Raw genomic sequence first — 111,880 nt, 5'->3', positions numbered from 1 at the left:
AGGATGCATAGACGGTCCTTTCTCCTCGCGTGTGTGCGTGTGTGCGTGTGCGTGTGTGTGTGTGTGTGTGTGCGTGCGCGTGTGGCTGTGGCTGTCTTGTGCGGCGAGAGCGAGGGAATGAAATACCTGTATTGAGCTCTTGCAGTCTGCAGACTCTCCTGACTAGGTCATTTCATCCCGTGCTTCTCAACGGGGTCTCCTGAGCCGCTTGGAAATGCAAGTTCACCGTGCTTTCTCTGAGAGCTTTGTGCAAATCTAGTTTTTTTCTTTTCTCCTCTCTTTATCAACGTGTGGAGCCAAAGAGACATTCTCAGTCACACTGGCCAAAGCAGTGGGAGCTTCACCTTGAATTCAGGGAGAGCCTGAAATCTCATGAACGGATGATTCTTTTGCCGCTTGAAGTTGCTTGTGTGGACTGGCTGGCTCTAGCACCCCCTGACCACATATAGGACTCGCGTATGGCGTTTTTATTCTGCGGTTTAGTTGGCAAAGCTACTCCCAAGTTACAAGCCAGTGGTTGGGTCCCAGAAGGTGTTCGAGACTTGAAAAACATTTTCTTTGGATATAAATAACTAAGGTTGTCAGGCTGGTCTCTCTGGATCCCCAAGCGTTGCCCTCAGGCCAAGCTCTGATGACTGACGCCAGATATACACACTTGGATCCAGCAGCAGGAGCTGTAGCCTTGAGCCACCATTCTCCACATGAACAGGGAAGATCCCACTGGGTGACTTGGAGCACCTTAGCACGGTTTCAACCTGGGTGGCTGCAGCGAACTGACTTACATTCCCCTGAATAACAGGTCTAACCTTGGGAGCTGTAACTGTTGCCTTTCTTGGAACAAGAATCTTTGCATGTGTGATTTCATTCAGCATTTTGAGATGAAGACATCATCCTTGATTCTCCAGGTGGGCCCGAAGGCACTGTGAGTGTCCCCGCTAGAGAGTTTCTGGGGAAGACTAAGCTGAGACAGACAAGGGGAAGGCTGTGTGACCACAGAGGCAGCGATTGGAGTGGTGTGGCCACAAACCGCGGAAACCAGCAGCCACCAGGAACCAGACGGGGGCAGGAGACACATTCTCCCCTACTACATCCTCCGGAGCGGGTATGGCCCTCGATTTCAGACTTCTGGCCTCCGGGAAAGAAAAAAATTTCTTGTTTTAAGCGATGTATGGTACTTTGTGACAACAGCCCTAGGAAGCTCAGGGAGTGTCCCCGAGACACCTGAAACTCCAGTGTGCCCCAATCCCCACGTGATCGCTTCCCCTCACCTGTCTCTGGGCCGCTGAATTGCGTTTATCAGCCACTCTGCTGGATTACTTCAGCCAGAAAGCAGGTCATTTGTGACTCGCCCACACACACACCCCTATCAGGCCCCCTCGCTGCACACGCGCCCTGGGAGCGGGTGTGGAGGCTCAGGGGTAGATAGATGCACAGGGACCGGACTGGGGACTCCTGCACTCACACTACCCAGAGGTCTGCTTTCCAGCCCTGATGCCGTCACCTTCCCCACAAAGAGCATTCCTTCAGTGAGGGGCCCCACTTCCGCTCAGCCTTCCAGCCTTCGAGATAATAGCTCAGTGGTTCTGTCCTGCGTCTGCTTTGAAACACTTCGGGGGGAAAAAGAAAAAAAAAAAAGCGGCACGGGTGAAACAAAAGGGTTCTATTTCCGCGTCGACTTGAAACTTTTGCACTAAGAGATACAAAATTAAGAGAAAAAAATTAACCTCTGGTTTTAGTAACCCCCTTTTCTTCTCTTTGATCTCTTTCCTGCGGAAACTTTTTACAGGTAAAAGACATTTTACACTTAACTGTGCTCTAATTGTTTCGCGGAGGTAATTTTCTTCCCTTCGGTTAGAGTCAATGCTTCTTATTTCCTGCATCCTTTACATTCCTGAGTGACCTCTCCCCAGTCCTGGGCTAGCGAAAAAATGCTCAAGAAACAGATGTTCATTGGCTACTTTATAAAACAAAACAAAACTTGGAAAAAAACCAATGGCTTTATAAAACTGTGATTTAAAACACAACAACTTTTAAAATAGTAGCTCCCGCTAAGTACCCCCTCTTTATAAGTGCTCCTGATTCAAAAAGTTAGGTATTATGTCTTTCTTTTTTTATTTTTTTCATTTTCATAAAGAGGATTTCTATTGATTAAATCTGACAGTCAATTTCCTTTCACTAGTAATTCATTCACTATTGGCAAAAAATTTATATTAAAAATATGTACGTTTTAACCATCATTTATTTATTCCCTTCTGCTGAACGTCCAAGGAGCGAGAAACTCCACAGAAGTGACATGCGAAGCAGAAAAGCTAGATGCTGACGAACGCATTCCACTCTGGGAATTTGGGCTCAGTTGCGAGTGCTCAGAAAAGAAAGCTGTCCCTACTGGAAGTCCACACTGGTTCAATGTCATATTAAAGCCTTCTAAAGAGCCGTGGGGTTGATCCATTGGGGCAACGCCTTTCCGTCACAAGACGCCGAGAACTTCGCATCTGACGAGGTCTTGTAATGGCATAATGGACATTATACAGAAGTCCAGGTGAGATGGTAGCACAGGTAGAAGGGGGCCGGAGGTAGATCGACTATACAAACCCCAATGTCGATGAAAGGATTTAGGTGATCAGAGAGGACATCGTCCTCAGAGCAGGCCCCACGAGACTGCATCCGGTCCCTTTCTGCATATTTGTTAATGTCAATGTAGACAGCAGCCTTAGAGTCAAACGACGCCTAACGGGAAGATTAAAAAATAATAATAATAAAACTGACAAAATGATGTTTGGTAGGGATGAATGTAAACTTGCACCTAAGTTTAAGGAATGAACAGTAAAACCCTTTCGAGTGACAGATGGGTCATCTGCTCACGATGACACAATGAACATAAAATGTCGAAGACGACTTTGGCTGTGGTTTACGGAGATAATGAAATCACCGTCTCTGCCCCCATGAACCTAGTGGCCCGAATTTAAGTCGTGAGTAAAAAGTGAGATTTACATCACGACCACTTTGGTGGGGGAGGGGAGGATGAGGAGATGGCAGTTTTGGGGACAAGAAGACTTCCAAAAACTCTAGGTGCACGTTTATGGTTCTTCGTCTTTTGGCTTATAAATATCCATATGCTTTTTTTAAAAAAATTTTTATTTGAAGATAATTATGGATTCACATGTAGTTATAAGAAATACAGGGATGACCTTTGTACCCTGCACACCGCCTCTCCCAATAGTAACGTCCTACAGAATGATAACGCGACATCACAACTGGCTTATTAACATTGACACCATCCACCAAGTTTATTCGGAGTTCCGCAGTTTACATGCACACGTGTGTCAGGTTCGGTGCAATTTAGTCAGTGTATGCAGATTCTCGTGACCAACACAGCCTAAGTACACTTGAGATCGATTCTTACAGACGAACTTCTTAAGTCTCCGTTAACTAGGAAAGTCACCTCATTCCTGTAACTGGAGGCATTCCGGACACTAGCTTGGAAGTTATTCCTGGGGCAGTAACCACCGCTCAGTGCCCCGACAGGTGTCCAGGGGAGTCTACACTCTCATTTCAATTGCCTGGATGAGATGCAAAAGATCGGCCACAGAACGCAGACCATAGAATGCACTAGACCGCTGAAGAAATAGTCTTGAGTTGAAATTCCTTGTCTGGCTCCCCAGACAAGGACCCCAGACTCTGCGCAGCGCTGTCGGGTCTTGTCTTTGCAGCGTACGCCCAGTACCCGGATGGAGCCGCTTTGAGAACACAGGTGTCCATCAGCGTCCAGCTGCGTAAGTACAAAAAGCAACAAAAATTTTTTTTCTGCAAAGTAGGCAAATACCTATCAATACAGCTCTTTCTTTATTCTGAACTTTTATGGATACTGAAAAGCGGCAGAAACAGGTGGTTTACAGTTTTCCAATCCACATTCGCCCATTCTAGACCTCCACCTCCCCCTGTAGGGGACGCAGCCGTTGGACGCCAAGTCCTTGTGACGGAATTCTGTGAAAACGAGACCAGGGTTTGCAGGGAAAGACTGTCTGGGCTGTAACTCTAGGGAGAGCCGGCAAGAGGCCATTCCTCCCTCGTAGGGGCAGGTCCGGCGTCCTCGCCTCCCGCCCGACTTCCCGAGCGTCCACCTGAGGGCCAGCGCTGGGGCCCGGGCCGCGGGGGGCGCCCCTTCCCGTCTCTCGGGCTGTGCACGGCCGGGGGCAGGATGCGGGGCAGTGCGGGCGCGCCGCAGGGCTCCCGGGACCCGCCGTGCGAGGCCGCGCGCCGGGAGCCAGGTGCTGCCGGGCGGGCCGGGGCCGGCGCGGGCGCGCGGGGCGGGCCTCGGCCGCTTCCGGCCTCACCTGCGCGGCCCGCGCCAACAAAGGCCAGGGCGCCAGGCGGGCCGCGCGCTGCAACGTGGAGGCGCCGGGGGCTCCGGCCGCCCCGCGCGGGCGCTCCCGCCGCCTCACCTGGCGCGCGCCGGCTTCGCGGGCGGCAAGGGGACGCGCCCCGCGCCGCCCCGGCCCCGGCGCCCGCGCGGGAGGAGGGCCCGGGCCTCGCGCCGCGTCCCCGCCCGCGCCCCGCCCGGAGTCCCACGCCTCGCCCCCTCGATCGCCCCCCCCCGCCACCTCTCCCCCCCGCTCCCGCCCCCAAAAAAGAAGCCCCAGCCCCACCCTCCCCCCACCGCCTCGCCCCCCCCCCTGAGCCCGCCCCACCGCTCTCCCCTCCCCCCCCCCAACCCCGCTCCCCCCCCCGCACCCCGCCCCGCCCCCTCCCCCCGCCCCCGCCCCGCCCCGCCCCCCCCCTCCGGCCCGCCCGCCCCGCCCCGCCCGCCGCGGGCCGCCCGCCCGCCTCCCCGGCCCGCACTCTCCTCCCAAGTTGCAGCGCAAGTTCGCCAGCGGCCGGCGGCGGCCCGGAGCCTCCCTCGCGCTCGGCGCTGCCGCGGGGCAGGGGCGCGGGCCAGCCGGGCCTCGCGGGCGCAGCGGCCCCGCGCCCCGCGCCATGGAGGGCGCCGAGCCCCGCGCGCGGCCCGAGCCCCTGGCCGAGGCCGCGGCGCGGGCGGCCGACGGCGGGCGCCTGGTGGAGGTGCAGCTGAGCGGCGGCGCCCCGTGGGGCTTCACCCTGAAGGGCGGCCGCGAGCACGGCGAGCCGCTGGTCATCACCAAGGTGAGGCGGCGGCGGGGCGCGCGCGGTGACAGCCGGCGGGCGGGGGGGCTCGCAGGGGACGGGGGCCCCGCCGGGGCGCGCGTCCGCTCGGGTCTGCGGCGGGGACGCGGGCACCTGGGCACGTGGAGGTGTGCGGTCCCCGCGCGGCGCGTCGGCTCCCGGCCCCGCCGGCTCCCGCTGCCGCTCGGGGTTTAAATGGCTCCTGTTCCGGGTCCCCTCCCCTCCCCCTCCGGGAAGGGGCCCGGCAGGGTCCGCTGTCACTCGCGGCCTCGCCGGCGGCACCTGCGGAGCTGCCCAGACGTCCCCACGTGCCCGGGGGTGGACCAGGCCGTCCCTAGCGGCGTTCGCCTCTCCGGGTCCTTGGACCTGCACCCCCTTATCGCTGGGAAACCCGAACTGGAGCCGCCGGCAGCCCGGCTTCTCGCTTCCCACCGGCCCATCAATATTTACTGACTGGGCTTCAAGCCGGCTCGACCGCGCTCTGCAGACCTGCAGAAACGGACAGCAACTGTCCAGAGTCCTTCGTGAAAGCGGGATTCGAGCCCCAATAATAAAAAATAAAAGTCACGAAGTGTCTCATCAGCAGTGTGTTTCGCGTCTCTGTGTATTGGAGAGGGGAAGGGCTACTTCAGAACTGAGTGCTCTTGTCTCCAAACAGGAAAATCCGTCTTGAAATCCACTAGCCCAACCCCGGACAGATCCCTACAAGCACACAAACAACTCAGTCGTTCTTTTCTCCTGATTAGAAGTGTCAATCGGTTGGTTTCTCGGAGAAGGGTTGGGCTGGGTCATACCGAGGGACAGTTCCCTTTAAAATGTAAAAATTCTGGGCTCCTGAAGGTGACCTACCGGTTTTCTCTTTCTTGCTTCACTGCCGCCGGAAGAAATAAAGGGACTCCTAGCTCGCCCATCCAGTAATGAGTTTGCCGAGTGGTGTGTGGCTGGCTGTGTTGTTCAGGTAGCAGAGAACACACCAAACTTTTCTGTCCTAATTTCCTCTCACTTTTATGTTTACAGAACTAAGGACTTTGAAGGGGGAGCCTTGCTTAGATAGGGCCTGGATTTATGTTGAACTGGGAAGAGGCTGTGTAGCTGGACAGTCACCCTACTGCCGGCCCGGGGCCCTTCCCCGTGCATTTGTGTGCTCAAGCTTATTTGCCTGGGCCTTTTAAAGAGAAGTTTTACAGGGTGTTTCTGATGGTAAAAGTTAAAAAAGATACCGGGTAAATTACTCTGACCTTTAGCATTTCATGTATTTCCTTTAAACAAAGGTACACACCTGATTCAATAGAGCTTCCTCAGACTTGCCTTTATAACGGATGGAAGACGCTGGAAAGCATTGAAGGTGAGGTCTTGCTTTTTGGCCTTCCACAGTATACGAAAGCTGGAAGTCTCTTTAACATTCATTTGCTTTACCAGAAGCTTGATAAAGGGACCCAAAAAGCACCTCTTCCTTTCTACGGGTACCCAAAGTTCTAAAAACCCCCAGTGGATTTCCTCCTGTTTTCCCTGTCCGAGAGGTCCCCATTCTAGAAACGGAAGGAGGTGGGCAGTAAAACCCAGTGGCCTTTTCAGGACGTGTGGGGGGCACTTTGCTCCTGACGTGGTTAGGTCTCAAAGTAGACGCTAAGGTGTTGTGTTTTGTTTTGTTTGAAAGCGTTTGTGGCTAGGCCAGGAGCTGTGCAGGAAGCTCAGCATTTCCACATTGTGCTTCAGGAATACCATGGTTGTGATTCTTGTCGGATGCTCCCACGTTATTCCCTTAAACTGCGGCTCGGTTTTTGTAGGTGCTTCAGTGTGGCTGGAGATTTGGGGTTTTCATGCGTGTTCAGGATGGAGAGGATGCAGAACAGTTTGCGACTTCTGTGCCACGTTCTCATGCACGCTTGTGTGTCCTTGCACACATGGGTGCTCACTCGTACATGCACAAGTCGTGTTGCATGGTATTGGCAGAGGTTCACGTACCTGTCTTTACTCCGGGATTAAATAATCAGTGATGCTTCCTTACTGGCCAGCAGCTGGTAACTAAGTATCACATTATTAGAAAAGGATGAAGCAAAGTGTCTCCACTTGTAACCACTTAAAGAATGGAAACAGACTGTTATGATGGAGACTGGGAATGATTTTTTTTCCCCACCAGAATTCGGATTGATCCGAGTGTTGAATCTTCCTTTCTGTTTAGCTACAGAAAGGAGTCATCATTGGTAATTCTTCCAGTAGACTTTTTGCATTTAAAAACCTTTGTAATTAAATAGATACATATTAGAGCTCTGCGGTCTTATACAAGGCGTTTGTACTTAACAGAATCTGACTTGGGAGACGCCAAATCCCGTGTGGGAGGGACACACTGTCGTTTTGATAACGAGGTCTCATTTAAAAGCCCGACGGAGTATACATCTGAGGACCGAAAGGGATTCTGCCAACAAGGCTGCTTCAGTCCCCAATCTTGCGTTGCAGACGTTTTACTAGCCCATTTAATAGAAGAAAAGTTAAGGCCAGGAGAAGTTAAATGGTGCACCCTGAGGTCTCAGACCTGCCAAGTCTTTGGCAGGGCCCTGAGGACCAGGTGTTGACAGTGAATGGCCCTGCTTTTCCCGGAGTCAGTGCCATCTGGTCTGGTCTGGAAACACTTGCAGTGTGTATTAAATAACTCACGTCTACGCGATGACAGTTTTTTAACGCGGACACTGTTCCTGTTCTGGGTGCGATTACCCTTTGTCGTGGACGCACCCTGTGCATTGGAGGGTGTTGAGCAGCCTCCCTGGCCTCTGTCCACTGACGCACCCTCCTCTCCAGTTCTGACCACCAAAAAAAAAAAAAAAAACACATCTTCAGACACAGCCAGATGTCTCCGTTCATCACCTTTGCTTTGAAAGCGTTTTGGCTTTTAAAGCTCGTGCTTTATTCTCTTCGAGGGCGGGGGGCTGCAGGAGGTGCGTGTGCAGACCCCGGGCAGGGCCAGCTTTGCGGTGGGGAGGGCAGGGGGTGGCGGGTTTTTTCCCCAAGCTCCGGCCCTGATTGTCAGCTTTTATTTATTTACATAGTAAAACTCACACAAATACTTGCTTCATCTGCACTTTTGTAGCTGAAAAAAGGAAATTGCAGCAGGAACTGGCAAGGGCCGTGTTTCATGGGTGTTCGGTGGGGCTGCTGGTCAGGACTGGCTTTTCTGGGGGTCTAGTCTTTAGTGGAGGGGACTCTGGCTTCCTGGGAGTGGCATTCTTGGAATTTCAAGCGCCCGTGTGAAGTGCCACCAGACCCTCGGCCACCTTGCCGCCGGATTTGTACGCCACTCAGTGCTCACGCTGACTTGGAGCTGGAGGAGACCCAGAGCCCGCTTTTCCATGCCGTCGGCCCAGGGGGGCGGGATGGGGTCCGTGTGCCGACACACTGCAGACACGCGGGCCTGCTCGGGCCCCCCGGACACCCCGCCGACGCAGGGCGTCTCGGGACCCGCGCGAAGACGAGTGGCGATGTGCATGGCCCTGCCGTATTTGCCTGTTCCTTTCCCCATGGGTTCAGCAGACGTAAAGCTTGGAGAGGTGAGGGGGGGTAGAACCTGATTTCTAAAATGTCACCGGAGGGGCTCGGATTCCAAGGAAGCAGCCAGCGGCCAGCTGGGTGTCCGCAGGCCCCCCGCGGCCTCAGGAATGTGTGTGGAGGAAGGAGTGAAGTCCTTCCCCTCCTCTTCACTGTTCCTTAGAGTCCGTTTTCTAAGAATGCCAGGGCCCTAGCCTGCAGCCCCAGAGGAGTCACTGGTCGGAGCCTGGCCCGGTCCCAAGGGTGGCTCCCGATTTTCAAGTTGCTTTAGGGGAACAGACCCATCCAGGGGAGGGTGGGACGGTGAGGGCTCGGGTTGCCCCAAACCTGGGGGCTTCAGGCCATTAAAACAGGTCTCTGTGTGTGAGACAGAGTCCCCCAACGTCCTTTCTCTAGTTTGGAAGGTGCAGGCGGGATGGGCGGGAATTGGGGCACAGTGGGGTGTGGCCCAGGGGTGGGGGACGGTGCATGTGGCCGGGTGGCAGATGTCGCATGTAGACTGTTAGCCGGAGCTCTGGACAGCGGGAGCCTCAGGCCATTGGTCGAGGGTGGGAGGCACTGAGCACCTGATGTGTCTCCGTTTGTGGTTTGAGAAGGGGCTCTGTGTCGTGGTGTCATGCTGTGTCCCTGTCACGAGAGACCCGGTGACCAGGAGGGTTGGAGGGAGCAGCGACCTTGGTCAGCCCGGGCTGTTGTCCTGATGTCCTTCTTCCCCCCCCCCCAAGAGCCCAGTCCTTTGTCAGTGACAGTAAGGTTTTGAAAAAGAGGGAGCCGCTGAGCAGCAGTGTGGGTCAGGGGCTGGCAGATCTCAATTCCCCCGAGGTCTGTGTTTGCACATGGTCCTGGGTCGGTACTTGCCCTGGGGACTGCTGCTGCTTCTGCAAGTGTCACATAGAAATAAACGGTGGCCGCCGAGGGCCGGGGCTGCCGCCGCCTCCGCAGAGCCGGGTGCCGTGGGTTCTGTGGCGGCCGCAGTCGCCGTTCGCGAGTGAGAGGTCCCTCGGCATTCTGAGGCCGGCCACAGCGTTTTCCCAGCTGTCCCGATGAGGGTGATTCTAAAGACTCAGTTGTATTGAAGAATTCACAGTGTGGTTTTTTAAAAAAATAATAATAGTGAGTTTTCTTTCCTGTGCTGAAAGACCCTTCTGGTTGGCGTCCACCCTCGCCAACGGGGGTTCAAACCCGTCTAGACTGCCCTGTCCCGGTGTGTGCCCACCTCGGCCCTGTGCGTTCACCTCCGGCCGTCCGCTGGGGCTTTGGCGGGTGAGGGACACCAGGCGGAGAGCCAGGGCCCCCCCACCCCGAGATCTGGAGGCTGGGGCTTTGAGCTTCAGCTGGTGGAGGAGTCTTCCCTCTCAGAGATGAATTTAGCTTAACTCACACCTATAAATCCAGACGCTTCCGTGGCGTGAAAGCTACCAATGTGAGCCGTGTGTCACACTGGTCTGTAGTTCGCCTGAGAGCTAAATGCACGGTAGCATGCTAATGAAACTTGGCTCCCGAGAAGGGCGCTTCACCTTGTCCTGACGACAGGTGGTTTCTTCACTCACCTTTCCGTTTCGTGGCGCAGGAACCAGCCCCTTGCTTGCAGGCGGCTGGGCATTTTGTCGCCAAAGTCTCGCGGGCTGCTCCCCTTGCCAGCCTTGTGTCATCGGGCAAGCAGACTGCGTTCGTGGGTTTCTTCGGCGCCCCGTGGGGCTTTTTCTGTGCACTGGACACGGTGTAAACGTTAGACAAGATCATTGAAAGATTTAAAGGCCGAGCAGACTTTTTATTGAGGTCTCGCGTCTAGTCCTTTCCAGCACCGAAGTCAGGAGTGGGCCAGCACGTCGAGAAGAAATCCTGACAACTTTCACCCCCGCACAGGGTTTTGAAACAGCTCACGGTCGCACGTTGCTGTCTTGGGTCTTTTAAAAACATGGCACAGGTAGGGTGCACTCTGGGAGAATTGTTTTCCTGTTGCCTTGTTGGACTGGATCAGAATTTTTGCATGGCCCTGTAGCAGACGGAGCATGTTCTGTTCACCAGCGTGAATGTCAAGGCTTCCCTTCGGGTGAGCACCTCTTAGGAAAAGGACAACAGGATATCATTTTTTTAACAAATGGACAAACCTTATTTTAGGTTCGGACAAATCAGGTGTGTCTGGAAAGCTGAGAATTGTAAGGCAAAAGCACAATTTTTTTTTTTTTTTTTTTTTTTTTTTTAGCATGGGCCGTTTTTGAAATATCTAAGATATGAAGTTGTAGGCAATGTCGGCGGCCTGAGCTGGATGGGGAAGAAAGATCGGCTGGGAAGGGTTCCGGTGAGAAGCGCTAAGACTTTCAGATCAAGGGCACATCGCGGAGGCGGGGTCGTCTGAGCGCTTAAAAGGCAACATGTTTCCTTTTTCACGGAAGGAAGGGGACAAAATGTTAGTGTATCTTTTGAGTTTTGTTTTCCTTTTTATCAAAGCGGCTCTCCCACAGTTTAAATAATCAAATAGTTGCTCGGGCTCGTTCCTCAGACCAGCGGCCCCCTGCCTGCCGCGTCCCTTCCCTTGGGACCGCCACGGAACTGGCTTCTCTAGCTGGTTTCTCCTGGCGTCTGCTTACATTCTTCATTGCGGCCGCGTTCCTCTGCTCCTTTTGGTGGTAGCTGTCAACTTCGCAGTGTACAAGGTAGGGATCCAGCCTTTGCCCCACCCACCCCACTCCCCTGCCTGACACCTTCCCCCTGACCACCCACGTTTCTTGGGCCCTGCATTCTCAGTGTAATTACACCTAATTTTGGTTAGAAGAGGGTTTTGCAACTTTAGCACTATTGACGTTTTGGGCTAAATAATTCTTTGTCGTGGGGGCTGTGCTGTGCCCTGTCAGGTGTTGAGCAGCACCCTTGGGTGCCACCCACTACACGCCGGTAGCACCCCCAAACCAGTTGCGACAGCCAACCATGTCTTCACACACTGCCAGATGTCTCTTGGGGATCAAAATCACCCCCTTTGAGGACCACTGAGTTAATAAGACTCAGTGTTTACATTGTTTTGAGTCCCGGTATTATCGCTGCTGAGCCTGTTGGTATAAACTTTGAGGCCCCCCCCCCCCAGAGTTTTCATAGTCATTAAGGTTGATGATAGTTTTGTTTCTTTGCCTAATTTTTTATGTAGTTATCATTGATTCATCCTCCAGTTCTCCTCCAACTGTGAAAAATCTTTTACTTCATTCAAACACACAGAAGGTATGATTCGGGGACCTTTTGTGTCTGAAAATGTCATTATTTGACCTTAGCAACAAATGTATTGTTGGGTGTAGAAGTCTCAGACGGTTCTCCCCGGGCCTTTTAGCTGGTGACACTCCATCCTCTGCCCGGCAGCCAGGATTGCTAGAGAGAGGACAGACCTTTCTGTTTCTTGATCCTTTCGATTGACTCTGATTTTTCCTATCTTATTTTTTCATTTCTTTTTATCTTTGTTCTTGGGAGATTTTGTGTAACCTTATCTTCCAATCCTTCCATTGAGTTTCAAATTTGTGCTCAGTTTTTTCGAATTGCAAAGTTTTTGATGTTCTCAAATGTTCCCTTTTGATGCCATACTGATTTCGTTTCATGGTTTTTTTTTTTTTTTTTATGTGTTCGAGGGTATGCAGCTCTCTTTTTCAAATGTCTTCGTTCTGCATAGGTTTAGTTTCTGAGCTCTGCTGTGTTTTGTTTGTTTGGGCTTCTCTCTTCCCTGTGATAGGCTCTCGTCCCCATGTCTGGTGACCCTTGCCATCCACAGGTAAATCAGAGTGGCCGACCACAGTGCTGTTTCGAGGCAGTGTGTGTGAGTGACTGATCTAGGGATGCCGCTTTCCTGGGGGCTCCTTTGGCAGGGGGATGGGGCGCTAGCTTCTCTTGTTTCTTTGGGGCTGGTCATCTCCTTGTCAGAATACTTTTTTTTCTTCACCGAAAATACATTTCTGGTGTAGGCAGATCTGAAAGGTGACGTGAGGTCTTGCAGCCGGGAGGAATCCTGCTTGGCTCGGAGAGGAGAGGTCATCTTTGCCTCCCTGTTCTGGTTCCAGTTCAGAGGCCAGGTCTTCGCCGGCGGTAAGTGGTAAACTGGTAACGCTGGCACACACAGCTGGATTCGGCACTCGGTCGTTAACCTCCCCTAATCCTCATTCCTTCAGCCCGTCGTCAAACTAGAATCCTTCCCGTTTTAGCATGTTATAGCCCTGCTTCCCTAAGAGCTCGGACAGCTGTAAAAAGTGATGCTAACGTCTCGATCGGCCTATTTACTACAGAAAGACTTTAAGCTGGATTTTTGTGTGGCAACGTTTTAATGTGTCTCTTAGGGATTTTGTTACTGATGTTGACCGTTTGGTACAGGCTTGGAAAGGAAGCATTTAATTAAAACGCACGTCTGTTTCCCGGCACCAGGGGCCTCCTCGTGCTCCTCGCAGCCCGCCGGAGTGATTTTTTTCCTCTTCTCCACCAAAAACATATTTTGAACGATAGTGTTTCTTTAAAAAAAAAAAAAGTTAATGAAGGGTAGCTCTTTCAGATCAATTCATAAAGTAGAAAAGTGGTTTGGGGAGTGAAAAGAGTCAAGGTGAAGGTTAAATATTAGAAGATCTTCCAGGCGTGGAGTTGGACCCACAGGCGTGGCGGACATACTGGTTGTGTCTCCTAGGCCTTCTGGGCACACTGCTGGACTACATTTCCCAGCTTCCCTTGCAACTAGATACGGCCATGTGACAGTTCTGCCCAATCAGATGCACGTGGAAGTGACGTCTGCCATGTACAGTCTGACCTACTGTCCTCGTTTCTACTTGTCTGGAATAAAGATGGCCCTAGGACAGACGCAGCCTTATCACGGGTCCCCGAGTGACAGGAGGCAGCTGCCCGAGACGGCTGCTCTCCCACTGGTCCCAGTCCATCGAGCAAGAAGTCAGCCTCTGCTGTGTTCGGGCCACCACACCTTGCTTGGCTTACTCGCTGTAAGAGTCAGGCTATAACACATGAAACCCAGAGCAACATTAAAGTGGTTTTTTTTTTTTCCTTTTTTTTTTAGTGAATACACATAGCTTTAAGAGACTGAATGTGCTATGCTTAATTTACACCCGTTCAGCGGGGAATGACTGTTTACTTTGTAGGAATCGCTGTGGGTGTCCAATTACCACACAGCTTATTCCATAAAATGAGACCCGCTTGCGCAGAATTTTGGCTTCTTTCCACCTTAGGTTTTCCTCTGGGCCGATAATTTCATTTTCACCTGGTCTTGCTTTGCCCCTCCCCGTGGATGATGGTCCGGGAGCTGTGGAGAGGCAGGGCACGAGGCTGGGACCATCCCCAGTCCAGGTCGTAGCCTTCGGGTAGGGCGCCAGCTATGCTGCTGTTTGGACAGGCCTGGCCCTTCCCCCGGCTGAATTGTCCTTAAGCGCCTTGGTTAGAGTGCGGAAGACGTTTCCTGGGAGGTTACACATTAAATCGTCATTAACAGGGCTGCCTTTATCAGATTAATTAATTATAATCTGTGTTTTTACCCCCCAGGGAGTAGAATGGAGACACGTGAGTTAGACCATCAAAGAGAGGGAGGTGGAGGTCAGGGTAGAGAACCTGTAGCCTCAGCGGGAAGGTGCAGTTTGCGGGGGTCTGAGGCAGAGTGAGTGGGGGAGATCTTCCAAACACTTACAGAAAGCCTGGAAGGAGGGGGGACCTGGGTGGGACCAGGGGCCCCGGAGCCTGGGCCTGGTAAAATCCCGACTTTAAGAGGAAGCAAAGGTACTTTTTTACCTGTGGCTTGCAGATGCTTAAGCTGATAAAATTCTGCTCCGTTTGTGTTAATTGTGCATGTTTGTAAATTTGTAAGCACAGTGATATTTATCTGTGCTAATTGTGCATAGGCTTGTAAATTTGTAAGCATAGTGATATTGTTTATTCTTGTAGAGACATTAAAACCATCTTGGAAACAAAAGTGAAAATAAAAAATTGACCAGTAGCACAAAACATATATAATAATCTTATTTCTCGCCGTAAAGCTATATCGATCCCCCGAGCCCCGCCCCCTGGAATTCTTTGCTTTGTACCATGTAGATCTAATCATTGCTTGAGGGTGATTCTCTTAAGAGTTACACCGTTGACAATCTTTGGACCTAGACAGCAGCTTAAAGGAAGCTTGGTTTTGTATGTACCACTTGAAATTTTTTACATGACAAGCTTTGCTATTGTAGCCTACATGGAGTTATCATTTAGTTTTTTCTAGACAGGCTTCTAAAAAACAACCCTAACTTCTGGAAAACTGACTACTTTATGTCAGTCAAATACGTCGGTCTTTAAACGACGACGTGCTTTTCTTGGTATGTGTAGTTTTTCTTTTAAATTTCCTTAATGTTTCGGTGCCCTGACGGTTGAATGAAAGTTTGGAAAGGAAACACCTGGACTTGTAAAGATAGGCCTGCTGCTGCTCCAATCATTTATTCTGTGTGCATTTAATCACAAGATCTTACACAGCTGATGCCCCTAAGGGTTTACGAGCTGGGGTAGGCGGGGCAGGGAGGTGGGACACTATTTCCAATTCTCCTTTCCCCGTTTTTTTTTTTTTTCACTGACTGATGTTTTGGAGAAAAGCAGTGAGAAGCTCACAGCACTGTGTGAAGTAGTGAAATCATACCCTGCTAAAAGTGAGCTTTCTGTTCTCGGCTGCTAACTGTCCTCCTTCTGATGCCCAGAGGCAGGAAGTTGATGGATTTCGCCGGCACAGAGTTTAAGCCTCCAGTTACCACAGCTGTAACTGCCCTCTGAAAAAAGATGCCTCCTCCTCCTCCCGAGAACTCAGTTTCCCTTTCTTTCTGCCCGTGGCACAAATCGCTTTCACTGGCTCTTTCCCTTCGCCGTCGTCGGCTGCAGCGTTGGCTTCTTGACGGGCCTTGCTGGGCCTCGCCCCCTCCTCTGGATGGCCCCGGCCCAGCCCGCGGACTCGGGAGGGGAGGGACAGCGAGTGTGGACGAGGCGGAGTCTGACTTCTGAGCAGCCTGGGTGAGGGGTGCCCCCGAGCCTGGCTGGCACCCACGGCGGGGTCGCCCTGTGGTATCGCAGTGTCCGGGCTTCGTCCAGCCCTGTGGACCTGAGGCTTCCTGCTCTCTGGGGCTTGGAGAGATGCTTCCAGGGAACCCGGCACCTTGGCTCCTTCTGGGGTACGGGGTGTGCCGTGTGCTGTTGGAGGGTGCCCGCGCCGTTTCCTGGGCTGGCTCGAGAGGGTCGGGGACGGCAGCCTGCATGGCTTTTCCTTGAGTTGTAAACATTTTTGAAAATTGCGATGTAACTCGCATGCCGTGAAATCCACCCTCTTAAAGTCTACAGTTCAGTGGTTTTTACTGTGTGCGCTTGGTTGCGTAACCATCACTCAGATTCCACGTAAACGATGAATATTGTTGTCACCCCCAAAACAGGTGGGCCCGTAACAGTCACTGCTCACGTGGCAGCGCCGGCTCCCAGCCGTGCACTCGTGCCTCTGCGCTCGCCTCTCCCGGACACACACATGGGGACGCGTGTGACGTGGGTCCTCGGTGGCTGGCTCCTTTCGCTCGGTGTCACGGTTGCGAGGTCCGTCCGTGTGGGCAGCGTGTTCAGTGCCTCGTTGCGTCTTACAGCTGAACGCTATTCCGGTGAGCGGACGGACCACGTCGCGTTTGTTTAGTCATCCGCGGAGGGGCGGCTGGTCGTTTCCACTTCTGACAGTGACGCAGAGTGGCGGCCGGGGTGTTGCCACATCCCCAGGCCCCTTGGGCGTTTTCCTCGCCCTGCCGGCTGGTCGCGCACACAGCCAGGCGCGGTGCCCGGGATTCCGGAGCAGAGGGGCTCCGTCCCTCTCCCCGCGAAAGAGAAGGACTGGCCATTCTGGCTTTAGGGCTGCGTCAACAAAACGAAAACTCACCTTTTCAAAGTCTTAAAATGTTTTAGAATCTCCAAACGGACAGTTTGCAAAACTTGCGGGATTTTTGTCTTCGCGACACCAGGTGGAGTGGGATTGGGGACCCACCCCTGCGCCCACCGGGGCCCTCCGAGGCCCCCAGACACTGTGCGCCTCGGTCCCCGACCTTAGGGGCTTCCACGCCTCTGCTGTTGGCGCTGTGAGCACGAGCGGAGAACCCCCAGCACCCCTGGGGTGCGGTGTGTCATTGCCCTGCTTTGCAGATGGGGGTAGGGATTTGCCAGAAGGGAAGGCTGCACCCACTGCCCCGTGCCTGGGTCGGAGCCCCACACGGGGTGCCCCCCACCCCACGTCCGGCAGGGCAGCTGTGGCAGCGGCCTCTGGTCTTTTGTGGGCATCATCGGAGGACACCCTTCCCCCCCATGGGTGATTCGAGGTGCAGACACCCAACAGGGTCACCTCGAGGCCACGGGCAGTGACAGCTCAGCAAGGCGCTGCCCCCCTGGGGAGCGAGCTCCCCTCCCGCCTCCCCCTCCATCCTCGCTTCTTTCTGGTCACATGGCTTCAAACAGAAGTGCAGACCTGCAGGTCCGGAGCCTTCCTGGTTGTGTTTCCTGAACCCAGACTGTGGGGATTTCCTCAGCGAACTTGACCCTTCCAGGGTCTGGGGGGCGTCGATATTATCTTCAGGGGGCACCGCAGTCTGTCAGAGGTTTCCGTGGCTGTTTCGTGGTTCTCTTCGGCCTCGCTTTGTCACAAGCCGGCTGGGAGGCTCGGCCAGGGCCGCAGATGGGACGCCGAAGTCCCCAGTGCATCTCGGTCCCCCGAGATGGTCGGGGCAGACAGCTCTCCAGCCTGGGCCTTGGACCACAACATTGCATGGCTCTTTCCTCCATGTGACTTTAAAAAAAAAAAAAAAAAACTTTCTTAAGGTAAAATTTCAAAGTGTAAAAATCCTCGGGACTTTATACAGTTACATGCCTCCCATTCTCTGAAATCCAGAGGAAGTTCTCACGTTTCGATGGTCTTCCGTAGATCAGCGGTCTGCAAACTTTTTCTGCAAAGGGCGGACAGTAAATATCTTTGCCTTTGTGCCCGGAAGAGTCCTTCCTGCTGTCACAGTGTGAGTACAGCAGAAGGAAAAGGCCGCATGACAATAAAACTTTATTTGCAAAGGCAGGCGGAGGGCAGGATTTGGCTCGCTGGATGGGAGATTGCCGCCCTCAGCGGGCAGTGCGTTTCAAAGGGTGGTTCCCAGACCAGCAGCTTCGGAGTACCTGGGAACTTGTTAGAAATGCAAATCTAGGCTTAGTAAACCCCCCGAACATGGGGGTTGGTTGGGAACTGTCCCTTGGGAATTGTAGGGGGTTGTCTGATGCTGGGTGGAGTCTGAAGGAGGCATGGCTCCTCTCCATTTGCATCAGAATCGAGGAGTCCAAACCCTGTGAATGGCCGCCGTTGGGGGCCCTGGGATCTGAATTTTCACAAGGCTCTCAGGTGGTCTTCTGTGCACGCAGTGAGAACCGGTTTCTCGAGCAACCCCGCCCCTCTCCCCAGCTGCCGAGGAGGGGGGAAGGACACTTTTCCTAACTTGAGCTTGGGCTGCAGTGGGCGTTAGTGAGAAGGGGGTGGGCGTGGGAGCTGGGTGTGCGGTGTGCGGTGTGTCCGGTGTGTCGCCTTGTCGTGCGGAGGCCCTGGCCCCAGGAGGGGGTTTACTCCTCCTGCTACCTCGGTGTGTCCGACGGTAGGCGTTTCCGGCACTGAAATGAGGCCTTCCGCCCTCCACCTTCGCACACCTCCACGTTTGCTGATGCACGTTCAGCGTTTGAAACGGAAACAGGCTGAGAGTGTTCTGTGTGTGATCCGTGGGTATCAGATGTCCGTCGGAGGCGCACACACACACGCGCGCACACACGCGCAGAGCAGGCCGGTGGTTGCCAGGGGCTGGGGCAGAGGCAATGGGGAGAATCTGCTAATGGGCCCAGGGCTCTTTGGGGGGCGATGAAAACCTCCTAGGATTAGCGGTGATGTTCGCACAACTCCGAGGATACTAAAAACCGCTGAACTGTACAGTTTAACAGGGCGAGTTGTATGGAATGTGAGTTATAGCTCATAAAGCTGTTACGGAATAAAACGGAACGGGTCCACGTGTTCAGCCTTAGCTCGCAAGTTGCCAGGACCTTTGCGAGAGGAGGCCGACCGGGAGGGTCCGTCTCAGGTCCTGTGCTCTGGGCTCCCGGTGGCCCTGCATGCCACCTTGTCCCAGGGGTCCAGCTGTGTGGGGTCGGGGCCCACCCACGGGCAGACAGCCTGGGAGGGTCAGCGTTTGCTCTCAGGGAGGGGGTGGGAATCACCCTTGGAGGCCGGAAGGCCCCCTGTGCTGGGGGAATGCCCTTCCTGCCGGGGGCGGGGGAGGCCTCGGTGGGCGGGGTGGGAGGAGCCCAGGCCTTGCCCGGGAGACACTGGGAGCCGAGGAGGGTTCCAGGCGCAAGGCGCAAGGTGGGGGCAGGGATTAATGGGTGCAGGGGTGCGGGGAGGAGTCGGAGGCCTTGGGCTGCTGCAGGGGACGATGGAGAAAAGTCAAGGGATCTGACAGGTACCCGGGCGTAGGAGGCCCTCCCCGGCACCTGGCGGAGGACGCTGGAGGTGGCACCTGACTCTGGCCTGCGGCTGCAGGCGCTGTGACCTCTCCCGTCCCGCCCAGCGGAGTTCAGGGCTGAGCAGGATGCCGGTCCCGGCTCCTGGAGGTGGGTGGTCCTCCAGCAAGTTCCGTGGGGGGAGCAGGTGTGTCCGGGGCATACCTGGCTCTGCTCTTTGCCCAGCTGCGGCGGGGCGGGGCAATGGGCGGGCGCAGTCTGGACAAGCTCGGGAGGGCCACGTGTGCTGGGAGCAGGTGTCTCCCCTCGGGCCTCTGTCCCGCCCCCCGCCGCGGCTCCCGACAAACTCGTGGCTGGCTTTGCTCCTCGGTGCGGTTTGCGCGCTGTGTCCTGATTGCTTCTAAAGGAAAGGGAGCAGTCGGTTGGAAGAAATTCGCTTTTGAGAGTGAGAATACTGGAAAGTATAGTTGCCTAGTTAAACCATTTGAGTCACTTTAACCTCAGTTTTCTCCTCTTTGTGAAACTTCATGGGCTAATACAATAAGCACGTCACAGGGAAGCACAGTTACTTGGGCTTCTCCAGAAGGGAATATTCCAGTCTTTTTCCTCTTCTTTAAAACAATAAGTAACCCAAGTCAGCAATTCCCGGTGGGGATTAAGTGTGATAATTATGATCTCAGTAGGTGAAGCAGTGACTTAGACAGCTGAAGGTTCAATTCCTGTCACTAACAGTTACTGGAGAGTGTCCACGTGCACGTGTGCTCACCGCTTTAAGGATTTACGGACCATGTGTACAAATGACCTCTTTGCTTAATAGAAGGTAGGTAATTCAAGGTTTAGTCTAATTGGCAGAGAGTGTTTGTTACATAGCTCTGGACTGCGCCGCCTGAACTTCGGGGACCCGGGTCCAGCAGTGGCACTGAAGGCCAGACGCGCCTTGGTAATTCAGCCCCAGAACGTCACCCGATATAAATAGCACTAATCACCGAGAAACTGTAAGTCATCAGCCGAATCGCCTGTCCAATTTCTCACGGATTAATAACCATCTGGTTTTGGGACGGCTGCACGCCGGAATAAAAACCCACCCCCATGTCATCGAATCCGTCTTGTTCAGTGCGTGTGTGTGCTCAGAAGTTTCTCGTTGTTCTCAGTCATCATGAGATTGTGTTTGAATTGTCCCTAAGTGACGAGGTTTTGTTTTTGTAGTCAGGTCCTCAGCTCATGTAGAGTCGCGTCGTGTGCTGTGAAGCCTTCATCAGCTACTACCGGTTACTTTTCTCAGAAAGACACGGGATACATACAAATTTTTCACTTTTGCTTTTTTTTTTTTTTTTTTGGTGTAGTAATCATGAAATCATGTTTCGGATTTAAATGGAGAAGTGACATTTAGGATTTAGGTGGACGGGGTTAGTACGTACTGCATTTCCCCGATCAGATCTCTTTAGTTCAGCTGTTTAAACATGAAAAGATCATGGATTTCTAGTAAAAAGGAACATGCAAGTTGGGGTCCATAAGCCTAGAGATCTTCCATTGAGATTCCCACCCCCCCCCCAAGAATAATGCATTGGGACCCAAGTAATTGAGGGAAGCCTTTTCTAGCGAGCCCTAGTACTCAGCACCCCAACTCCGGGGAACAGTGGTGACTCTGGGGGACAGTGATGACTCCGGGGGACAGTGACAACTTTGGGGGACAGTGACGACTTCGGGGGACAGTGACGGAAGGCTTCAGGAGCATGCAGGGTGTTGGAATGCCACCGAGGGGGTCCATGGCTTGCTGTGCTGCTGAGATGCCAACACACGAGAATTCTGCCCCTTTGAACTGTGGGGCGTCTGGGCCGGGCCAGGCCCCTCGATGGGGCTGTTTCCTTCCACTGGGATGCTCCGTCTGGTTCAGAATCTGGGGTGCGGACGGGGAGCCCTCCAAGCTGAACATCTCCAGCCGTCTCCTGGGGGCGCGTGCCCTGAGCGGCCACTCATGGGGACCACCAGCTCCTCAGACACCCCAGCACCGGGCAGGAGGTCGCGGGTTGCTTTTGTAAGTTTCATGTCTTAGGACGCAGTGTCTTGTTTTCAGAGTCAAAGCGGGCAAGCTTTCTCCTGGGTGAAAGGTCACCCTACACACCGTGGGAGCTTGGGGAACATCACCCCTAAATATCAAACGGCAAAGGTCAGGGAATAATATTGTACGACTGGAGTAGCTTTATAGGGCTCTACCTGGAAAATGCAAGCTTTTTTAGAACAATCCTCTTTGCAGCCAGCTCATCATTAAAGAAAAAAGTTGAGCACTCTGGAAAAAGATGGACGAAATCCCGAGCACTGTGTCCTGAGGCCGTTTTGTTCACTGGGGTTGTGGTGCCGTGACTCTCCCTCGCAGACAGCACGTTTCCTTGTGTGGTCAGTCCTTGCCTCAAGAAAACCACGTTGGTACAGATGACCCCACGACGGCACGAAGTGCGGATTGTCGCGCGCAAAGCTTTTCGGGTTCTCACAGAACGTGAGAATCTTCCGGCGCTGTGTCCCCCGTGGACTCCGCTGGGGTCGGGAAGATGGACGTGCCGCGTCTTGACCCTGCGTCCTTGTTCCCGTGTTCGTGGCCCTAGCGATGACCATGCTCCGGGGCCCAGCTCCGTGTGCAGGAACTCGGGTGCGAGGGACAGCGCCCAGGCCTTGGCAAGCGGGCATTCTGCGACATGTATTTGTTGTGCGTTATTATTATTATTATTGTTCTTACGGGATTAATGCTTCGTGGGTACTCACCTTATTTTTATTTGCCAGTGAGAGTGCGCGGTCAACATTGCATTATTTTCAGGTGTACGGCGCAGTGGTGGACACGTCACGGGCTTTGTGAATGGGTTTCCCCGCCGCTAGTCGGTCTCGTCCCGACTTGGCACCGTACGCGGCTATTACGATGTGACCGACCGTGTTCCCTGTGCTGGACACTACATCTCCGTGACTGTAGCTGCCAGTTTTTGCTTCTCAGACCGGCCACCTTTTTCCCCGAGCCCCAAGCCCCCGCCCGTTCGGCAACCATCAGCTTGTTCTCTGTACGTGTTTTTGTTCGGTTGGTTTAGTTTCCTTTTCTTTGATTCCATATATAAGAGAAACCATATGGTCTTTGCCTTTCCGTGACGCATTTCACTTAGTGTAATACCCTCCAGGTCCATCCGTGTTGTTGCCAATGATAAGCTTGCAGTCTTTTTGACGGGTGAGTAATATTCCTCGGCGTGTGTGTTCCGCCACTTGTTTGGCCGGGCATTCGCTTTGTTATCGGCCGCCGAGGGCTCCAGCCCTGATCGTTGTGCCGTAAGCAGGAGTGTGTGCTGCAGTGAGAAGAGTAAGGAGCCGCTGCCCGACACTGCTCACGCACCCTGGCGGCCCGGGCCGGCCGCCTGGAGGCCTTTTCGCCGGGAGGGCCGCTCGGGCTGCAGTTCCCGTCAGAACTGCTCTCCGGCCGACCCCACCGTGACCTTTGGCCCCCTGCGGCCGTGCAGCCCGTGCGGCGTGAGTTCCCGAGCAGCGGCTCCCGGGCGTGGCGCGGGGGGCCAGGCTTCCCCGGGGGTCAGCGTCCCCGCCTCACTGCCCGGCACCTGACGCGCTTCGGACTCTCAGTGAGCGGGTTCCACACGGAGCTCCGTGAAGGCCGAGGGTGCCGTTCTTTTCTTCGTCTTCCGGGTTGGGTGTTGCGGGCGGGTCCGCGGTCATCCCAGCCATGCCCTTTGCGGACAGTCGAGCCTCCTGCGTGACTGCTCGGCTCGACTGACCCTGATGGGATTGACATCCGAATGATGTTCTCGCAACATCTAAAGCTCATTCCCCGTAACCTTTCATCGAAAGGTGACCACTTTCCTTTTAAAAATTCCCCACTGCTAAGAATAACTTTGTTTTCGGCTCTTAATGATCACTCAAAAACAATGACAGAATCATGGCATCCATGGTCACCTTTCACGGAATGAGCGAGATTTGGAAAAAAAAAAAAAAAAACTCACCCCAAGGCACAAACGCCTGAAATGCGGCCGTGGGAAAGCTTGCTGAGGCCCAGGGCCTCTGTGCAGCTTTGAAACCTGAGTGACAGCCGACTGCTGGACACATCACTGTGGTCCCCAGGTGTACAGAAGAAGAGAGGGTGGTGAGTTTCCATTTCCTCGCAGATGGAAACCCTGGCTGCAGGTTTGAACCCGGGGCAGCGGGCGGTGGGGGTCTTTGACAGCTGTGGATGACCGGCTACCCGCCCCCGGGCCGCATGAGGATCTCGGGCGTGAGTCCAAAGTGTCAGTGATTCTGTAGCTCACCAGAATGCAGCTGGGGGATCACGGGCTTACACTTTTGTTTTAACTCCCATTGGTTTACAGAGAAGCCCCAAGAGTTCTCTGCAAAGCTCGAGAAAAAAAAATCCAGCCCACCTGGCCAGAGGGTGGCCTGAATAGGCCGGTTTTCCGGGCCCGAGGAGGCTGTGTGGGTTCCCCTTGGGCGGCGGGGGGGCGGGGGACGGGGGGGGGGGGGGAGGCAGGGTCAGCTTTGCCTGGGGTCAAAGGCAGGGGAAGGAAGGCGGGCAGCCTCCCTGCTGAGGCCGGAGCAGGGGAAGATTTTAAGCCAGAAAGAGCTGGGTGGCGAGCTGTGTCTGATGGGATCTTGGGCGCCCGCCGTGGACCCGCAGGTGTCAGGCTGAGTGCCGCGCAGCAGGGCGCCTCCAGGCGGGCTCTCTGACATTCTGGGGTGGGGCTCGCCCAGCTGCTGAGCTGGCAGGCCCCTGCAGGGATTCGTGAGTGCGGCGACCCTGGCTCGCTCTCCACACTTTATTGCATTCATTCCTCACGCATGCTGCGTGGAAGTGCTGGGTTTTTTTTGTTTTGTTTTGTTTTGTTTCTTACACGTTCCAGCTGTTGGAAATCGAGGCTTCGGGGACCTGTCGGTCCGAGGCGAGGCTTCGGTACATGGAGGAGCTGCGAGCTGAGGTCGGCTGGGTGGTCTGTGGCTCTGGACGTGGGCTCTGGGACTTGGGGCCGCTCGTCTGAAAGCCCCCGAACCCCGAGTTGTTCACCTTTACCACATCTCTTTCTAGTCGCGACTGGATTAATTGAAATCAGGTACGTGTGTGGCTAGGGATTCGTGTTAGCTGTTTAGCTTTTAAAAAACGCTGATGTGGACCTCGCGGGGGTCTGTGGAGGCTTGCTTTCTTCTTCTCGTTTATGCACACCTGTAGCGCTTGTGTGCAGGTGTGTACACATGCATTTTTACAAACGGCGGAGCAGTACGCATTTCCATTTTGAAGAGGCACACACACACACACACACACTTCAGCAAAATGTAACGTAAAGACAATAGAATTGAGGTAGAAAGCCTGGACACACACTCCCCCCTGTGGGTCGGCCTTGGACCGTCACGTAAACGTTTATCTCTGAGCGTAGTTTTCTCGTCTAATCTCGGGAAAATGACACTTCACAGGCTGGTTTAAGTAGTGGACCGGAGTGACTTAGAACTGTCACAGCCATGAGCTGTGTTGCCGGGAGTGGCATTTCCAGCAACTTTTGTCGGCTTCTCGGCTTTCCGAAGTTCCGGGCGTGTGCCTGGTTTGCCTGGCCGAGAGCTGAAGCCCTGGGGCCTTGGCGGCAGTGACCAGAGCCACCCGGCCACTGGCCACAGTGCCGGGAGAGGTGATAGCAGATAGGGTCACTGCGTGTCTGGACAGCAGGTGGCTCCACACCTTTCTCATCCCTGTTAGTCCTTAAGCTGACAGGAGCGTGTTGAGGGTCCTAGGACCAAAAGATGGGGAGCCGGTCCTCGTGCGAGACTTTCTTTTTCCTGCCCGTGAAAAGCGGACAGAGAACCTCAGGGTGGAGAAGTTGCCGTTGGCTGGATGTGAACCAGCGGCAAAGAGAGCTTTCGAAGTCAGCATCCAGGTCGGGCGGAACGGGCCACGACTCAGGCGGGACGACGCGCACACCCGTGAGTCGCAGCACGGTTACCTCGGTGCGCTTGGGATGACATTCTCGCTGGCGTCGGCACCCGGGGGGGGGGTGGTCATGCATGTTTTCAGAGCGAGAAGTGCAGGACTCGGCCCTGGTGCGATGGGAGTCACGTGTCTGGCCCCCTTGGGAGACGGCTGTTCTTGAAGGTCGTTAATTGATGTCTGCAGAACACCCATCAGCTGATTTCAGGTGCCCAGGGCCGCGTCCTCTGGAGCTTGTGCGGGTTTGGACCTGCAGGAGTCAGGGGAGCCGCCTGCCTGCACTCATCACCGTCGGGTTCGCGGCAGCTGGAAGGGCTCCAGTCCCGCGGGGTCAGGGACACCGAGCCAGTGCAGGTATCCGGCATCGGCCTTCGCGGACCAACGCCCGGGAACCGGAGAGCCCGTGCAGGTCTCTGGGCGCGCAGGCAGGCCCGGTGGTCGGGAAGCCCTTGGCTCGGGAGTGGGCAGGTGGGTCGGGACCGGGCCCAGGTGGGGCGGTGTGCTCGCCCTAGCCAGCCGGAACAGCCCGCAGGAGCTGAGGATCAGTGTGTGGCAGGGGCGTGAGTCCCAGGCTCCGCTGCTTGCTCGCTGGGCGCTTCGCTGTGCCCGGCGCCCGGGGGCCGTGCTCGCCGCTCGGCCAGCGTTCTCCAGGCCACCTGGCCGGCCGATCCTCCAGGCATTCTCCCTGGTCAAGGTCAAGACGTCGAAGACTTGCTGTCTCTTCTTTTGTGTCTCGGCCGTAGTGGAAATCTTCCTCCTCCCGGGTCATGCCAGGGCGAGGACTTACGCGCCCCGGTTTCTGAGCAGAAGGTGGCCAGATGCGAGGGTTCTCACGTGACCTTGCACTTGCGAGGAGGGACGGGACTGGCCAGGATCAAAGGGCGTGTTTTCCTGCTGCTTGTGAACACGGCTTCTGGTGTTCTGGCAGCGACAAAGCGAAAGCATTTCTTGCTTTGTTTACTACACAGTGACACGTCTGAGAAAAACCGCCACGTCCCGGAGAGCCTCGGCCGCCACTGGTCGCTGCCTGTGTGCGCCTGGGAGTTGGTTGTCACTTTGTAACAGAGGGACCCGCGCCGGGAGTGGGGGGAGGGGCGTCTGGTGCCGCGGCTTCTCGTTGCCCCACGGCGCGGGGACGCGGTCCTGAGCCCGGCTTTCCTGTCGATAGCGAACTACGGTCTCTCCAAGACCGAGAAGTCCACCCCCGTCCGACACGCGCCTCCCACGTGATCGAGGTGTTTCAGAACATTCGGGGATGTTCGACTTGCTGGCTAGTTTCGCCGAGAGCTCTCGCGGATCCCCGTGTGTGCGTTTGGTCTCCCCTCACCCGCGGACCTCGTCGTTACCGATGTCATCACCGTAAGCACTTAGTGACGAGGACATTTGGCTCCGAAGGATACTCGCAACGAAGCTGTCCACACGCACATTCAGACGCGGTCTGCCGGCGATCAGAGCAGAGAACCGGAGAGGAGCAGAGGTGTCTCTGGATGCAAGAAACCACAGCATGAACCCCCACCCTCAGCGGAGAAGGGCAGGGAACGGTCGGCCACGGCCAGCTGGGCGGGAAGTCTGGATGCGGGGGGCGAGGGGGGCTGCCTTCCCTCCCCGCTTGGATCTGCTGCCTCCTGCACGGTGGCTTTGCTTGGCAGGCACGTTGTCCCCACGGGACAGTCCCACTGCAGACACCCGGTCTGCCGGCTGCGTGGAGAACCCCTGCCCCGGAGCCAGCAGTGTATTTGGGGACTGTGGTCCCTTCAGAGGGTTTCTTTCGTGCTGTGTGCCCTGGTGATTGGGAACAGGGCAGGGGAAACGAGACACTCGTGGGAACACCTGTAAGGAACAGATGGGCTCCTTCAAGAGGAAGCAGTGCTGGCAGACCAACATGGGCGAGCTGGGCACGAGGCGTGGGCCCCGGACGGCGCTCGGCGGCCGTTCTGCCGAGCAGGGTGTACAGGAGGGGCTCCGAGGCTGCTTGGGGAAGTGCATGCAGCCGCCAATGCATACAGTAGGGGCTCCGAGGATGCTCGGGGAAGTGCACGGCAGCCGCCAATGCATACAGTAGGGGCTCCGAGGATGCTCAGCGAAGTGCATGCAGCCAGCAATGCATACAGTAGGAGCTCCGAGGATGCTCGGGGAAGTGCATGCAGCCGGCAATGCATACAGTAGGAGCTCCGAGGATGCTCGGCGACGTGCATGCAGCCGCCAATGCATACAGTAGGGGCTCCGAGGATGCTCGGCGACGTGCATGCAGCCGCCAATGCATACAGTAGGGGCTCCGAGGCTGCTCGGCGACGTGCATGCAGCCGCCAATGCATACAGTAGGAGCTCCGAGGATGCTCGGCGAAGTGCATGCAGCCGCCAATGCATACAGTAGGGGCTCCGAGGATGCTCGGCGACGTGCATGCAGCCGCCAATGCATACAGTAGGAGCTCCGAGGCTGCTCGGCGAAGTGCATGCAGCCGCCAATGCATACAGTAGGGGCTCCGAGGATGCTCGGGGAAGTGCACGGCAGCCGCCAATGCATACAGTAGGAGCTCCGAGGATGCTCGGGGAAGTGCACGGCAGCCGCCAATGCATACAGTAGGAGCTCCGAGGATGCTCGGCGACGTGCATGCAGCCGGCAATGCATACAGTAGGAGCTCCGAGGATGCTCGGCGACGTGCATGCAGCCGGCAATGCATACAGTAGGGGCTCCGAGGCTGCTCAGTGAAGTGCACGGCAGCCGCCAATGCATACAGTAGGAGCTCCGAGGATGCTCGGGGAAGTGCATGCAGCCGGCAATGCATACAGTAGGAGCTCCGAGGATGCTCGGCGACGTGCATGCAGCTGGCAATCCGTCCCGAGTTCCTAAAGCACAGATGGGTAGCTCCGCATTTGTCGTCAGGTGCTGCAGGCTCTTGGAACTCTAACCCGAGGAGACCCACGGAGGGTAGCTGTGAGCTCTGCGGCTCCCTCCTCCGACGCTGCTCAGCAGGCCCCGGGGCGCCCCTCGCCAGTAGGCCCCCGGGCGCCCCTCGCCAGCCCGCTTTCCTCCACCGTCTGCTCGTACAGCTCTTGCCACTTCCTCTGTCGGCTGGGTTACCATCCATCCATTTTCCCCTGCCCGACGGGTCTCGTTTCTTCACGTTACACCTCTTCCTTTTCTACGTGTTTCGTCCGCAGACCGCGATGACCTCTTATGGCAAGAAGGGACTTCCAGGTACGCACCCGGGGGGGACGCAGAAAGCAGCAAGGTCCAGGGAGGTAACGGGCGCTCCCTGGGGCGCCAGAGCTGCTTTACCGCCTGGTGACGTCTCACCGAACGGACAGATGCCTGAAAGGCCTGTGGGGGGGCTTTTTCTTTTAAGGGAATTTATGTGACCGGTACAAGCTTATCAAATGATTTCAGAAGAATCAGAAACGAGTCAAAATAAATGCAGACTTGTTTCCTTCGCGTCTCTGACGTGGTATTTTTTTCCACTTGGAAATCTGTGGGCCGGCACTATACAGTTCTAAGGCGACTTTCTGTTTTTGTGGGTTTTTTTTAGATCTTATTTTTTAGAGACATTTCAGGTCTACCCTAGAAGCGTGAGGAAGGTACAGGTACTTTGCCCCCCTGCAACAGCCTGTCGCGTTATCAGAATCACTCACGCCAGCGGCACGTTTGCTGCCGAGGAGGAGCCTATCTGGCGTCACTCACCGGGGTCTCCCTGCCCTAAACACCGCCTGCTCTGCATTCATCGCTTCCAGTGACCAACAGCCTTTTTCCCCATAGTTCGTTCCCTTTTTCACAATATCCTAAACTCGGAATCGTACAGCGTGGAGCCGTGTTTCCTACGGGCTGCTTTCACTTAACGGGCGTTAAGGTTCCTCCATGTCTTTTCGTGCCTTGGGAATACACGTTTCTTCCTTCCTTCCTTCTTCTTCCTTCCTTCCTCCCTCTCTTCCTCCCTCCCTTCCCCCCTTCCTCCCTTCCCCCTTCCTCCCTTCCCCCTTCCTCCCTTCCCCCCTTCCTCCCTTCCCTCCCTCCCCCTCCCTCCCTCCCTCCCTTCCCTCCCTTCCCTTCCTTCCTTCCTTCCTCCCTCCCTTCCTTCCTTCCCTTCCTTCCTCCTTCCTTCCTTCCCCCCTTCCTCCCTTCCCTCCCTCCCCCTCCCTCCCTCCCTCCCTTCCCTCCCTTCCCTTCCTTCCTTCCTCCCTCCCTCCCTCCCTTCCCTTCCTTCCTCCTTCCTTCCTTCCCCCCTTCCTCCCTTCCCTCCCTTCCCCTCCCTCCCTCCCTCCCTTCCCTCCCTTCCCTTCCTTCCTCCCTCCCTCCCTCCCTTCCTTCCTTCCCTTCCTTCCCTTCCTTTCCTTCCTTCCTTCTCCAGTGAAAACATGTGATTGTCATGTTTTCTGCGGCGCAGAAAGTTGTTGCTACCTATGGAATGAAGTTTCGATTTTTTCAATAAGTGATTTTTTGCGCCCCCCCCCCCCGGTCCCCCCTCTTTGCTGCTCTCCTGCCTGGACTTCCGAGCAGCTTCTCTCCTGCCCGGACTGCCGAGCAGCTTCTCTCCCCAGACGGTCCTGCACGACGTCCCTAGAGATCGTCACCCGTGTAATAACGTCACCCAAAGGAGGAGGGGAGCTGTGCCGTCTGTTTGCCGATGGCTCTTCCGCCACGTCCTCTCCTCCGCGGGTTTATCCAGCAGCTGCTCTTCGTCTGGCGTCTTCCACGCGGTCCTTCCCTCGGGGACCTTCTCCTGCTGTGCGTTCAGCCCTGTCCGGTTCCTGGGTCCCCCCCCAGGCGCTCCGCCGTCTCTGCAGCCTCGTCCCGGCTCCCCGCCCTGGAGCCGTTTCGGGAGAGCTTGGGACAGGCATCATCTCGGGAAGGGAAGGGCGCCCAGGACGGGGCCTGCGAGGCTGGCGTGGGGACAGGCCGGCATGCAGAGGTGGCCACGCGCTTGGGGCCGACTGGGTTTCCCGCCGCAGGGCCCGGCGAGGCCGGGAGGAAGGCGGCGTTGGCAAGGGGCGTTGCGGGACCTGGTTCCTGCTGTGCACGAAGAATCGAGAGGCGCCGTCAGGGCGCGCGCCGCCAGCTCCTCACGGCCGCCTCTGTTCACCCCGATTGCTTCCAACGCCCAGAGTCTCACAGAGCGCGTAACGTCGCTACGGAAAGGAGGCTTCGTCCTGTTCGCCCTGGAAACAGCTCGCCGATTTGGGGAAAACACAGTACCCGTATTTACTGCAAATGTGCAGACATACTGTTTTCCTTTCGAAACCGGGAGTCGGGAAACCGACCTCGAAACGCCGCTCTCTTCTGGACACTCGACTTCAGGTTAAACACAGGGCACGTGTCGCGGTTGCTTGGAGCAGCGGGGGAAGGGGGCAGTGTGAGTCTCCAAGGGCGGGTGCGCACGTGGCGAGCGACTTCTGGGGCCTCGTCCGCCCGTCTGCCTCCTCGCCCTCGGGCCCAGCGCCTTCTCCCCGCTGCTAGTTTATCTTGACCCCCGTGACAGACGTGGCCACAGCCAGCCTCGGCGCGCTCCTCTGGGGCAGGGGGTGCCAAGCCGCCTTCCGGAATCTGCGGTGCCTGAATTCCCATCTGAAAAACTCACCGGGTTCGGGGGACAGTCTCCCCTCCTCGTGAGGCCCCGCATGGATAAAGGACCGCAAACTCGTTAATAAGACAAAAATTCACCGGTTTTGAGCGTGGCATTCGGTGGCTGTCAGGGCTTTTGGTGTAGTGTGTTCGCCACCGCAGTCCAGGTGTGGGACGTGCGGGTCACCGCAGGCAGGGACTTCGTGCCCGCGAAGCCGTCACCCCCGTTCCCGCCCCAGCCCGGGCGAGCACACATCTCTGTCCCTATGGGCCTGCGTGTTTCGTATCAACGACATTTTCTCCTGCCCGGCTGGATGATCTGTGTGGGTGATTCTGTCTCCTGTGGGCTCCCCGGGAGGTGGCTGGGTGAGGGACGGAGCGGGAGGGGCACGTCACTTAAGTCCTCAGGCATCAATTCCATCCGTAAGCAGGGATCTTTTTTTTTTTTTTTAAATAGGATTGCGAGGAAAACCTAATAAGCCAAATATTTGAAAAATGTGTTTCATGTCGTGTCCCTCTGACCTCAGGAAGTAACTCGGCATTCTTGTAGTGTGGAGAAAAGTCCAGGCTTCGTCGCGCTGACAAACGGACAGGGCCTGGGAGAGACGGACGTGTGAAAAAAAAAAATGCCGTTTCCATGGAGGTGAGCTTCCGGGGTCTGTGCCCCAGCGGACGGCACCCCCAGACGGCATTCCTTGTCCCGTGTGCCTCACTTTTCCTCCTGCAGTGGAGCCGGCACATGGGGCTCAGACGCCGCCCCCTGGGGTCCCAGTGAAGCGCGTCCCCCACGTCCTTTGCGGCCTGCTGGGGTGCCTTCCACAGAGTCTGCAGTTGAGCCTCTCAGCCTAGGACGGTGGGTGAGGCTGGTCCTGTGGTCTGGATCAGGCCATTAGTGACAGCCGGAATTGGGTGGCCCCAGAACTGCCTTGGGTGGCCGCAGAACCCCCTTAGGAAGCAGGAGCGTTGAGTGAGGCGGGACTTCAGGACCACACTTGGCTGGAACCGCCTCTTGCCGACCCCCCGGGACAGCTGAAAACTACTTCTTCAAATGCCTGCTGTGACTGTCTTACCGTCTGCAGGCCTCTTAGGGAGTGAGGGGAATTTCAGACCCCACAACGTCAAGATAAAGTGTTGACTGCTGAGGAAGAAGAAGTCGTTTGGGTCATTTGCGTGAAATTTATCTAGATTAGCGAGCAAGTCACGGTAGATCCTTTCGTGCCTTAAAAATTCATAGCAAGTCCAGGGCAGAGCGAAGCCCTCGAGAGTCCGGCCAAAAGGGAACTCAGATCCTCAGCAAAATTTTAAGGCACCTTCTTCACGCCTCAGTTTAACTTGGGAAACGTTTTCACACGCTGGGCAGAGAGGGCTGGCACTTCGTCCAGAGCCAGCCACGACCACGCAGAGAGTCGTCCTCCACGCAGGGAAGAGCACAGCCCCGCACGACCCCGTGAGAGGCCTGCGTGCGTTGAAACGCCGGCGTCCTTGTCTTGACTGAAATTTCAGCAGGCGGCTCTTGCCGTTGAGGTAGACAGTTGAGCAGCATCGGGTTACGCCGAGTATGAATTATTTCTGTCACTTCCCAGTTGGCACGCCGGGCTCCAGCAGCCTGTGTGTGTGTGTGTGTGTGTGTGTGTGTGTGCGTGCGTGTGTGTGCGTGCGCGCGTGCTGTGTGGTTCGGCCGCAAAGCACACACAGTGGTCGCTCACCTTCCTCATTACCCATGTTCCCCTGGAGTCTGGCCAGAAAAGAAACTTTGTTAATCTGCATTGTGCTGAGGTTCACGAGCTTGTCCCCGTCCCGTGACCCTCCAGCAAACAGACGCCCTGTGTGCCTCGTAACTGCTCAGAGCCCCGGCGCCGGGCCCGAGAAAGCCCAGCGAGAGGGTGCACGCTGGATTCCTATCTGAAATTCTTGGGAGGAGGATCTGTTAGAAAGCAAACGCTTTTACCTCGCGGTGAGAATCTGCACCTGCTCATTTCATAGTTGCCACGTGGAGGCAGATTCAGAATTGCGTGACGTTCTTCGGGCCGGAGTGGCTTCTGCAGCAATTCCCGCTGCCGTTCGAGGGGACGGGGGGGGCAAGTGCGTACGATTTAACGCGAAGTCGGATGTGCAGCAGAGGGAGAGAAAAGAGGATATCAGAGCACGTCAAGGAATGTCTTTTAGTTGTGGAATATGGGTCATTTATCTCCACCCCCCAACTTCTTCATATTTTTACCTAATTTAAAACTTCCGTAATGAGTACACTTATTTTTAAGAAAGCACGTGAATCTTGTGTACAACTTGCTTTGCAAACCTTGGTTTTTCTGAGTAGGGTTAGTCGACTGAAAGATTTGTTTCTCTTTTTAAAAATTCTCCGGCTCTTTTAACGGCAGCGGATATGGTAAGATAACAGGCTTGCAAAGGTTTTTATAATGCATAAAATATAGTATATGATCGTATGTGCCTTCCGGTGGTGTTTAAGGGCACCTCCCTTTGGCTAATGTAAAAAACGATGGAAACCTGGGCCATCTTGAATTCCCTGGAAGGGAAACGGAGCCGACAGAGGAGACGCTGGGGTGCGGGGAGCGGATAGTAAGAACAATAGCTTTTTATTGTTCGGCCCGCTGTGTGCCAGGCTCACGATGCCCACTGCATCGTCCCTCACCCCGAGGGCCAGGCTTGGAGTAGCCTTTTTTTTTTTTTTGGCTCAAGGTCACACTGCGGAGCAAGAGGCAGAAACGGTCGAGTCTGGCATTGCCGGACGCTCTTCGGCCGTTCCTCGGTTCTGCACGGAAACGGTGGTGGGGAGTCCGCCGTGGCGGGCCCAGGGCTGACGCGTTCACGTCCGCGCGCGCGGTGCCGAGCGGCGAGGGTGCCCCGCCTGGCACAGCACCCGGCGACTCCTTTACTGCGGGTTCGGCGCTGCGAAGGTCTCATGCGTGACTTCCCGAGTTTCCTTTCTGTCGGTGCTCGTTAAAGCAGTGTAAAAACCGACAGAGTCTGGACCTTTTCCCTCGTAACGTGCTGTTCTACTTGATGACTGATAACGTCTTTATGTAAAGTAATTCCTGAAGGTCCGTGTGGGATTTGGAGCGATTTCTGCGGAAGACCCTTCATGGTTTTTTCCTTTCAAGCAGGGCTGGCGTGCGCCTGTGCTAGGGGCCTCGGGAGGGAGTGTCTGTCCTGTCCTGTCTCCCGGTCCCTCCCTACCCCGTTCCTACCCCCTCTCCCGGGCGTGGGGAGCGGTCCGCCTGGGAAGGAAAAAGAGGAAAGGAAAAAGGATGGCTGGGGTGCCGTCCACCTGGCAGGGCTCGTGATCCAGTGTGCTGTGATGACAGGTGGCCCTTTGTCCCCACTCGTGAGGAACACTGGGGGTCCCTAGGGTCTCCTGGACAGTCCGGAGAGAGAGCTGGTAGTTCACGGGGCTGGTTTTGCATGGCCTGAACACACACACATTGTTGTCTTTAATAAAGCTTTTAAATTAGACTCTTTTTAACACACAGAGTCGTTTCAGCTGGCCCAGAGTCCCGCACCCCCAGGCCGCGCTTCCCTTCCGTTAGATGTTACTGTAGAACATTTGTTTCCATTGACGCACCAACGTGGATACATGGTTGCCAGTCAGAGGCCACACTTTATCTAGGTTTTCTTCGTCTTCCTGTCGTCCTTTTCTGTTCCAGGATGCCACCCCGGATCCCCCCGAGTCCTCCTGTCACCAGAGGCTCCTCCGGCCGGGACAGGTTCTCAGGCTGCCCTTGTTTTTGAGGGCTCTGTCTGTGTTAAGCAAGACTGGGCGGGTTTTGTGGGCTGCCCCATTGTCGGGGTGCGCTTGACATTTTTCTCGTGGTGAGACCGGGACCTTGGGTTTTGGGGAGGAAGATCACACAGAAAGTACCGTTCTCCTCACACGTGATGTGCTTTTCACTTTGATTTTCCAAGCTTTCTTAACTCTAGGAATTAAGGTTTTTTTCAAAACTCCAGTGCTTTGGAAATTTTCCATTGATAACTCTTACTTAGAAGAGAAAACCAATGAGTTTCGTTTGGAAACTTTTGGCAAAGGAACTTAAAAAATTGGGGGGGGCTGTTAACAGACTGAATTGTGCGACCCCCGCCCTGCCCCAATTTCACATGGTAGAGTCTTAACTTCCAGGCCCTCAGAATGTGAGTGTTTGGAGACAGGCCCTTAAAGAGAGGGTTCAGTCGAAGCGGCCCTGAGCCAACCTGAGTGGTGGTCTTACGGGGAGAGACGCCAGGGCTGGGAGACAGGCAGCCGTCCGCAAGCGAGCGAGCCCGCGGGCCGAACCAGCCCTGCCGCAGGCTCGGTCTCGAACTTCAGGCTTACGGAACTGAGGAAAAATAAACTTCTGTTTAGGCCGCCCTGTGTGTGTGTGGCGGAATTCGTCACAGCGGCTGGAGCGGACTAGGACGGATGCTGCGTTTTTTTGGGGGCATTTGTAGAGATCAGCGTCTCGGACAGGAAGGCCTGCTAAGTACGTCCTACGCATATGTTATTCTGTGCCCTTCTGTACCCTAAAAACAAACATTTTCGGTTTCAAAGCAGTGCTCGAAACTCCCTGGTGAACGGGTCTGCGGCCGTGGTGCCTGTGTGCCAGCCTTGCGGAGTTGTGTCTTGTCACGTCGGAGTGTGTCACGCCGGCTTCACAGGCGCACGGGGTTCTTGAGCGTGGGACCTGGCAGGCGACGGTCACGTTTAAGGTTTGGCCGGCCACATGCTGCCGTGGCTTCAAAGTGGCCACAGAGCATGTGGGCGTGAGCGGGCGCGGCCGTGTGCCCGTCGGTCCTTACGGAGCCGGGCGACAGCCGGGCCTGCAGCCCCGTGGAGTCTCCCGACCCGTGGCCCGCTGTGAAAGTATACGCGGCCCTTACTGTTCCCTGCCGCCTTTTTTGGTTTTTTTTTGGTTTTCGTTTCTGTTTCTTTGCTCTTCTAGGAGAGCCCATCTCTAGGGGAGTCTCATTCGTCCACCTGCTGAGGAGCGATCAGCTGCCCAGTGTGTCGGGCCGCTCACTGGGCGGCGCCGTCTTGCTGAAGACCGTGGGGGCGGGGGGTGTTCCCCGACGCCGTGATGCTGAGCGAGGCGCGGGCCGGGGCAGTTGGGCGGGCGCTGTTCTGCTCCCCGAGCCTGCCGAAGGAGGGGCTTCGAATGTGCAGGGGAGTCGTCTCAAGCGAGCATAGCATCCCCTTCCGCCACGGTTCAGAAAAGAAAGTTCTTGAAAACAAAGGCTGTCATTGTCTGCAGTCATGGGGAGAGATGGATGTGTGTGTGTGTGTGTGTGTGTGTGTGTGTGTGGAAGCTTCCGGAGTCCAAGGGCTCAGAGCCCAGGGGTGGACCTCGCCTGGCCACAGCCCTTGCCATCACTCTGCAGTACAGGGCTGGACCTCGCCCGGCCACAGCCCTCGCTGTCACTCTGCTTTGTGCCTCGCTGTCCCTCCTGAGCCCTGGCCTCGCCCTCCGCAGCGGTCAGCCCTGCCTCGGGGGTGGCAGAGTCTCATGCCTGCCACAGCAGCCCCTGCTCCACGCCGGGTCCCACCTCAGGCAGAGGGACGGCAGCGGGCTGCGCCTGGACCCTGCCTCAGCCCTCTGCCGGAGGGACGCTGCCCTGGCCTTGTCCTCGCTGCCGTGGACCTCGGCTCGCCGTTCTCCCGCCCACGCAAGCTCTGCTGCCCCCCTCTGCCCCGCCCTTGTGCCCCACAAACATGTCCCATCTTTCCCGTGGCTTCCCCGTTGCCCTGATCTCCTCCAGGTGAGGTGAGCATGTCGGAGAGCCCAGCTCCCCGCAGGTGACTCCGCTGCTCCAGGGGTTGCAATGGCCTCTCTCCTTCACGGGCTCTTAAAAATCATCCTTCTTGGCGAAAAGTGCCCACCTGCCCGCCTCCAGGCAGCCCGCGTCACCGTGGCCGGGGCCTCCGCGTTGCCCTCAGCCCCGCGGACTCGCCAGGCGGCCTCCGGCGCTCCGGCTCTCGGCACGGTCCCCACGAGAACCGGCTGCCCCCGGAGCATGCCACTCGTCACCCATCCTTTAACACGCACCCCCGAGATCCACCGTCCCCAGACGTCCTCTGCGATTTCCAGCGGGAGGCCATCGTGTGGGCCGATGTTTATTCCAACATACACGTGGCTCCGCGGGGGACCCTGGGCTGCCCGTGTGGCGTCCATGTTCTTCGGGTGAACCCACCTAGTACCCACCCCGCTGGGGCTGTGCCGGGCTTCGGGGCGGGCCGGACGGGTCCAGTGGGAGCCCTCTTCATCGTGCCGTTTGGACTGGGCACGTGTTCTTGTTCTGACCAGTGAGGGAACTCCGGGGTGTGCTTCTGGCCCCTCGTGGAGCTGAGCAGGGCGGAGGAACCTGGGTCCCCGGGGGACAGCGAGGACCCCGAGTCAGGTGCCCTGACCCCTTTTAAGTGAGATAGGATACATTTCCTGTGTCTCTGGGCCTCTTAGAGCTGGCCCAGTGGGATGTGGGGAGACGGGGCTATTGGGGTCCTGTTTGTCACCAGTCATGGTTTCAGGGCTGGTGGAGGTCTCCATCCTGCGCTGCACCCCAGCCCCCCACTTCTGGTCGGTGATAGTCTACATTCGCTTCAGGGGGCTGGTTCCCGGTTTTCAGGCTCGCTTCTTGGGTCAATCAATCACCTTACCATTCTCCGCATCAACACACAGGTTCTAGCCTTTCAGAAATGGCTCAAATCTCGGGCACACTGAGGAGGCTGAGGTATCCGAGCCTTGGTTTAGCCTCCCATCCAGGCGAGTAGGACCCTCTGCACACCCCTTGGCAGAGGAAGGCCTGACCTGGGACCCCACAGACTCAGACTGGCCCTGCGCTCGGCTGGGGGCCTCCTGTGTCTCGTGTTCACGGTTTGTCCGGGAGCTCTGAACCCGTCTAGGAAACCCTCATTGGAAAAATCCTTAAAGTTCTGCTCATAGGGATTTTCAGATACAATGTATTGACTGAGTTGTGTCTCAAAAAGCGAACGACGTGCACGTACCTTTCTTAAAAGCACAGCGGTGGTCAGCTTACAACTCAGGGGTGCGCTAAGGTGAGTGCAGTTTATGCCTTGCCTCCATTTTTAGCTTTTTTGTTTGTTTGTTTGTTTGTTTGTTTTTTAAAGGGTATTTTGAAAACTTCACTTGCTTTGGCCTCCTCGTGGTCCTGCTTCATCCTTCCCCCGGGAATTCACCGTCTTGAACACAGACTGGGCGTCTGCGCGGCCTCAGATCCCACGCCTGGCCGGCGTGTGGTTGGCGTCAGCCTCCCAGAAAACTCGCTGTTTTCCCACAGTCACTTCGTAGCGGTTTATGTCAGCGGAGGGCCGCGGCTCCTGCGAGGATGCGGCTCCGGCTTTCCTGTCGTTCCGTGTTTGGCACACTCGAGGACAGCGAGGGTTCGGCGATGGGGGCGGCGTCTTAGAGACGAGATCTGGACTTTAGGACACATAACTTCCTGCTTTTAAAAGGGGCGTTATCTGCCCGAATAATCACCTTTGATCCGTTGGGTTTTCTCATCTTGGTTTTTTAAGGCTATGAACTGTTTTTATTCTGTGCTTTTCTTGGCTTCACCTCAGTCTCCGCAAGACCAGACAAATCTTGTCGGATAAGCCCGGCAAACCAGGCCGATAGCATTCAGACCCAATGGGAAGATTGAGATGCTGACATTGTTGGACGTCCATGGATGGCCCTTCCTTGGCTGGGCTTTGTTTTTATTACAAGATTGTGCTCAGGGAGTGACATTGACTTTAGGGGCTTTTAGGGCACGATTTGTCCAGCCCGATCTGCTGGACAAATCATGGGGTTTCATAAACAGCATTCTGCTGTGGTGGACGAGGGGCCTAGAGGAATAATTAGGTCGAAGTTGTTATCGGCAGAGTAAGTGATCGACGTAAGTGTCCTACAGTCTGTGGGGCCCGTGCTGGCCAGGCCCAGAGCGAATGTCGGCGAGGGTTTATTTTGCCCAGTGTGCTTGCCCTCTCTTGCAGTTGTGGAGTTTGCATTTTGCCGTCACGCCTGAATGCTCGGGCTGAGCTGTGTGCCGAGTTCCTGCTGTACACAGCACTCAGCAACAGCCTCTCGGGCTGTTGGCTCATCCCCATCTGCAGTGCTGGCTGATTCTTCCTGAGGATTTTTTTTCCTGTTTGATTTATCCATGTCCTAATGAAATTATCTTTAAAAAAAAAATCATTTCTCTTTTAATGCTTCACATCCAAAGCTACATTTCTCCTGTGGGGCCCAGGAAAGTGGTAGAAGGAGGAATATATTTTGGATTTGCACAGCTTACGTGTGAGGGGGTTCAGAGCCTTCTGCAGTCCGTGCAAGGCTGAGGTATATCACATTGTACAGAAGGGGGCAAGTAACTGTCTGCTTTTGCAAAACAGGTGGACACAAAGGAGATGCTCTGGATACACTGTGTCTATTTTGGTGGCGGAGTTTTGGGGAGAGAGATTTCCGCCCCTCACAGCCCGGGAGAGCTTAAGAAGGTAACAAGCGGCTCTGACGTTTGTGATATGAGCACCCAGGACCCCCAGGCGTTCACTGTCCCTCCCATACTTGGTGGGTGTCTTGGGCGTGGGCCCCTCCTGGTGCACAGTAGCTCGACAGCCCGTGTTGGCTCATCCCCATCTGCAGCATACGGGGAGGGGCCTGCTTGCATCGACCGAGGCCCCCGCCACCGTTGGGCCTGCTCTCTGATCTCCCACACGTGTGGCTCTGCTAAGAAGCGTTGCTTGCTCAGCCCCCCACCCCCCACCTTTGTGTCCCCAGGTTCTGTGGGGGATGTTTTCATGAGGAAATGCAGTTCGTTTGGTTACTTTTTCTGTTACTGCTTACCTGGTGGGGAGGGTAGAGAACTCTGAACTCAGATAGGGCTTGTCAGCTAGACCTTAGTTCTTAAGTAATTCCCTGCAGCTTCAGGATTTTGCAGAATTGAAACTCCTGTCTGGGAGGTCTACAGATGACTGAATCTCATGGGATTTGGGGGCTCCTTGTGACATGCAGTTGCTAGCTGCAAGATAGATTTGGGCGATACAGCCTTTCTCTCCTACTGTGTAATTTTTTTTAATGGTTCTTAAATTTACAAAAATTTGCAAATCATGTCAAGTGCCTCACACGTGCAATTGGTCACTGGTTTTGATTATGGCGGAAGTAAAATGACAAAGGACTGCTCCGTTACGCAAGTTATGGTATGTCACGCATATGATTATTCTGAGAATATCTGAGTGCTGACCCTCTGCCAGGCTGGCGAGGGGAGGGCTTCCAGGAGGAGGAGTCGGGTCCGCTCTGGATGTGACACCCCACAGCAATCTTACCTCGTACGTGGTGTCCCGAACGCAGCAGTATGCCGCTGTTTCAGAATTTACAATTGTATGTTCACCCTAAGTTGTTTCCGTTTTTAGTAGCCAGCCCAGAGTGAGACAGGACAAACTTTTATCAGCCTCAAAGAATTGTTCATTTAAAAACCACCCTTTGAATCATATTCTCAGATGAACACATGGCTGAAAATCTTACTGAAAACAGATGTTGCTGTTTTGGTGAGGACGGAGGGACCAGTACATCTAGTCCCCAGGGGTTTGTATTTAAGTTAATTACACAAACGCACATCGTTGATACGCGTGTCCAGCTGTCAGTTACTGGAACGTACCTGCTTGTGATGGGAACAGTGCCTTTGCCCGTGATGATGAGAGCGGCAGTGGGAGCTTCACGGCGCCCCGTGTGCTGCCTTTGATCGCCCGTGATTTTTTTTTCCCGTGGGCTGAGTTGCTAACAGCCTCCCCAGTGTCCGTGGGAGTCAGTGCCAGGCGGCGTCCGTGCAGCTTGGTAGAGTCGCTTTTGTAATATTTTTAAAAGTGGCTTCAGATTACAGAGGGCGCGAGTTAGCGGCCTGCCGACGGGCTGCTGTGTGAGAATCGTCACCTCGAAAAGGCGTGTTCTGGACGCCGGTTGGCGCTTGGCTCTGCGGCTCGCTTTCCCCTTGGGCACAGCACCCCGATTTCCTCATGAAAACGACCTCCCACGGTCGGCAAGCCGGGGGTGGGGGGGAGGGCCCCCACCTTGCTTGTCACTGCGACCGTCTAAGGGTTAGCCAACTTCCTTTGCTTCCTGCGCCGTGTGGAGCCCTGGGGGCCTCATGAGCCCCTTTGCCAGTCTCTGTCATTAAGCTCGGAGGTAATTGCAGAGTCCCATGCGGCAGCGTGCACGGAGAAGGAGACATCGCACGTATTGTTTGATTCCAATAAAGTGACCGTCTCAGTAAAGTGGTTGTCGTCTTTTTGCTGGTGGAGGTTCTCGCTTTCCATTTGTAAAAAAATGAATAAGACGAATGAAACGTTTGTAAGGGGCAAAAAAGCAAAGTTCGGTATCGTGAGGTACGGCCGTAGAGAGGCCGCGCAGCCTGCGCTCGGTTCCCACGAGGCCCCTGCACCTCGCAAGGCGCTGGCGCGGGGTCCCGGCGGGCCGCGGGCGCCACAAGCGCCCTCGCGCGGCCGCGTCGAAGCCGCACCGGCTTCTCTCCTGCCCCAACCGCTCTTGACTCCTGGCCTCTCCTCCCGTAATCGTATGGTTTCGTGACTTTCACATAAACGGATCATACGGGGTGCCACCTTCGGGGGCCGGCCGTCGTCCCTCTGCGTGGTCCTCGGGAATCCGTCCGGGTGGCGTGAGGGCCAGGCGTTCACGTCGTTGCCGAGCGGTGGCCCTTGCTCCGCTCCCTTCGAAGGAGTGAGGGGCCGGTGTTTTGCGTCCCAAACTCCGGGGACTTCGGTCTCGGCACGGAGAAGCAGAGAGGGAGGCGGGTGTGGAGCGCAGTCGGGTCAGCGTCCCGACCGGCCGGCCCGCGCCCTGGCCTGGCCACGGCCGTCTTGCTGCCTTCCCGCTGGGTTCCCCCTCCCTGTCCAGAACGTCCCCAGCCCCGTGGGTCCCACGGTCCCCATCTCCTGGTGAGCGGCCGCGGAACGTGCTGTGCTCTGTTCAAAACTTCATTCCGTAGTAAACACTAGCTCAGTTGTTGACTGCTTAGCCTGGACTTTAACTTGGAGCTGATGAGCCTCTCTCATCCCTCCAGCATCGAGTTTTGAACGAACAGGAGCTCTCGGCATTAGAGAAGAGGCCTGTCATGGCCTCATTCTGTCCCTTTAAGGAGCCCGACTCCAGGAGGAAGGCCTGCTCGCGGAGGGCGGTGCCCGGTGAAGTCCATGGCGGTGTGTCGGAAGGCGGGCTGGACGACCAGCCGGCTGAGCCATTTAGACCCTTGGGGGGAGCTTAGTGTCTGTGAAGACGCTACGTGATCATCTGCAGAGACCCGACAGCGCCTTCAGCTGAAGCTCCGAGGAATTAGAACCTTCCGTGAACTAGACTCCTTGTTTCCGTTCTCCGCTCGGAGGCGGGATCCTGCACCCTGCTCTGTGCTTTGACAAGTCCCGCGGGTACCCAAGGCACGCCCTTCTGAGGCCCAGCGCGCGGGGTTGTCCTGCCGAGGCCCATCTCCATCCTTGCTGGTTTCTCGTGGCCGCCCCTCGGGGTTTCCGCTGGAGCTGGGTCTGCCGAAAGCTTTCGTTCCCTCCCGGTCTCTATTGCGACACACGTCACACACCTTATTTGCGCAAAAGCTGCGTGAATTGCGCTTCCCAGACTGTTGGATTAGACCTGCAGTTAAAACGCCGCTCGTGGAATTGAAATTGCGAGGTTTTAAAGCTGAAAGTGATGTTAATTAAGAACAGTCGTGAGAGCACCGGTGACTCTGTGCGGCAGAAAACTGAGGTGCAGGGGGGCACCCAGTGGCTTGGCCTTCGGTGTGGGTTCGTATCTCTGGGGGAGACTGAGGATGTATTCTCTCTCTCCAGCCCTTGGCACCCAGCCCGGGAGTCCTCGACAGCGCAGGGTGGAGTCCTGACGCCGGCCTCGCGCTGAGACCCCCTCCCAGCCCGTGCTCACAGACCTGCAGCACCAGCTCGTGAAGGAGGCCTCGTCCTCCCTGCTGATGCATCAGCACCCGCGGGGGGCCAGGACTCCGGATGCAGGCGGCCAGCGGAAGGGGTGTGGCAGAGCCCCCCGCGGGGGGCACTGTGGGTTCTCAGGACCCCAGGCTTGGGACGCCTGGGCCCCATTCCGGAACCGTTGGGTGGCCGGGTGGGCAGCTCTTCGTGATATCCAGGTGGCCCTTTTCTTACAGCAGAAGGAAGGCCGTGTGCGTTTCCTGGGGCCGCAGTAACGGAGTAAGTACTCCCAACGGCGTTGTTTAAAACAACAGCGAATCATTATCGCGCATGCCTGGAGCCTGGATGTCCGAAGTCAAGGTGTGTCCGCCTGCTCTCCACGCCCGGGGGCGGCACCTACCTGTCTTCCCTGCTCCTTCAGCCCCTGCCGGCTCCAGGCGTCCCTGGGCTGCCGATGCGTTCCTCCCGTCTCCGTCTCCCGTGCATTTGTATCTAGACGTCCCTCTTAGTGCTCCTTGGGTTCGGGCCCAGCCTCCCTCGGCCACATCTGCAAAGATCCTGTGTACAGATGCGCTTACAGTCACAGGTTCGGGGTGGTTAGGTCCCGGCTGCATCTTTAGGAGACACAGTTCAGCCAGTTACAGAGAGTAAAACGAGTTTCTCCCGAGATGCTCGACACACAGAAAAGTGCTCGCGCTCGGCGCGGGCGCCAACGGGTTTTGGCGTGGCGAACCCCACTTGTGACCTCCCCCCAGGGAAGGGACAGAAAGGAGAGTCTTTATGAAAAACAAAACAAAAAACCAAAACCGCCCGCAGAGACCCCGCGCCTTTTCAGGGGGGCCTTCTCAGTCTGGGCGGTGCTTCCGGGGTCCGGTCCTGGCCGCCGCTGCCACTCGGGCTGGTACTCGAGTAACACAGAGACGCGATGCCGGGCTGCGGGAGGGACTCGCGCAGGGATCATGCGGCTCAGCTCTGTCTCGTGTGTGCGTTTTCACTTACGGAAACGGCGTATCAAACAGCTTTACTCTCTAACCCCGGTGGCTTCCTGAGAACTCTGTCGTCAAAGCATATTGTCGTAACACCAATCGCATTTCCGGCGGGAACGATCCGATGTGAGTTGGAGAGTCCGGCCAAAGTTCCCGTAGCAAGTCTCAGGTGTGACCCGTTCCATCGGAAAAGCCAAATTCCCTGCGTCATCTGTCTGTGCCGGTTTAGGGGATGGTCGAGCCATTTTGGGTGCGTGGTCTGTGAATGGGGAGGGTTCTGTTCAGTGGGTGGCGGGAGGTGGGGGGCCCTGTCGTCCGCCTCCACCACCAGCCTCTGCAGGAGGCTGATACACCGAAGGCCCCCAGATGCACGGGGTTGCAGTGGCCGTACCTTTTATTCGGCGTTTTCTCCCATTTTAAAGCCACGATGACCGCTGACTCCAGCTCTACCCTTCTCGAGGGAGTTACATACACGTGTCACAGTTGGCGTGACAGCGATGCTTAGTGCGCTTTCCAGGAGAGTCGAGGAGAAGAAAAAGGTCCTCCCCGGACCTTGTGTGTCTCTGTTGTTTCTAGGCGTGCGAGGTAAAGGCGGGGGGCGGGCGGTTTGCACCCTCGCTGTGGCGGGTTCCGCAGACACCTAGGAGTGAGACGTGGGCTCTCAGCACTGCAGGGTGGTGGTATTAATGGGGCTGTGCCGTGGAAGTTGGGGTGCGTTAAACTGAGAGCAGTCAAAGGAGGGGAGTCGGAGCTTACCGTCATATCCTCCTCAATGATTCTGATCTTAAGTAAATGACATCCACCGTTTTCCCGTGTTTCACGTCAAAACCACGTCCAGGAACGCCGTGTATGGTCCCACAGTGGTCAAGGGCCTCTGTCAGGAACGTTAACATTTAGCTTTTCCCTTGAAAGGTCCCGACGATTTAAGTTTCACTTTAAAAATCACATCATTCCAAACTGTCCCCTTTTTTCTTAAACGAAGAAAGCCTCCTGTCTTAGAATTGCGCTCAGGGTCAGAGTATGGCGAAAGAGCCTTTTTTGAACCAGGGGATGTTTGTTACCTGTGCGTGGAATCTGTCGCTCACTCACCTAGTTTTGTCTTCAGCATCCTTGGGCAGAAACCTCTTTAGAGCCCGTCATGGAAGATGGGCCCTCCCCGATTTTTGTGCCCATGGGTAACCCCACAAATTCCCATTTCAGTCCCGATAGGGAGATGTCGTTTCGCATCCCATGCTGCACTTGAAAGGAAGAAATAAAGCCCAGGGGACGGAAGGAAGCCGGGCCGCGGCCGGCTTCAAAAATGGCCTTGGCACGGAAGCTTGGCCACGATGCCTTTGAACCGGCAGGACCCAGGGGGAGACGATGGCTCCAGGCGAGTCAGGCGCTTCCTCTCTCTGTGTGCGGAGTGAGCGAGGCACGTAATTCACTCCGTTTTCAGTTCGCTGGGGAATAATAATAATTCAGTCCTCCACTTCGGGAGAAGTCGAGCTGGGCTACTGAGTAAATTCTGACATCCTGGTCAAAGCTTGCACCCCCCCCCCCAAAACACAACCAAAAAGTGTGACCGTTCTGTAGTCGAACCTCCAGCATGGCTGTCAGAATTAAGCCTTTTTCATTGATTTGAGTCTTTTTTTTTTTTAAGACTTTAAAAATGTTTCCAATTTTTTTCCCCCTAAGCTGTGAATGAACTCAAGAGAAATAAACCAAAACATTCCAAAACGAAGGTTTTACCTGTGAAAGTTGGGTGCTGGGAAGAGCCGGCGGCAGGTGCAGTGTGCAGACTCTCGTCACGCCTGCAATAGCATAAATCTTCAATGTTTTCTCTTCTTTTTGTGTGTGTGTGAGAGAGGGGAGGGTTATAAGTTAGATAACAGTTTGGCTACTTTGGTTTGATTCTGGCTTCAGTTCCTAGTAGAGAAATAATAGCGTTACTGATGAGATGAAGGGTGTGTTTGGTGTGATGAAAACCCCGCCTTCGTGTAGCTCCATTGCGTTTAAACTTGGATGTTACGAGTGTCCAGCCCTCACTCCCGTCCTCCACGACGTGGTTGTCGAAAGCAGATTCTGCCCATGTGTTCTTGTCAGCCATGGGGGCAGACATCGGACGAGGAAAAGCGTTATGAGTTGTAGTAGCAGGTCTGTTTTTGGGGCAGATCCCATGTGTCTCGCTGTTAAACAAAAACAAAAACAGCCAGACGTTATGGGTTTTTTTCTTCAGCCTGCCTCTCAGTGTGGTAATAAAATTATACCTTTTAATAGTTGTTTTTAGTCGCAAGAACTAACAAGGTTTTTCTGTTTAGAACCAATTCCATTTGGCATTGATTTTTAAAAAGTACAGACGTTACGAGGAAATGACCTGCATATAAAAAGAATCGTGACTCATTCTGCGGTACCGATGTCTTGTGGAGGGGTCTCTCTGGTTTTCCAAGGACCTGGGCCCAGGCCCCGCCACAGAACGCGGCCACCATGCCCACACAGCCAGCCCCTCTGCCCGTGCAGCCCGGCCTGGCTCGTGGCTCTCAAGACCTCTCTGATGCCTCAGGTGTGGCCCGCAGGGTCACAGTGCAGCTGCTGCCTCTGCTCGCATGTGACTTTGTTCCCGGCCAGACAGAAGGGGAGAGGGCGAGCCCAGGCGTTTCTGCCCCTTGGGTGCAGAGACCAGGGCTCTTCCGAGCAGCCTCCAGCTGCCCTCCGCTCCCGCCTGCCGTCAGGACTGTGACAGCCAGCCGTCCCTGTGAGGGCAGCGTGGCTCTTCCGGCCAGCTCCGGGGGAGAGTGGGGCTGTCGGTCACCAGAGGCCGTTGTGTCCTGGTGACGGAGGGAGCACACTGCTCCCGAAAGATGCCGCCAGGGATCCCGGAGAACACGGGACTTGGACAAAGCGCCCGACGAGAGGGCTGGTTTGGGGGGGCGGAGGACGCGAGGGCAGCGCCGCCGGGGGGGACGGTGGGCCCTGGCACCCGAGAAGGCGGGCCCCAGCAGCGTGCGGGGCGGGATCACCCCGCCCACCTGGCGACAGTTTCACTTCGGTCTGTCCTAGTCCTAAGAGCAAAGGAGTGGGAGCCCTTGAGGACATAGGGGGAGAGAATAGACCTAAAAATCCAGATTCACACATCGTTTTAAAAAATGGGAAGATCCGCCCGCGCTGGGTGTGGCGTTTCACAGGGCTGCGAGTGGCTGGCCCTGGGTCGCGGCCGCACCTTCAGACGGGGGCGGGGGGCCCCCGCCACGTTCCCGGGGGCCCTCCCCGACGCGCGTGTGGAACCCAGAGCCTCCCGTGTCCCCCACGCTGCCGAGTCAGGCTCCTCGGACTGGGCCTCTCGGGTCCGCCTCTGTTCCCTTGGGCTGCTGTCGCAAAAAGTACCACGGACGGTTTTAGAAACACACACTCATTCGTCATGCCCCGAGAGGCCGGAAGGCCAAGACGAAGGCGCTTCCCGACGCGGGGCCTGAGAGTCCACTTCCCGGCTCGGGGACGTTGTCCTCACGCGGGGTCAGGGGCAAGGGCGCTGTCGGGGGGTCTCCCTCAGAAACCGGCACTAGCCCCGTCGACGACGGCTCCTCCCCGTGGCCGCATCAGCTCCCGCGGGCCCCGGCTGCCGGCACCATGACCGTGGGCATTCGGTTGCGGTATGGGAATTTGGGGGAGACACACAACATTCAGCCTGGGGTGACGTCGCAGAGAAGAGTTTTGTTGTTTTCGAGATCACGCGTGTTTCACCCGGGACAGAGATGAAGGTGCCCGGTGACTCGCGCTCGGCACGGGGACGCGGTCCCTCGGAGCAGCGGCCTTATCCGAGAGGACGCTCGCCGTCGCTTTGAAATCGCAGCGGGCTCGGAACGTCCCTGGGAAATAAACAGCCGTGTGTCCTGAGATTCCGGGACACGTTGTTCCCGGGGCCGTCCGGAGGCTCCTCTTCCTGTTTCTTGATGGCCTGTCAGCTCTTTCGGATGGCTTTCCCTGCTTTGAAAGCCGCAGAATTAAGCCATTCCGGTCCTCTGTTTAACCGGCGCTTACATGTTCCTACTGCTCTGTTTTCGAAAGCGGCCACTTGGGTTCTGTCCCGTGGGGGATGCCGGCCTTCTGCGTGGCTAGGGGTGGAAACAGGGCCACCAGCAGGGCTCGGAGCAGTGACTGGCAAGGCACCTGGGTCTTGGGGAGACTGGGAGGAAGGTGTGGGGGCCCTTCGTGGTTGAAGGGGGGCCCAGCGATGATCGAGGACGAGCCAGGAGCTGTGTGTGTGCATGTAGCAGGGCGGGGTGCAAACAGAGGGGACCCCGTCAGCAAGGCCTGGAGGCAAGGAAGCCGCGTTGCCTGGGCAGAAAGGGCTCTTTGTGGTGGAGGGTGGTGTTGGGGCAGGGCTGGTGGCATCCGGAACCAGACGTCCTGCCGCGCACGGCAGTGGTGAGCCTTCAGTGAACACGGCGGCTCCGCGTCACCCGACTGGCCGGCCTCTTGCGTGGCCGCTGCAGACCAGGGGGGCTGACCCGTGTGGGGTCGCCTTTTCTTTTTGTTACACAGCACTGAAAGCATCTGAGATGCTTTAGCCTCTCTCTTGAAGAGGTTCTCCCCCGGGGGTGAGTTCTTTGTTGTTGAGACATTTCTGGGGGTTACAACTTGGGGCTGGGGGTGCGACCGTCAAGCAGCGTGTGGCACCCAGGCTGCTGTGATAAAGCTCACGCAGTGCCCAGGACGCCCCGCAACCAAGGACTGCCCGCTCCCAGGTGCCGGGAGGAATCCCGGCGTGCGTTCGGTTGCTTGGGCGTGCGGGTGGTCTCTGGGTTTTCGCTCTCACGCATGGCTCTGAAATGCCGTCTTTTGTGGGCCTCTTGCTTCTCCGACAGACACATCTCCAACTGTGGGTGATTCACTCTGTTTTCCCAAGTGTCGTATCAATTTGCGCATCCACCTGGTGTCTAAGAGTCACAGGTATTGGAAATATAGCCCAAGTGTGAGAAGATAAAGTGCAATGTATACGCACAGTAGGACGTCATTCAGCCTTAGAAAGGAAGGACGCTAAACATCACACACTGCATACATCACGGACGGAGCCCGGGTGCCGTCCCCGGACACCACAGGACAAAGTCTGCACGCGTCCGCTTAGGCCAGGTGTCAGGAGCAGTCGGAGTCACAGCGACGTAGCAGGATGGCGAGTGCCAGGGCCTGGGGGGCAGGGGCGGGGCAGCCGTTCGATGACGTGGGGCCAGTGTCCCGAGACGCAGACGCCGTAGAGATGGGGCCACGCGCCGCGGTGCTTACAGTTAACTCTTGAACCGCACGCTTTAAACATGGCGCTGACAGTCACTTGCGTGTTGCATGGTCTCGGTTTTGGTTTTTGTCCTTGACCACGGCGATGCAGGAGTTGCGGGCGCTCCGGCCCTCGCCGCCTGCTTTTCCTTCCTGGCACTGTGGTCTTGGCGTGCGATAGTCCCGCTGCTCGGGGCACTGCGGCCGCCGGCACAGATGCCGCCCCGTCCCCGCCACGGGCGCCGGGAGGCTTAGGAGATGGTGAGGGCGTCGGCGAGCCTCCGCGAGGGCGGGAGAAGGGGTCCTGGACGGAGGGAGTCTCCGCCATGCCACACGCATCCAGCTCGGCGAGCCCAGGGCAGGCGGTCGGGCTGCGTAGCCGCCACTCCATGGGTCTCTGCGGGTCCCAGGGCAGCGATGAGCCATGGGGTGTGGAGAGTGGCCGGAGCCCGCTGGGCCCCCCTGCATCCGTCCCTTGCTGAGCGTGACCGTAACGTCACCTGTGAAGAGTGGCTGCTGTATGACGTCCTTGGGCAGCTTCTTCCATCCTTGGGCAAGTGCTTCCATCTGACAGGGATCCATACAGATGGAGATTTTGGAAAACGTTTCCCCGTTTTAACTGAGAGGCCCCAGGACTCTACGTTACAAACACCGGACTTGTGCATGCATATATACATTCAAAGGACCATCTGGGGAAATGCCCATTTCCTTTTTCCCTTCACTTGATTGCGATCCCAATCATTAAGCCATGACATGTTTTGAAGAAGTATTTGTGTCTCAGCCTGACAATTTAACTACCGCTTAAATCATGTTGGTTTTTTTATGGGGCAAATGTGGCCTGGCTTCCACATAATCCACTTAGGCTAAGCTTTTGTGAAACTCCCTTCATAAATTTGGACTTTCTGTGTGTTAGAAAGTTTTCTGTAATGCTTTAAGTTAGCCAAACAAGGGGAAAAGGAAACTTTAAACAATAAGAACATCTAGGATAATTGAGCTTTTGGATTTTTTCCCCCCAAACTCTCTTACATAAAAGGACGTAGAAACCACTCTACCTGAATGAATAGCTCTGAGTACGGTCTATGAAGCTGTCTCCTTTTACCTTGCTTCAGCTCCTGGTTTCCTCATGTTAAAATCAAGAATGGACTCGCCACTTGAAAAGCTTAGCATGGGTTGTACTTCCATTCTGGACACTAAATTAAGTTATCACAAATGACAGGATTCGTAAGTACACTTGCACAGTACATGACAGTTTATAAAACGTTTTCATAATTGTCTCACTTTCCTTCTGATTGTCCTAGGATGCAAGACACCTAACTCGTACCACCATTTTTTGGGGTGGCAGAACTGAAAGAAACATGGAGTGACTTTCCTCGGATCTTGTAGTTACGTGGCACAGGAGTCTTGAGTCCTAGATCATCCCTCGTCTGTCTGAAACCTTCCCCGATGCGGAGCCCACCCTCCCTCCCACCTTATTAAATTACCCCCACCCCTGCCAGCGCCCTGTGCAAGCCTGTTACCACGCTCGTCACATAGAATTTATATCCGTCGGGGTCCAGTGAGGAGGTAGAAACCACACAGCGAATGTGAACAAGGAGCTCGTAACACAAAACAGGAGTCGGCAGGCCGGCCGAGCACCGACATGGCCCCTGGCTCCTGTCTTGTCCTGGGCGGTGGAGCGGTGGACGCAGTGACCACGAGCCCTGCGGAGCCTAAAATATTTATTAATTACTACATGGCTCTTTATGGAAAAGTTTGCCGGTCCCTAATTGCAAAAAATTAACTATTAACAGAATATTACTTATTATCAGTTTATTGTTGAGTAATTTTTAACTAGGGTCAGACGGGGTAGATACAGCTAAAGCATGGCACAGAGCAGCTCTAAGGAGCAGCTCCCACCTCCGGGGCTGAGGCGAATGACAGGGCGCCGTTTGGAACCACCTCCCCCACCCCCACTCCAACCCCCCGCGGAGACCCAGCTCTCCGTGGTGTGGGTGTGACCGAGGCCACCGGACAGTGGGGTTCACTGAGTGCCACAGGCCTGCTGGCAAGCGGGCTGGCTGGGCAGCTGGCCCGGGTGGGGTGGAGCTGGCTGGGCAGCCGGCAGAGGTGCCAGTGGAACCTCCCGGGAGGCCATCCGAGGCGATGCTAGTAAAACTGACCCGAGCTGCTCACTACAGTGCCTGGGGCACTTGCGCTGGAGCCGCTGTGGGGTCAGCGCGCCATGTTTCCCGGGACGGCGCAGGGCGCAGGGCGCAGGGCGCAGGGCGCAGGGCGCAGGGCGCAGGGCGCAGGGCGCAGGGCGCAGGGCGCAGGGCGCAGGGCGCAGGGCGCAGGGCGCAGGGCGCAGGGCGCAGGGCGCAGGGCGCAGGGCGCAGGGCGCAGGGCGCAGGGCGCAGGGCGCAGGGCGCAGGGCGCAGGGCGCAGGGCGCAGGGCGCAGGGCGCAGGGCGCAGGGCGCAGGGCGCAGGGCGCAGGGCGCAGGGCGCAGGGCGCAGGGCGCAGGGCGCAGGGCGGACGCTTGCTGCGGCGTCCCGCCAGCGCCCTCTGCTGACGGCCCCCCGCCACGGTGCGGGCCAGCCCGAGGCATGCGCGCAGGTCCCGCTGCAGCTTCCCAGCATGCCGCGGCCGCGAAGGGAGGGGCTTGCGGAGTCGAGAGGCAACGTGGTGCCAGGTGCTCCGCCAAGGCCCCAGGCCCCGCACCTTCCTGAATCTGGAGAGGAGGCACGCACCCTAGTTTTGCCAGTACCCCAAGGCGCAGTGGAACCCCAGCTAAGAGTGAAGCCTTCTTCGGCTTCCTGTCCAGCTGGTGTGGATTCTGAACTGCCACTCCCCTTCTCTAGTCCTCCCTTGACGGTTTTTGGGGGCCACGTGACCCCTACGCACAGGAGCGGATCACCCAGGCACCCTCTCGCTTTCGCACATCTCACTGGCCTGGCTCTGTCCCCTGTCCAGGGCACACCTGCCTGCCTTTGTCTCCTGGCCCTGACCCCGCCTCGTTTTAGGGAGAGCGGGAAGGGTTGTGTTGGGATCCGCAGCGCACAGCCTCGTGTTGCCAAGCTCCGGGTTCGTCACCCACTCGCTCCTCTGGGTCCGAAGCATCTGAAGTTTTCGGTTTATTTTGTTCTTGTTTAAATTATCATCCTATCATTCATTTTTCTTTTTGAGATATGTGTTTTTTGGTGGTCAACCATAAGGAAAGCAATTTTTCTTTCGTAGTTGAGATTTTATGGGTGGTTTCGAGGATCAGCACACGGACATTTCAATGTGTGCACAATTGTTACCATTGTGTGTGCTTGAAAATCTCGTAAACCACGTAGTTGCCATTCTTTTGTACTCAGTTATTCTAGGGACTTTCCAGGTTCGCATGTGGGAAGCCTATTTCCCACTAGACGCTATCAAGTATTAATAACTGCAAATGTCGATAAGCTCTTACATTACGGGTCCTGCTCAGTCACGATTTCCCGTCACAAACTGCGTGCTCGAATTTTGTTTTTCGTGGCACATTCATGAAGTTACTAGAGAAACTGGAGAGTTATAGGGGACCAGGGACATGGAGAGCCAAGGTCAAGGGGCGCTGTTCTTGAGGAAAGCTGATGAAAAGCATCTCATGGTTGCAGAGGGCCGTTTCCTCATGCTTTGTATCGCTGGGGAGAAACCCACCCCCCCAACCCAGCCGGGTAGTGTGAAGCCGATACCCAGGACTGCCAGAGTCCGGAACTCAACATCCCGTTCTCTGGTCGTACCAAAAAATAAACCACCAGCCAATGACTTCACCACTCTAAAAAAAAATACATATAAAAACGGGGCGAGTTGACAGGTCTTCCTTCTTAATTACGCATGTTTGTAGAGCTACCGTGAAACTTGCATTTCCGGAGTAGTTGATCAAACAGTCCCCGGAGCGCGTAGGAAGGGAGGCACGGACCGTTGGACTCGCAGGGCTTGTCACGAGGTATTAACTAGCCTGGACGCCCTTGGCTGCTGCTTCATCAGACGCTGGACTCGCCTCAGTTTTTAGTGTGTGTTTTTTTGCAGGCGGGTCTTCCGCGGTTCCTTGGTTGCCCCCTCAGACAGACGGCTCAGCCTTTCCTGAGGCCGTTTGGCTGGACACGAGGCCACCTGGTCTCTCCTCCCCCTGCGGGGGCTGGTGGTGACTACCAGTCCGTCTCGGCACAGTGAGTTACGTGCAGGTTTTCAGTTTTGAGTGTCACATTGTTTCACAATCCGATACTTTTCCCGGGTGAGTCGGGTGAGTCACATTGCTTTTCTGAAGCCACCGGGCCGGAGGGTAGATGAGTGAAATGATAAAGCGAAGCGGCCGGAGCAAGGTCTGTCCCGCGGAACGGGGGCCGTGGCTTTGTCACGTGTGACTGTCGCTCCCTGGGAAGCGAGGCATTCCTTCCTCTGCTCGTCAGCGCTGATGCGTGTGCGGTTCATGGGCTTCGACGCGTGATGTTGGACGTAAGACAGGGTCTTCCTCTTCTCGCTCTGTCTCTGGTCGTCGTCATTTTCTGCATCACGCAAGCTCAGCACGGGAGACCCCTCTCCTCTGCCCTTCGTGTCCGTCCCTGACTGCGTTACCGGTTCCATCCCAGCTTCTAAAGTCCCTCACGTTCGTGTCCTCCACCCCGCGTTGCTCTGAGCCCCGTTTCTGTCCAGCGTGGGGACGGAGCGGGCACCCATATCCTTGGCGTCAGGTTCAGAGTCAGAAGTGCGATTCACGTGTGGCTTCTTCGAGAAGCGTTTGCTCGAATAATAGTGTCACTCGCCTGCTTCCACGCCTGCCGCCTCCGGGCCCCCACGAGCCACGGGGTGCGGGGCAGCTTCCGGTTCAAGGTCAGGTTCCCGGTCTTCCCCTTTCTGGGCTTATCTTCACACACTCCCCTGCGAGAGCTTTACGGCCTGCCAGGCTGGCATTCCTCAGGTGGTGTGCGCTGCCTGCCTACCCATCACGACAGGTCCGTTTCTCACCGAGTTCAAGGGTAACACACTCACTACCTAACGTGAGACTTTTGGGGAGAAAGTGTAGGAGCAGAGGTTTCCGAAGCTTTGTCTTTTACTGGCTGCTTTTCCTATGATCCCAGTAAATGTCAAAGAGGTACTTTCTCTCGGCGAGGAAGCACGGGAGAAAAACAACCCAGCTACTTTGCCCACCACACGCAGACCTCAGTCGCTGGGACGTGGGGTTGGGGGGGCGGAGTAGGGTGTGGTCCAGGCAGATGACGGCCGTGGACTCCGGTCTTCATTGATGCGGCGAGAGGGCGGCCTTTCGGGGTCTTTGTAGGTGAGAGGTGTCAGGAAGGCGTCCTTCCCTGGGACGACAGATGATGCCACTGCGCGGGCCTCCCAAAACTTGTTTCTATACGAGGGTCTGTGGGCCTGAGACTGGAAAACCCCGCGGGCCATTGCCGAGGCAGACACAGGCCACATGTCCCCTCCAGGACGTGTACAGGCCTTCGACACGGCCTCGAGACCCCACAAGGCTTTCGCCTAAATAGTTTCTCGTAACAGTCGAATCCCAAGCTCTCACCGGAGGGAGAAGGGTGCATCTCCGCGCGCTCTCACGCCGGGTCGGAGTGAGCCAGTGTGATACCGGCCACGTCCTCTTGTTACGTACCGAGGAATGCTAGTGTTTGCTCTGGGGAAACACGCAGTTCTCACCAAACTTAAAATGTGTGCGCTGTGGCGGCCGGAAGTATATTCACAGCCTCCTGCAACCATCACCACTGTCCGTTTTCAGAACTCTTTTCCTCGTTCCGTACCAAAACTCTACACTTCTTTCCGAAGTAAACAGCACCTCCTTCTCCCATATGGCCTGGAGGTCCTCACGGTTCATGCGTGTTACAGGCCCTGTCAGAATTTCCTTCCTCCTTAAGGTCAGATAACATTCCATCGCATGAACAGACTACGGTTTATTGATCTCTTCCCCTCTCGGCAGACAGTTGAGTTTTTTTCCCCACCTGGATGTGTCACTGCTGAAAAGCAAAAACAAAATAACATTGTGTCCTTAGACATCTGTGATGATGGAACGAAATTTTGGTAAATGTGCATTTTAAAACGCTGTTCAAAATACAAACTCCAGGTCAAGGTGTTATTTTTTTCCCATTTGAAGGAGCTAGCTTTTATTTTGAAAAGGACGCAGTTGGAAGGCCACGTCAAAATGCCCTTTCTTTCATGAGCTAGTGCTGCGAGTCGTTTTCGTTTCTGCGAACTTATCCGACGTTAAACACAGATTGCCACATGGCAGAGGGTTTTGTTTCTGAAAGTGGACTCATGTTTGAGGTCCTAGCCTTCTGAGAATGTGGATTATGTCTTTCTCTGGCTCGGGGTCATTCGGATGAGAAAGTCCCTTTACTTCTCCACTTCCTGGCTGTGTGTCCTTGAGGCCACTGCTCAAACTGGGTCACGCATTAGAATCCCTGCTGAGGAATGAAATTCTTTTTCTAAGGCGATACTTTGTTAGCGAATGATTAGGTCAGTATTTTCACGTTGTGCTCTATATGTTACATTCTTCCCTTGAACGCTATTTGAAGCCTCCTTTCTAACCCAGGCATTGTGTGAGTTGGATTCTCAGTTCACACCCTGTTTCCACCGGCAGCAGAGTTGAAATTGCAGAAAATCAGCTATATTCATAGAGGTGAGTGTTTAAGTCTCTTAAGTGAGATGAATGTATATACATGGATAGATGTAGTTTTCTTTTGCTGCTTTAGAGCACTTTTCCCCAAATGATAAGAAAGTACAGGTTTAAGGGAGAAATATCTGCTATCAACCTGCATTGAAAGAGGCCCATCTTTTTACTTATTTGTTCTAAATAAAGTGCAGGTTTACGTTCAGTCATGAGGGTATCTCTTCTGGGAGAGAGGAGGTACTGTTTATTCTGAATGTGTCCAGTTGTAGACTATTTTAGCTAAAAATCATTAGGAACGGATCTGTACACCTCACCTAAGCTTCGAATCGGAAGCTCGTAATCAGGAGCGTCTGCATCACAGGTTGGCTTGGCTATCCACTGTAAATATAAGAACAGAAGGAGAAAGATCGGGATTCGCGGTCTGGAGTCTGTCACTGCGGAATCCACGAGGACAGGAAAGACCGAGGTGGGCTTGGAACCGGGTGACATTAGTGACAGGAAGGTTCCTGACGATAGCCAGTCTCAGAGGACGTCCGGCTGGTGGGGCGGCCTCGCCCCCCTGGGCCGCTGGAGCTGTGACTTGTCCCCCTCTTCTCACTGTCTCTGGGTCCCCATGCTGCCTGGGTGCCCTTCTGTGCTTCAGCAGGGGCATCGAGAGGAGCAAACTTAGCCACGCGGACAGGTGGGTCTCCCCGCACCAGAGTGCAGGTGTGCGTGGACCTGTCCAGCCGGCACGGTGGGCCGTGGCGCAGGCGATGCCGTCCTTCCGTGCCCTCGGTCCGCCCGGGGCGGGAGCCCCTCGCCCGTGAGGACGCAGCCCGGGCTCCCTGCGCCTGTCCGTTCAGCTGCCCCTCTGTGTGCCGTTGGCTCCTTCACAGTCCCCGCCCCCGACGCGTCCGCCGCCTGTCTCCGAAACCCGGGCTTGGTGACAGTGCGCCTTGCACACCCACACCGGAAGAGGGCACACGCGGTCCGCGGAGGAGCCTTTCACGGCTCTGCCCCTCGTGTCTTCTACGGGGAGGCTCCTGGGGGCGTGCGGGAGGGGAGTCAGCCGTCACCGGCCACACGCCTGCACACGTCTTCCGGGTGGGAACTGCGTCTTTCAGGACGCGCCCTCCCCGTCGGTCTCCTGCAGCTTCGGCCAGCGCCTCCGCCACCAGCCCTCGAAATGCCAGGGGTGCACGGCTCTGTCCATGGTGGTCGCGGGTCTGCGGGTCTGTGTTCTGTGTAGGGGGCTCCTTGGGTCCCGCCCCCGCTTCGATCTTTAAATACCATCTGCCAGGGGTCAGCTGCCCCTGACCCTCCATCGGCCCAGCCCCCTGGCCTCCCGCCCGCTCTGCTCACGTCCAGCCCTCCATCCTGCACCGTGTGGACCCGACCCCGCGGCTCCTTGTGGCCCAGGGTGTAATCTCGGGGCGGCTGGAAGCTGGCTCACCATCAGCCTCTTATTACCGAGGCCAAAACTGTCTAGACTTTTGTAACTAGTCGTTAACCGGACGCGTCGCTCCACACGTCCGTGAGGATTTGCCGACGCCGCCGACTTGCCGCGGATGTTCGCTCTGTTCGGCCGAGCGTTCCCGCGGTCCTCAGAGCTGGGCGGAGATGGGGGTGGGGGACATGCAGTTGCGGAGCCGAGGCCCCGTCGGCGTTAGCGCCCACCCAGGCTTCTCTCTCCCAGGCGAAGGACCTGCCTCAGCGTCCCGTGCAGGCTTCCGAAGCAATTCCTGGGGCATCCGGTCGGGGGGCAGGGAACAGGCTGCGCACCCGTGTGTGCCCGCAGCGACACCCTTTTTGGTACGGAACACGAGATGGCGTACTTTTTTTTTTGGTAACAAGCCAAGCAGTAAATATTTTTGGCTTTGTGGGTCATATTTCTCAAGGCTGTCCTGTAGCAGTATGTAAACAAACGGATATGGCTGTATTCCAGTGAAATTTTATTTTTCCTCCCCAAAAAAAGAAAAAGGCGGCTTGGCTGGATGTGCTCACGGGCTGTGTAGCTTGCCAAGCGCAGGTGCAGAGAACAGTCTGGGTTCATTGAAATCGACGGGGCTTATCGCTATGCAGGAAAGACTAGGCTGTGGATTTAAAGACTGAGATTTCTCAGGAGGAAACTTATAAAATGGGCAACATTCTGGCTTCTCAGGAGCCAGTCAGTAAATGTTCATGCATATGTGTTTAGCACTGAGCAGGGAATGTGTTAATACAGCCTGCTGCAATCTAGTTCGTTCGCTAATCAAAGATCTCACGTGTCAACAGGGATGGAGAGAGATTGGAGCCTTCATACGCTCATGGCGGACTGTTAACTGGTACAGCCGCTTCGGAAAAGCCCGGCAGCTCCTCAAAACGTTCACCCTGTGACCCCGCAGCTCCCCTCGTAGATAACACACACACACACACACACACACACACACGACAAAAGGAAGCACGCTCAATAAAACCTCGACACCAGTGTTCGCAGCAGCATCGTAGCCAAAAGGTCCAGAGAATGCAGACGTGCGCCAGCTGATAAGGGATGAGTGACATGGATTCCGTGGGATGGAGTCTAATCGGCCGTAAGAGGCATGAGGTGGGGACACCCGGGACAGGGTGCCCGGACCTCGAAAGCCTCGCGCTGACTGGGTCGAAGGGGCCACACACGAAGGCCACACACTGTGTAGTTCTTTTCACGTGTGGCGTTGAGATCGGGCAGCGCCACAGAGACAGGAAGTGAGTTAGCGAGGGGCCGGGGGCCACGGGGGTCGGGACGAGGGTGCAGATGGGCTTGAGGTCTTCCCTAGAGCCCTAGAGAGTGTTCTAGAATTGGTGGTGCCGACGGTCGCACAGCACCGAATGTACTAAAAGCCACTCGCCTGCATGTTCACACGGAGCCTATTTGAATCATATCTCAGCGCAGCTGTTATCAGAGTCGTCTTACTAGGTACAGGGTCGACGTGTGGGAAACAATTAAAACGATCCGTCCTTATCGCTTGGAGAGAGCAGAGCCAGGGAGTGACCCTGTGTCCTGGGAGCCACTGTTTCTGGCTGTGAGCGTGGCCTGCTCTTCCCGGCCCCCTCGGCAGACGGTGGCCCGGGTGGGTCCTCCCGCCGCTGGGTGATGAATTTTGGGACGCCTGTCCCAGGGCCCGTCTTCCCGGGTGCGTTCCGGGGACCCGCTTTGTCCGTTTGAGAGGCTCACGCGACCCCCTTCTTTGTTTCAGATCGAAGAGGGGAGTAAAGCAGCAGAGGTGGACAAGCTGCTGGCCGGCGACGAGATCGTCGGCATCAACGACATCGGCCTCTCGGGGTTCAGGCAGGAGGCCATCTGCCTGGTCAAGGGGTCGCATAAGACCCTGAAGCTGGTTGTGAAGAGGTGAGACCCGGGCCTCACGGCACGTTCGGCTCCAGCATGCACAAGTGTGCTTGGCTCGTCTGTATCATTTCAGCAGTCCTGATTTGGACTTACATTGTGTGTGTGTGCGTGCGTGTGCGCAAGTGTGTGTATGCACGTACACGCATGTAAAATGACATCTCTTCGCCAAGGATGACCCAAGCGTCAAAAGTTTTAAAACACGGCTTTTGTGACGACTGATCATTTATTTTGATTGGTTCAGTGTATTTGCACACTCAGATCTTTCTCTGGCAGCTAGAGTGTTATTTGGCAATGCAGATCATTCTCTTGGCAGAGCGAAAACCATGTTTCTTCCAACTGAACTGAAGTGTTGTTGCCCGTTGTTTGTACAAGGTGGCAGGCCGCCGTGCTGTGGGGTTGTACACTGAAACAGAGTGCGACCGTGGGTGACAGGCAGCCAGCCCCCAGCTGCTCCCGGCGCCGTGCCGAGGGGACCCAGCGGCCACGTCCTAGCAAGTAGATTGTTGACGGACATGCGGATGACTTGCAGAGGTGAGGAAGCAAATTAGGGACATGACGATTCTCTGCACGACACGCAGGACAGGGCCCCGGACACCACGGAGGAGTCCGTGATTTGTAGTGTTCACGTAGAAATAGGGCTCCAAAATAGTGCTCCACCTGGCATTTCGTAGTCGACGGATTCATAGTTCAGTGTTCACATGTCCTCGTTAGCAGCATCAGTAGACTCTTTTCGAGCCCGGCTACACATTTTAAAAGACACATCGACTCGAGCACGTGCTTCAAGTCTTCGTATGGAGTTGAAGTCAAATTCCCGAAGGACTTGACTTTATTTATTTATTTGTTTGTTTTTTTAATTTCACCAAAAGCAATATGCAAGGTGGAGGTTCAGAAACCAGGAAAGATGAACTTCCATCCTTTGCCACATTGGTTGTAGCAAGCTCCTTTCAAATCAGAAAAATGAAAATCTCAGAGCGGCAGTTTGGAAGCCCTTCGGGGAAGCGGGCCGTGAGAGGCCACGTCACATTGTATGATGACGTGGTCGTTTTGTGGTCACCTCGTGAACCCTCCCGTGAGGCAGGACGTGTGTTTTCACAGGACTCGGGTAGATTCTGTGGCGATGGCAAGGATGCTCAGGGCTCCGTAGCGCTCCGGCGGGAGTTATCCACCGTGTCTGAGAGTCATCACCCAGACGCCCGTGTGATCGGGGTCCCTTCTTCCTCCCCTATGGGCTCCATGGTGGGGCTGCCGACGCCCCCAAACATGAGCCAGCCCGCTGGCTTACTGCGGGGACAGTTTCGTCCCCTTTGCGAGGAAAGTAGCAGCTTAGGTGACACTATAGACAAGCCATGGGCTGCTGACTGCGGCGCCTGACGCACAGGGCGCGTGAAAGGCTTGGGCTCATTGATTCGGATTGGCTCTAACTGCAGCCGGGTGAGCATCTCGAGTAGCTCTGGGCGGGGAGCTGACGCCGAAGTCCCTTTAGTCAAACCGATCAGTGTGAGACTGGCCAGCCCAGCGCAGGCAGCTGCAAACAAACGGACAGAGATGTTGCCACCTGTTGGCGGGACAGAATCAAGAGGCAAGGGTGTTTTTCTACTGGCTGTATCTCCCAAGGTAAAATGAAACGCCGGTCAGTGCCAGACCTTCTAGGGTCTGAAGAGCGAGCGTATGGTAAAGTTGGTTTAACGGTGATAGACGTGAAGAACAGAATTTGCGTCCCCGCAAGGAGCCCGTTTCTAACGTGAGAAGCACAAGTAAGACACCAGCCTACGAGAAGAGTTTACCCAGGAGTCCGTGAGGCCACTTCACAAGGAGACACTGGGTTTTGACTCTCGAGTTGGCACAGAGCTAATAGACTCGCGATGCCCGCTGCGGGTGACCCTTGGGGACTTACGTGACGGAATGCTGCTTACCTTACGAATTAGACACGTTTCCCGGTGAGCCGTTTGGCAGCGTGTTTCAAATGGCGTCTCTTGGACGCGGAATTTCGTTCCCGGGATCCTAGACATTTCAGCAAAACGGGAATTAACTAAAATCGGTTAGGGCCATCCGTACCCTAACTGCCAGAGAAAAGATATGCAAGTAGCATCAGCATTTCCAGACGGGGATGGGTGCCCAGCAAAGTCACGCTGAGTGGAACACACAAAAAAACATTTATAGATGTTCCATTTTTTTTTTTTTGTTAAGTTTTAATTGTGGTAAAATAGACCCAAAAACTTTTACCATCCTAACCATTTTCGAGTGTGCAGTTCAATAGCTTATTAGTTTTGTAACGATAAAAAGACTGAGCTGCTTGCATTTGTAAAGAGGAGGAGCCTTTGGGGTCTGCACCTGTGTGCGCAGAAGTCAGGAGGCTCGGGCACCAGGAAGCCATCAGGGTGGCCGTCACGGAGGCATCACACTGTTCGCACAGTCCCCAGAAGGAGTTTATTCCTTGCGCTGTGATCAGGACCAAAAAGACGACCCCTGGTGGGCGGATGTTGAAATGCTGGCTGCGATGGTAACTTTTTTTTACCCCAAGGGTAACTTTTTACTCTGGTTTTATTCCGCCTGCATACGTGTGCTTCTGGATCATGGCGATAAGTTCCGAGCGGGGGAGTTTTTGCGTGCGAAGGTGTGGGCGTTGTGAAGTGTGTTTTGGTTCTCTTTGGGAAGCTGACAGGCGACACGATGGTTTCAGTGTTTAAACGGGCCTTTCTGTCGTTGTGGGTGAAGTTGGGTGTCGTTCCATCTGTTGAGAAGGTGGTTTTTGAACTAGAGGAGCATCCTCAGGGATATGAAATAGACCGTCTGAATTCTGCTCGGCACAGCATCCGCAGCATGGCCGGCCGGGGGAGGGGGAGGGGGAGGGTCCTGGGCTTGCCGGCCGCGTGGCTGACCGGTGGCTGACCGGTGGCTCAGGTGTGAGGGCTCAGGAGGAGTGACGGCAGCCACCGTGTAGAAACCGTCTTGCATGCTCCGGACCCCGGTTCTTCTCAGTGACGGCTGAGCAGGGTGAGGATCTGGCTTACGTAGAACTTCATATTTCAAACGATCGGTATAACAAGATACAGAAACGAACCCAGCAGTTTGTTTAAACACTTTCCTCTTTTTTTGAACACACTTTCCATGACACACTTAGGTGTTTAAAATTTTTAAAAAAATTTTTTGTGTTGGTTTTTAAGTATAGATGGAGGTATATTTGCCTATTAGAAAATCTGAAATTGTGCTTTATTCACAAATGGGAGTGACATTATCCGCAGAGGTTAGTTAGTTCATATCAAGACCTGATGCTGCCATCTAACACGGGGTGAATTATTGCTGGAAATTCTGCACGTGGTAACGACTCGAACACCAAGCTCGTGTATTACTTTCCTTGTTACGAAGGCACCAGCGGGGGCTTTTAAAACGATTTCTCTTAAAGCAGCAGCATGCCTCGTTCTCTGTCTGGATTTCAGTCTCTGCTTCAACCTCGCTGTCCTCTCTTCTCCCGCACGCAGCCCCGACTCTGGCTCGTCTCGTGGAGCACTGAGCGATGTCTAACATGATATCTAGAGCTGCAACATGGGGTGTGTGTTTCCCCCAGAAAGCGGCTGGTTTGCGAAAAGGCGCTCTGTACGTAATTCATGTGCTGAGCCGCAAACACCCAAATGAGTGGAGTTTCAAGCGCCTTAGGGAAAGTTACTTTTACATATTACGCCTTGCATTATTTTCTAGAGCTCGTGATTGACCTTTTGATCTTTCTTACGCGTCTCTGCGGTAACGTGTGCCTCCCATGTCATCGTTAATGTCATGCTCGACCCGGCCGGTGTTGCAGTCGGTTTTGCCAGGGCCCAACGATCGCCAGGGCTGACTGACGTTACTTCCCGCCCCTTTGCAGTCAGCCGTAACCCTTCTGTGCCTCTCATGATGTCCGCTAAGCTGGCGTTCAGGAGCAGATTAGCACCCGGGGGCGGTTCTCTGCAGCGGGCTGCGGGGCTCAGCCGGCCTGAGTGCTGCGCGCATGCTCCCTGGGACCCACGCTTGCTAGGAGCGCGTTTCTCACGATGCGCCCTGGTTTCTAGACGACACCGAGTTGCAGTGCGCCCTGCAGTGGGCCGGCACGGTGCTGTGCTCCCCTTGCCCCGGGCTCCTCGGACCTGTCCTGGGCAGGTGGCTGTGGGTGGGGGCCCCACCATGGGTTAGCGGAGGCGTTCCCGGAAGCAGCTCCGTGTCATGGTGTGGCCGGAGGACCAGGATGGCTAAGACCTCGCAGGTTGTGGCTCCTCCTGGCTCCCATCCCCTCCCCTCCCCTGCCGACTGTTTCTGCCGGAGGGGGTGCATTTTAGAGGGGACGCGGGCAAAACCCTGTGCCTTTGGAGGGTGGGCTGAATCGTTTGTTCACGTTTCACGGGAAAGGTTTCTATGTTGCACGTTTTGAGGATTATGGGTTGTGGCTACTGTGCTTATTTTCTTATTAAAACAGAGTAGACTTAGAGGTGTGTGCTGGACAGACAGCCTAACTTATTGGGCTGTTTTCTATTGTTTTTTTTTAATTGAGCTATAATTGACCCATATTAGTTTCAGATGTACAGCATAATAACTCCGTATATGTATATGCTGCAGCATGATCACCGCAAGTCTACGTAACGTCCATCACCAAGCATAGTTACAGTTTTTTGGTTGTCGTTGTGATGAGAACGGTATTGTTTTTGTTAAAATCAGAACAGACCGTGTAGCGTGGCGTTATTTTACCTTGGGAGAAGTTGCTTCTGTCTCTAACTTTGCGGCGTCTGGCCCCTTCCATCAGGCGAATCTCTAATTATGTGAGACGTTTCATATTCTGAGTCAAGCAGAGACTGGCCAAAAGGTTTTGGTTTTCGTTGCAAGGCATGCCAGCGATGTTTGTAAAATCCAGTTTGGGAACATGGATGGTTTCTGACGTTAAGATGCGCAGAGAAATGTTTCACTCCTTTTTTGCTTCTTGGTTCTTATAAATGAGCCTCATCAGCCCAGTTGCTAGTCTTTGGGGCTGCTTTTGATTGGTTATATATATGAGTGGCGAGCACCCTGCGTTTCTTTGCCAAAAAACTCCGCTGTGCCGAAATGGTGCCAGGAAGTGTGCCGGCACCCTTTACCCCAGCGCGTTAGGCCGAGTCGCACACGAGGCGGTCCGGGCTGTGTGCCGTGAACACAGGCGGCTCGCTCAGAGCTTTGTCGTCACGACGGTGCCGGTGGGATCGTCTCTCGTTTCCTTTTTGCTCACACGACTGGGTTTCTTGATGTGAAGATTATAAAAGTTCACAGACAGAAATCTAAGGCTCAGGTCTGTGTTCGCTCGGGGGCATTTCTACGCTGCCTTCTCTGCGGACGCCCCCAGGAGGAACACCAGAGTCCAGAGGGACACATGCCCCCTCACCCCGGTGTCTCCACAGAGGGGGTCCCCACGGTCCCCACGGAGGGCGTCCCCGGCGCCTGCGGCCTGCGTGAGAGCTGCTCCCAGGCCTTTGTTTAAAATGCCGCTTTGATGTCTTGTGTTGGTCTCAGCGTTTTGGGTCACTTGGGGATGTTTATGTTTCCTTAATTTTCCCCACGTAGAAAGGCAGGAACCACCGGACTCTCTCCACAGGACTGCGGATTTTATCGGGCGTGATGTCAACATCCGCAGCGTTGCATTGTGTGTGACCTCTGCTGGCGAGAGCTCTCTGCCATAGAAATCCTCCCATAATCCTCCTAGGGCATTGCCTTTTTTCTTATAGTAAATATTTCTTACAGTGTTACCATTTGTAGGGTGCGCTGAGGTATGTTTTGCACACGCGTGGAACACGCGTTGGAAGCCCTGCAGCCCGGCCCTTACACACATGGCATTCGGTGGCTGGCCCTGGGGGCTGGCACTGAGCAGGTGACTGGTGCAGATGGGAAGAGCTCCACCAAGTGGTGACTCCGGGAAAGGCAAGTAGGATGTAAGGCGACCTCTATGCACGGTCTTTCCTGACGACAAGGTCCTTGAGCGGTTTTTGAAGGCTGCGCCAGGTTCAAGATGCAAATATAGCCGTATGTCAGGGATCTGAGAGCTTCCCAAGGAGGGTGCCAGAGGGGGTGCAGCAGAAAGGGGGGGGTTGTAGGCAGAGGGACGACAGGGCGGCTCGGGCTCGCTCGGTGCTTCCCAGGCCAGGGCTTGTACCTGGATCCCCGGGAGGGCTCGTGCAATCATACCTGGCCTGCCCAAGCCTGCGCCAGGGCACGGCAATGCCGCTGGCCCAGGGGGCGCGCTCAGAACCCCCTGGCCCGATGCAGGGGTCCTGGGAGCAGGAGCTTCCCTCTGTGGAAACTGGGAGCAGCTAAAGGTTGTGGAGCGAGGGTGTGAGAGCTGCCCGGAGCGGCTGCAGGGTCATCGGGCTGGGCAGGAGGAAGAGACGCACGAGGAGAGGCCGGGGGACCCTTACGACGTCACCTACCCTCCCGCAGCCTGGCAGGAAGCAGACAAAGGCGGCAGGGTCACAGCGAGGTCGCCTCTGTGTTTGCAGGACAGTGCTTTCTTTTGTAAAGAGTGAAAAGGGCGTGTGCCGTGGTCCCTGGCACCCCCTCAGCGTCTTCCTGGCCTGTGCCCTCTGAGGGACCTGCCCCTCGGGGCCGCTGCCCCCCCTCCCCTCCCTAAGCCCTGGGGTCCCCCTGCCTCCTCCCTTGCTGGGTTTCACAGCCCGCCCTGTTCCCGCCCTGTGCCCTGACTCGTGCTGCTCTTCCCGAGGCCTCGCCGTTGACTCGTTGCCCCCCGAAAGGCTTCCCCGGCCTCCGTGCCGCCCGAATGCTCACACACCCTACGTGAGTCCCCGTCACAGCGTCCGCCCAGGGCGGCCACGGGTCTTAGGCGTCCGACTGCCCGAGCTCCCGGGGACCGAGCTCAGACCTCACCTGTTGTATAAGCCGGCACTCACGCGATGGATTTCTTTTTGAAGGGAAGGAGGCAGTTCTGTCCTTTACGTGAATGGTGCCTGTTTTCACGGAAGCCGTGACGCTGACAACCGCTTTTCAAAAAGGAGTTTTGATATCTCGGTCTGTTCTTCATTTTCACTGCTGTCCTAGGCGTTTTCATTTTTCTGATCGAAACCCTGTCCTTTCAAAACAAGACCATATAAAGATGTAGAAATGCACTGTGAGAAGCAGGGAACTGTGTTCCTCTCGGGCGGGTCCGGCCGAGGACTCGGCCGCATTGTTGTTGTGGGGCTCCGTGCGAGGGAGGGCTCAGGCCTCCCCACGTGGGGCGTCCCTACCCATGCTGCCGGCACAGAAGCGTGACCGTGGCCACCCTGGGTGAGCTGCATGGTCCCTGGGGCCGTGATGAGCCCCAGGCCCTGTCGCACCCCTGTGCACGAGCCCCTGGAGTGCTCCCCATCAGCTCGCCCCGAAGTCACCCCCTGGCCCTCCCTCCTGACAGGGGCTTCGTTCCTGGTCTCCTGGTTCAGACCCCTGCACCCACGCCACCCCCCACGCACGCCGCCCTCAGCCCGCTGGCCGAGGCCGAGGCCGAGGCCTGGCCGCGGTGGGCAGGCGGACTCCGCTCTGCAGCTCGCCCGGTCACTCCGATGCGGCGTCGGCCGCGGGGCCGTCTCCCACCTGCCTGCAGGGCCGTCTCCCACCTGCCTGCAGGGCCGTCTCCCACCTGCCTGCACGGCCGTCTCAACGAGTGGTTCGGGCGCGGTGTGCGGCCTCACCCTGGTGTCTTTGTTCACGTCCGATGCTAAGGGCGCTGTGAGGTGGCCGGGGGGCGGGGCGGGCTGAGCTCGCCTCGCGTGCCGCGTGGGGCGGTCGCCCAGGCCTCCGTCGTGGGGGCTCTGCACGGCCCTCACATCTCCAGGGGCTGCGTGGAGTAAAGCCACGCGAGTGCGCGCTGTTTTATGCATGGTGTGTGTGGTATGTGTGTGTGTTGTGTGTGTCTGGTGTGTGTGGTGTGTGTATGTTGTGTGTGTCTGGTGTGTGTGGTGTGTGTGTGTTGTGTGTGTGTTTTATGCATGGTGTGTTGTGTGTGTTGTGTGTCTGGTGTGTGTGTGTTGTGTGTGGTGTGTGTGTTGTGTGGTGTGTGTCTGGTGTGTGTTTTGTGTTATGTGTGTGTTGTGTGTGTTTTATGCGTGGTGTGTGTTGTTGTGTGTTGTGTGTGTGCTGTGTGTGTGTAGTGTGTGTGTGTTTTGTGCTGTATGTGTGTATGTGCTGCATGCTGTGCTTGTCGTGTGGTTCTGGTGTGTGCTGCGTACATTGTGTACATTGTGTCTTCTGTGTTGTGGTTGCGTTGTGTATTCTGTGGTCGTCGGTTGTCTCTTCTGTTGCGTGTTTTGTGTGGTCGTGTTCCGTGTCGTGTGGTTGTGTCGTGTGTCATACGTGGCTGTGGGTTATGTCTCGTGTGCTGTGCGGTTGTTGAGTTGTGTCTGTTATGTGTGTGGCGTGTGGGAAGAAACGCCACGCTTTTATTCCCATGGGGTCCTTAAACCTCCTCTTCACACCTCTGTTCCATCGGGGGATGGTTCACACCGACCAAGCGCATGCGAAGTGTCTGAAAACTAGGTGAGATGTTGCCACAAAGCATAAGGCATGTTCTTTCCCAAGCCTCTTGTCCCTTTGCCTCCGGGTTCAGTCGGCCTGGTTTGTTTCCTTCATGAGTTAACGATCAAGGAAGATGAAAGAAGCCGTGGACGATACAGGAGAAGCCCCCTGAAAGCGAAGCTCACGTGGCCAGGACCTCCCTCACGAGGATCCTGATTCTCTGAGGCATCGTCCTGGGTCTGCAACCCCTTGACTTCCGTGGTGTGAGGAATTGATTGGTTCGTGGAAAACTAGCAAGAAGCCAACACATTCCACATTCGGCCACCCATGTCTTTTTCCTCATTAATTCCTGGAGTCGTTCGGCGGTTTTCATAAGCCTTTTTTGGTTTTCCCTTTGATATTCTCTATCATATAATATTCTTTAACATTTTTGGCTGCTTTGAAAAATGGTTAATCTCCCTCAAGTTCCACAAAAAGCCCAGGCGAGGTCTCCTTCTTTCCTTGAGTCATAAGCCGCCCACCGCGAGGCTCGTTCTGCCCTGAATTGAAGACGTGGAAGGAGGAGAGGGGACCGGAGGCTCCGTCGTGTTCACGCGGCAGCCGAAGGGCCTCCCAGCTGGGGGTGCCGCGTCACACCCGGGCAGGTGTGGCCGGAAGACTAATAAACCACCTGTAGGATGGCGGGGCCTCCGGAGTGGGACCCGAGGAAGGGTCGTGCCACGTTCGGAAGTCCTGGGCTTGCTGGTCACATGGCAGGGATGTTTAGTGGACCTCACAGACACTCCGAGGGGCTCGGAGGCAGGCATGCCCGCTAGTCGTAACGGCTAGATAGTGGGGTTTACGTAGGTATGTGAATGAACAGACAGAGAAGCAGGTGGAACTCAGTGAGCTGTTCTCCAGCCCAGGGCCTTCCCCTCTAGGAGGCTGATGACCTCTGCAAATCCGCCCTCACACGGGGAGAGATTCTGTTTGTGACCGTGCTGGTGGGGGAGGGAAGGGCAAAGTTTATTCGCTTATTTAGCAGACATTTTATAGAATAAGTGCTGGTTCACCTTTTGGACACTGTGTATCAGGGTAAGTTCTCCTTTAACAGAAATTTAAAAATGTTTCTGCTCAGATATAGTGGGAAGCTCCTGAAAGTGATGCTATAAATCAGGGGTCCCCAATCCCGTGACCGTGGACCGGTACCTGTTCGTGGCCTGTTAGGAACAGGGCCTCAGTAGGAGGTGAGCGGTGGGCCAGCGAGCGAAGCTCCATCTGTATCTGCAGCCGCCCCCCAGCGCCGGCTTCACCACCTCAGCTCCGCCTCAGATCATCAGGCATTAGATTCGCATAGGAGCTCCAGTCCCTGGGGCCCCAAAAGGTTGGGGGCTGCTGCTGTAAGTCACGTAGGACTAGCCATGACTTCTCTGCAGTCTCGGCACAAAGGTGTCCTTGGCGTGACGTGCCTGAGTCGTCTGCGTTCTTTTCCAGGAGGAGCGAGCTCGGCTGGAGGCCACACTCCTGGCACGCCACCAAGTTCTCCGACCACCCCGAGACCATCGCCGCCCAGTTCTCCTCTGCCAGCGACTGCCCCCCCTGGAACAGCTCACACCACACAAGGTAAGCGCTGCTCTCCCGCGGGCATGCGCAGTGGTGACGCTCTGTCGAAAAAGCTCCAAGAGCAAAGAGGAACAAATGGTTTTTCATCGATGAATTGATGAGCCCGGGGACTTACCTCTTTGGGCTGGATCCTTTTGGGCCAGCTGAGTTGGTAGCTCTGAGTCCAGCGGGGTGGGCACCCACGCCACACTTGCCCACAGCACACCCTTTTGAGATGTTTCCACTTGTTGATAGGTCGGGCGGGTGTATTTTGCAAAAGCTTCCCCGGATGCTGCTGCGAATGTTTGGGGAACCCGGGGGTTTCCTAACCCAACGCAGGCTGATGGGCAGCCCCGGGGGCCAGTGCTTCACCCCTGAGCACAAGGCAGGGGACATGGGAGTCGTGGGTCAGTGGAAAGCGGAGTGCTGGTTGACCTGCACGCCTGTGGCCCACATTTCAGAGTCAGAAGGGCTTATCTGATACTGCTGGCTCAGAGAGGCTCTAGCTAGTCACAGGGTACTGACCGGTCACATTGGGTTGGTGGCCAATGTCTTCACTAGAATCCTGTGTGCATGCGTGTGCACATGTATCTATGTGTGCATGTGCATGCACACCTCTGTGTGTTTGAATGTGTATTTCTTTGTGCTTTTATGTGTATATGCAGATGTGTGTGCACACATCCAAGTACATGCATATCTGTACACATGCACGTGTCTATGTGTGTGCTTGAATGCTTGTATTTGTGTGCATTTGTTTATGCAGATGTGTGTGTGTGTATGTGTGAGTTTACATGCGTATTTGCAACTATGCTTGGGTCTTTGTGTGTGTGTGTGTGTGTGTGTGTTTTTCGAGCCAATGTAACCATCTCAAAATCAGTTTTTGGCCTGCTACAAATTTGCAAAGCACTCATGCGAGGTGAAGGAAATATGCATCAAATACAGCATTAGCTATTTAAAGTGACAAGAGACGATGGTATTGGAAGTCCAGGGGAATTTTGAAAAACCACAGATTCTCAGCCGAGTGGTAAAACTTCAGTGAAAAGCCGGCCTTTTACTTCATTATTGAAGTGACTTAACGTAATAGGATCTCCATTAAGCCCATATGGTGGTTTCTCGATTACAGAAACGGTTATGCTGCCCAGATCTGTGTGGAAACTGTGCTTAGGCATTATTTATATCTGTTTGGACCTGGGACCTCATGGGAAAAAGTCACCTCGGGAGTGTTGGTGGGAGGCTGGAAAGGAACGTGCTCCATTTTTGAGAAGGGTCCTTGGTCTGTCCTCACAGGAAAGGGTGTAAAATCCACAGTCACCTCCCTTGCTCAGATGGCCGACCCAGTTCAACTCTGGGTCAAGTTTGTTTTTTTTTTAAACCTTGAAACATGAATATTCCAGCTTCGTTGAGCTTTGACGAAAGTGTTTCACGTGCCTGGGAACATAGTTTCCCCGTCGAGAGCTGTCAGCTTCACCCAGACACTGTTACTCCCTCACAGAAGAATTAATTCCTGAATTAAACCCCTAGCACCGGGCTTGTTGTAATAAACCCATTTTTTGTTTGTTTGTTTCCTCTCGTTTGTCCTCCATCCTAGTGTGGAACCCCTGTTTTTTGCCATGTGAGTCCAGCTCCAGCGAACTCTGTGGAGTGTGATCCAAGGCGCGGGCACATGGCCACGTCTGGTCTCGCTGATCGAGCCTGTGTCTCGGGTTATCTGCTGGCTGCAAGCCAGCAGCGGAACTGTTGCTACTTTAACATTCGGGTTTGGAAAAGTGATGTTCTCCCCGGATTTTCCCTTGTAGTTAGAAAGTTGTTCTTGCTCGATTGCTCCTTTTGTGTTCATAATCGATAGTAAAAATCACTTTGTACAGCGAGCCAGGGACCCATAGCGTGTTCCTTCCGTCAGGGGCCACAGGGGAATTTGCACAGCCTCCGCGGCCAGTGTCTGTCCTGAGCACTCGCCTCTATCTCGAAAGCTGCCCCAAACCGTGTGTGAACAAGTCGCTCGTGATTGTGTTCCCATAGAACTAGATTTATGAATGTCATTTTCATGGGTCATAAAATAGTTTCCTTTGGATCCGATGCCACAGCAAACATGACAACGTCTAAAACCTATTTTTAGCGCGTGGGCTCCAGTTCGCCAAGAACCGTCCTTAACTAGCGATGGATGGCTGGCGGGTTCACACGGGCACGGCCTGCCGGTGACTGCCGTGGACTTTGGCCCGCCAGCAGGGGACGGTCCGCGCGCCCGCCCTCACAGGGTCACTGTGTGAAATGCTAACACCCAGATGTGTTACGGTCACATTTCCGGGCCGGCGATCCCAGTGCAGGAAGCATTCTTGTCGCCCGGCATGGCGACGTTTCTGCCCGGGCCCGGCGGGGTTCGCACTGCTGTGCCGCGTCTCCCGCTTTGCTGGGCCCCGAGTCTAACGTCTGCTGCCCCTATGTCTCTTCTCTCCCCCAGCTCCTCCTCCTCCCAGGACCTGTCGGGCGCGTGGGAGCACACCAACCTGCAGCTCGCCTCCGACCCGTTCAGCTCCCTGGGCAGCATGGACAGCCTGGACCACCCCTCGCAGCCGGGTCCCTCCGCACGCCTCTCGGCCGCCAGGTCCTACAGCGGCATTGACCGGCTGGGCGGCCCAGCCAAGCGGGAATTGGCCTATGGCTTATTCTCCACCGGCTCCGGCACATCGGACCGCACCTTGCCGAAGGCCGACGCCTCGCCCTCCGAGAACGTCGTTTGCAAAGCGGGTCTGTGGGAGGCCTCGCGGCCCGTCGGCAGCAGGCAGGATGCTCAGGGCCCCGAGGAGAAGGTCCGGGTCCCCTGTGACAGCAGTAGAAGCCTGAGGCCGGAGGACAGGCCTGGGCCCAGGCTGGCCACGTCTGGGAGGTCCACTTTTGGGCCCATCTGGTATGTTCCTGATAAGAAGAAAGTAGGAGCGTCTCCCCATGCACCCCGCCCCCCTCTCCGAAGTGACAGCTTCGCCGCCACCAAGAGCCACGAGAAGGCGCAGGGCCCTGCGTCCGCGGAGGCGGCCGGCGGCACCCAGCCCTTTGCGGGCCTGAGCCGGGCCCAGCCGCGTGGCGACTGCGGGCCGGAGCCGGCCGGTCAGCAGCGCAGGCCAGCACGCCCGGGCGGCAGGAGACCCGGCAGTGCGGCAGGCGTCCCCGTGGACTGCGGGTGGCCGGCGTCCGGCCCCGGGGCCCCCCGCCGGCTGCAGGCCTCTCTGTCCAGCACGGACGTGCGCCTCCCCCCGTCGCCCTGCGGGTGGCAGCACCCGCGCCAGCGCAGCGACGAGAGCCTGTTCTTTCCCTGGGCCCCGCTGCCGCCGCGGGAGCAGCTGCGCAAGGCCCTGGCCGCGGGCCGGCAAGAGCGCCGCGCCCACCGCGTGCAGGACGAGGGCGCCCCTCAGGGCCACTGGCCCAGCGCTGGCGACCACAGCTGGGACAGCGCGGGGCAGGCCCCGTCCCACGGCGCGGCCTCGAGGCCCGGCCTTCCGGGCAGCGCGCGGGCCGTGCAGTTCCGTGACGACTGCTGGGATTGCGCCGTGCCCGCGGGCGCCGGCGAGTGTGCACCAGCAGGCCCGAAATCCCGCCGTGACCCTCCTCCGCAGCATGAGGCCCCGGCTGGGCAGACGGCGGACCCAGGGGACGGAGGAGCCGGGGGCCGCTCCCCGGGGGTGGACCAGCCCCACACAGCCGGCCCCAGCGACAGAGCCAGTGCGAAGAAAGTCGCGGACGGCGTCAGCTGGGCCGAGGGAGACAGCGGCAAGATCTCGGCCCGGGCGACGCCCATGTTGCACTCGCTGAGTCAGGAAGGCCTGTGGCCGACCCAGGGCGCCCAGCAGGGCGGCGGGGAGCGGCCTCCGCCCGGCGAGGCCCCACTGGGAAAACCCCTGCGGAGGAGTGACCGTTTCGCCACCAGCCTGCGGAACGAGATCCAGCAGTGGCGAGCGAGGCTGCAGAAGAGCAAGAGCGTGACCGCACTGGCCGCACCCCTCGAGGCGGAGGCCGAGGCCGAGGCCGCCGGCTGGACGGCGGGCGCCCGCGCGGCCTCCCCGGAATCCGCGCTCCCGGGCACCTACACGGACCACGTGAAGGAGGCCCAAGCCCGCGTGCTGCGGGCCACGTCGTTCAGGCGCCGGGACCTGGACCCCAGCCCAGCGAGCGCCGGTCAGGCGGAGTCGCCGGGACACAGGGCCGGGGAGCAGCCCGCGCATGCCGCCGCCGCCGCCCGCGTCGGGGAGGCGGGCCCGGCCGCGGCGCACGTGGCCCGCATCGGGGGCCGGAAGCGCTTCACGGCGGAGCAGAAGCTGAAGTCGTACTCGGAACCCGAGAAGATGAACGAGGTGGGCCTCTCCGGGGCTCAGCGCCCGCAGTCCGAGGTCGCCGTGGCGCCGTTCGCCGACAGGTGGAAGTTCTTCGAGGAAACCAGCAGGCCGGCGTCGCAGACTCTGGGTCCCAGGCAGGCGGCTTCTGGGGCCCCGAAGGAGAAGCCGGAGCGGGCCCGGACCCCGGGCGCCGGGGGCGAGGGCGGCGAGCGTCGGCAGCGGGAGCCGGCCCGCAGCGCCTCGTCTGCGGAGCTCGCCGCCCGGCCCAGGCGAGGGGCGAAGCCGGGCAAGCTGGAACCGCTGCGCAGGCTCGGGACCTTCGCCGAGTACCAGGCGTCCTGGAGGCAGCAGAAGCCGGCGCCGGAGGGCGGGGCGTCTGGGCGGTATCACTCGGCCGACGACATCCTGGATGCGGGCCTGGGCCCGCGCGGCGGGCTGCAGCAGGTCCACGAGCGGTCCCGGTCGTCGCCGTCCGGGGACCTGTGCAAGCAGGTGAGCGCCGAGCGCAGGTGAGACGCTGCCGCCCCGACCGCTGGCGGCAGGCGCGCCCCGAGCCCGCACGGGGCGGCTCCGCGTTGCCGCGACGCGTGCCCAGCTGTGGCGCAGTGGCAGATGCTGTGTTGTCACCCACGGCTCGAGTTCCCGGCCCCGTGTTCATCGTCTCTGCCTCAACTGTCCTGCCTCCCCCTCCACCCCCCATGAGCACGTTCCTCCCTTAATGCCAAGCAAAGAAACTTGGGGAGAAATGGTAGAAAATGGCAAGTTCTCTGAAGTGAAAAGCGATCCTTTGTGTGAAAGGTCAGGACGACATCTGACAGCCGCTTGTCAAATATGGATGTCCTTCACCGTTTTTAGCCTCTGTGCGTTATTATGATTATTTGCAAATATTTTTAAAATCGCTCTGGGGCAAACGTAGGTAGAAAGCAACGGGTTTCGCTGTCACGCTTTTTTGAAGGCAAGAATTATGTCGGTCAGAGTCGACGTCAGCCTTTCTAGGAAGCGACAAATTTGCGTCCATGTTTCCAAGTCAGCAGTCTGTGTGTGTGTCTGTCTGTCTGTCTGTTGCTCTCTCTCTCCCTGCTGTTTCTGCCATCTAAATCTGCATTCGTATGTGTCAAAGGAAAGGTTTCCCACAGAGCCAGCAGCACCCGAGGCGCGGAGTTCAGCGTGCGCTCGCGGCCGCGCGGGGAGAGCCTCCGCCTGCTGCTGGTACCGATGCCTGCAGACATTGCGAGCATTGTTCCTGCCCTGGCCTGTGGCCTGTGACCTCTCGGAATTCCACGCCCGCTCGGTCAGCGGGCGAGAACCCCGGGCTCTGGGAGGTCCCGGGGCTCAAGGCTTCGCCGCACTGAGCTGTGACCAGCCGAGTTTGATTGGATTTGGGGTTTGGGGCCGGTGGGCCCCCGCAGCTTGCCAGGCCTCGCCTCGCATAGGAGTTCGGCGTCCTGCCCACGGCTGGGGCGGACGCAGGGTCTGGTCGGGGCGCAGCCGGGCCAGCCTGGTGGCTGAGTGTCGGTGCCAGGCGGCGGGCGGCGTAACTGCCCGTGGCCCAGGACCACAATGAGGGGGTGCGTAATAACAGAGAAGGCAGCTCGATGACCTGGTGTGTCCCTTGCTGCCCTTGGCAGGAAGCCCCCGTCGAACCCCGGCGGCCAGCGGAGGACCCTGCCGAGCACAGAGCACTTCCCTCCACAGCCGGGGCCGAGGAAGGACGTCCCGCCCCGAGGTAGGTGGCTTCGGGGTTGCCGACAAGGCTTCTCGGGGGCTGGGGCTCTTCATACTGGGCGAATGCTGGGTTAACGTGGTCGGCTGTCTGGCCAGACCCTCACTGGACACAGATTCCAGGGTGCCCGGTGCGGGAGCCCCATCGCGTCCGGGGCAGAGCCGTGGAGGACGGTGACCCCACACGGTGTCCCCATGGCATCTTTGCTGTTTAAAACGGCTGCTGTTTTCGGTACAGTGCGGTCCTCCCTGTTGACGGGACAATCCGTGTGTGATGGGCCGGAATGAAACGCTTTACCCGGAGCGCTGATGGACGGCACGTTCACAGCCTCGTACGCAGCTGGGCGGCCGGGGCGCCGTCCCCAAGTCGGAGTCGCCACGAAGGGCTGCCGGTCAGGAGGGGGTTCGGGCGAGGCTGTCAGAGGGGTGCATTTCATGGGTTCATTGGGAGCTCCGAAGTAGAAATCAAGTCCGTCGGCTGCGCAGGTGAGGACCAGCGCTCCGGACAGAGCTGCGGATGGCAGAGGTCACCGGCAGCGTGTGGCCCGGGCCGCAGGTGTGACATGTGCGAGGGTGGAGTTTAGATTGAATACAGTGTCCCCTCGAGCTTCATCCGTGAGGAGGGCACGAGGAGACGTTTCTGCAGCAGCCGTCCTCTGCCCGGGGTTAAAAGGGCTGAGGGGAGGCTGGGAAGGAGTGGACGCCGGGGTCACCGCACGCAGGTTTTCCTGTGGCTTCGACAGTCTCCGGTGATCGGTGCGACTTTCCAATTGGAACGCTAACCTCAAAATTCAAGGTTCCCTTGCAGACATCACCGATGGAAGTGTTTGCTTTTCAGAGCCTTGTGTGATGACGTTTTATTTCGTTTGGCTTTAACCCGAGTGCCGTAAGCCTCACTCCAGGGTATGAAATGTTTCAGCGGCTCCGAGGGACCGCAGTGGCATCTCGTGCATGCCTGCGTGGGCAGCCGGTCGGTCACTCGCCAATCTGCACAGCCGACAGCCAGAACTGCCGGGCTGGGAAGAGGGGGGGCGATGGATAACCCAGCTACGGGGCTCGGGGCGTGGGCGGCAAGCGCAGTCACGGCTCTGTGTCTGGGGGCTCCATGCCGGTCACGTGCCGAGCGCCGGGAAGGGGGGAGGCCGATGGATAACCCAGCTACGGGGCTCAGGGCGTGGGTGGCAAGCGCAGTCACGGCTCTGTGTCTGGGGGCTCCGCGCCGGTCACGTGCCAAGCGCCAGCCGGGGTCCTCCTTCAGGGCCCGCGTCCAGCCCCGCTGCAGGGTGGGGCGCACCCGCACCCTCACTGCCCTGCCGGCTCTGGCTTCGCCCCCCCACCTTGGAACCGCAGAGGGTGCACGTGGTCCTTGTAATGTAGCTCCTCGGCTGTGAGTAGAGAGGCCTGATGGCTAGCTATGATGCATGGAGTGTGTGTGTGTGCGTGTGGGTGTGTGTGCATGTGTGTGTGCTGAGTGGCTCCACCAATAGTGAGAGGGCAGAGGGTAAGGAGGAGGGGCGTGTGCTCTGTTTTTCACGGCCAGCCCTGCCTTCCAGCGGGCCGCGTTGACCAGTCTGAAGAAATTAGTTCCAGAACCTTTCTGCTTCTGAGCGGCAAACCCAGCAATTTTCGGAATCGTGTGTGCTTTTCGAGAGGGGCAAGGCCTCAATGAAATTCTAGAGTGGAAACGGGCAAAAGTCATTTCCAACTTTTTTTTTCCTCTTTCTCGGAGAACGTTGATTTTCTGAAGTTTCGTCAACAATAGTGCATGCGAAATGTTAGATCTGAGAGCAAAAGGAATGGAAATGCAGGCAGAGGAGTGACTGTCTTTGGCTCACCCAGACCGAACCCAAGATGCAGAGGGTCGAAGACGCTCGATGTTTTCCGTAGTTTGGAAGTGACGTAGCCGTGTAGCGACTACAAGTTGCTGATCTGATCAGCGAGCGCACCGATGAGAAATGTTCTTTGTCGTGATTTCCTGGGATGGCAGAGAGAGAGCTAGCATTTGCTCATGCACGCTGGGGACTTTTTTGGGGGGGGTGTGGCTCCAGGAACTCTGCTCTGGGTACACACAAACGGGGCAGAGGTGCCATCCCCGGCGACCTCACAGCGCAGGAGGGAGGAAGGGCCACCATGGAAGTGGTAACTCGTGGTTAGAGTTCTTGTCACAAGTCGCAAGGTGCTTCAGAGTCTCGGAGGCGAGGGGCGGGCGAGGCGGCTGCCGGCAGGGCTGTGGCCGAGCTACGATGAGCCCGGGCGCGAGGGGACGCTCCCACCGCGTGCGCGTCGCCCTGAGCAGCCCGCCGTACCCCGTCTGCCGCGACTCCCCAGCGCCCACTGTGCCCGCAGCTTCGGCACCAAGTGCTCCGGGCTCAGTGCTGGTGACCACCGGTGTCTGCCCCTGCCGACGGTTCCGCAGACGTGGGTGCTGGCCAGCTTGTTTCTCCCGGGACTTGTCCTCGTGGCTGACAGACGGCGGCTTCTTCCCGGGCCCTCACTGGGTCGCGCCTCTGTGTCCGTCTTTGTCCTAATCTCCACCTCTTATAAAGACAGCAGTCGTGTGGGATCGGGGCCCGTCCCCACGACCTACCTCATTTTTCCTTAATCACCTCTCTGAAGACCCCACCTGCAAATGCAGCCTTGTTTCGAGATCCCGGGGTTCACTGTGAATTTGGGGCGCGGGGGAGCAGAGTCCGTGACACGGAGAGAAACGTCTCTGCGTGTCTCTCTTCGTGCCCATTTTTTCCGCTGCGTCCACCCTGTCGAGAAGTGTCATTCCATCGCGGAGCCGATGAGGTCATGCTTGGCGCGCGGGTGTCTGACATACAGGGGACTTCCCCTCCTCCGTCCACCCTTCCGTAGCCTGCGGCCGGACTGAGGCGGCCGCCCTCTGACGGCGGTCCACGCGTCCATGCCCGGTCCGAGCAGCTCGCGAGCCGGCCTTGGACTGTGGACCAGGTGACAGGCGTCCACGCCACGGACCGTGCACTGGCTTCTGCTGCCCTAGGAGTGAGCTGCAGACGCCGTACTCGACCCGCAGGGCCCTGCGTGAAGGAACTGCTTGCTGCCACCGGCTGGACCTGCAGGCTTGCATTCTGTCGGGACAGATGGCCCAGGGCCTTCAGAGCCTCTCAGAATATGTCCTGATTCCCCAGTCACGGCCACAAAATGGAAATCAGGGTCATTATGGAAAATGTGCTTGACTGTGAAGTTCATAAACAAGCTAAAGAAAGCCGCCCGAAGGTCAGCTTCCTGTGTGAGGGTCGCCTTCCCCTGGGAGGTGACCTGGTGGACAGAGGTTAATGCTCAGACTGGTTTTTTGTTTACGAGTACGTTTCAGAGTGAGATTCACCGCCCACGGTCCCCCGTCATTTGTGGCTTTGGGGAAGACGCTTATGTTTCCTGGCCTTCAATTAACTGAGGGGCAATTGGCGCTTTGCATTGCGAAGTGCTCCCCTGGGCGGTTACGAACTTGGGGTAAACAAGGCAAAGCTCCAGCTTGGGACTTGCGCAGGGCTTCTGTGAAGGACCGCCATCCGTGTGCACGGGGGAGTCCTTGCCAGCTCCCTCCTTCGTCCCAGAGATGACCGGCCGCCGTCGCAAGCACTCTGCACCCTGGGGTCCGGTGGTTCGTTTTGACGTCTGCATTTCTAACTACACTTTCTCCTTGTGTTTCTACCCACATGGCTTTGGGAGGTGCAGTCACGACAGGTGACTGACCGCAGGTGCGTTGACTCGCTCGCTGGCCGGGTCTCGTGACGTCACGTCATTTCGAAGGAGGCGTTAGGAGGCAGTGGTTTGAGGGTTACAGGGTTCGGGGCTGGGCAGGAGACAGCGAGGCTGGGTAGCCACACGTCATCCTGGGGGCAGGGCAGGAGCCCAGGGCGCTCACCCGGAGGGCGAGGCCTCCACTGCCCGTCCCGACGTGACACCCGCTCTGCTCGGGGCTCCTCCTGTCCCTTCCATCCTGTCACCCCTCAATTCTCACAGGCACGCTGGCCGCCTCCGTGCCCTGTGTCGGGTCACTTTGTCACGTTTTAGGGCTGAGGTGGCCCGGGCCACACCCACTCAGTGGCCGTATGGGTTTCAATGCTCCTTATGTGAATGCCCTTCTCTCTGGCACACGCACCAGGAAATGCTTCTCTACTTTTGAGATCGTTCTTGCCACCTCTGGGTTCTCGTAGGCCTTCTGGTTCACGGCCTAGGTGAGGTGCGTCCATCTTGACTCAAGAACCGAGCCGTGAAGTACCAGATCTCCGATTCCTGCTTTTTCGGCGGGACCCGGTGCGGGACCCTTCATAACCCCTCTGTAACTGACTCCCGTGCTTGAACGGGGCGCAGTCAAACATCTTCCTCGAACCTGTACGATGAAGCCTTGGTGCACACGTAAGCACATCGCATCCTTGACCTCTGAACGTGGGCTTTTCAGCCCTCCCCTGCAGAAGGCGCAGGCTGGTGACGTGCCTGAGCATCTTGGCAAAAGCGGACATTCCAAAACCGTGAAAGGAGGAAAACGTGCCTCACAGAGATGATGAGCGAGATCATCTCGGGTGACCCGTGAGCGTCCCGGCCAAGCCGACACATTCCTTGTGCACCTGCCTCCCCCCTTCTTCCCCGGCGCCCCCATCGGGGCAGCCGGCTCCATCACACGCTTGGGAGGACTTTGGAAAGTGGGCGGCGGGGGCTGGCAGTCTCCTTGAGACCAGGGCGAGGCGGCTTCAAGGCAGCGAGTTTTGCCTTTGCTGCTGTTTTCTGTGTTGGTATTTTTCTGTCGCAACCCTGAGATCACGTGTCTGCAGGGAGGCCTCTGGGCAATCCCGGCCACGGAGGCTCAGCCCCCTCGCAAGGTGACCGTGACAGCTAGACGCCCCTTCCATTTCTCACTTTTACCTCCTTCCCGTGGGACACATACACAGGGCCGCGTGGGTTGTTATTTGATAATTTTTAAATTACTCCATGTTACTTACTTTTTTCTTGGGCAATGGGTTGTAAAAATTTTAATCTTTTTAAAATTATGGTGAGACGCACGTCATGTAAAATTTACCGTTTGAATGTCTACAACTCCACAGCGCTTTTTCTCACCCCAAAAGGAATCCTTGTATCCATTAAGCCTTTCTTGAAGTGGTTTCTTTTGAATGTTGAACTCGAAATGGTACACCGTGTGCTGTCAGACTGTGCCTTACTGATACCCGTCGCCATCCAGTTAGAGGCGAGATGGAGACTTGGCTGTCAGAATTCATGTTTCACAGACTCAAGGGTGTGTTAAGTGATTGTTAGATTCTTGCAGCTGGTCTCAGAAATTGAGTAAACTCCAAGTTTCTGAAGGTCCATCCGTTTGGCAAAAGGGAGCACAGTTAAGTGAGTTGCCTCTCCTCTTAGCCCATCTACAATGCAGCCAGATACTTCTAAGTGTGCGCAAACCGTGCACATACCCCCCAGTTCATACAGCGCGAATTCCCCCGGTTCACGGCAGAGCCAGGAGCGTGTTTTGTGCCTGCGACCGGCCATCCTTGCTCCCACCAGCTCCGCCGGCAGCAGGATTCACAGGAGAAGAAGGTGGAGGAGGGTGACAGAGAGAAGCACTAGGTCCTGATGTTCTTGCAAGTTTAACCTTTCGTGTCTGTTTCCACGCTTATCTGGAAATTCTTATCTGGAGGTCGTGGGTGGCGTGCACAGCCACAGCTTGTGTGTGTGGTGCCGCAAGAGGTAGGGATGTCATCGGCATAGCCCCCGGGGGGAGGACGGAATAAGTCTAGGTTGTCACTTGTAACAAGGCATCGCGGGGCTGTGTCCTGTCAGCCAAAGGGCAAGTGACGAGGCCTTTCGTGGCATCCAGGAAGCCATGGTGGCTGAACCCAAAGGAAGGCACAAGACCGACAGTTCATTATTCCCTGCGGAGCACGTCAAATGTCTCATTAGACGGGCATCGACCTTGCGGTTTTACTCCCATGTAACTTGTAAGTTCGTTTTGTGTTTTATAACCGAAGGACTATCAAAATAAGGATGATACCTTTAGACAGATTTTACAATTATAATAAAGAATAAGCTGTACGTCGCATGATTCCATGTGTATAAAAAAGGCAAGAATGGGCAAATCCAGAGAGAGAAGAGAGCAGATTCGTGCTCGCCAGGGACGAGGGGCGGGGGATGGGAATGGCTGCTGGCGTGCACGGGGTTTCTTTCTGGGACTATGAAAATGTTTTGGAATTACTTACCAGTGCGAATATACTGCTGCGAATATCCTAAGAGCTAGGGAACTGAACACTTGCAAGGGGCAGATTTTATGGTCCCGTGGGGTCCGCCCTCGTCCGTGGTTTCAGTCACCCGTCGTGAGCCGCGATCCGGACATCGTAAATGGAAAATTCCAGAAATCGACCGTTCACGTCGGAAATCGTGCACCGTTGCGAGCAGCGTGTTGGAATCTGACGTCATCGCACTGTGTCCTGCCGGGCGCATGAATCACGTGTGTCGAGTGTATTCACACTGTGTGCACCGCTTAGTCGCTTGGTGGGCGGCTCAGTGGCTGGGCCACCTGTCAAAGCATCGCGGGGCTTGTGTTCGAGTCACTTTATTTTACTTAATAATGGCTCCAAAGCACATGAGTAGTGATGCTGGCAGTTCGAATATGCCAGAGAGAAGCCGTAAAGTGCTTCCTTTCGGTGAAAAGGTGTGTGTGTGTGTGTGTGTGTGTATAGGGAAAAACATGGTATTAGGGTATGGTACTTCCTGGGGGTCTTGGAATGTGTCCCCCAAGCCTCAGGGAATGGGGACCACTGTAGATGAACTTTATGTCAACTTTTAAACATCTTAGAGGTCAGTATCGGGACTCCACAGGAAAGCGAGTTTTAAATGTAAAGCGAGGCTGCGCCTTTCCCAAGTCTGATCCACGCGGCTCGGATCCGGAGGTGGGCAAACGTTTCGGCTTTGAGGAACGTATTGTTCCTGTCGTGACGAGTCGGCTCGGCCCTGGTGGCTCGGCAGCCGCCGTAGACAATGGGACGTGGAGGAGTGGCTGTGGCCGTGTGCCAGGGAAAGGTGACAGAACAGGTTTGCCGGCCTCTTGTTTGGTCGAGGCGGGTTAGGAGATGATGCTCTGCCGCGAGTGTGTGCCCCTCGCCAGAAATGCGGGGCCCGAGCCGCGTTCTGTCTGGACATTTTCCAAGAGGCTTCTCTCATGATTCTCTCGCAACAGGAGTTCCATTTCTCTCATTTTTTTTTTCTGTCCGACTTCTCTCTCGTTTGGTTGTTTGACTTTGGGAGTTTATACCGTCCACCCCAGTGGAGGCGGCTGTGACTTGTTCACAGTGCGAGCGTGAAGGAGAGAACAGGATGCTCTGAGACTGGCTTCTTTGTGACGTTCAGATTTTCAGCGACAGCGGGGTGGGCAGGGTGTCCTCAGACCCTGAGAGCCAGGCATGTTGCTCATTTCAGGTGATGTGACTTGCAGAAGGTTCAAGGCGTCACAAGACTGCCCGAGAGGCCAGAAGAAAGACTTGTTTGGGAATGCGAATGTCCCAGGGTGCTTATTTTATTCCGTCCCCTTATTTGTGGACTTTTGCAAGGGCGCAGATCAATGGTCTGTGCCAATTAAAGGCAGATTTGTGTGCAATTTATTATAATTATTTACCACATAAAGTCTTAATGGTATTAAGACAGCACCAGCTACGAGAAGATTCGAGCATCTCACACGCCCTGTAATTATGCCTTGTTCCAGGAAGCCTGCATACGTGAAAAGCCTGTTGGGAACCTTAATATTACAAAAGTATTTTCTCTTTGGAAATAACTCAGTGAGCGTCTTCTTTAAAAGTGGATTCCTCGGGCACACCCAGCCCGGCCTTGGTTTCTAATATTCTCGTCCAGTGAAAGGAAGCAGGGCTCCTTGGAGGAATAGGTCAGTCTAGGGCGGTGGCGGGGCCATACGGGGCGAGCCTGCAGCCTCTTGTCGTCTGGAAAAGTAAGGGAGTAGAGAGGGAGAGAGGGAGGAAGGGTAGGAGGAGGGGAGGCATAGACAGACATGGAGGAAAAGTGAACATAGTAGTGGACTTGCGCCTCGAAGACAGGCTCAAACAACCGTTCCTCAGTCAGGCCACCCAACCCTGCTAGTAGGTCACGTGCCTGGGCGATGGATGGGATTATGGTAGCAATTTGCCTTGCAGCACTTTTAAAAGAAGCTTCGTGGCTATAACAATGTATCCGCACAGTGCCTAACATCAAGTCTGTGTAACAAAAAAAAAAAAAAAAGGAGAGAGAGAGAAAGTCATTCTTGATAAAATTGTAATGTGGAGACACTGCAAAGTAGCTATTTGGTTCAAGGGGCAGGAGTCGCACAGATCGGAGCTGCGGGTTGAGACGTGGTTTGATCCAAGCAGTTGAGAGTTGAGAAGAGAGAGTCAGGGGCTGTGGGAAAGGGGAGGGGCTGCTCGGGGGCTGTGGGAAAGGGGAGGGGCTGCTCGGGGGCTGGGGGAGGGGCGAGGCGCTGCGGTCTCCGCGGCTTAGGGGGGGGCGGGGCGCGGGGACTTTTCAATAGCGATCATTGTGCAGCCGCACGGTTGGGCAGTCGGGGTCAGCCTGCAGCTGCTTTGTCCACTTGGCCTGAAAGCCTCGCGCACAGCAAAACTTCCGGAAACACTCCTTAGCTGGTGGGCGGGTTGCACTCCTAATGAGTGTGTGATGAGCCCAAGAATAGAGATACGTGTAAAATACGCCGTTGCATTTTTTTTTTTAACTTCATCTTTTCCTCTGACTCTGTTCTTTCTGGCTCTGGAGTTGAAGCAAGTATCCCACATATTATGGGAATATTTGGCGTAGTTCATCGATAAAGCTGTGTAAAATTTGTGCAGTGGGCTTTCCTGTATGATAAAAAATTGCAAGACAGCCGAGTGTTTGGGGGCCCTAAAAGGGCAAGGCTGTGCTGGTTGAAGCATGGAAGTGTTGCAGACGGGCCCCCCCCACCATCCCCACCCCCTGAGGTCGGCAGTTGGCAGTGGGGTGACGTGAAATGCAGAGGCACCTGAGTCGGGGTAAGTGCCGCAGCCTGCGGGAACTTGCCCATCAGGACGCAGCAGGCTCAGGCAAGCCAGCTGTGGCGAGCGTGGCTGCGAGACGACGCTGCGCTGCGGGCAGCCAGGCTCGGGGGCTGCGGCACGGCCGGCCTGCAGCGCCCTGAGGGGCGCGCGCGCACCCCGGTAAGCCCCCGCGTTCCTGGGGCGCCCCGCCCCCGGCGGGCCTGGCCTCCTGACCCCTGCGCGCCGGCAGGGGGCTGCCGGTCCCAATGCCGCTTTTGTTCCTCCAGCAGGTTGTCAGCTCTGCCGTGCAGGGGGGTGAGGTCCGGGCAGATGTTTATTGTTCTGCGGACCGGGGCGCAGATTGCGGCTCGCGCTTCGCACGCGCGCGCGCGCGCACACGTCCGCGTGCGGGCACGCGCGCCCGCAGGGAGACGCGTGCAGCTTCTGCAGCTCGGCCGTTTCGCATTGGGCTGAGAGGGCATGAGAACCACAGGGCCGAGCTCGGGGCCCTCAGTGCTGCCGCTGGGACCCGCAGCCCTCGCTCTGCTCTGCGGAGGCGGGTGCTGCCCCCTCCCCCTTTCCCACCGTGAGGTCCGCAGACCCGCCTCCCCCGCGGGAGGGTCCCCCACGGAGGCTGGCTCAGCACCGCAGCATCGCAGGGAAGACCCATCTTCCCGGCTCTGGTTTTTATTTCTCCACGGCAGGAAGAAATAATAAGCGTTTTCACGACTGAAGTCTCGAATGTGGATTTTGGAAGGAAATGGTGAGTCAGCTACATTGAAATGGAAAGAAAGAAAAAAAAAAAAGACAGCAACCAGGTGTGCATGTTTACTCACGGGAAAAAAAAATGCTCTGTGGGTGAATTCATACCCAGCCTGCTAATTGCAAAGAAAAATGTAGATGGGGCAATGGCATCCATGGTTCTGTGTATTTTCCAGTTCCTGGATTTTGCCTCCTCTGGTGTGGTCGTGACCGTTCGAGAGGCATGGCATTTCTCCACGGGCTTCGCTGCACGTGTGCTGGCGTTTTGTGTGTGTTTTTTTTTCCTTTTGAATGCTGATCAAAGAAGCAGGTTATTGCTCATTGTGGCCATATCTTTAGATGATACACATGCCTTTGCCAAGGGTGCTTTTGTGTGTGTGTGTGTGGGGGGTTTCACATGTGTGTGTGAGCACACACACAGCGTGGCCCTGCATGTCCTCACTCACAGGGGTAGCAATCATTTCGACATGCCTGCGTAGTGGCTATCCTAGGCGAAAGGTAAAAATGAAAAGGAGCTTCAAGAAAGGTTTTCAGAAATCTCTCTGACAGCATCTATATGGTAATTAGACCGCTCGCTGCCTTCACATTGTCTGAAGACTTATAGACCGAATGAAAGCAGAATCCTGTTTTAACATGTCACGTAAGATAACTGAAGGCTTGGTACAGATGTGATGAACGGTTAACGTATTTCATTTCCTTGCACGGCAGAATCTTTGAGGGCAGTCTATAAGTATTTTTTACGATTCTTTGCAGAAGAGTATTTCCCGGAGGGTAGAAACAGGGCCGTCTCTATGCTTTTGTCCTGCGTGGGGGAGAAACATTTTACACGTACACACACTTCCCTCAGGGAATAATATCTGCAGGGCATAGTGTCCTTCAGAAGTGCACGAACAAAACACCCACACAAGCAGTTTTTTAAAAAGAGTACCAGAAATCACCACGTGCGTTGCTGTGGACCGCGTAAGTTGCATAGGCTTCTGCCGCCCAGCCGGGGTGACAGGTGACCCAGAGAATGCATACCCACTGCTGCCTTTTAGGATGGACAGGCTGGCCGCCTTTGAATTTTCGAGGTTGGGGGGAGCTATTCTTTTGTGTGGCCTTTAGAACACCTTTGCCTGACTTCCACAGCTTTAGCGGTCTGCCTCTTCTGTGTATGTCAATTGAAGAAGATCAAGGTCAGGGAGACCTTGTGGACGCAGCTGGGGCTTTGTGTTCGCAAGTTCAACTCGTCTTGACCCAGTCACCGGACACTTGTGTTTTGTAGCTGGCTTTGCCTGCAGCGGGTGGGGTCGTCAAGTCCTTTCTGGGAGGTTTGTGGACATCCCTGGATGGCCGAAGAGATGCTGGAGTTATTCAGTACTTCCACCTTTAAAAATTTGCAGAATCCTTTGCGTTAATTCCCTGAAGTTCACAAAGCCTTTTCTACGTGTATATCTTGGGCCCACTAGCACGGGGACCAGGTTCTACAACAAGCCAGGCGGCCCTTACGTGGCTGGATTCATAAGCTGGTTACGGTGTGGCCGCCTTTTAATCTGGTGGGCTCCTCCAGCTCAAACCCCCTCTGATGTTGACGCGTCCTGGCCTGCTGCAAGAAGCCAAACCCCCGTCGCTCATTAACTTTCATGTCGCATGTCGGGTGCGCCCACAATGCGGTGACCGAGGAATCCCAAGGAAGCGTGGACTTCCGGGCTGGGGGAGGGGCAGTTCAAAGCCCGCCCTCCCCACCCAAGCCTGCATGGACGTGACCCTCCATTTCTTTGTCCGTGACATGAGGAGTATGCATTGCATGATTTTGAAGGTCCCTTTCAGCCGTAGTAGTTTTTGATTCTTAGAGAGAAAAGCCAGGCACTCGAGTTCCCCTTAAAAACCACACACTCAGCCCCGTGGGTTGTGTTGTGTGGCTCATTTGCTGTCAACATTCGTTTAAAATAAAGACGTGTGAATATATATGAGAGACATGCATGTAATATCTTTGAGATCCGCTTACAAAAAAGACGAGCTCTTGTCGGCAGACTCAATTTTCTGCCTGCAGGGTTTTGCCGAGGCAGTGGTCTTGCCCTTGACATTCAAACCTACTACACAGTTCTCTGTGCTAAAGCCCCAGAAACTCAGCTGGTAACAAATGGCGTTCTCTTGGGTATAACGTGCAGGATATTTGTTATTTAATGACATTGTTTAAAAAAAATCTAGCAAGTAGGTCCTTGAATGTACTTGAAGGCCATTCAAGGTGGAATAACTCAAATTCTTGGAAGATATTTAAGATTTATACATACGTGTATGTGTATTTATTTATACCTTCATGCATACACGTCACATAGATGTATTTATGAGATGGTTTGTATAGCAGTAAAGTGTATAAAGTAAAATTTCATGTATAGTAAATACCTGAAAACTAGTGGGAAAATAATGCATTTCTAAATATAGTTCAGTTGAGTAAGGATAATCAGACAATAATCTGAGATGTGGAGTTTTCAGAATTTTGGGTCACATGCAGTTGTGGTACACGAAAGACAGCTGAAGCCAATGATTTTCTCTTAATTTATGGAGATGATATACTCTTATAACTATATTTTGAACTCTTTTACCACAGGAATGCCTAAAATGCAAAACAGTTCCTTATTTCATAAGCTCGATGTATATTTTTGAGAGCTAGGGTTTATACTGATCTGGGGTTACGGGTTCCTAATTAAAACATTTTTATTAAAAATGTGTGGAAGTTCTGGAAAGCAGACTGAAGACGTTAGAAATCACCGTCAACTTCACCATCCAAAGACAGCACTGTGGAAGGCTGAAGTGTATCCGCTTCGAAGTCTTTTTTTCAGTGCAGATATTCAGTGTTACATGTGTGGTCACATGCGTGTTGTATGTAAACGGCGCGTTTGTTTTTACTTGTACACGTGTGTCCAGTGGAGGGAGATGCTGTGGACATTTAGGGCTGTTCCCAGTCTTTCACAGTGATAAGTAAAGCCACAGTGAACATCTTGCAATGAGATACTCGTGCTCAGACATGCCGATTTCCGTAGGATAAAATTCCAGGCATGGCATTGCTAGGCAGGCTTGGGGAAATAGCCCCAAGTCACTCGGTGTCCATGAAGTGTGTGCTGTGTACGTCCACCCGCCAGGAGCCTAGGACAGCCATGCCGCTCCCCAAACTGTGCGTTAGCCATTTACAACATTCCGTGATTTTTCTGGCAAAAAAAAAAAAAAAAAAAAAGTCATTTCCTTTTTATCCAGCTGGAGGAATTGGGCATGTTTATGTCTTCTCGAGCTGTTGCCGTTTCTCGTTTGTTGCTCGCCGTTTGCATCTCGAGTTCTCTTGGCGGGGAGGGGGCCTTTCTTGCCCCATCACTGTTGCCGAGGCTGTAAATAGACCCCTGAGGTGTGTTATGTGCTTTTTGAACATTTAGGGTTGGTTACGGTTAGGTTATTATTATTTTTTAACTATACAAGCATGTTTAATCGTGTTCTCCTTGCTCCTGGGGCTTCGTGCAGTCCGACCTGCGTTCTGGTGGCTGCCGGCTCCTGGTGGTTTGTCCTTAGCATTTGTGCTGGTGAGAGGGTGACCACCGGGCCTCTGTGGGCATGACTGCCCTGTGCGGTACGACCGCCCTCTGAGACGCTCTCCAGTGCTTTGCAAGGAAGATAAAACTACGAGGGAAGAGAAGACGCCGGGTCCCGGAGGACGTGTCCGCGGTCGCAGAGAGAAGGCAGGACTCGAAAGAGGCATATCGAAGCCCTCGCGCTGGTCATCGGGCCCCTGGCTCGGGCTCGCGCACTTCAGGCTCCTGCTGCTTTCTTGCTGCTCCTGGAGCCTGGTAATGGGGTTGTTTCTGCTGCCGGAGTGAGAGGCGCCCAGCTCGCCTGACTGGTGATGTCCCATACATCCTGCCGGGCCAAAGGACAAGTAAGCCGGCCGTGGTTTTTAATAAATAATTCTACGTTTCACAAAATCAATGTTGCTCACACGCACAGCCAGCAGAAGTGTGCTTCCTACACAGTGACCCCAGATAGCAGATGTCGGACTTGAGGGTCGTTCACGGCCGTGTGGCTCTGAGCGAGGGCGGCGCCTCCGGGTCCCCAGCCCAGCTGTCCCGCGAGGTCGCCTAGCCCCGTGCAGACAGCCGAGGCCTGGATCCCGGCTCCGCCACGTCAGGGCCGACAGGGTGCCGCTGGTTTTGCGTGAGCTGCACGTTAGTACGTCGCGTAGTCTCTGAATGACAGGAGGAAACAGCTCGGTGTTGTGCTCCGCGGCAAGGTCAGCTCGCGCGCTCTGTCCCCTCCCTGCTTGTTGTCCGAGGGAGGCAATTCCTGCACAGAGCTCCGGGGGCGGCACGGGGTGGGGGGCGCAGCGCTGTGGGGTGTTGCCGGGAGGTGTGGCGTTGCCGTCACTGACGGACAGCTGTTTCGGGTCGGCTCCAGCTCAGGACAGCCCTCTGCTGTTAAATGCCCAGTCGCCCAGTGCCACGCATGGCTGCTGGGGAACCCCCCCCCCCCCACACACACACTCACACACAGATCCCACCTTGTCCGCCTCTGCCTTGGAGGCCACCCCACACGGGGGGCGTGACCTGCGATCGCCCAGACGGGTAAGGAAATGAAGCTCCCTGAGCCCCGTTGCCTTTCCCAGTGTCACGTAGAGCTGGGGTGCGATGCCGTCACTGGGGTGTCTGCCTGACAAACCCCCGGATCAGACACGGGGGGCTCATGCTTTCCAGCGGCCCGGATGCTGGAACACGGCGGGGCGGTAGCCTCCGGCAACACACGCGTCAGAAGGGGCTGTGCGTCCCTCTCCGGCACTGGCTCCCCAGGGACTGGGACACCCCTCGCATCTCACTGACGTCCGGAAGAGTGGGACATTCTTCGTTCTGCGATGCCGGAGATAACGCAGAGCCCTATTTACAACACAGCAGTGAGTCAAACCATGAAACAACGAAAAACGTATCGCGAGGGTTCGCGTGCAAGGTTTTTTCATGGAGAACCTCAATAAATCCCTGTATCTCAAAAAAACAACAACAACAAAAAGCAGCCTTCCTTCTTACCATTGTGCACAGTGCCTGAGAGCAGCAGACGCAGGAATGTGCCCGACGCCGTTCAGGTGACGGCGTGACATTGTGCACGTCGCCAGGACCTGCCAGCGGGGCCCTGGGGAAGATACCCTGGCTCCCCGGCCACCGCAGGGGCACGCCCAGCCGGTGACGAGAGTGTGGACAACACAGTGACTGGCACAAATGACACATCCTCGCTGGGTGTGGCCGAGCCCGCAGGACTGGCGTCTGCGTGACAGAGACCCAGTGCGCAGAGCACGGTGGAGGCAGGGAGCCGGAAGCCGAGACCCAGAGGAACGTGCCCAGCGAGGGTCTCGTGTCAGGCACGTGGACTTTGTCAGTGAAACGCCACCTCTCCGACGGGCAGTCCACACTGAGACGTGGGGCTGGCCGGCCCCATACCGCGGTCAAAGATGGAGTCCGTCTCCTGCCCGACAGTGGCTTGTGCCCTGTCGTAGGCTGTTCGTGCGGCTGAGCATGATTTAATGTGGCTCTTCCTCTTGCTTTTTCTTCCTCACTTTCCTTTTGCTTTGCTTCGAGGCCTCGGTTGCAGACCATTCGCCTCTGCTGCCTTTCACGGCGGCCAGCCCCCTGAGGACAGCGCGGCCCCCCGCTCCCTGTGGCAGGTCTGGGGTTGCCCGGCCCCTGGAGCCTCGCACTGAGCCCCTCCGGCCGCCCTCCCTCCCTGCCTCCCACCCGGGGCTGCACACGCGGCTCTCTCCTTGGTAACATGTCATTAGCATGTCCTGCACGACAGTGAACGACCAACCCAACCTGAATATCAATTTCCGGGACTCTGGAATGCAGCTGCCTTTTTAATTTTCCTTTGTGTGGCAGGAGGCGCTCAGTTGCTTTCGCTGCCAAAATCCTTAAGTCATCCTGTTTTATTGCTTTTTCTGCTCCTGGATCTGCCATCGCCATTAGACTGTCCTTAAAAAAAGAAACGTATTTACACACACACACACACAACACACGTGCAACATGCATGACACAGGCGCACACATAACACATGTCATCCACATTACCTACACAGTGGCCACTCGGAAATTATTAATTGGTAGAATCCCAAATTCCCATTTTTGCTCCTTTCGTGACCCCAATTTCATGAATTCTTATCAACCGAGATAGTAAAAACCAGTCAGTGGTTTTATGGGGCTTTGACTTTGGAGATTTCGGGGGAGGAGTCAAGAAGAAATAAGGGGGTAGGTGCAGACTCTGCCCGGAAGTCGCTGTGCTCCTGCGAATTGAATGGGAAACACAGCGACCCAGACCTCCACTCCCCAGGGAACGGAGTGCTCTGAAACTCTGCCAAGGGTGCCCCCTTAGGAAGACGGGAGGAGCCCATGGCGCCCTCTGACCGACGGAAGCGGGGCGCCCTGGGCAGCACGTCTGCTCTGAGCCATTTCCTTCCCGGGCGGGGGCTTTGCTCCCATAGGTGACTTGCCTTCCATTTCTCCATAGACCTCAAGAGCCCGTCCTGGCTAAGGCACTCTGAGCTGCTTTCTAATTAACACATTAAATGTGGATCCAGATGGCCAGAGGCACTTAGATTTTAGCTGTACGTTAGCTAATTTAATTCTCCGTTTCTATGAAGTGGTGGATGTTTCTTGAGCAGCAGGTGCGTTTGCATCAGTCTGTGGGTCCTGGATGTCAAGAGTTTTAGCAGGAGAAAAAGGAAGCGTTCAAGTGCACCTCATGTCTTTGAAACAAAATATTGGGGAGGCGTTTGTGAATTGTCATGAGTTAGGTTTTACTGTCCTATGCGGCACAATGCCTTAAATGGAGGGGAGATGGGGCCTTCCCTTCTCCACACAGGCCATCTGAGCTGTGAGCCCTACCCCTCAGAATCTGGCCACGTATAAATGCCATGCTGTATTTTGCAACCACACGGCTGCTTGACTGTGTATTCTCTAAAACAGTGATTGCTACATTCAAGTTATTTTGATAACTTCTAGTTTCTCTTAATCTGTAAAAGAAAAAAAATCTAATTTCCCAAACTAGGTTAACATTTTAAGCTCTGACACTTGGCTGTTTGGTCACAGCTTGTTCTTTAAGCTGAGGCCGTGGCCTCAGCCTCCTGGAGGCAGAGAACAAACCTGCCCTGGTTCAGTGTCGTAGGGGGACTCAAGTTCTCCAGTCCTGTGCCAGATGCCGAGGACTTGCAGCTCTGGGGCAGGGTCCGCCTGTCTCTCTGCTTGGGGACGCGCAGGGCGGCAAGCGAGGCCTCAGCTGGCTGACAAGGGCCCAGGGGAGGGAATTCGGTGTGATCTGGGTTCTGTTCTGGAGCGTCCATTGAACCTGGAGGGGACCTTTTTCCTCAGGACATAGCAAGAGGGACATACATGCACAGGGCACTTGACTTGCACTACGTGGCCCGGATAGGGTCGGGACATTTGTCATGCCTAGGCCAGGTATGTGTCCCAGGAAGCAGGCGCACTCCTGGGCCCTCAGGGGCTGCTGGATATCCCGGGCAGGTGTCCTGGGCGGCTCATTAGTTAAAAGGTTTCATCTGTTACTGGTTTCATCTCTTACCTACTGGTTCTGAAGTTGCTGCCCTTGTTCGAATGTAACAATTAAGAGCTTGTACTCCTAGTAGAAAACAGCTCCTCCTTTGCCTGGGAGAGTCGGAGGCTCGTTTTATTACTCTGTTGGGTTCGAAAGAGCTGTGTGTCGGCAGAGGCATGGCTGGCTGGTTTGCTGCAAGTTTGTTAGCCCATGACCTTCGGCCGCAGCTCAGCAACATGCGTGTGAAGCATGCATGCGTGTGTTCTGCAGGTGTATTTATGCGTGTATGTATTTGCCTGTAAATATGTATTTACCTATCATGGAAAGATAGAAATGGATATGGAAAGATCATGAGTTGTTGCAGCTTCCAACATAAAGTCTGTTTTTTTTTTTATCTTAAATAATACACTACTGATTCTAAAGGTTTTAATAAATTTATTTGCGGCCAGTCTTAGAAGTTCCGAGCCCTTTGTGTGTGGCAATTTACTGACGTGAGCTGCATAAAAACACTGTTGCAAGACGAAATAATTCTGATAGAGCTGCATATGAGAACTTGCACGATGTTTTTAAACGTGTAAATTTTGTTTTCATGGAGTCTGTGAGCAACGTGTGTATCTGATACGCATGCGCGTGTTTCAGTATCTCCCGTCCCGCTGAACGACACGCCAGTATACAGCCTCGTGGACTCGATACCTCGCGTTAGGACTTGCGGGGGGGCGGCAGGTGTGGAAAGATGTGTGCGGATGTAATTCCTAAAGTGGCGTAAGGAGATGAGCCAGATCGGGGTCTAGTCCCCGTTCGGGAAGATGCCAGCGGCAGCCGTTCGCTCATGTTTGTTTGTTCTCCCCCAGGCCAGCACATGCCCAGGGTGCGGAAGACGGGCCAGGAGCGCCGCGGGGCGCACGCGACGCGCCGCAGGCCCCTGAGCAGCCTCGCGCCCCGCCGGCGCCACAGCTGCCCGCGGACGGCCCCGGCCGCGCCGCGCCGCTGCCCGGCGCCGACCGACGCGCGGAGCCCCGCGCAGCCGCAGACGCGCCGCGCGCGCCGGGCCCGGCCGCGCAGGCGCAGAGCAGCCGCCCGGCCGCGCTCGCGCCGGCGCAGGGCGCGTGGGCCGTGAGCGCCGCCCCGCCCGCCGCGAGGCCCGCCCCGCCGCCGCCCGCGCCCAAGCAGGCCCGCGGCCCGGCCGGCGCCGCTCCCGTGCCCACGTCCGCCCGCTTGGTCACGCTCGGGAGCACGCTCGTGACCGCTCACCTGATCACGCTGGGGAGCACGCTCGCGTCGGCCCACGTGAGCGCATCTGCGACCGCACCTGTGGCCGGCCACCTGGGCGCAGCTGCGGGCACAGGTGCGGCCAGTCTCCTGCGCGCAGCCGTGAGCACGGGGGCGGCCAGTCTCCTGCGCACACCTGCGAGCTCAGCCGCGGCCAGTCTCCCGGGCGCACCTGCGAGCTCAGCCGCGGCCAGTCTCCCGGGCGCACCTGCGAGCTCAGCTGCGGCCAGTCACCTGGCTTCGCCCAGCCAGCCGCTTCCCGCCCCGTTGCCCGCCACCCTGGAGGCGTCCGTGGACCGCCTGTCCCTCTCCTCCAGCGCCTGCACCCCGGCGGAGGAGCCGGGTAGTGCCCAGCCCGCAAACGGCCAGAAGGCCCCCCGCGAGCCGGACGGGCAGCATGTAGACGAGCGCGCAGCCTGTGCCAAGCCGGAAGCCCTGCCGCCTTCCAAGGTCCGGCCCGCGCCCACGTCCGCGATGGAGTCTTCTCGCTCCCCTTCCCCTCAGTTCGCCCCCCAGAAGCTGACGGACAAGCCTCCCCTGCTCATCCAGGACGAGAGTTCAGCCAGGTACTGCCCTGGGGTGGGGTGAGGGGGGGGCTCAGGCAGGGTTCTGCATTTCGAGCTCCCCGTGTTTCGTGCCTCTCTCCCGAGGGTGCAGGAGGGGCGCCTTGCTTTCGCTCCAGGCCTTGCTTTTTAAATTGGTTCTGGGAACAACCACGTGGGAGGAAGCAGCCCCGAAAGTGCGTTGTATTTGTAGTCAGAATCGAGTTTAACTCCAGCATGGGACCTTCAGGCAAAGTTGATGTTTTTTGTAATGCCCAATATTTCTGTATTCCTTCTCATTTAGATCTTTTTACATGAAAGAGCTGAGCTGCCATATAGCCTGTATTAAAGCATGTTCACGGTGCTCTCCTGGGAGTTTCCGGCATGGAGCTGTCTGTCGTGCTTGTTGAGATGGGGGTCGGCGTGGGCAGGCAGGGGTGGGCCCTGGGAGATCCTGACCCCTTAGCTGTTGGCACCTCCTGCCTGAGAGCCTTTAACAACAAAGACGGGAAAAATGCACAGGTTTCCTCTCACTCTCTACGGCTGGTTCCCAGCCTGGCGGAGGGCGGTGTTGCCCCGAGGGGAACATGTGGCCTGCCTGCAGACCTGTCGGGGTATCGCCACTGCAGAGGGGTTTCCTCCTGGCATCTGGGGGAGAGGCCAGGGATGCCGCGAAGTGTTGTTGCACAGGACGCTCCTCCCAGCGAGGAGTCACGCGGCCCCGAAGGGGTATGTTGTCTAGTGCAGTAGCCAGCAGTCACATGGGGCTATACGAATGCAAGGTAATGGAAAGTCAAAAGTAAAATTCGTTCCTCAGTGGCACTGTGTGTGGCCAGTGGACAGATCCGCGCTCTTTCCACCCAGAAAGTCATGTCGGACCTCCATGCTGTAGCTTCTTGAGCCATTTTTTTTAAGCTTCAAAATAACCCAGAGGACCGTACAGATACTGTCCTGTGTGTCTGCGTGTGGCATCGTAACCACGCCTTCATCTGCCTTCGGCTCTGTGCTTTGTGTCGATCGGAATGCAAGACGCTGCTTCTCGGCCTGTTGGCGAGGGCGAGGTCAGAAAGCAGACGGTGCTTCCGCTCGGTGTCGGCGAGTTGTGGAAGGAAGGGACGGCCATCGAGTGTGGTCCGTGTGCTGGGTCGTGGGGAGGAGGCTGTCGCAGGCAGGCTGGCACGGGCCCCTGCCTTCCCGGCAGCCGGTCCCTCCCAGCGTGGCGGGCTCCACGGAGCAGCAGGGCACGGGCTTGGGCGGCACTCACCGCCCGGGTTGGCTCGCGGAGCCAGCAGCTGCTTTTTCTATTTTCCCGCCTAAAGCGACTGTCGCTTTTCCTAACTGTCTTTTCCGTGAGTTTGAGGGAGATCTCAATAGTCACGGCACATACTGTGGGGGTCTGGGGAAGCCAAGTTCCCTCTCATACAGAGCTGGATGAAATGCCCCTGTCCCCCAGGGCCCCTGTCATCGGTCAGTGCCGGGAAGAGCCCGCGGACTCCCGGCGACATACAGGACGAACCGTAGCCCCGTCCCGTTTCCACGGTCAGCTGGCTACAGGCGGGCCAGCAAGCGAGGCCTGTCAGGACGGGGCCTCAAAAGCTGCCCGTCCGTGGGCACAGCTCAGAGACACTCCTTGTCCCGACTCCTGGAGACTTCGATTCGTTGAGCATTAGCCGCCCACCTCACCTTCCTCCTGCCTGTTCCCTCTTGGTCATGAGTGCTCACGGGCTCACTGTTCACGGGGAAGCTAGCCACGGTGCAGTGTCCCCGAATCCAGCAGGCGGGTGCTGCGCAGCCCGTGTGCCTCAGGGATGCAGAGAAAAAGCAAATGAACGTCCTCTCGGGGGGTGGGGGGGCGGGTCAGAATAGGCATCCATTCCAAACGCATCCACTCCTGTCCTAAACCCAGGAAGCTTCCTTTTCCATCTGGTTTGTTTGTTTTTAACTGCAGAGTGGAGGCCGTGGCCATCAGCAGCTTCAGTCACTGTCAGTGAAAGTCAGAGATTTGATTTCTCCGGGCAGTGTTTGCAAGCGTTTTGCGGGAGCCTGGCTCTGGGCTTGGCGATGCGTGAGTGCAGGGAGCCGGGAGGGCAGCTCTGGGTCCCTTGGACAGTCCGATTATTATTGTCCCCTCGAGCATCATGTTTGACAGTCCCGTGAGCGGGTCATGTAGTTTTTATCAGACCGAGAATGGCATGCAGGCTGAGTGGCTCCCAGGAGTGGCTCTGGGAGCAAAGCGGGGCGCATGGCGATGTTGGGGGCCGGGCCCCTGTGGGCCGCAGGTGACTGACCTGGAGGGAGCCGCTCTGTGAGAATGCCCATGTCCCGCAGAGGTCACCAGGGCTTGGCACACCCCTCCTCTGTTCCTCCAGGTCTCGCTTTTCCACTAGGCCTTGATGACATCTGCTTGTGGTAAGGGCTGATTCACTGTGTTTTCTCCTCGTTTTGAAGTAAAAGTTCATCAAACTTTTTTAATGAGGCAGTCTGGACAGTTTTCAAGAGGAGAGACGATTTGTGCTTAGATATGACCAGGAAGAGACGTTTTGTTGGAAAATTAGGTCAGCCTGTAGGGGACTTGTTTTCCTTGCTTGCTCTTTGTTTTTCCCCTAAATACTTCCTCCTCTGGAAATCGAGTTCATCCAGGAATAGAAGAAACAGGCTCACTGAAAAGCCCGTACCTGAGGGTCAGGGCTCGAGCGTGTGGAATGAAGGGAATGGAGAGGGTGCTTGTCTGTTCTTGCAGGCATGAGACGCTGGAATTTTCCCTCTGCTGTTGAGCAAATCTAAGTGGTGTTTTCCGCATACTTAATTCGCCTCTCGAAATAGCTCACGAAGGAAAGGTATCTGAGCACCTAGATTAAACACGTGGTTGTTTCCGCTGCAGGAGCAGAAAAGACAAAATTGTTTCGTTGTAGCCTTCACACCACAGCCTTAGGAACAGAGAAGAAACTGTAACTGCCTTCAGGGCCCACCAGCCGGGACAGCAGAGCGTCCCTGGTGCTCCTTAGAATTAGATCTGTCAGGGTCGCCTTGTAGATGTGAGGTGAAAGCCCCCGAGTCAGAAGTGAGCTTGCAGTTTGTGATCTCAGCTTGTTCTGCCTCTCTCTCGGGCACCAGCAGGTGGCACTCTTTCTCCGATTCGTCCTTTAAAAACACTTGGGACAGGTGTTTGTCCCGGCAACCCTCCTCCGTGGGGTCGGGGGGCCAGAGCCGTTGGTCGGGTTGTCCTAGATGCAGGCCGCTCCGGTTGGCTGGACTGGTCACTTCCACTTTGTGTTACCTGCAGCCCCTCGCACCAAGAAGCCCCCCCCTTTTTTTTTTGTTAAAGGACAAGTGTGTCCTGAAAATATTTTACGTGAGCCGCTTGAGATAACGGCGAAGCAGTGTGCCCCGTGCTGGTGCCCCGTGCTGATCACTGGAGTGAGGGGTGTGGCTTGCAGTGTCGGGGGGCGGGAGGCAGGGGCAGGGGGACCCAGGGCGCGCGGCATCTGAGGAAGCTCGAGGTCGGGGCCAGGCGCACGGTGGCGCCCGTGTGCACGGCAGCCACAGCCGCTGCCCGCGGAGGGCCTCCCGCCGCCCGGGGCTCTGCGCGGGCACCCGCCCGCTGTGGGAAACCCTGACCTCGGCGCCGGTGGTCGCGCTGTGAGAAAAGCCTCTCCGTGTCCCCCACAAAAGACCGTTGAGCTGAGCAGCTCGTCAGAGTCGGCACTGTCACCGATGAGAAAACCCACGAGCGTGGGTGCCCCCTCGGGCTCCTGTGGGCGCGTGGCCGACCGCTGGAAAGTGGAAGGTGTCTGGATGCCAACAACAGGAGATGGAGTTCAGGGTGCCAGGGGGCCCCCCATCCCGGGACATGCGGCCCCAGGGACCCCCTCCAGCGGGTGGCTGCAGGCGCTTGCGTCAGGGTTCCCGTCTGTAAGGGGGGCGAGGGGGCCGGCCACGTCCTCACCCTGGGTGGGGGTCTGGCCCCAGTGCCCTGCGCCGTCTCAGCCGCCGGCTCTTCTCTCTGCAGGATCGAGCGGGTGATCGACAGCAACACCACGGTGAAGATGGTGCCCATCAAGATCGTGCACTCGGAGAGCCAGCCCGAGAAGGAGAGCCGCCAGGGCCTGGCCTGTGCCGCCGAGCTGCCCGCGCTGCCCAGCGGGCTGGAGAGAGACCGCATCAAGACGCTGAGCACGTCGGAGCATTCCTACTCGCGCTTCTGCGTGTACAGCCGCCCGGGCGCCGAGCCCGAGCCCCAGCCCCCCGTCCAGCCCCCCGCCGCCGGCGACAGCCGGGCCTCCCCGCCTGAGCTCAGCTACGTGAAGGCCCGCGAGAAGACGGCAGAGGACCTGAAGTCGGAGGAGCTGGCCCGGGAGATCGTGGGGAAGGACAAGTCCCTGGCCGACATCCTGGACCCCAGTGCGAAGATCAGGACCACCATGGACCTGATGGAGGGCATCTTCCCCAAGGACGAGCACCTCCTGGAAGAAGCTCAGCAGCGCAGGAAGCTGCTCCCCAAAGTCACGTCGCCCAGAACCACGGAGGAGAAGTGAGTAGACGCTGCCGTCCGTTCCGCGTGAGGCCGTGCACGGTTCCGCCAGCTCGTCTGGGACTTCACGGAACAGGGGCACATGCGTTCAGGTGTTTTCGTGATTGGTTTTGGAGGGACAGGTTTTCGTAAGGCTGCCCCTGGTGCTTAGCGTTTTGTGGCTATTAGCGACTGTCCTAAAAGAGGAGCTGAGGCCTTTAGGACCCCGTCCCCAGCGGCGATGGCCTCAGGTGCTGGCAAAGACTTAAAAATGCTGCAGCTGCTGTGCGTGCTGCGGAGGCCAGCGTGGTGGGGGCGGGGGGTGCCGGCCGGGCCGCGTCGCCCCCTGCAGGAGGCTGCGAGCGGCATCCGGAGACGGCCTGGGTCGCCGCAGCTGGGAGAGGTGCTGTGGGCATCCCCTGGGTGGAGACCAGGGCCGATGCTCGGCGTCCTGCGGGGCACAGGATGCACCCGCAGCAGAGGACGATCCCGCCCCAGCTGTCGCTGCTGCTGAGGTCGGCACAGCGGTCACAGGAGGAGACAGGCCGAGACCGCCGAGCACGTGTGTTCACCGAGGACACACGTGTGTCTCTGAGCAGGTGCATCCGTTGTGACCAGCTTTGCAAATCGCAGTTTCCAGCCTCTCGTTCGGTCCTCTGCCCGTGGAGGTGTACATGGTCCCGTCTTTCCTGTGGCCGGTGGGCCTTGTGTCCACGAGCGCCCGTTGGTGACAGAGGGCCGGGGTGCCGGGGCAGTGCAGCAGACGAGGAGAAGTGGGGCGAGACCAGGAGCGGAGCAGGAGGGAGCCGACGGGGCTGCGGACGGGCGCGGGCGAGGTGCCCCTTCCCCGGGCAGCGGTGGCGCCCACGCGCTCACAGACCTGGGGCCCCCGGCGGGAACCGCGGGTCTGCTCCGGTCCTCCGACACGGGCATCTTTAGACGTCCCTGCTTAGCAAAGGCCCCCCCTCTTCAGAATCACATTCCGCGGACTTCACGAGTGTCCGTCTGGCAGGGCGTTTCCGTGCACACCTCGTCGCCTACGCCCTTTGCTCCTCTTGCTGTCCCGTCGTGTCCCCGAACGCTGTCCTTCCGTGAGCGCCGTCCCCTGCCGCATGCCAGGGCTCAGGCCGCGGGGCCTCGGGCCGCGGGGCCTCGGGCGCGGGGCCTCGGGCCGCGGGGCCTGGGGTCGCGGGGCCTCGGGCCGCGGGGCCTCGGGTCGCGGGGCCTCAGGTGCGGGGCCTCGGGTCGCGGGGCGCGCCTCTGCGAGTGACCGCCGCTAACGAGCGTCCCGTGTTCTCGCCCAGGAAGGACGCGCCGAGCGCGCCGGCCGCTGTGTCTCTGGCCACCAGCTCCACCTACTACAGCACGTCGGCCCCCAAGGCGGAGCTGCTGATCAAGATGAAGGACCTGCAGGAGCGGCAGGCGCCCGACGACGACCCAGGGAGCGACCTGGACCACGACCTGTCTGTGAAGAAGGTAGGAGCGCTGGACTTCCGGACGGGAACATGCGGGGGGCCCGGCGGCCGGCCCACCTGTGGCGTGCACCGCCAGGGGGCGGCTCCGCAGCACGCGGCCGGGGGCGGTTGTGTTCGTCCGCCGTGCAGGACGAGGCCCTGCGGGGCCGTCGTGTTTGGCCCCTTGCGGTGAAGTCTTCTGTGCTGAGATCGAGCCTTGGCACCAGGGTCTCTGTGCCTCCTGTTTGACGCAGTGTCGAATTACCTGAGTGGCCACTGCCATCTTTCATTTTAAGTTCAGCTGCTTTGTCCCTGATGACCACCCGGGGGACTTAGACGTGTGCCTTTCTGCAAGTCACGTGTCTTCTTTGAGTATCGGGTTCCAGTATCTGTAAGCAGGTGATCATAAAACTAGCAGCAGATTGTAAAGTGCTTGGTTAACCCAAAAGCATTTGTCCAGCTCTAAGAACCTCCCCAGGAACTCGAGGATACCGCAGTAGCCAAAACCGAATTGAGTGCTTCCTTCCCTGAGGGAGCTTTTGTTCTCACAGGAGGGGTAAGTGGACGACAGACAGCCAGTGCGTAAATAAATGTATAATACACGGTCAGGAAACTACAGCCCATAGGCCAAACCGGGCCCACCACTTGCTTTTGTAAATAAAGTTTTATTGGAACAGAACCCCATTCATTCATTTACATACGGCCTCTGGTGGCTTTTGTACTATAGCGGCAGAGTTGAGTAGCTGCAATAGGTACTGTGTGGCCTGTAAATGCTAAAATATTCACTATCTGGCCTTTTAAAGGAAAAGTTTGTTGACTGTTAGTGTAACATATCAGGCGGCAAGAAAACTAAAGCAAGGCGAAGGACTAGAAGGAGATAAAAGGAGTGTGGTTACAGGGAGGGCTGTGATTGGTGGCGACCGGAGTGATGCCAAGGGCCAGGTCGGGCACCAGCGAGTGCAGGCGCCGGGGCCACGGGCCCCAGGGCATGTCGGGGAAGCAGCGGACACCGGCGGCCGCTGCCGTGTGGGCCGGGAGGGAGGGGGCTCGGCGAGGACCTCAGAATGCGGCCAGCGGCTCAGCAGCGCGTGGCAACGTGACCCTCAGCTCGGGGCAGAATTGCTGCTCTCGGTGCCAATGTCAGCAGCTCCACTGGCAAGAGTCTTACGTCTCCGCGGCGTGGCAACAGGCCAGAGCCGGGGGTGCGTGTTTTCCCGCAGGGAGCACTTGGCATAAAGGGACGGGGGCATCGCCGGGGGGCGTGGGGGTCAGGATAGCGTGTGCGGTTTATTTCCGGGGCCACGAGTGTGCCTGCACCAGGGGAGGAACGGGAACCAGCATTTTGTGAATGCTGTTCATAGGCTTAGCACTCAGGGAAAAGGACAGCTACAGAAATACCGATTGATTGATTGATTGATTGATTTTCGGGCGAGATTTTTGCAAAGGATTCTGTTGCAAGTCAGCCTATTGTTGTTAGTGGTTAAGAAATGCCACTGTTGGCTTCCAAATATGATAGACGTGCTTTGGAAGAAATATTACGACCCACGCATGATAGAAAATTACTTTTAGTTGAGGAAACGATAGCTCTTTGGTTCGAGGAATTAGAAAACGAAATGAACAAATAAGTTTTTGTCGCGGCAGTTGTAGGGGTCCAGTAGCTGGCCGTTGGGCCCGTGTGTTTTATTCTGGTGCATTCTCCTTTTTTTTTTTCTTTTTTTAAAACATATATAAAAATGTTTTCAGGGGCTCATAAAACTGGAAAAAACGTACGGCTAGGACCGTTTCAGATCTGTCTACAGCCTAGATGTGGAGAACTGTGTTCTTTACAGGACAGCTTCGTTTGCTCACTGCGTGGCGACTTTGGGAGTCAGCACGCCTTGCTACCCGCCTGCAGCGTGGGCACTTTGTCTGTTTGCCTTGGGATTGAGACGTGTCCCTGGGCTCGCCTCCTGACAGCCTTTCCCCCAGCCTACCCTCGTGATAAATTCTTAAGGCGACGGACATGTTTAGTTCAATTAGCCTCCGTCGGGCAATTCCGCCCTGAGCGGCAGACGCCGTGAAGGACGGGTCTCCGTGGCCCCCGGCGGCTCGGCGATGCTGCCTTTCCCGGCGTCACGTGGAGGCAGCTCCTGTCTGCAGGCTGCCGGGCGCCCTTGCTCCCTCCTTCCCCGTAGCCGCATGTTTGCTGGGTCGCACGTTACACAGAGCGTGCACAGGTACGAGGCGGAAGTGAGCGCCGCGCAGGTGCACGTGACTGTCCCTCGGTGCCAAGACCCCTCGCCCCACGTGCACCAGACGTCCCCATGAGACCTCAGCTGTCACCAGCCCTGCAGCGCGGGGTGGTCACAGAGCAGAGCGCCACATCAGGAGACCGAGGACAGAGATGGGAGGCCCCCGCGGAGGGACGCAGGGAGGGGGTCCGCTGGCCGGCAGGCGGCGTGGCACCAGGAAGGCTGGCCCGTGTTTCTGCCTGGGGCAGCTCAGGCAGGCTCAGCTAGAAAGCCCCCTGGCCAGATTCCTCTGGAGAACCAGAGACAGCAGATCGGGCGAAGTCTGGGATCTCTGAGAGTTATGGGGTTTCCTTGGAACCAAGAGCCGAGTGCGAGGTGTAGAGAGAAAAGACCTCATGTCCCCCGTGGCCTTGGAACAGAAAGAAGGTGGGTGTCTGGGCCTGAGAGGCGAGAGCCCGCTGTGCCTCTGCGGAGACACCCGGCCAGCCTCTGCCGCCGTGAACTCCGTGAGTGCCACGTGCCGCAGAAAATAGGCAGGCGGTGCTGAGAGCCATGATTTTCATCTCCAAACCTTTGGAAGTCGACGTCTGCAGTTTATACTATGGCCCTTTAAGGAAGAGAAGGAAAGTGTTTCTAATGGAAATCGACGCAAGGCATTTAAAGGGATCGATGAAGGGCTGTGGGCTCCTCCCAGGACACCCGGCTTCCAGCGAGCCCACCTGATTGTGTGGGCTTCGAAGGCGCATTGTCATGCATGGGCGCAAAGTCTGCATCAGTATCATTGCTACAGAGTAACGAATCTGAAAAGTCACCAGTAACGCTGGCTAAAGGTCCTCATTCATCCAGTCACCTAAATTGCTTGAAGGATTCAGGTTGGGATCAGTGACAGGCAAGAATCTGCAAGGCTCTCCATCCCCATAAGCGATTTGGCACTTCTCCCTCGAGTGGTGAACATCTAAAAACGGGACCACTTTCTCAGCCGTGGGATTTGGGGTTGATTTTGAACAATGTCTCCAGGTAGGCAGGTGAACCGATACAGAGATACACAAGCGTGAGCGTACGCACAGACACACACACACACACACACACACACACAGATACTCACACTCACTCGTACTGTGAGAGAACATCCCAGAAACGTAGATGCACAGTGGAAAATTACTGAGGAAAGAAAGCGTCTTGCCATCCTGAGCAACTCAAAGCCAACCTGGAGAAGCCACAGGCCGTTCGCAGATGCCGTGTGGTCTTTCCCAGGAGAAAGACCGTGCCGGTGAATCGGCGGGCAGGATGCATACGCTTCGTGCTCAGTTTGGCAGCAGGTACACTACCAAGAATAGGGCGGACCCCCTTTCGAACTGCGTACTGTTTTAAGCTGCTGAATGTCCAGACACAGTGGGGAGACTAAGGCAGATCGAAGCCGGGGAAGGGGGCGCAGAGCCCGGGTTACGGCGCGTGCCTTTCACGTGCGTGGCCTTGCTGTCGTCATTTTTCGATATGTCAGCGCTCGGCGGGGCATGATTTACCGCGGCTCGCCCTGCCGCGTGGTCAGCTGAGCTCAGGAACAGGCCGTGTGGGGCCCTGTTCGCGGGGTGGGTAGCTTTCCAGCCCGCGAAGTCAGGGCGGCTCTTTCTCACCCAGACGCCCAGGGTTGCTGCTCACCGCACATGCAGGCACGTGATGCCAGACACCAGGCTAAGAGCTTCACGTACACGGAGATTTCACGCGCTTCCCTGTCACTCCTGGAGACAGAGAGGCTCCTGTTCCGCGACGGACACAGTCTCGGAGAGCTCGATGGCACTCTGCTGCCCCTCCGGGCACGTGCCGCCTCTCTGCGAAGCGCTGCGGGCCTCCTCTGGGGGTCGGAGGGCTCGATGGCACTCTGCTGCCTCTCCGGGCACGTGCCTCCCCCCTGCGAAGCGCCGCGGGCCTCCTCTGGGGGCGGAGTTTGGAAACAGCCCCAGGAGAAGGGCTGACAGCACCCGCGATTTCCGTGGGTCCAGGTGACCTGACGTAGTATCATTGCCCGCTCTAACGGAGGGGGCTTTAAAAACCCTAATGGAACTCGAATGTTCACGTCGATGGATTCGGCTTCGTTGTGGCTCGCGTACCTGAGCACGCTTTCCGTTTTGCCCTCCTCTCTGCCCGTGGGTTAGTCCAGCGAGGTGTTGGCATCGTGCACACGGATTGAGCAGGTCCAGTACAGGGCGGGGGGCAGCAAGTGTCAGAGGACAGCACGACTTTTAACCACCGGCTGTTCATAATTCATCGCGTCGGGGCTAACAGCTCGTCGTCTGTGCTGTGGGTGGGTCCAGTGGCAGGAAGATGTCCGCGATCCTGAGGAAGTGGGCTCACGGGGGGCGAGGCTTGCGCTCTGTGCGCCTTTCAGCCTCTCCTGATAATTTCGCGACGGCAGACGAGACAGAGAAATCGGCCGCTTTGTCTGCGGCTCAGATCAGACCGTGCGGTGCCGTTTCATCTCAACGTGGTGCGCGAGTTAAAGGTCTTACGTGTCTTATTTTTTGTTTGTGCTCCTGAAAAATCGATCGTTTCAAGGGCCGACGGGAGCGGGGAGTGAGGAGTGGGTGTTTCACGGCCAGGGTTTCGGATGGGTGAATGAGGTCGACGCCATGGAGGGACACGCTTTTTAAAAGTGGGCGAGATGGTAAATGCTGTGTATATTTTACCAGGTTAAAAAATCAGTCACTTATTTGCACTTTGGCCAAGCCGAGATCAGTAGGTCATTCCAAAAGCCTGTTTCAGTTTAAGTTCATTGACATCCGTTTATTTGTTTTAATTGTTAATGGCTGGTCTGTGTGAAGGACACTTTTTAAGCACGGAATTCAGTACTGGACGTGAGTGAGATTCGGTACCTTCTGCACTGTGTGTAAGTTGGAAACTTCCAGTATGAGGCACCGAGTTTCACACGGGCCCTGAGAAGTTTTGCAAAGATTGAGTTCGAAATGGAGGTTCCCCCGAAAGAGGCCATTCCTGTATAATCTGATAGGACGTTAATGACACGAGAATAGATTTATTTTGCTTAATTTCTAAATTAAGTGCCAGAGATTGAACCAGGGGCCATTATTCCTTCCCCTGGCCTTTTGAGTCCTCCACTGTCTGACAGTGCGAAGTCGAGTTGCGTCGGTGCGTGGAGGCCACACGGTCGTGCCGTGGCGGCTGGTGGCCCCGGGCTGGGGGCGACCCTAACGAGTGTCTGCATGCCGCCCTGTGCCCTGCAGCAGGAGCTCATCGAGAGCATCACCCGCAAGCTGCAGGTGCTGCGGGAAGCCCGCGAGAGCCTGCTCGAGGACATCCAGGCCAACGGCGTGCTCGGGGACGAGGTGGAGGCCATCGCCAAAGACGTCTGCAAGCCCAGCGAGCTCGACAAGTTCCGAATGTTCGTCGGGGACCTGGACAAGGTGGTGAACCTTCTGCTGTCGCTGTCAGGCCGCCTGGCCCGCGTGGAAAACGCCCTCAACGATTTGGACGAGAACACTTCTCCTGGTGAACGGGTAGGTGCACACGCCTTTGACCTGGGAGTTGCGGGCGGGGGCGGGGGGGGGTGTGCCCCATGGGAAGCTTTCCCTGGGGTTGTGGCATGAACGCCTCGAAGGCTCACACGGCTCATGCAGCGGGCCGTCCAGCTCACAATGCAAGATGCCGCTGCTGCATGGACGGACGCCCTCCGTGGCGACCGACAGGTAACAGGCCGTGAGTCAGGGCCGCTGTCATCGGTCGGCGGGGCTGCTGTGGCCTGCAGGGAGGGCCGCGGCCCCTCTGCGACATCTCCTCGCATATCCCCACTCCTTGGTACTAACGCTTCTGTCTTCCTAGCAAATACTCTTCCTTTCTCGATCACACATACGGGCGTAAGCGGGGCCCCCCCTCTCACTCCCTGGCACATGGTGGTAACGGGCTTTGATCGTTACTGTCGCCGTTAACTGCCGGGCGCGCAGCCGGGAGTCCAGAAAGACTCCGAGGGCTCGTCTAACTTTTTCCTCCCTTTCCTCGCGTGTGCGACTCGCAGCATTTCTCAGGACGTCCGTATTTCAGTTTTTTTTCACATGAAACATAAGAGAAATAATATGGACCTTCTTGGCTTTACTTTATGGGTCAGAGGTCAGCAACACATCTTGCTTCGTAGCACATAACAGGTCTTTAAAACGATCCTCTTTATTTTAAGACATCTTAATTTCTGCAAAAGGGGAACAGACGAGGCGCCCCTCGCACTTAGTCCAGGGAAGACTGGTTTGGGGTTACGTGGAAAGATCTTCCAGAGCGAGCCTTTGAGAATGCCGCTGTCTGCGCTTAGCCAAGCCGTTAGGAACGATCACTGAACACACCACAGAAGGATGTAGAGTCACTGGGGCTTTGGACCCCGATGCTCTTGTTTCCACACACATCTTTGCTGTTTTTGCCGTCTTTGCCAAACTTATCTGAAGGATCTTAGGAAAATGACATGGACGGGAAAGAGAGACTTCCTTGCACGTCAGGGAAAGATTAAGTTCTGAAGGATTCATTTCAGTGAAGAAATAGTGTTGTCTTCACAACACGCCACATCTTCTATCCATCTTTCCCTCCGTGTACGTGGAACCAGGGAAGAGTTAGGCTTTCGGGGAGAGAGGAGGAGTCCCGACACCAGGGACCACGCACGGGGTTCTCCTGGGTACCAGGCTCTGTGGGCCGCGCTCCACGGCTGGGGTCCGTTCAGGGAGGACTCGCGGACGGGTCGTTACTGCCCTTGGATGTGCGTGCCTGATGCATGCCCTCGGATGACCACGTCCGGGGACGACGCCCTGGCCCGGTCTCCAGTGCGGCCGGCGTCAGGCGGGAACCCCTGTGACAGGCAGCCGGTGCCTGGGAAGCTCAGGCTTTTGGAGGCTGACTTGCTAACGAGTGAAAAGATACGCGATCGTATTCAAGAGGGCTTCCTCCACCTCTCCAGACGGAAAACGAGCGCGTGAACAGACCCCCGATGACATCCTTCCCCAATCTCTCGTAGCTGCTAGTCACTGGCGAGCCCAGTTGGTTTTATCCTGAACCGAATTTCTAGAATCAGTTACAGTCTGTTTTCCTTTGGGATTAATTGGCTTTGCCTCGCCTCGTTTCATGCGAGTTCACTGTACCCTTGTTCGATAAGCGCCTGAGATCGCGGTGTCCCGCAGAAGGGGGTCAGGGTCCCCGGAAGCCACATGGGATGAGCCGTTCCCATTCGCAGCCACCGTGGGATAACGGCTCATCTTCGCCGAGCGCGTCCTGTGCGTCGGCGTTTTGCAAACGCCAGCGACATCCCGGACGCGCCCACGTGGCCGTGGGTAACTGTCCCCGGCCAAGTTGCAAGGCGTCAGGATAGCAGGGTGTCTGCGTGACACCCACGGGAGACTCAGGAGGTCGCGGCGAAGAAAGGAATGTGTGGACCCCCAGCCGACAGCTGGAGACGCCCCGTGCCCTCCTCTAACTTGGGGAGTGTGTGTGTGGTAGGTGGAGTGGCTGTGAGGGACACGTTGGGGCCCTTGGAGCGAGGGAGCCCCCCCCCCCCCCCCGCGCTGCCTCATACGGCGCCTCTCAGCTCCTCCTCCTCCTGCCGGAGGGGTTTAGAAAACCCCGCTCGGGAACTTCCCTAGGATCTCTTCCTTTGGCCAACTTTGCCACAATCCCGTCAGGCCGTTGACACACGTAGGACCCCGTAACTAAGCCCTTTGCACGTTTCGAGCGTCTCGAAGTTCTGGTTTTTCGGCCCCTGATCACTGTGTGCTCGTCGTGGCCATTTCCGAGCTGCTCAGGGCTGGAGGGAGGACTCGGAGGCGCCTCCAGGGCTGGGGGTGCTGGGACCGGAGCCTGCCGGAGCCCCGAGCTTCATTCTGTCCACGTTGTATTTCCTTGCGGGTCCCTGACTCGCGGGCCGCCAGGGCGTCCGTGGGACCGGCCGCCAGGGACGCCGCGTTGGCGGGGCGGTGGCGGGAGTCCCCGCTTCGGCCCTGGTCCTCAACGGGCTCGTTTCTCTGTCCGCAGCAATCTCTGCTCGAGAAGCAGCGTGTCCTCATCCGGCAGCATGAGGATGCCAAGGAGCTGAAGGAGAACCTGGACCGCCGGGAGCGCGTCGTGTTCAACATCCTGGCCGGCCGCCTCAGCGACGAGAGCCTGGCGGACTACGAGCACTTCGTGAAGATGAAGTCGGCCCTCATCATCGAGCAGCGGGAGCTGGAGGACAAGATCCACCTGGGCGAGGAGCAGCTGAAGTGCCTGCTGGACAGCCTGCAGCCCGACAGGGGCAAATAGGCGGGTCCTCCCTGGCGGGGGACGGACGCCCGGCCTTCAGCCCCAGGGGAGATGCCCGTCCCCACCTGTATTTATGTCCTGGGCCGAGCAGCCTCCGCCGGCGGAATGGCGGTTAGAAAAGCAATAACTCTCGTGTGTGTTTGCGTCGATTTATTTAATTTCCCAGTTTCCCTTCTGAATGCCGAGCTCGAGTGGCGCAGTGTTCGTCAGGTTCCTTTCCGAGGGACCGCACGTGGCCCTGGGCTCCGTGGCCCTGGGCTTTGGCAGACGGCGCGTCACTGTGGCGCGGCCTGGGGGCCCCGGTCCCGCCAGTGGCCCTTGCAGTGGCCTCTGCAGTGGCGGGTCTGCCCCTCCGTCCAGTCCGCGGAGGCCGAACCAACCGCTCGGGAAGTGACCGAGCGCGTCTCTCGGGAGCACGACGGCCGGCGTCTTCGCTCCCGGCTCCTCCGTCCATCGGCGTCGAGCATTCCTCGTCTCTGACCCAGCAGAAACCACGATGATAATTTATTAACGCTTCGGAAAGGTGACTAGTTTCCACGCGGTTAGAAACCAGCTATGACATGAATGACCTGTGTGCTAGGTTCGCTCATTCTAAAATCGCCACTGAAACTTGTGTGCATGCTTTGAAACACACACACACACACACACACACACACAGCGAAGACTTTGAGTACGTCTCCCCGGACGGCACGGGCCAAGTGACGTTTTCTGCAGCGTGAGGTTACTCACTCTAAAGTGTGTCCAGTAGTGATGCTCTTGCTAGATCTTTGCCCCAGGAGACCAACAGGATAGTTCCTGAATTCCTGTTTCCCCAGAACATGTATTTCGTGTGTCCGTGGTCACTCAAGATAACTGGCCACTGTTCTTGCCTCTTCGACTCTGTCACCACGTCCCGAGAGCCGTCCTTCTGTACTGTAAGAACCTTCCTCTGGCTTCTCAGAGGTCTCGTGCACTCTACGACTTTGTAACAGAGTTTACAGATTCTGTGCCCTTCTCAATGGATGAAATCGCGAGCTGCTTAAAAGAGAGCCTAGCCACTTATGACAAAACAAAACAAAACAAAACACTGTCGTGCTATTAGTTTCTAGTTGAGAAGTCACAGACTGGGAGACAAGATTTGCACATCACGTATTTGAAACAAGGGAGTTGTCTCCAGAATCTGAAAGAACTCTGAAAATCCGTCGACTGTGAGGAAACACACAGCACAATTAAAACGTGGGCAAAAGGTTTCACCAAAGAGGACACATGGGTGACCAATAAGCACAGGCAAAAAGGTGGCCAACCGCCAATGGCTCGATTATAACTTATTTGTACCTAAGTCATTGTAGGGCCGGTATAGTCTTCACAGATGCTCACCTGCTTAGACGCATGCTTAATGCTGGGACAGCCCCTTGGATGAGTTCATGTCAAGGTAATATGTGGACATCTGTTTGATGGAGGGATCATTTTAACCCTTGTTTCCCCTCGTTTCTGTAAAAGAAGTTTTCCAGCAGGTGGGGAGATGTCTGTCAGCGGTGACGGCTGCCTCCCCAACACACGCACACACACGCACACACATGCACCTGCAAAGGACCCTGTCCATGCTCCGTGAGCCAGAGGGGCGAGCCAGCGTCCCGTGCAGGCGTCTCGATGGCAGCGTGCGCTGCACACGGGCACGCTTCAACACGGGTTTTGGCAGCACCCAAAAGGGAACTCCCTCCTTGGAAGCTTGCATTCCTCTTAAGCTGTATCTGACTTGAAAAACAATCTGCCAATGCAGCGTGCTCCCCTCCCCCGGTGTGGTCCCGCGCTGTGGAAACTGGTCATCTCGGGAAAGGTGCAGCTTGGTCGTCCACGGGCCTCGTGTCTCCCCCTCGGGAGCACAGCCAGAGCCACTTCGGTGTGTTTGCTTTTTAATTTCGACAGAGCTGTTAACTGTGATTCGTGCCCCTCTGGTAGGATACGGTGATCATTTTAATATGTTTGTACAATGTGAATGAACCATGGAATCGTGTCTGTATCCAGCGCCGCGATGTCTGTCGAGGACTTCCTTGTCCATAGCAATACACAGTGCCATCTCCCTTTTCACAACGTACCTGTAATCACAACTGTCCTATCTGTTCCCCTGTTTGCCTCTTAAGTGTCTGGTTAGCGGGGACCCAAAGATTCCGGTGTGTCCGTATCCCTACCTTTGTATATAGTTATATTATTGCATATCAAAAGAATCTGGTGCTAACATTTCGCCCTCGGCGTTCTTAGATGGCGGCCGATTCCTCACCCCTGTCGTAACTCAGCTGTGGAACGGTCTCTAGCGGATTTCCGTCCGGGCTACTTACTACTGCCTCTGCCGCGTCTCCTGCAGCTCATTCACGGGGAAAGCGCCTGCAGGTTCTGTGCTCGACACCACTCACCTCTCACCAGATCAACCTGCCTGATTTTAACAAAATAAATAGTGTCTTTGAGTGAACGAACGGAGCCTGTGTTTGATTTACGTAGATGACATCTTTTCAGAGAGTCAGAGTGGTCCTCACCTCTTCAGCTTAGCAAGGCTTTGCTGGATTGTGGGGTTGAGTGTGAGAGAGTGTGTGTGTGTGTGTGTGAGTGTGTGTGTGTGAGTGTGTGACTCCGTGTGCCAGTCTGGCTATGGCCGGTCGATTTGCAGTCAGAAGTCAGGGACGTGGGTCGTTAGCGGTTGGCCACAGAACTGCTGCCTAACGCACAAGCGTACGGTCTGCAGCGTCCAGGGGGAAGTGTTTCTTGCGCGCGTGACTTTGTAGGCCCGGCTGAGCCTCTCATCTCCCTCTCGGGACCAGCACTCTGGCCCGGCCCTGTCGATGGCAGATGCACACGACAGCAAGCCAAGGGACAGAGGTGGTTGTCACGTCTCTGCTCCTAGCCGGGCTGCTAAGCTCACGTTGCCGAAGCGGGCCCCGCAGCTGAACCCAAGGTCAGAGGAGGAGGGAGGTGTGCGTTCTCAGCGGGAGGAACCGTGAAGTGACGAGGCCGGGTGTGCGTGCAGGCGGGGGGGGGACGAGGTGGGGCTGTGGCCGGTCGCGCCCCGCGTAGCAGCGCCCCCCTGGACGGGGAAGCTCTCAGGTAGCCAAGTCCCCGGAGCCAAGCCGCCTCCGCCCCTTGCCAGTCGTGCGGCCGTGAGAGCAGGCGAGGCAGGTGAAGCAGCGGCACGCGCTCGGAGCCCGGGGAAGCGCCCTTGTGCCGTTTGCTCCCCCGTTTTAATGGCTCTTGCCCGGCCCGGGCGAAACGCGTGTTCTGCCCCGGACGCCGGCCCCGCGTGCAGTCCCGGTCGCCGCGCTGCCACGGGACGGCCACGCTCCACGCACGGGCGTCCACGGTGGCTCCCGCGCCTCCCATGGAAGGAAGGGAAGCGAAGAGCGG

At 56.5% G+C, this 111,880-nt stretch overlaps 1 protein-coding gene and 1 long non-coding RNA gene across 9 annotated transcripts; one reads left to right on the top strand and one right to left on the bottom strand.

Moving 5' to 3' along the window:
• Window positions 1-2,878: 2,878 nt before the first annotated feature.
• On the bottom strand, window positions 2,879-4,256 carry LOC118613538. The gene is made up of 2 exons (XR_004955514.1): window positions 4,122-4,256; window positions 2,879-3,769 (listed from the first exon to the last, which is right to left on the bottom strand). It is a non-coding gene; the product is annotated as an uncharacterized LOC118613538 (long non-coding RNA).
• A 607-nt stretch (window positions 4,257-4,863) lies between these two features.
• SHROOM2 (shroom family member 2) lies at window positions 4,864-110,954 on the top strand. 8 transcript variants are annotated; one of them, XM_036235690.1, is made up of 11 exons: window positions 38,457-38,527; window positions 39,034-39,135; window positions 58,640-58,791; window positions 68,758-68,886; window positions 71,324-73,682; window positions 74,819-74,916; window positions 93,078-94,061; window positions 98,047-98,568; window positions 99,852-100,023; window positions 105,469-105,741; window positions 108,242-110,954. In XM_036235690.1, the coding sequence occupies exons 2-11, from the start codon at window positions 39,049-39,051 to the stop codon at window positions 108,506-108,508; spliced, it is 5,043 nt and encodes a 1,680-aa protein (XP_036091583.1). In that variant the 5' UTR covers window positions 38,457-38,527; window positions 39,034-39,048; the 3' UTR covers window positions 108,509-110,954. The 8 variants fall into 8 exon arrangements, with proteins under 8 accessions (XP_036091580.1, XP_036091588.1, XP_036091585.1 ...); XM_036235687.1 differs by lacking the exons at window positions 38,457-38,527; window positions 39,034-39,135 and adding an exon at window positions 4,864-5,139; XM_036235692.1 differs by lacking the exons at window positions 38,457-38,527; window positions 39,034-39,135 and adding an exon at window positions 27,654-28,310.
• Window positions 110,955-111,880: the final 926 nt, after the last annotated feature.

This window comes from Rousettus aegyptiacus, unplaced genomic scaffold (assembly GCF_014176215.1).
Source record: "Rousettus aegyptiacus isolate mRouAeg1 unplaced genomic scaffold, mRouAeg1.p scaffold_m13_p_19, whole genome shotgun sequence".
Lineage (NCBI taxonomy): Eukaryota > Metazoa > Chordata > Mammalia > Chiroptera > Pteropodidae > Rousettus > Rousettus aegyptiacus.
This window is presented reverse-complemented; position numbering and strand designations above follow the sequence as displayed.

What these genes read in the sequence shown, in the direction of transcription:
- SHROOM2 (XM_036235687.1), top strand. Translation starts at nt 4,975, where the DNA reads ATGGAGGGCGCCGAGCCCCGCGCGCGGCCCGAGCCCCTGGCCGAGGCC. An exon ending in AACAGCTCACACCACACAAG is followed by an intron (nt 68,887 to 71,323) that starts GTAAGCGCTGCT and finishes TCTCTCCCCCAG; the next exon opens with CTCCTCCTCCTCCCAGGACC. An exon ending in CCCAGAACCACGGAGGAGAA is followed by an intron (nt 98,569 to 99,851) that starts GTGAGTAGACGC and finishes GTTCTCGCCCAG; the next exon opens with GAAGGACGCGCCGAGCGCGC.